Source organism: Onychomys torridus, chromosome 10, assembly GCF_903995425.1.
Source record: "Onychomys torridus chromosome 10, mOncTor1.1, whole genome shotgun sequence".
NCBI classification, from domain to species: domain Eukaryota; kingdom Metazoa; phylum Chordata; class Mammalia; order Rodentia; family Cricetidae; genus Onychomys; species Onychomys torridus.
This window is the reverse complement of record NC_050452.1, coordinates 24087128-24209023: the sequence shown is the minus strand read 5'-3', so window position 1 is coordinate 24209023 and position 121896 is coordinate 24087128. Positions and strand designations below refer to the sequence as shown.

General features: G+C 47.0%; 6 protein-coding genes across 15 annotated transcripts; 3 read left to right on the top strand and 3 right to left on the bottom strand.

Moving 5' to 3' along the window:
* Nucleotides 1–764: 764 nt before the first annotated feature.
* Mrps24 (mitochondrial ribosomal protein S24) lies at nt 765–4559 on the bottom strand. Its single transcript, XM_036200988.1, has 4 exons — nt 4492–4559; nt 4345–4413; nt 4144–4255; nt 765–1185 (listed from the first exon to the last, which is right to left on the bottom strand). The coding sequence occupies exons 1-4, from the start codon at nt 4528–4530 to the stop codon at nt 902–904; spliced, it is 504 nt and encodes a 167-aa protein (XP_036056881.1). The 5' UTR covers nt 4531–4559; the 3' UTR covers nt 765–901.
* A 7381-nt stretch (nt 4560–11940) lies between these two features.
* LOC118592182 (up-regulator of cell proliferation) lies at nt 11941–63338 on the bottom strand. 6 transcript variants are annotated; one of them, XM_036200984.1, is made up of 6 exons: nt 62829–63338; nt 22522–22548; nt 21495–21565; nt 18970–19020; nt 18687–18725; nt 11941–15166 (listed from the first exon to the last, which is right to left on the bottom strand). In XM_036200984.1, exons 4-6 carry the CDS (start codon nt 19001–19003, stop codon nt 12582–12584), a joined length of 2658 nt encoding a protein of 885 aa, XP_036056877.1. In that variant the 5' UTR covers nt 19004–19020; nt 21495–21565; nt 22522–22548; nt 62829–63338; the 3' UTR covers nt 11941–12581. The 6 variants fall into 6 exon arrangements, with proteins under 6 accessions (XP_036056877.1, XP_036056876.1, XP_036056873.1 ...); XM_036200983.1 differs by lacking the exon at nt 62829–63338 and adding an exon at nt 39299–39390; XM_036200980.1 differs by lacking the exon at nt 62829–63338 and adding an exon at nt 38842–38922.
* LOC118592184 lies at nt 39530–44010 on the top strand. Its single transcript, XM_036200986.1, has 2 exons — nt 39530–39665; nt 42728–44010. Exon 2 carries the CDS (start codon nt 42757–42759, stop codon nt 43963–43965), a length of 1209 nt encoding a protein of 402 aa, XP_036056879.1. The 5' UTR covers nt 39530–39665; nt 42728–42756; the 3' UTR covers nt 43966–44010.
* On the top strand, nt 63070–84342 carry Ube2d4 (ubiquitin conjugating enzyme E2 D4 (putative)). 4 transcript variants are annotated; one of them, XM_036200992.1, is made up of 7 exons: nt 63070–63192; nt 66096–66159; nt 71480–71511; nt 71610–71687; nt 77318–77423; nt 79169–79262; nt 83425–84342. In XM_036200992.1, the coding sequence occupies exons 1-7, from the start codon at nt 63169–63171 to the stop codon at nt 83468–83470; spliced, it is 444 nt and encodes a 147-aa protein (XP_036056885.1). In that variant the 5' UTR covers nt 63070–63168; the 3' UTR covers nt 83471–84342. The 4 variants fall into 4 exon arrangements, with proteins under 4 accessions (XP_036056885.1, XP_036056882.1, XP_036056883.1 ...); XM_036200989.1 differs by lacking the exon at nt 83425–84342 and adding an exon at nt 77740–77848 and having other exon boundaries at nt 63093–63192; nt 79169–79232; XM_036200990.1 differs by lacking the exon at nt 83425–84342 and adding an exon at nt 77740–77808 and having other exon boundaries at nt 63093–63192; nt 79169–79189.
* A 3229-nt stretch (nt 84343–87571) lies between these two features.
* On the top strand, nt 87572–100874 carry Dbnl (drebrin like). 2 transcript variants are annotated; one of them, XM_036200769.1, is made up of 13 exons: nt 87572–87737; nt 92397–92452; nt 94250–94362; nt 94946–95020; nt 96004–96150; nt 97236–97313; nt 97515–97666; nt 97806–97854; nt 98205–98298; nt 98541–98636; nt 98737–98846; nt 99548–99653; nt 100097–100874. In XM_036200769.1, the coding sequence occupies exons 1-13, from the start codon at nt 87655–87657 to the stop codon at nt 100234–100236; spliced, it is 1299 nt and encodes a 432-aa protein (XP_036056662.1). In that variant the 5' UTR covers nt 87572–87654; the 3' UTR covers nt 100237–100874. The 2 variants fall into 2 exon arrangements, with proteins under 2 accessions (XP_036056662.1, XP_036056663.1); XM_036200770.1 differs by lacking the exons at nt 94250–94362; nt 94946–95020 and having other exon boundaries at nt 87675–87737.
* Nucleotides 100875–101889: 1015 nt separating this feature from the next.
* Pgam2 (phosphoglycerate mutase 2) lies at nt 101890–103905 on the bottom strand. The gene is made up of 3 exons (XM_036200768.1): nt 103492–103905; nt 103218–103398; nt 101890–102086 (listed from the first exon to the last, which is right to left on the bottom strand). The coding sequence occupies exons 1-3, from the start codon at nt 103903–103905 to the stop codon at nt 101920–101922; spliced, it is 762 nt and encodes a 253-aa protein (XP_036056661.1). The 3' UTR covers nt 101890–101919.
* Nucleotides 103906–121896: the final 17991 nt, after the last annotated feature.

Here is a 121896-nt window from a genome sequence, read left to right as displayed (position 1 = left end):
TTCCTGCTAACCCTGAAGCTATATATATATATATATATATATATATATATATATAGAGAGAGAGAGAGAGAGAGAGAGAGAGAGAGATATAGGTATAGATATACAGAGCTAGTTCCAGGACACCCTCCTAGGCTCTCACTCATGCTCTCCCTAAAAGGAGACAGGGTTGCAGAGATGGCTTATCATGTCAGCTAAGGACTATTGCAGAGAGAACCCAGTTCAGTTCTCAGCACTGGTCCAGACCAGCTGGATCAGGGTTCCAGACACAGTCCCAGGGAGAGGACGGGAGACCAAAAAGAGAGGTAACAGGAGTCAAAAGCTGGGGTCAGGAGAGCTACCAGTGACACAGCTCTTCATACCCCTCACTTGGGGAAGCAGACAAGTCAGTAAGGAGCATCTGACAGAATTAGAGCTCAAATATCTCCAGTTCCCCCTCAGCAAGGTGCACTATGGGATGGCAAATGGACACGTCTGTGTCTAGAACATAGGTGGGAAATGTCAAGGGCCAGTTCCCACACTACGGCCCCCCAGACCCTGGCATTAGTCCACAGGGGGCATCACCCTGGCTGAGGGGCGAAATGCCTACATCTCAACATCAGGGCCTCCAAGTGGTCTTCAATATAGTCTAGACCTCAACACAGTACCCACGCCAGGCAGCTCAGTCACCTGTGACTCCAGCTACAGGAATAGCCGATGCCTTCCACTTACATGCACATACACACATATAATTAAAGGTAAAATCTTCAAAAGACAGAGGGACAAGACACTAGCAGGGCCTTTCTTTATTCAACAGCAGCTTGAAGCTGATGCCTTCATCCTCTGAGAGTAGACGTTTCCCCCGATCTATTCCACTTCTCCGGGTCTTTGCAGGCTCCAGCTTGATGCACGAAAGAGCACCCTTTCATATGTACTTGTACACGACCTTGGAGGGCACAGTCTGAAGGTGGAGTCGCACAGGACACTTGTACAAGTGGGACAACAGAGTCTCACTGTAGCCCACAAGAAAGTAGAATTTGTGTGCTGGCAGCTGCCTCAAGACCACAGCACAGATGTCCACCTGGTTGGCCCGGCGCTTCAGAACAATCTGGTCAGCCAGGCAGCCTGGAAAGGTGCCCAACATGAACTTCCGAAAGAAAACATCTTCCAGTGTTCTCTCTGCAGCGTGATCTTCTCCATCCAGGTTACCTGAAGAGGATGTCACAGAAGAGTCGGCTAAGGAGCTACACAGACTCCAGACCTCACATTCAACAGGACTGGACACTCACTTCCATCCCTTGCCCACAGCCATTTCCCTTTTCTTCTAATGGAGAAAGACTAACATCTTAAATTCAAAGCACAATGATGCCAAGATGGCTCAGCAGGTAACAGAGCTTGCTGTGACAGTCTAACAACCTGAGTTCAATCCCCCAGCACACCGTGAGAAGCCAGCTGCACTTCCAACGCCTTTGAGTGGGTCCCTCTGCTCTTGCTCATGAGAAATCCCATTAAACTCTAGTCCACACCTTCCCACAGAAAAGCCTGGTGCAATCGCACATCTGTAAGCCCAGCACTCTTATGGGGAGGTGACAGGTGGAGACAAGAATTGCCCAGGACCCCAACAAACAGATGCCTGGAGCAAACCACAGCAAACACAGAGACACCCTGTCGACAAGGTGCAAAGGGACAATTGGCTCCTTAAAGTTGCCCTCTGACCTCCACAGAGACAATGGCACACAGGTGCATGCACTTGCACACAATACAAATTGAAATAAAGTTCCAAGCACCACATTATTTCCCCAATCAGTCCTTTGAAGTCAGTGTATTACCATCCTCAGTTTACAAAAGGCTGAGACAAACTACAGCAAAGTTGGGTACACCCCCATCTAGAGTTAGCCCCTTCCCATCTTCCTCAGCTGCATGAGTAACCCCATGGCCAGACAGCTCTACTAGGGTTTCACGTCCACCTGTGGATGGACCTTCAGTCTGAGCCCTGGGCACCTGCAGCCATGCAGTATATTTTCAAGACTCTGACCGCAGGAACCCACGGCTGTATCTTACATCTTTTGGGGAAGGAAGGGGCTGGGCATTGAACCCAAGAACCTGTATTTTAAATGTTTTACATGTGCATCCTATTGAATGTTATGGTGAGAACTCACATGCTGAACAAAAATACAGATTCTCATTGGTTCACAACAGTTGTGATTTATGTTACTACACACTGAGCTAGTGAGTTCTGAGCCACTGCCCCCAGTGGTAATGCACAACAAGGTTTGTACAGGCCTCTAGTCACAATATTTTATCAACAGATTAATACATAACTAATTTTATATGTCCTTCATTAATATATGTGGTTGACTCATTAATGCTGAGCTCTGATAACCCAGGCCCAAGTAGAGTTTATCTAGCAAACACTTTCTCCATAAGGCACGCCACTCTGCTGGAGCTCACAGGAACTAGACAGCATTTCAGGGACAAAGTGCCATACCCCCAGCATAGGGCACAGTAACGTCTGAAATAGGGCTCTAGACTACCAAGGGCACATCTTACATGAGCTGCTTCTGCCCCAGCTAGGAACCCACAGGTGAGCCTCGCTCTGCCCACATCCCCGAATGACCTTGAGTGACTTTGAGGCTACAGATAAATTTAATCAGTGTAAGAATCTGCAAGAGCTGGGCTGGGCAGGCGGCTCACTGGTGGACAGTTTACTATTATGAGGGTTCACACATCACCTGTGGGTACCAGCAATCCCCACGCTCCTCCTGTGAGACGGAGGACAGAGGCAGAAGAAACCCCAGAAGCTTGCACGCCAACTAGCCTGGCACACACAGGTGGTGACAAAGAAACCTGTCTCAAACAAGATGAAGGCAAAGACTGGCCTGAGGATGTCTTGACTTTCACATACATGCAGTGTTATACATAGACATCTGTACTCACACATGAACATGTATAGACATTTTACACATGAATACCATATATACAGATTACTAAATCACACACACACACACACACACACACACACACACACACACACACAGAGACAGAGATTAGGAGTTGAAACTCCAGAATCTCAGAAAATAAATAGGCTGGTGATAGGGTGTATACCTATACTCACAGCACTGATAAAAATGAGGCATAAGTATGTGAGCTCCAGGCCAGCCTGAGATACTGTGCCACATTCACTTAAAGATGGTTCTGCAGGTAAGGGTGCTTGTTTGATTCCTGGGACCTATATGGTAGGAGAGAACTGACTGACAAGTTGTGTATACACACACAAACACACCATGCATACAGAAATGTAAATGAACAAGAAAAATACACTAGGGAGGAGAGGAAGAGAAAACAGAAGTCTGCAAATGCAGGTTCTATGAGCAATGAAGACTGAATTTGGAACATTTGTGCAGTCTCTGCTTTGGTGAATGCTGCATTATTTAGGGCACTCTCTTCCCTGGTCTAGGGTTCTATGTAGACTTCACTCCTTCATTACTGCTGAGTTATTACACATCTCTGTAAATTACGGCTGACCATAGCAATGTCAAATCTGGTTTGTAGGCATGCCAATAATGTGTTCTCTGGAGGCCCAATTGAGACTTTAACTCTCACAGAACAAGGACTGTTCAAATTCCTTCCAACATCCTAATCTGTGGGTCACGCTCTAATTGTGGGTGTGCTTCCTCAACCTAGGGGTGAACAGCCAACGTGCTCCTCTGTCACTCTCCATTTCCACTTATTTACTTGTTGTTATTTATTTTTGGCAAAGCAGCTGCTCTTTCAAGACTAGCGGTCCAGTGACCCCAGGACGGCCAGTCTCCTTCAGTCTCGCACCCTTGAGCAGTGGTTACAGCCCCACCAGGTTTTCATTTGGGAGCTGGCGAGGGTCCTCATGAGTAAGCGACACTGCACTTTACTAATCCTTACTCAACTTTCCAGCCCCATAACTAAATGTCTTTTATCTCCCCCCCCCCCCCCCCCACACACATGGTCTCACTACGTAACCCTGGCTGGCCTTAAACTTGAGTTCCGCCTCCTGAGTGCTGGGATTAAAGGCGTTCGCCATCACGCCCGGCCCCCTAACCAAAAATTCGGATCTCAGCCTTAAAGAGCAGGTTAAAGTGTCCCCCGTGCCACGTTTCAGACTGGGTGGTGGTCCTTCCCAGGTGCCCTCACCTGTGTGCAGCGACAGCCAGCCCTTTCGGTGCGCGATGTGGTGCGGGGCGTGCGCCTCCTCGTAGCTCACAGGCTTGTCCCCCTTGGCCACGCGGACTCTCGCCGCCCGGTTCTAGGAGCAAAAGGGCCGTCGTGGGGCAGCCGTCCCCAGCGCGCTCCCCCTCCAACCCTCCAGCCCGCAGGGCGGCCCGCTGCACTCACCTTGGCGCAGACCGCGGAGGTGTGCAGGGCGCGCCAGGCGCCAGGCAGCTCCCGGCTGCACGCCAGCACCTGCGGAGGGACGGGACGGGACGTGCGTGAGCGGACACGCCGCGGCGCCCCCAGCCCTCCCGCCCGCAGCCCACTCACCCGCAGCCCCAGCCCGCGGACGGACGCGGGCGACGCCATGTTGGACCGGCGCAGCGCGGGACGCGACAACGCGCAGCCGCAGGAAGGAGGAGCCGCGGAGCAAGAACGAATAGGAACCCGGGAAGGGGGCGGGGCGTGGGAGAGGGCGGGGCGAGAAGAGTGCCCGGCAATTTCCCGGTGATGACATATAACATGACGTTTTTACCCTCAAGGGGAGGGTCCCCCTCAGAGCCCGCCCTTTCAAACTCGCGCTCCTAACTGTGCCAGCGTTTTTGCCTGAAAACTCCAGCATCAACCTCCCTTGGGCTGGGAATACAGTCGTTGGCCTTCATCTGAGGCTCCTAATTTTTTTTTTTTTTTAAGATATACTTATTATGTATCCAGTGTTCTGTCTGCATGCCAGAAGAGGGCATCAGATCTCATTATAGATGGTTGCTGGGAATTGAATGAACTCAGGACCTCTGGAAGAACAGAGGATGCTCTTAACCTCTGCGCCATCTCTCCAGCCCAGCTCCTAATCTTTTAAAGTAAGGGGAAAGAGAGACAGTGTATTGAGGATGCCAGCCAGCCAAGGAAGAAAATTTTTAAATGGCAAGGAAATGTATGAGGATATGGCAAGGCCTGCTAATGCTCAAGCTAGAGTGATGCAGATGTAATTAGTATCCAGAAAGGATTAATGGTGGGGGGCGGGGGAGGAGCGGGGAGGGAATTAGCATCGTGGATGTTTTATTTTAGAACTCACTGTACTAAAGAAGGCACATGGGCTCTACGGTCTGACTCTCATGATAACAAAATCTACTAAGAATGACAGGCGCCTTCAGAAGTGAAATCTTTTTGTTGTTGTTGTTTGTTTTTTGTTTTTCGAGACAGGGTTTCTCTGTGTAGTTTTGCGCCTTTCCTGGAACTCACTTTGGAGACCAGGCTGGCCTCGAACTCACAGAGATCCGCCTGGCTCTGCCTCCCGAGTGCTGGGATTAAAGGCGTGCGCCACCACCGCCCGACTTGTTTTTTGTTTTTCTGTTTTTGTTTTGTTTTGTTTGTTTTGTTTTTTATCTCTTTAAATAGCACCTTCAAGGCTTCCTTTCCGGCCAGGCTTGGTGATATAAACCTTTAATCCCAGCACTCAAGAGGCAGAAGCAGGCAAATCTCTGAGTTTGAGGCCAGTCTGGTCTACAGAGAAAGCCTGCCTAAAAAAAAGAAAAAAAGGTCCCCTTTCCTTTATTTATTTTGACTTTCACTCACCCAAAGGCAAACATGTTACATTTGTAAGGTTGACCCTCGGTTCCATTATGTAGAAAAGGAACATCTCACCAACAGGGCTAGTGAGAAGGCTCAGCTGATAAAGCACTTGCTACCCAAGCCTGTTGCCCTGAGCTCTATCCCCAGAGCCCTTGTGAAGGTGGAAGAGAGGACCTCCCTGTGGTGGTATGGATGAGAATGGCCCCATTGGGCTCCAATCACCAGGGAGTGGAATTGTGGGCAAGGATTAGGAGGTGTGGCCTTATTGAAGGAGATGTGTCACTAGGAATGGGCTTAGAGGTTTCAAAAGCCCACACCAGCCTCCCCCCCACCTCCACCCCCCCCACCCCCGCCTGCAACTTGGGGGTCAGATATAAGTTCCTAGCTACTTCTCCAGCACAATGCCTGCACCTATCTGACTGAAAGTTGCCATGTTCCCCAACATGATGATAATGGCTAAACCTCTGAAACTGTAGGCAAGCCCCCAATTGACTTAGTCATGGTGTCTCTTCACATAGAACAGTAACTAAGACACTTCCCTACAAAGCTCTGCATGCATCCTTGAGTTCACACACACACACACACACACACACACACACACACACACACACAATTAAACAAATAAACAAAACCTACATTTCCTTGAGCTGTTAGAATGAGGAAGGATTTTAATAGTCAAGCATAGTGGCTCACTCCTATAATCCCAGCACTTGAGAGGCTGAAGCAGGAGGACTGCTTTGAGTTCAAGGCCATCCTCATCTATAGAGAGACTGTCTCAAAAGCAAACAGAAGAGAGCATTTAATGAATGGCAGCTGGTATTGGGTTCTATTTGCTGAGCCATGTGAAGCTGCCAACATCTGGCTGTTTGGGACATGCATGGGTTACCTGATAGTAATATTACCCTAGTGTTTCCTGAGGGAGAAAGATTAGACCTATGGGGTGGGGAATGGAAACAAAGGTGGATCGTTAGTTAGCTCTTGCAGAGGCAGAGTGACCAGTCTATTGGCTCCCATCTGTGTTTTGAGGGTTAAAATTTCTTTGACCACTTGAATCTGGAGTCCTTCATCTGGACCTCACTGGGAGTGTTTTATTCTTAATTTTTTTAGACTACAGCCTCCAACTGTTCCAAATGTAAAATCTTGTAATTTTTCCTACATAATTCTTTTAAGCTGTTTTTGTTGTTGTTGTTGTTGTTGGTTTTGGTTTTGGTTTTTCGAGACAAGGTTTCTCTGTGTAGCTTTGTGCCTTTCCTGGACCTCACTCTGTAGACCAGGCTGCCCTCAAACTCACAGAGATCCGCATGCCTCTGCCTCCCAAGTGCTGGGATTAAAGGCGTGTGCCGCCGCCGCCGCCACCACCACCTGGCTAAGCTGTTTTCCTTTTAAAAGTTGACATAAAGTGTGATGATTTTATAGTTTGACAAATTATATAAATTTGCTCCGACATGGAGATGGTATCCAGCATCTGAACGATCCAGATCCAAACTTGAACTCACTCCCTAGCTGTGTAACATGAGCAGTGACACCCTCCCTCTGTCCAAGCTTCCTCATGTGTAAAATGGGGTCAGTAATGGTTACGTGGGGCTGGGGGTGTAGCTCTGTGGGAGAGCACATATGTAAGGCTTTGGGCTCCATCCCAAGCACTTGAAAAAAAAATGTGGGGGCTGAAGAGATGGCTCAGCAGTTAAGAGCACTGGCTTCTCTTCCAGAGGGCCTGGGCTCAATTCCCAGCACCCACATGACAGCTCATAACTGTCTCTAACTCCACCTCCAGGGGAATCTGACACCCTCACACAGACACACACACACACACAGGGGATCTGACCCCCTCACAGAGACATACATGCAGGGGATCCAACACTCTCACACAGACATACATGCAGGCAAAACACAATGCACATAAAATAGAAAAAAATAAAAATGTGAAAGCCATATTCTCAGAGTGAGAAATTGAATGTCTGGGTTTGTTTGGCTGGTTGGTTAGGACCTTATTGTTTCTTTTGCTTGTTTTTGTTTTATTGGTCCTCTGAAGCGAAAAGAGAAAGTACAGAGCCTTGGGCTACCCTTGAGTCTCATAAAGGTGAAATGACAAAGTCATAAACACCCTTGACTCAGCTGGCAGCAGGGGGTGGGGCCAGCTAATGAGCAGGGCATGAAGACTGCTTGGAATTCTGTGTCCTCTCCAAGCAAGAGGCATTAGCACAATCAAATGTGTTCTCTCTATTGGAGCCACATTATGCTGGGGGTCTTCCTCGATCATTCCTCACTGTATTAACGGAAGCATGGGCAGAGCTCACAACCCAGCTAGTCTGGCTTGGCAGCTGGCTTCAGGGGTCCCGTAATACTTTTGTCTTTTGTTCGTTGTAGGAGACTCTGACTGGCCTGCAAAGACCATCTGCCTCTGCCTCCCAAATGCTGAGATTAAAGACAGGCCTCACCGAGCCAGGCCCATCTCCCTCCCTTAAGCAATAGGATGACAAGCTTTGATGTAGATTTTAGGCCTCCCAATTCTGATCCTCATGCACAGTCAACACTTTACCCACTGAGCCATTTCCCCAGCCCAACCAGTGGAAATTTGACTTTTAACATTTATTTTTGTGTGTGTCTGTGAGTGTATGCCAGGTGTGTGCAGGTGCTGTGGAGGCCAGAAGATGTAAGATCCCCTGGAGGTAGGGAGTTGTGATCTGCCTTGTATGGATGCTACAAGTGCAGGTCCTCTGGAAGAGCAGCAGAAAGTGCTCTTAACTGCTGAGCCATTTCCCTACCTCCAGGTGAGAACTTTTTTAGGGAGACATTTTTCCTGTAGCATGCACTTGTTTTATTGCTCTCCATTTCTCCCATCCATCATGCTGAAGCAGTAAAACCAGGCTTTACAGATGATACGATCGAGGCTCCAGGTTCACAGCAGCCGGGTGCAGGCCTTGTCAAAGCATATGCTCTTCCTGTATCTGGAGTTCCTGCACCACTTTTTTTGTTGCTGTTTTGTTTTTTGAGACAGGGTTTCCCTGTGTAGCTTTGCACCTTTCCTGGAACTCACTCTGTAGCCCAGGCTGGCCTCGAACTCACAGAGATCCGCCTGCCTCTGCCTCCCGAGTGCTGGGATTAAAGGTGTGCGCCACCACTGCCCGGCCCCTGCACCACTTTTGGTAGGGTGAAAGTTCAGAACCATGCTAGGATGAGGGGGTGAGCCTGTTTTTTTGTGGCTAGGTGAGTGGCTGCTGGGCATGGAGCAGCCTCAGCCAGGAGCGATTCCCACATGAATGGCCACAACACCCCTCCAGGCCCAATGCCAAGCTGGAGGGATGCACTGCCTTCTCTGATGTAAGTTCTTGTTCTCCACATGACAGGAGCCTAAGTAGCCTATATGCTCCGAAGTTCCAGACTCCGATAGAGCCCAACCAGCCTCCAGTATTTTCCTGGAATCACCAGAATCCAGCAAGGGTGAGCAGAGGCAACAGCTTCTGTTGTGTTCTCCTCACTTTCCCAGTGTGGCCCAATCTGCTCTCCAGTTCATGATCATCTCACCTCCCCAATGCAGCATCAAACCAGCCACTGGTTCTCTTTATAATGGACTTAAGTCGACTCAGAAGGGCTGACACTCAATTTGTCAACCTGCTTCCTAGTCATACATCTTTCCCAGCCAGTAAACAAGAACCCCATGCTTTTCCTGAGAAGCTGACCACTAAAACTCACAAGTTAAGGCAGAAAGGAGCACCACAGGAAGGCTGTGGAGGCACAGGGGAAAGAGGCTAGTGTGTGGCTTAGCACACACCACAGTGAACCTCAGCTCTGAGGTCCGGAGAATGCTCTCTCCTGACCAACGTCGGAGCCAAGGAGTCACACTGAGTCCAGCTGAAGTTTGACTGTCAAGAGCAGATCTGAAATCCTCTCAGAGGTTAGAAACATCAGCCCTTCAAATATGCATGGTGAGCGTGCAAGAGACTTCCTGGAAGTCACCCAGCTCAGGCTGACCTCTTCTGTTCTGAAATCTCAGTGTCAATGGTCTCAGCTCAACTCTAACAGTCACGGAATTCTTCTAACGTGTTCTGCTTCCAGGGGAGCCTCCACAACATCTCACTGAAGCAGATGGGGCCTGACGATATATGGAATAACTTTATTAATGATTATTGCTGTTTGGCCTTTTGTTCATTTGGAGACAGGGTCTGGAGCTCACTATGTAGACCAGATTGACCTTGGACTTAGAGGGGTCAGAGGCTCCCTGCCTCTGCCTCTTGAGTGATTGAGCTATTTTTAGATAGGTTCTCACCATGTAGACCATGCTGGCCTTGAACTATCCTCTTTCCTCAGTTTCCCAAATGCTCAGAATACGGATATGTGCTACCACACCCTGTCCTATGTGTCCCTTTGAAACTTTGATGAAAATTATAAAATTACAAACTCTCTGCATATATCTAAATCTTAGGAATCCAGATTGAATTTAATCTCTGGGCTGGGGATAGACTTCATGTAAAAAACCCTTTATCTTCTTGGAGATGGGGGATTTTGCTATATAGCCTGACTGACCCTGATCCTTGTCTCTCAAGCACTGGCACAACAGCTCTGCACCAGCAATCCCAGCGAAAGAATTTTCTAAACTGTCATGAATCCTGCCTTCTTTGTCCCAGATTTTAGGGACAGTATGAAACAATCTTTAAGGATACTGGTTGAAATTCAACAATTCTTGAACTTCTCAGAGTGGGACACTGAAGGCTTCATTATTAGCATGTGTGCCCATGATGTGTATACAGGGGAGGTAGCATTGGATGGCATTGTGTGGAGGTAGTAACTACCCTAGTTTTATTATTAGCATGTGTGCCTGTCATGTGCACACAGAGGAGGTAGCATGGGATGGCATTGTGTGGAGGTGGTAACTACCCTAGTTTTATTATTAGCATGTGTGCTTATGATGTGTATACAGGGGAGGTAGCATGGGATGGCATAGTGGAGGTCAGTAGACAGCTTTACGGAGTTGATTCTCTCCTCCAGTTTTATGTGAGTTCCAGGGATCGAATTCAAATTGCCATGCTTTGCTCCAAGTGCTTGTACCCACTGAACTATCTCACAGGCTCTACATGCAACAGTTCTAAGAGGTATGTCCTGTGCTCGAACTTGAGCTTGGAGCTAGCAACATGCTGGGTGAAATTCCTGCAATGCAGGGGGGTGCCAGGGAAGTTTCTGTGGCTCTGGTAGGAAAAGTGTGGTGGGGGGGAGGGGTTGCTGTTTTTTATTGTTGTTTGGTTGTTTTTGTTTTTGTTTTTTGTTTTTGTTTGTTTGTAGTCCTGTAGTCTCTGTAGACCATACTAGACTCGAACCTGCCTCTGCCTCCTGAGTGCTGGGATTACAGGTGTGCATCACCACGCCCAGCTAGCAGAAGTGAAATTTTTAAAAAGGAGAAGAAAGGTTTATTACTTCCAGCTGAATCAGCGTGTTGAGTCATTTTAACACTCTAGGCAGATCAAAGTTTCTAGGTCTGAGAGTCAGATTCTCCTTTTCCTAACCTGGTCTAGAAGCAGGTTTGTGAAGTTTCAGGATCGTTCCCCTCTTCCTGCATGTTCAGTCCCACTACCAGATCACAGGGCACCAAGTGGTCAAGGGGGGGGGGGGACACCCAAGGAGCCAGGCCAGCAGGAGAGTGACAGCAGGGGCTTTGATTCAAGAAAAGGTTCCAGACCAGAGGGTGGGTGAGTACCCTGGAACCAAGGGCACCTTTGCCGGGTCTAATCAAGGGGCAAGACTCACAGGGAGTGGGAGGGCTCTCAGGCCTGACTTCTCTGAAGACAAGAAACAGACAAAAGGAAACCCCAAAGCCTCAGCAGCAAGGCACAGTTAAGCAGAAACCCCTAGGCCTAAGATGTAGGTGGAGTGGGGCTCTGAAACCTAGTGAAGTGATGGCTGACCCCAGCTGAAGAGTCAGCAGGGTGAAAGCTCAAGCCCCTCACCGAGTATCTGTCTCACACGGTGGCCATTTTGCTGAGAGAGACCTGAGGATGCACAGCAGGTCCTCTCCACTCATGCCCCGCCATGCAGGTACTGCAGTCTGGGGCTTCCTCTGTCAACCATAACATCGGTTGGGACCAAAGTGCTGAAGTGATGAAGGCATTGTCCCCAGACCCTCCTCAGGCAGAGGCTGTTGTCCTAAGCACAAGGGCAACGAAGGCACAGACAGGCAAAACCTACACACCACTATCATGTGAGCATTCACCCAACTCATCAATTCAACAAACATTTATTAAGCGCCTATGTGTGCCAGGTCCTAGGGACCCAGAGCTGTACGGTGCTTAGGTCCTGCCCTCAAGCAGCTCACAGTCTAGGGGCAGACAGTAAACACACAAGTGACAATGTGCCATGAAGTGTGGAGGAAGGATGACAGAGTGCTGGAGCACACAGGGTGACTGCTGAACACTTCTGGGCAAGGGTCAGGGTCAAGCTCAGTGCCACAGCAGTGCCTTGCACTTTGGCGCCACATCACCAAAACCTTGAAGGCTGGTCCACAAAGGCCCTGCGGACTGAATGGAAGCAAAGGCTCTTTTGCTTCCTGGGAACAACTCGCAGCATCCCTGTCTGCCAGCACCGGGCGGTGACTGAGGGAGCTGTTCCCGGGTTCCAGGGGCCAGTGAAGGGGCAGCTACCCAGGGGGCCAACTTCCCGGAGCCCTCATGGGCTAGGAAGAGAGAACTCACTGCTTGTACCACCCCGCCCTGGGCCTCTATTATGTTTCTGAGCGGGTCTGAGACTGCTTCTTAACACTGTGGAGAGGCCCTTAAGCCCGGCTGTCACTAGTCTTCCTTCTCAGGTGCCATGATGGCTGCTGTCACAGCAGACCACAGCAGGAGGCCCTACCCACAAGACATTCACAGCCTCCGCACCAGCTCGATGAGCTGCTGAATGTTTTTGTTTTGGTTGGACAAGCCATTCCTGATGTTTTCTAGCAGGCATCTCTTCAATTCAAAAATGGCCTCACTGTAGCCCAGGCTCACAGCGGCCATGGGTGGTGCTCCGTGCCACAGGGCTGGGATGTGCCAGACGTGCTGCCTCTCTGCCAGGCCCGCCAGTGTCCGGAAGCTGCTGCCCTGCTTCTCCACGTGGGTAGCAGCCCTGCTCAGGTCGCTGGGCGGATCCAGGAGCTGTCTTCTGTCTCTCGGCTTGGGACTGGGGACAGAGAAGTCATGAAGGTTCTGGTACACAAACTGATAGTTGGGCATGTGCCCCGTCTTTTCTAACCTTAGAAACGCATGAAGAACAGCTGGTGGGATGTCCTTCGTCTCAGCTAAACTGACCACAGTGACATTGCTTAGCCCCATTAGCAGCGTGGCCAAGGAAGCCTCCAGTTCGAACCTGTCTCCAGCAGAGGCCGAGGCCCCACTGATCAAAGCCCCAGAGTCGATGACCAGGATCTGGTCACAGCCCAGGTCCTGGCTGAAGCCCTCAGCCACAGGAAGGAGCTGCATGAAGGACCCCCGGGGACTGCAGCCCCTCCCGGTGGCAAACCGCAGGCCAAACATGGTGTTAAGGAGTGTAGACGTCCCTGTGCCTGGCACCCCCAGAGCAGAGAGGACCACTAATCGAGATCTCCTGTCTAGGCGGACATGCAGCTCCTTGAGAAGCCCGGTGACCCAGCGAATAGGGATGCTCAGGGTGGCCCCATCGACCAGCTCCAGAGGCAGCCCACCCAGAAGCAGTTCCACAGCCAGGCCTGGGAAGTGGGCAAAGCGCCTCTGACCAGCGGGCAGCCTCCCTGCCTCCACTAGGCAGCTCTCCGCCTCATAGAACTGCCCCATCTCCCGCAGAAAGTGCTCCACTCCCAAGGGCTCAGGCCAGAGCGGCTCGTTCAAGTCTGAGGCCCCACCAAGTTTCGGTCTCAGGGTGAGAAGGGTCTCTGCAGGCTGTCTTGGCCGAGGTGAGCCTAGTCGAGCTAGCCCCCACTCCATCCACCGCAGGAAGTACTGCCTCTCACCCAGGGAGGGGCTGCTTATCCCCAGGATGAACTCCTGCACCCCTGAGGTGGGCTCCTGGCCATTCTGCTGGACTCGAAGCTCCAGGACCCGCCGCCTCAGCTCAGCCCGGTGCTTCTCCGGGGGCTCCGAGAGCCACTGGAGCTGGCAGAACTCCCTTTCAACTTGGGCTGCCTTCCTGGCAGGGTCCCCCTGCAGCCTCAGCTCGTCCCTCTTGTAGGCATCCACATCCTGGATCTTCCTGATGATCTTCTCCATCCGGCCCTTGGCCTTCTGACACTCCTCACAGTCCTCGTCAACCCTGAGGCCTAACTTCCGGGCCGCGTGTGCCATGTCCTCCACAGACACCCGCCTGCAGGGAGAGCGTGCCACACCGCATATGATGGCTCGGATCCGCCTCACGAAGCTCTCGCTGTCAGTGCTGCTGACCTTCACGAGGACGTGAGAGTGGTCGATCTTCAGCACAGGGATCAGCCTGTTGAGGAGGCGCAGGTTCGTGTTCCGTTTCCCGCGGTAGGGGCTCAGGATGAAGTAGTACTTTGTGGTTGATTCCTTCATGGAGTACAGCAGTTTGTACTCCTTCTTACTGATGTTGTCAGTCAAGATAAACACAGCGGAGGAGACTTCTGTCAAGAGCTTGAACTGTAGCCACTGGGACCCAATGTCACCTCTCAAGTTCAGAAAGGCCATTGGCTCTGGAAAAACATCCAGGTCCTCCTTACCACTGGGGAAAAACCAGGAGATCTCTACTAACCCATCGGCAATCTCTCGAGGATTGGTGCCTAAATTGAGGTCCCGATGCCAGAAGCAGTCCCACTGCCGGTGGGCTGGGCTGAGGATGGCGTTGAGCAGCTGGGACTTGGAGTTGCTGCTGACATCCATGCGCACGAAGGCAAAGGTGGGCGCCCTGGAGAGGACCACACTGTCTTCTCGACAGCTCCCAAGGCCCCGTGGGGGCTGGAAACACCACGTCCGCACAACACCACGCAGGGCCCAGAGCAGAAAGGTGTGGTAGTGGTTTTCTGAGTCGGGAAGTACGAGCGGGAGGGCGAACTGGCAGAGGGACATCTTCAGCAGGACCTCCTGCTGCAGGAAGGTGTCCGAGGACAGCAAGAGGGCGCACAGGAGGTCCAAGGGGTTCACAGGCGTGTCGGGCATGGGCAGCTCAGAAAAGGAGTAGATGTCATCGGCAGCAATCTCCTCAGCCGGGTCCCAGTAGATCATCTCCTCCTCCATCTGGCTCTCTTTCTCTGCCGGCCAGGCATCTGGAGGCATGTCCAGCACCATGGTGGTGTTCCTGGCTTCAGCATTAAGGGCCTGCAGCTTCCTGAGGAAATGCCAGGGAAGGTCCTTGGGAACCTGAGGAGCCCAGTTCTTCATGCTGTCAAAACTGATCTGCAGGGAGTCCTGGAGGGTGAGCTTCTGTACCTGGTATGTCTCCAGTCCCAACAAGGACAGCATTTCCTGAAGCCTGCTTCTCTCCACTGCAGGAAAAACAAAGATATCAATGTTCAGCCTTTGTTCTCAAGTCAGGATCTAGGTAGAGCTGGAGAAAAGCCTAGCAGGGAAGGATTGGAGAAGACATTCCTCAGAATAGGATGCAGGTCCAGGGGACCAGGATATGCTGGGCTGACTTAAGACCAGGGCACAAGGTAAAACCTTCTATATAAGAAGGTAAAAGCACCTTAACTAAAATGTATCAGACATTAACTATATAGGAAGGAAGATGGACTGGCAAGATGACTCGGTGGTTAAAAGCACATATTGCTCTTCTAGAGCAAAGAAAAAGGCCAGAGTTCATTTCTCAGCACCCTCTTTAGGTAGCTAACCCTCCTTATAACTCCAACTCCAGGGAACTCACAGCCTCTGCAAACACCCACATCCACATCCCCACACAGACACAAACAACCAGACACATAACTAAAACTAATCCACAGCCAGGCATGATGATGCATGCCTTTAATTCCAGTACTAGGGAAGCAGAGACAGATCTCTTACAAATTCAAGGCTAGCCTAGTCAGAGATCCCAGGCCAGCCAGGATCACACAGAAAGACCCAATCTTAAAGAAAAAAAGAAACAGAGATGGGGTGGGGAGGGAGGGAGGGAAGTGAGGAGGAACAGAGAAAGTGAGGAGTTATATTTAGAAGTCAAGAGAGTTCATGTTAATGCAGTCATTTTTAGTTTTTCTAGATAGCTGCAACATCTTACTCTGAGCTCAAACATAAGCAATTAGAACGAGCAGCACATGCTCTCTCGGTGCTGAACTCCACTTCTCCGGCCTCAAACCAGCTACAAGGTTATCTACCCCTCATGCTCGAGCACAGTCAGGAATCTGGGGGGCATGTTGGAACATGCCTGGAACTCCAGCACTCAAAAAGTTGAAACAGGAGGATTGATGCAAATTCAAGATGAGCATGGGATACATAGCAAAAGCCTTCCTCAAATCCTGAAGGAAAAAATGTCACCAAGAAATTCCCATGAGGGTACAACCACTATTTACACTCTGGGTCGCTGGTAAATGATTTTTGGGATTTGTTTTGTTTTGTTTTTATCTATGTTAATAAACTAGAGACTATTTTTAAAGGAAAAGAGCAACCACTGCTTAGCACCCTTTTGCAAATCCAAGACCAAAACTGGACTGGTTTATGTTGTGATTTGAGATTTTTGTGGTGCTGAAGATGGGGGAGCCCTCTGCATGCCAGGCAAATGCTCTACCATTAAGCTGTATCTCCAACTTTATTCATGTATCAAGATTTGTAAACATATATATATATATAATTTTTATTCTTAAGTTTTAAAGTTTTATTTTTGTTTGTTTTGAAACAAGGCTGTTCTATATAGCCTTAGCTCTCCTGGATCTTACTATGTAGCCCTAACTATCCTTAATCCATGGAGACCAGGATGGCTCAAAATGATAGATCTATCTGAGCACTGGATTAAAGGTGTGCACCACCACACCCAGTGAGCTCTTGATATTTTTAAGACAGTCTCACTATGTAGCTCCTACTAACCTCAAAATTGTTAGGCGTGTACCTGTAAACTACACGCCCTGTATAATTACTTGAGTTTTAGTGACTGAAGAATATTCTTAGTTGTCAACTTGACTACATCTGGAATTAACTAAAACCAAAAATGGAGGAGCACACCTGAAGGGATTTTTGCTTAATTTTAAGTGGGAAGATCCACTTCTAATCTAGATCTTCGAGGTGGTAAAACACACCTTTAATCCAGATCTCTTGAGGTGGGGAGACCCACATCCGATCTGGACCATGCCTTCTGCTGGAAGCCTATATAAGGACATGGAAGAAGGAAGTTTTTGCTGTTTACCCTTTCTATACATAATTCTGTAAGTTCTGTCACTCTAGAGATCCCTGACTAATGCAGTAACAACAAAACATCTGCTGTTGACCAACGCCTGGTAGACACTAAATGTTTTAGATATTTAAATGTCACCCTATATAATGCAAACTTTATAAGTTAATGATCATAAAAGTTCTAACTGCATCCAGATCTTGGCCTGGCATCTTACCAATGTTCACATCCAACATAAGTGGTTCACTTCTTATTTATGTGTTTATTTATTTTGCAGTCCTGAAATGGACCCCACATGCTAGGCAGTACTTTACCACTAAGCTATATCCATAACTCTTTTTTCTTCTTCCTTCAAGATGGGGGTGGAGAGGAGGTGAGGGTGTTCCCTAGTCTTGTCTCAAGCCTGTGAACAGATTCAATCTTTCACCTCTACCTTGGGACTACAGGCATGCAACACTGTAAGAATCCAGTAGCATTAGTTTTAGGGCTCAGAATTCTAAACTTATTTGCACACATGAGCTATGGCACATGAATACAGGTGAGAGAAAAACCTGTAGGAATCCTGGGGATCCAACTTGGTAGCTCACATTTTTACCTCGGAGGCATATTGCCAGCTCAGGGCTCCAAGTTCTACAGCAATATGGTAGAAGGACCACTTGAGAAGTTACAGGGAGCCTGTAAATTGTTTTCAAAATCGAACAACCAGCCTGGTATTATTGTTCAGCAGGTAAACCATTTGCCTCTAAACCTGATGATCTGAGTTTGATCCCTGGAAGCCACATGGCAGAGGGAGAAAACAGATCCTCAAATTGTCCTCTGACCTCTACACACCTCCATATGTGCACAGACACATAAATAAAAACCTTAATTTTAAAAAAGATTTATTTTTATTTTATATAGATATATATAGATATATAGGTGTTTTGCCTGTACTATGTGCATGCAGTGCCCACAGAGACCAGAAGAGGGCATCAGATCCTTCTGGAACTGGAATAACAGCGTTACTAGCTATCAGTGAGTTCTTGAAACCAAACCCAGGCCCTCTGTAAGAGCAACAAGTGCTCATAACCACTGAGTCATTTCTCCAGCCCCAAATAAATATAATTATAAAAATAAATAAAAACTACACAGGAGGACTGCTCTGTGGCAGAAATTCTACATTGCTATTCCTCAGGTTTCCTTGTTATGCCCAAATGAAGCCAGGGACACACAACAATCATCGCTGCTTAAGTAGTATGATCATCAAAGCACCTTGGGAAAACCACAAAAAATAACCTCCTTCTACTTATGTACCCATATCTGGCATCCAGCCCTTAGGAGACCATTCAGCAAAACTCTAGGTCCAAGTCTGCCAATATGCCAAAGAAGCTATTGCTAGAGTTTCTAAATCTAGATAGCTAGGCATTAGAATCACTTCAGGAACTTGTTAAAAATAAGGTAATGGGTAAGCCTCCCCTCATAAGGACAGTAACTCACGGTGGCAGTATAGACAAGTTAAAGGAAAAAATGGTTACTCCATGGTAAGTTCCTGAGTGTTTGGTTTTTAGCAACATTACTAATTGTTCATAGACAAGAGGGGTCAGAGTCAAATACCCACATGATCTGATACAGTCAAGTTTAAGAACTAGCCACCTATACGGTACTCTCCTCCGGTAGAATGGAAAGCTGAAAAAGAAAAAGAAAATGTATACCTGTTGGGAAGTCATTGTCCTGAGCCTCGTTTGTACCATCTATGAGAAAAAGCAAAGGACAATAAAGGGAATTTATCTAATAATATGATAATAATGTCAAATAGACTGACAAAAGGTAAATTAAGTGAAACAAACCCAAACCCCTTCTTTTAAACCAAAGTGGCAATTCCTTGAAATGTTAACAATATAAAAATAGAAAACCATCAAGTCCTAGTTATTTTTCACTTTGTACTTATGCCCTCCCCTTCCCCAGCCCAGTTTGTCCCAGTCCCGTAGTTTCTACCTCCATAGTGGAGCCCACAGTCATCTCCTTCCATTTCTCTCCATTCCAAATCTAGAAAGAAAGGCACAAACATTCCACCTCAGCAGCAAGTGAGAGCCTTTCCACAAACAAGTCTGGAGTGGCTTTTGTTGACTGCTGGTTCTACAGGCTGAACACTCAGGATCAAGAGTCTCCAGGTTAGATTTTGGAATAAGCTAAGTTTAAACAAAAACAAAGGCTGGAATATAGCTACAGCTATAACAGTTTTGATTTATCAACCTTATGATCCTTCCCCCCCCCCATAATTAATAGATAAATATTTTTTGTTTTTTGGGGTTTTTGTTTGTTTGCTTGTTTGTTTTGGTTTTTCGAGACAGGGTTTCTCTGTGTAGCTTTGGTGCCTGTCCTGGACTATCTCTGTAGACCAGGCTGGCCTCGAACTCACAGAGATCTACTTGCCTCTGGCACCCAAGTGCTGGGATAAAGCTAACATTCTAAACTATAATTTGTGATGAGTTTTCTGAAGATGAATATAGGGACAAGAGAGACAAAATGGAGGGTGCTTTTAGAAGCAGGATGATTTGAGTGGAAACACAGAAGGACTCAAGAATAAACCATGATGTCCAGTAATTAAAAACATACTTACTCAAAGTGAAAAGAAGATTCTAAAAAAAATTTTTCCCCAAAGAATTCAAAATGCAGTGTGAAGAGAAAAATAGCTAGAGAAGAAAGTAACAGCTAAATATAGGGGTTTGAAAGACAACTCAGAGGTTAAAAGCACTTGATACTCTCACAGAGAGCAGCAAGGTTCAATTCCCAACACCTACAAGGTGCTCATAACTGTCTGTTATCCAACTTCCAGGGGTACAATGCCCTCCTCTGGCCTCTGCGGGCACTGCACACATGTGGTGTACACACATGCAGGCAAAACACTCACCTACATAATTTTGGTTTTGATATTTTTGTTGTTTTTGTTTTTCTGAGAAGGGGTCTCTATGTAGCTCTGGCTGTCCTTGCTATGTAGGCAAAGCTGGCCTTGAACTCACGAAGATCCATTTGCCTCTGCCTCCTGAGTACTGGGATTATAGGTGTGCACCACGATGCAAGGTTTATAGTTTTTTTAAGAGGCTGGTGTGAGGGCTGGAAAAGAGGGCTCAGCGGTTAAGAGCACTGGCCGCTCTTCCCAGCACCCACATGGCAGCTCACAACTGTCTGTAACTCTAAGGTCTGACACCCTCACATAGACATACATGCAGGCAAAACACCAATGCACATAAAATAAAAATAAATTATATTAAAAAAAAAGAGGCTGGCATGATGGCACATGTCTGTAATCCTAGGCTGCCCATCAGGAAGGCACCAAGTTAAAGGACTAACTGGAGGGGGTGTGAATGTGACTCAGTAATAAACCATACATATCAGGTCTTAATGGGCACAAGGACGGTGTATGGCCCAGGCTCTACCATGGAAATCCCATCCTGTAAGAACTGTTCCTGGGGTTGGGGATTTAGCTCAGTGGTAGAGCACTTTCCTAGCAAGCACAAGGCCCTGGGTTCGATCCTCAGCTCTGGAAAGAAAAAAAAAGAACTGTTCCAAGCCCAAGTGGAGCATTAAAGCATTTTCACCAGAACCAAGTGATCTTTCCCTCCCGATTTACTATAGTACCCAACACATACTCTAACTAGTTTCCATCAAGATATAGGACATTTATTACTGAGCGGTAAATAAACATTTACCATGTGACACTGTGAGGCTGTTAGCACTGGCTAGAATAAAGCTCATAGATGGTCCCCCTATCTCATACCATACACAACAAATTAACTTAAAATGGATAAATAATCTAAATGTAAGAATCATTGGGGATGGAGAGATGGCTCAGTGGTTAAGAACACTGGCTGCTGTTCTTCCAGAGGTCCTGAGTTCAATTCCCAGCACCCACATGGCAGCTCACAACTGTCTACATAACTCCAGCTCCAGGGGATTTGACACTCCTACACAAACATCCAATGCTCATAAAGTAAAAATGAATAAATCATATATTTAAAAAAAAAGAATTAAACATCATGAAACTCAAAGCTGGGTGGTAGTGGCACTAGCCTTTAACCCCAGCACTCAGAGGCAGAGGCAGGTGGATGGCTGAGTTCAAGGCCAGCCTGGCCTACAGAGCAAGCGAGTTCCAGGACAGACAGCTACACAGAGAAATTCTGTCTCGATTTACACACACACACACACACACACACACACACACACACACACGATGGGTGGTAAACATAATGGGACAAAATATTTACATAGTATGTATCTGTGTCTCCAGTCTAGTTAGTATTTGCAGAACTTAATAGCTTTATAACAAAAGAAACAATAACGCCAATAAAAAGCGTACAAAGATTGGAACATCTTGAGATGGAATCTTTTATAGAGAAAAAAAGAGAAGCCTTAAGTTTGTTTGAGAGGTCCACAATCCAGCCCAGGAAGAGTGTAGACTCCAGAATCCCAATAGAAAGGAGAAAATTATCAGTCTCAAAACGGGCCCAAGCGGAGTTTACCTGCAATTGCCACGGATGTTTGGCTCTCGGAAGGCTTTACTTCTGGGGCCACTTCTCCCAGATCTGAATGCCTGAAATGTTTTCAGAAGAAAATTATCATTAAAATAGTTTACTGCCACTTTCACCTAATCAAATTGGCTGCATAAAAACATCTTTTGGGAAACTTTTAAAAACTATAAACTTGGGCTGGAGAGATGGCTCAGCGGTTAAGAGCACTAGCTGTTCTTCCAGAGATCATGAGTTGTGGCTCGCAGCCATCTGTAGTGAGATCTGGCGCCCTCTTCTGGCCTGCAAGGATACATGCAGGCAGAACACCGTATACATAATAAATAAATAAATCTTAAAAAAAAAAAAACAAAAAACTATAAACTCGGGCTGTTGAAATGGCTCAGTGGTAAAGAGCACATACTGCTCTTCTACAGTTCCCAACACCCACACATACACATATAAGAATAAAATCTTTTTTTTAAGATTTATTTATTTATTATGCATACCGCATGTATGATCAGAAGAAGGCACCAGGGCCGGGCGGTGGTGGCACACACCTTTAATCCCAGCACTTGGGAGGCAGAGCCAGGCGGATCTCTGTGAGTTTGAGGCCAGCCTGGTCTACAAAGCGAGTTCCAGGAAAGGTGCAAAGCTACACAGAGAAACCTTGTCTTGAAAAACCAAAAAAAAAAAAAAAAGAAAAAGAAAAAGAAAAAGAAAAGAGGGCACCAGACCTTATTACAGATGGTTGTGAGCCACCATGTGGTTGCTGGGAATTGAACTCAGGACCTCTGGAAGAGCAGTCAGTGGTGCTCTTAACCTCTGAGCCATCTCTCCAGCCCCAAGAATAAAATCTTTTAAAAGTGTAAACTCTGGGTCCATCCCAGATCCATGAAATCGGCCCCCTGCAAGCTGGTTGTGGCATTTCTGCTTCTGAAGTACTCTCTAGGACTCCAATGTACAGCCCAATAGAGACACGTTAGCCTGGAAGTAGACCCACGGCTGCTGGCCACTCAGAGAGACATAAAAGCATACATACCCTTTGACCAGTAATTCCACTTCTATCCTAAGGAAAAAATGAAGACGTAGTTACAAATAGGCTGGTGTGAGCTTGTCATGCAATAGCAAGAGCTGCCCACGTTCAGTGGCAGGAACCTCAGTCCTGTTCTGCAATCAGCACACAACACTCTATGGGCTTCTTTTTGTGAGCAGAGAAATTTTAGATGAACTATTATGGAAAGACACTAAAGACATGCAAATGAGTAGGGACTAAGTTACAGAATAATGTAATATAAATATGATTGAATGGTGTACATTTAGAGAGAGATCTAGAAACATGTCCATCAAAAGCTAGGGGACACAAAACAAACACGTCTATAGTGTAGAACTATGTGTGGTAGCACAGACCTGTAATCCCAGCACTCAAGAGCTGAGGCAGGAGGATCTCAATTTCAAGGCCAGCCTGGTGACAGAGCAAGACCCTGTCTCAAACAAACACACAGTGAGACAAGAAGGAGTGGTCTTGTTTGTTTTCCTTGTGTGCATGTGTGTTGCTGAGGTATGAATCCAGGGCCATCCACATGTTAAATGCTCTACCACTAATCTATAACCCCCCCCAACCCAACACTGCAGAAGCTGAGGTAAGAGAATTAGAAGTTCCAGGCCCAAACAAGGCTACAAAGATAGACCCTGTATCCAAAAATAAAATAAAAAGTTTAAATCATTTTAGGTGTATCACAGAAATAACAAACACGAGCCAGAGAGATGGCCCAGCAGGTCAAAGTGCTTGCCACACAAACCTGACACTTGAGTTCCATCCTGACAACCCATGTAAGAAACCAGATGTGTTTCTTCTTCCTCTTTCCACTCTCTTCCCTTCACGCGGTCTCTCTACCTCTCTGTTTCTGTGTTTCTCGGGTTCGTGTTCTCTCTACCCCCCCCCTCTCCCAATAAAGTTCTAGAAAGGTTAAAAAAAAGAAGAAGAAGAAGAAGAAGCCAGACGCAGCGACATTCCTATAGCCCAGAAGTCCTCTGGCAAGAGGTGAGATCTAAGGCAGAGGACTAGGCCAGCCAGTCTATGGTAACAAAACAGCAGAGGAGAGACCCCATCTCAAAAGCAAGATGGAAGAAGAAAGCAGACCTAGAAAAGCTGTCCTCTGATTTCCACATGAGCACTGTGACATGAGAGTGCCTGTACATACATACACACACACACTCGTGCATGGACACCCACATGAGCACACATGCACACATACATGCATACGTGCACACACACATAAACACAAATGCATACATGCATTCACACACACAATTTTTTAAAAACGAGAGTAAGCAGCTGGGCAATGGTGGTACACACCTTTAATCCCAGCACTGGAGAGTGGGGCGGGCAGGAGGCAGCATGGACACGGAAGCAGAGTCAGGTGGATCTGTGAGTTCAAGGCCAGCCTGGTCAACAGAGTGAGTTCCAGGACAGCCAGGGCTCCACAGAGAGACTTAGAAGAAAGAGAGAGAGAGAAAAGAAAGGAAAAGAGGGAACAAGCAAACCTGAGGTGACGATTCTGATTGAAGATGAACACACAAATACTGGGCAGAATTTACAAAACTTGCAAGGGCGCTGGCTTGAACTGTGGCCTCTACATTCATACTCATGTGTGTGCACATGCCTATGTCTCTGTATGTCTGCTTATACACATCTCTGTGTCTGCTGAAAGAGGTGGCAGGCAAAGACGGAGCAGAGCACTGTGGGGTCCTCTAACATCACCCACACAGGAGAACTCGGGACCCCTGGAGATGCTGGCTAACACCCAACTGAGGGGGAGAAAAGGACCCCAGCGTCTAGGTGTAAACAACAGAAACTCTGCCAAGTCTTGGGAACATCTCTGGATTCATGCAGACGCAAGGGACTCCCACTGGCCAAAGCTGGAATAACACAAGCAGGAAAAGAACGAAATATGGTAATTAACAGGACAGAGCTGGATTGATGGCTCAGTGATCAGGAGCACTCACTGCTCTTGCAGAGGACCTGGGTTCTATTCCCAGCACCCACATGGTGGTTCACAACCATCCACAGCTCCAGTTCCAGGGGGCCTCTTCTAACACAAAACAGGCATATGGTGCACATAAGACACATATGCAGGAAAAACACTCAGAGGTATAAATAAATCTAAAAAGGAAACACTAAAGACCAGTTCAGGAGTGGTGCACACGCCTTTAACCTCAGTATGCAGAAGGCAGAGGTAAGCAGATCTTTGTGAGTTCACCTAGGGCTTCACAGTGAGACAGACAAGAGAACCAAAAACAAAACATGGAAAAGAATCAGTCCACACAATCAATAAATAGCTCAAGCACTCTTGCTCACAACTGAATAATAAATATGGAGGAGTTCCGGCATTAACTGTGCCATCAAGCCCAGCGGTGGTGGTACACACCTTTAATACTAGCATTTGGGAGGCAGAGGCAGGTGGATCTCTGATTTCTAAACTGGCCAGGTCTACAAAGTGAGTTCCAGGACAGCCAGAGCTACACAGAGAAATACTGTCTCAAAACCAACCTACCAACCAACAAAACAGAATAGGATCCTTCAACTGCTGAAATCAGAGTGGAGTCAAGTCAAAGTGAATGCTCAACAGGGCTCATGAGGAGTGAGCCGCTCACTCAGTCTTAGAGTGTCCCTAGGAAGGGAAGAAAAGCCACCCGTAATTACAACAGCACCCACGTGACACTTCCTGAGTTGATCCACACTAATCTTAATAATTAAGTCAGGCCTTAGTGTGTATCCACTATGGCCTCCAAAGAAAGGACCTAATACCCTGGCAGTGTTCTGTCAAGAAGGCAAAACCGGGCCATCATAACAAACTGAAAACAAATAACATTATACCAGAAGGTGAGAAAGTATCTCAAATGTCATAAGACAAAGGAAACATTCCAGAAAACCAAACACAACAGCTGATTCTAGATTATATCCTGAAGAAGAAATATTGGGGTGAAATAAAAATGAAATATGAGTCTAATCAACGTTAACTATACTGTGGTTATATAACAGGGAATCTTGTTTCTTAGGAAACAGACACTGAAGGGCTTAAGGGAACGCACCAGGAAGACAGCAACCGATTCTCCCTACAGACTGGATGAACTTGGTCCCTCCAAGCTCAGTATGCCGAAAGTCTAAAACCAATGGGCTGGTATTTGGAGCTGGGGTTTGGAAAGGTGATTAGAAAAGCTCTCAAGAATGGGATTACTGAATTACGAAAGAGGCCCTCGGCGAAAAGGAGAGCCTGGCTGGGATGTAGGCCAAAGGGGGTGCACTGCATGGCATGTGCGAAGCCCTGGTGTGGGAGCGGGACTACATAGTGAGACCCTGTCTCCGAGAAGGAGGAAAGGAGTGGAGTAAGTAGGTCAGCGAGATGCCCAGCAGGCTGAGGTACCTGCTGCCAGGCCTGACAATCTCAGTTCAAGCCCTTCAATCCACACGATGGAAAGAGAGAACAAGTTGTCCCCTGACTTCCCTGTACCTGCATGCACACAGGTGTACACACAGGTACACATGCACTCATGCAGATACACACACAAATACACTAAATAACTAAAACAGAGAAGTGTGTCTGGTTAAACATAGTTCCTCAGAACAGAAGCTGAGCCTGGCTCAGAGGTCCAAAGACACTGCCAGAGGATCTCAGCAGGATGAGCCAGACAACAGGTTTCTACAGCTCAGGACTTTGGTCCAGCTATGTTCCAAGGCTGGACGCTCACCCTAGGCCATGTATTCTGGCCAGTACTCTAGACAGGAATTTGACTTCATCCTTTCTGTTTCACACAGGGAACAGTAAGCAAGCAGCAGTAAGGATGACCTCGTAATTGCGCTCACAGGAAAGCTCTGGGCTCCATTCTCAATGGCAAACCTGTGGATCCATCACTGCTCCTGAAATACCAGGGTTAACTGGAGGGAGAGCCAGGCTCGTAGCTACAGCCTTTTAGTCGACAGCTTCACTAAATACATGATGCCTTCTAATAGTTTAATGGACTGATTGTGTCCCTCAAAACTCTTAAGCTAAAGTCTTCACCAACGTGATTATATTTGGACTTGAGATCTGTAAGTAACTTAAGATCAAAGAAGGCTACAAGGTGAGGCCTTCATGGGATGGGACGGGTGACCTCTAAGAGGGAGGCTGCTCTCCCCTAAGACACAGAGAAAAGGCCCCCACTAGAAACCAATCTCCTGAACCTAACCTGCTATCTCAAGATCTGCATGGAAAGTCAGCAGCTGTGACTGACGCATCCAGTTTCTGGTATTCTTCAGTAGCTCCCGTGGCTCCAAATCCATACTACAAGGTAGAAAGCAGGGCTCAGAGAAGTGTGACAAAGACTGCTCACATCATCCAATATGGCTGCGACCCAAACATGAGCTGCTTCCTTTCTAGTACACTTTGTTATTGACGATTTTGCCAAGTTTTTCAGCTTTTAAGCCCACAGTAAGCATGTACATGTACCATCTGCCTACAGTGAGCACATGTACCCATCTGCCCACAGTGAGTACGTGTACCCATCAGCCTACAGAGAGCACGTGTACCCATCAGCCCACAGTGAGCACGTGTACCCATCAGCCCACAGTGAGTACATGTACCCATCAGCCTACAGTGAGCATGTGTACCCATCAGCCTACAGTGAGTACATGTACCCATCAGCCTACAGTGAGCATGTGTACCCATCAGCCCACAGTGAGCACGTGTACCCATCAGCCCACAGTGAACACATGTACCCATCAGCCCACAGTGAACACATGTACCCATCAGCCCACAGTAGGTACAAACGAACAAAGGAGCCTGACTTAGTAAGCACAGCTACCCACTCATCAACTGTAGACGTCAGGGTTACTAACTGCCTTCAATAATAAAGCACACCTCTACTCTTGAAGTTCCCTTCCTCTTATGTCCTTATTTCCAGAAAGTGGCAAGGTTCCTCTCCTCCTTGGGTGCTTACTGGGGACCCTCACCCTAAACCAAAACAATATCCCAAGACATTTGCTCTGCCTCCAAAGCCTTACTTTAGGAGACATAAATGTTTAAAAAGCCTCTGGATGTGTGTTGTGGATTGAACTGTGTGTGACCCTACTTGGAAACAGGATCCTTGCTCGCCTAATTAGCTAAATGAAAATAAGGTCACAGTCAGGTAACGTGGTTCATGTCTGTAATCTAAGCTCTTAGGAAGCTGAGGCAGGAGGTTTATGGCTGGTTTGATGACAGCCTGAACTATCTAGTGAGTTCAAGTCCAACCTAAGCTGTAGAGTAAGATCTTGACTCAAAAATAAATAAATAAACAAACAAACAAATAAATAAAAACAACAAAAGGTGAGTAAGTCATGATGGGGTAAAGTGGCCCTTAATACAATGGGCAGTGTCCTTGTAAAGAGAGGGAGACTTGGACACACATGAAGGACAGCATATGTCAACAGGGTGGAGACCACAATGACACATGTGCAATCCAAAAAGCCAAGGACTGTCAGCAGCCATCAGAACTTTGGGGTTTTAAGGCCTCCAGAACGGTGAGAGAATAAACATGTTGTCAGGTACCTCTCTGTAGTTGGTGTATAGCAGTTTCCTCCCAGATTAAAACCTTCCATCTTGGAGGGAAACTTCTTAAGGCATGGTTGGAAAGGGAAAGGGAAAGGAGAATATTCTGAACCAGGTGGAACACCCTATCCTTCAGAGAAGCTCCTTTAAGACAAAAGTAAACAACTCAAAATAGATTCAGGAAGTCCCTGAAACTGAGATGATTCATTGGTCCCCTCCCTCCCAAGAATAAACAGTAAAGATGGCTGGGAGCCACTTTCTGAGGAGCCATGCTGCACACAAGACTCTGAGACAAGCCCAGCAGCCTGGAAGAAGCAGGGAGCAAACCAAGCTTCCTAGAAGAGGCTCAGCCTGCAAAGGACACTCTTATCTGCTGAGCCTCCCACAGCTGTGCAGTGTACTCCAGGTTCCCAGCTTTTGTGAGCTGTCGCTCATGCTGGGGTGGGCTTTGGTGATGCAGCTGTCTTTGAGTCATTTCTGCTCCTGTAAGTAACCCCAATAAAACTGACTGGTTCATCAAATTAGACTTCCATGGTATCAATACTAGGTCTGTCATGGGCTCCATTATATGGGGTGAGCAGATATGTGTGTTGCATCTCTCTAGGAAAAGTCTATCACACAACAGTAGTGCCTTGTGACACCAGCCACACAGAAGTAGCATAGTGTGTGTGTGTGGCTCAACAGCTGTCGCCCCTTCACCACAGTCTTTATAGATTTCTTTCTGCGCCTGATTCTCTTCTGCTTCATATGAAAACAATGGTCATGCTGTCCAGAGCCCGCCCTAATCCTGTATAAGCCTCAGTTTTAACTAATCACATCTGTAAGGATCCAGTTTCCAAAGTCACATTCCCAGGGGCTCCGACTTCAACATACCTCATTGGGAGGACATTACTCAGCATAGGACAGCACCCACACTAGGTCTGGGGTGAAGTCATTTGTTGTGTCTATTTCCTCCAAATTGAGACATTCCCTCCTGGAGGGAAGGGGTGCTTACAAGGCTCAGGAAGCCCAGAAGTGCCTGCCACACAAGTATTGATGTGAAAACGAGGCACAGCAGTGCACATCTGCATTAGGAGAACACAGATAGGCAGATCCCTGAGGCTCACTGGCTAACCAGCCTAGCTGAATCATTGAACCCCAGGTTCAGTTAGAGATCCTGACTTAATAAAATACAGTGAAAAGTGATCAAGACTAGAGAGATGGCTCAAAGGTTAAAGGCATATAGTGCTCTTCCAGAAGACCTGAGTTAGGTTCCCAGTGCCACATGGGGAGGCTCACCTTTAACTTCAGAACCAGGGGACCCTGGTTTTCTAGCCTCTTCAGGCACTGCACTTGTGCACAAACCCACACTCTGCCAGCCATATATACACAATTAAAAATTAATTGATTAAAGAAACACCCAGTATGGACCTCTAGTCTCCACATGTGTATACAACACACAAACACGTATACCACATACGTGTGTGTGTGTGTGTGTGTGTGTGTGTGTGTGTGTGTGTGTAAGTAAGAATCAGGGGCAACTGAGATGGCTCAGCCGGTAAAAGTACTTGCTGTCAATCATGATAACCTGAGTTGATCCCTGGTACTCACACAGTGGAAAGAGAGAGGCAACTTCCAAAAGTTGACCTCTGACCTGTACATGTGTCCTGTGGCATGCCCCCCACTACCACCACACACACACTCATGCCTACATACATACTGTTGGGAAATAATATTTTAAGGTGTTACTTTTCTTTATGCTGCATTTGTTGAACTCTGTGAAGCTGTGTTACTGTGCCTGTCTAGAACACCTCATGGTCTAATAAAGAGCTGAATGGCCAATAGTGAGGGAGGAGAGAGGATAGGCAGGGCTGGCAGGCAGAGAGAAGAAATAGAAGGAGAAACCTGGGAGGAGCAAAGGAAGAAGGAACAAGAGGAAGGAGGAGGACATCAGGGGCCAGAACCCAGCAAGCCATGGAATAAGAAACAAAGGTATACAGGAATAGAGAAAGATAAAAGCCCAGAGGCAAACGATAGACAGAATAATTTAAAGTTTAAGGAAAGCTGGCTAGAAATAAGCCAAGCTAAGGCCAGGCATTTATAATTAAGAATAAGCCTTCATGTGTGATTTATTGAGGAACTGAGGGGTGGGCCCCCCAAAAGAGCAAAAATAAACAACACATACAAAACCAATAAAAATACAAAGTAAATAAGAATAAAAGCAGTCACTAGGAGATGGCCGAGTGGAGCTCCTGCAAACTGCAGGAGGCTGCAGCAATGCAGCTTTATGAGTCACCACCCATGCTGCTGTGGGCCTTTCAGTGGAACAGCTGCTTTTGAATCACCCATGCTCCTCTAAGTAAACGCTTACCCATGTTCCTGTAATTAACCCAATAAACTTGAGTGAACCGCTTCTTTGGTCTGTCCATCAGGCACATGCCTGCAACTCCAGCCTTGGAGGGAAATGGGGGCTGAGATAGGTAGATCCCTGAAGTTCACTGGCCAGCCAGCCTAGCTGAATGGATGAACTTCAGGTTCAGTGAGAGATGTTGTCTCAACACATAAAGGTACAAAGCAACTGAAGAAAGGCACTCAGTATCAACTGTGGGCCTCCACAGAACATGGGCACACAGGCACACATGTCACACATACACACACACACACACACACACACACACACACACACACACACAAATCCATTTGGATCAGATTTTACCTTGAAGCTTTGGTAGACTTGATTTCCCTGTCTGTGGGAAGGGAACCGTAACAGCACCCACTGCATAAGTTTGCTATGAAGACTAAACAGCAAGACTCAGAACAGGGCCTGACAGTACACTTGCTGGAAGTGGGCCGGATCTAAATTTAAGAGCACTCTCTGACCTGGAAAGTCCCTGACTCAGAGATTCTGTTTTGTTTCTAGGCACAGAGAGGTCAACAGCAGGGCTGAGGATGAAGAACCACCCCACAGAGCCAGAACACTCCAGCTACACTACCCCTACTGGATCTCCGGGTACACTCATATGGGTGTCCTGCTCCTGGGGCCTGGGTGCTGACGGCTCACCCAGTCGTGCCCCTTATGCAGAGGCCATGGCAGTAGTTGTACAACGGAAGTGTTCCTGTGAGATTTTCCTCAAAGCGTGACAAGTGTTCTCTTTTCTCCAAGTGTGGCAAGGTAGTCTCTCTCCTTTCTCCAACACCCAGCATCTGGCCCACTCATCCAGACCAGACCTCAGTAGGAAAGACAAGCTCTTCCACCCCACAGATGCGTGTTGAGGAACCTCAGGAAACGCAAGAGATTAAAAAAAGCCTCAGGTACTTTTTAATGTCCAGGAAATGGTAGTGCAACTGCTCTTAACTGCTCCGAGGATTCCAAGCAGTGGGGATGTCCTGGGGAGAGTGAGCAATGTAGACACAAGGTCTCCAGTTGAGAGTCTGAAGATCAAGTGAGTAAGATCGGAGCCTGAGAAGATGGTGAGGAGAAAGGACGAGAGAGAGGAAGACGGAAGGAACAAGAAAGGCAGTGGGGGAGCGGAGAGACGGCTCAGTGATGAACAGTGACCATGTGGCAGCTTGCAACCTTTAACGGCAGTTTCAGGGGATCTAGCACCCTCATCTGACCTCCCTATGGTGCAATGCAGACAAACGTTCATACACATAAAATAAATAAATAGATCTTTTTTAAAGACAGGCAGAGAGAGGGCTGGGGATTTAGCTCAGTGGTAGAGTGCTTGCCTAGCAAGCACAAGGCCCTGGGATCAGTCCTCAGCTAAAAAAAAAAGACAGGCAGAGAGAAAAGACTGAGGAGGGAAGGAAGGAGAGGGGAAAGAGGAGGAAGCCCTGCTCAGGTCCCTTCCTGCTCAGGCACCAGCCTTGGATTCCTAGCCACTGCTGATCCCCTCCACGCCAAGCACCACACTCCTGCCTTCACTAAGGTTCCTCACCACAGCCCCACTCAGCCAGGCCGCCCGCCTCCTCCAGTCTAACCTGGCACCCAACATCTACATTGTCTCTTTCCTCAGCCTGAACATCTTCCTCTCTCAGTGTGTGTGATGACCTCAGCCCAAACCAAAAGTTGACAAGTATGACTTCACTTTGGTAAAAATCAAGTGTTATGGAATGTGAGTTCTTAGAACCCAATGTTGCCAATCAGACCAAATCAATTGGGACTGAATATTACTGAGGAAATACAAGGGGCCAGGGAGGAAGCTCCCTACTTCTTAGGGAGGCTATTACGTGTGTGGAAGTCTAAGGAACTCTTAAAATCAACAGCAAAGGGCAAAATAGTGCCATTTATAGGGTACTTTGGTGGTAGCTATTTTGAAATGGCCAAGATCTCCAACCAGGAAAGTCAACTCTTTTGGGGGGGGTGAGGGGTGGGGTGATATAAAGTCTCACTGTGAAGCCCTGGGTGGCCTAGAACTCACTCTGTAGACCAAGCTGGCCTCAAACTCTCAGAGACCCACCTGCTTCAGCATCCAGAGTACTGGGACTAAGGTTGCTGTGTCACCACAGTTCAGCAGAAAGGACAGTTCTTTGCTCTGCTCTTGAACCACCTAGGGATACAGTCAGGCAGCATGACCTCAGCCAAAAGTAACCACCTTAACTGAGCATTATAGCCACACCACAGACTAGCACACAACTGTTGTAGATTTTAGACATCTGTTTCTTCTGTCCTAGAACGAATTCCAAGACATATTGTTAGCCAGGCGTGGTGGTTCACGCCTTTAATCCGAGCAGAGGCAGAGGAGAATCTCTGAGATCGAGACCAGCCTGATCGAGAGAGTGAGTTCCAGGACAGCCAGAGGTACAACAGAGAAACCCTGTCTGGAAAAACAAAGACATATTGGTGGCCAAACAGAATGAATGAGCATGGAACAATATGGCAATATGAACACTATTACGCTCTTATGTCCAGACAGATTAAAAGGCAGGCCTGGGTGGCATAAGCTTGTAATCCCAGCCACACCAGCGCTGATACAGGAGGATTACAAGTTCAAGGCCTGCCTAAGCTATAGAGTTCAAGGCTAGTCTGAACATGTAGTGAGACCCTGTCCCGAAATAAAAAGTAAAAAGAGACATAAGTAAGATGTAGTTCAGACAGAGGGCTTACTTAGTTTCCATGTGTTCAGTTCCCCAGAACCCCTCTCAAAAACAAACAACAAACAACAAACAACAAACAACTGAGGAATGAAAAAAAAGGAAAGTAGGTGCAGTGCTTCCCCCAACTCAGATGAGGTACAGGGAGACATCTAATTTCTTTTTTTTTCTTTTTCTTTTTTTGAGCTGAGGGTCGAACCCAGGGCCTTGTGCTTGCTAGGCAAGCGCTCTACCACTGAGCTAAATCCCCAGCCCCTGAGACATCTAATTTCATTGGCAAGGCTGTGAGTGTAGAAGACCACATAAACTACCACACAGGTGCACACACTCTGTAGTTTTACTTTCTAGAGTTTTAGTTACTTGTGGCCAACTGTATGCTAGAGATACTAACTGAAAAAATAAAGAAATAAGAATTGCTAAGTTTCAAAGTTCATACTGTTCTGAAGAGCATGAGGTCTTCTGCTTCCAGTCCAGTCACACCCAGGACATGAATCATCCCTTTTGCTAGCATATCTTGATATATGTCACCAACCTGTTAGTCACTTAAAAATCTTCCTGATTACTAGGTCAACTGTCACAGTATCACAGCTTGTGTCCAAATGACTCTTACTTTACTTACTAATGGCTCCAAGTGCAAACTGTTACTACAGTATATTGTTAGGAATGTTCTATTTTTATCACTAGTTATTAATTTACAAATTAAGTTTTATCATAGGGATGTTTGTGTATAAGAAAAAACATCTACAAAAATTTGCTAGGAGGGGCTTGGGGGTTTAGCTCAGTCCTCAGCTCCGGCAAAAAAAAAAAAAAAAAAAAAAAAAAAAAATTTGCTAGGAGCTAGGGGGATGGCTCAGGGGTTCAGAGCATTTATTGTTTTTGCAGAAGACCGGGGTTCAAGTCCCAGCACCCACACAGTAACTTACACCATCCATAACTCCAGTTCCAGGGACTCTGAAGCTCTCTTCTGACTTCAGTAGGCATTAGGCATGCAAGGGGTACATATACATGTATGCAGGCAAAACATTCATACACAAATCTAGAAAGAAAAGTTTTTAAAGGTTTGCTGGATTAGCTGAGTGTGATAGTGCATGTCTGTAATCCTAGTACTTGGGAGCTAGAGACTAGAGAATCAGGACATCAAGGGCATCCTAAGGCACACAGTGACTTTGAGGCCAGCCCAGTCTGCATAAGACCCTGTCTCAAACAATTTGATATTAGCCACAGTTTCAGAGATTTTCTGGGATTCTTGGAAGAAATCTTCTCAAGATAATGGGAAAACTGACACTAGAATTTTATAATTTAACTATTTTTATTTGATGTGTATTGGTGTTTTGCCTGCATGTATGTCTTTGAGGGTGTCAGTTACAGGCAGTTGTGAGCTGCCATGTAGGTGCAAGGAATTAAACCCGGGTCCTCTGGAAGAGCAGCCAGTGCTCCTAACCACTGAGCCATCTCTCCAGCCCTACATTAGTATTTTAAGAGAGACAATCTTACAAAAAGTTGAAAGGATGCTTGTGTGCAAACTTGGCACCCTGAGTTCAACTCCAGAACTCATGCAAAGGTGGAAGGAAAGGATGGCTCTAAGTTCTCCTTTGACTCCTATAAAAACTGTGGCACAGGGTCGGGCATTTAGCTCCGTGGTAGAGCGCTTGCCTGGCAAGCACAAGGCCCTGGGTTCGATCCTCAGCTAAAAAACAAACAAACAAAAAACTGTGGCATAGATACCCCACACCCAAATAGAAAATAGTAATAAAAGGAAATTATGAAGAACCCAGGAATTCCAGATGATGGCTGTAACACTGTGAAGAGTGAGGATGGCTTTGAAAACAAGACAAGTAGAGAACAGAGTGAAGGTCAGTAGTCCCAGCATTCCAGAGATGGGGCTAGAGGATCATAAATTCAAGGCCTGCCTGAGCTACACAGTCATACCTTGTTGGAACCCCACAATAGCTAGATTTTGATCCCAGGAAAAAACAGATCATCCCACCGGGCAGTGGTAGTGCACGCCTTTAATCCCAGCACTCGGAGGCAGAGCCAGGCAGATCTCTGTGAGTTCAAGGCCAGCCTGGGCTACAGAGTGAGTTCCAGGAAAGGAGCAAAGCTACACAGAGAAACAAAACAACAACAACAACAACAAAAAAAAAAAACAACCAAACAAACAAAAAAAAACAGACCACCCCAATACTGCACACAATTTCAGGGAATACAGAGACTCCTAGAAACTTACATGTGAATTGTGAATCAACAGTTCAACTCACAGAAACAGACATGACAATGCAGAATATATGTGTTGAGGTTATCAGAGATAGACTACAAAGCCTGAGGACACCCCAGCTATCAACGAGAAGGCACCCCTGACAAGACAGGAAGATCCAGGTAGGTCAGAAACCCACACGGGGTGAAGACAAGAGATGGAAAGAGAGAGACTGGCAGAGATCCAACCACCTCTCCTTTGGGCAGTGGACAAACTTAAGCACTGTTAAAATCACTATTAACATTCCAAAGCTCGTTTTTATTTTAAGACAGGTTCCCATGTATTCTACGCTGACCTAACAGAGGGTGGCCTTGAACTTTTGCCTCCTGCCTCTACTTCCAGGGTGCTAGAATTACAGGCATGAGCCACCAGGCCCAGTTTATGCATTGCTGAGGAATGAACCCAGGACTTTGTACATGCCAGGGAAGCTTTCTACCAACCAAACTGTATGTAATCCTAATCAAAAGCACTTTAAGTTCATGTGAGCATTTTCAAGGAAATAAAGACACTGGGAGATGGGGCAATGTGACTCTTTAAGTAGTAGTTGTTAGCCTCTTCCTTAAGCAGGCTACTCAGGCTCACTTAGTGGTCAGAGACACTCTCCAGTACAGCCTCCCCGATTTGGGACATTAAGCTCAAAAAAGGTTTCTCTTGAGTATTTTTCTTTTCTTACCCACTTTCAATAGTCTGGGCTGAGCTGGTAACAGGAATAAATACCAGTGACGGCAAAGGAATGGTTCCATGGACAGTGACACCTCAACAGTCAGCAGGAGACTAGGGGAGCAGGGCAGCTGCCCACAGATGAAGAAGCAGGCAGACAGGAGAGCAGACAGAGCAAGAGGGGCGGCTGAGGTAAAGACGGAAAGGGAACCGAAGACGGAACAAGGATGAAAAGAAAGGAAGTCAGGAGAAAACAGCAGGCCCTGGTGGCCAGCAGAGTTCCAGGGGGGCTGTCCTCAGGGCAATGACAGCAGAACCTCGGCCTAAGTGGCCGTAAGCACAAGAAACCCCAATTTCTGAAGCCTACACACTGTAACCTTGTGTAATAAGGGTCCCAACACTTCAAGCTTGCCCAGGGCTCCACCATGAGAAGGTACTCCCTGCTGCTGCTCCTACTCACAACTGCTACCATTTGCTGTGACCAAACCGAAATTAAAGTTGCTGGACTAGCCCTTGAGGAGTCTAGTCACCGTCTATGCCCTCTAGTCAAGCAGAGCAAAGGGCCCTAGCCAGCTAACTAGTAATAGGAGGGAGGCCTGTCCAGAAGTGGGTAAGACGGTAGCAGACGGGCCAGCTCTATGTGGCGTCTGCTGTCCCTCTCCCTCTACACTGCTGTTACGGAATTCTCCCAGAGCTGGGATGACACCGACAGTGGTAGAGGCAGAGCCCTGGTCCCCACCTTCTCTTCTGGTCTTGATTCCACTTAGTTCAGGACACAGTGGGTTATAGGTCATTTCTCAAACACATCTTTTCTTTTAACACCACATCTAGCACATCTGTAAGGTCCTCAAAACAGGTTCGGAGTTGTTTTCTTTCCTTGCCACTTAGCCAAGAACAACAGATTTAGAGACACCACCACCGCCACCCCACCAACCCCCACGCCACCAACCCTGTGACTGGCTCCTTCCATCTCTGCCATGTACTGCTCTGCATCTGCTCTCTACAACATCTTATGCAGTAAGATGGTTTAATGGTAACATTTGCAGGCAGGTACATCTCTGTGAGCTTGAGGCCTCAGCCATGGCTACATTAGCCAGACCTTAGCTTTAAAAAAAATAATAAAGGCAGCTAGCTGGGTGACAGGTCAGGAGCCCCAGGAGGCATTCTCTCACCTACCAGAGAAGCCTATTGAAGAGGATAAACGGGTGTAAAATCTAGTGATATGAACTACAGTCAGTAAGTGTATGCATATCAAAGTAAGTAAGCACAGTTTTTAAGTCTGTTAGAAATGTTGTGACCTCAGTTTTGTTAATAGACACCCCTTAGGAATGACACTCACAACTAGAACCACAAACATTAAACACCCACTATACAGACCATGGTTCAGGCATGACTGATCCACGGAATTATTGCCCCAACCTCCTCTGACTCACGTCTACAGAGCAGTGTGCTTAGACACGAAAGCTACTATGATTTCTTACAAGCCTTATGGAAGCCCCCAAAAGGCTCCAACACTTTCATACAGCTTCCTTCCAAGAGGCCCTGTCTTACACTTTCCTAACAGGCAGGATAAGAATGCAGGGGGACCTTGAACCTCTGGGTCCATCAGCCTGGCCTTCCCAGGATGGGTCATTGTTTATTTTCCTTATGAGCTCAAAGTACTAGATACTCAGCTGGCAACAAAAAGGCCTGGTCCCAGAAGTGCCTGCTGGCCCTCAGGCCTAGAAAGGCATTAGGCAGGTGGAAATTGCCCAGGATCTGGCTGGCGCCTGCAGGCCTGGATCAAGTTCAGATTGCTTCATTCACCTTCATTCAGACCACTGTACCATGCCAAATCTCTCCACAGCACAGTGCAGACCTCCTTCGTAGGAGGTTTAACTTCTACATGCTCCACCCTAAAAGTCTTCCTGCACCTGTAAGCCCCGTGAACTGCAAAGATACACAGCTTGAATTACTACCAGTACTACTGGGTCTAAGATCCTCTGAATGATAGAGTACAGTCAAAAAATATGTTTACCAACTAAAGCTATGACCTTGAGTCCCCTTTTCCTTTCTGTAACATAAAAGCATTAGTCTAATTATGTCATTTCAGATCTCGTAACTAGTAAAATCAAATGCAACGGTAGTAATGAACTGTTGAGGTAGTTTTTCATCAAATAAATACAAGCTCTATGTGTCACTGTAATTTCCTAAGAAATAGCATGATTTTTAAAAGGAGAGAAAGAGCACTAGAAGAGGTAATACCAGACAAGTGTAGGCATCCCACGGGAGTGCCCCCGCCCCCACTCAAACACAGGCAGGGCCCTGGATCCGGGATCCGCTTTCCGACTCTGGACAAGGGTCCAGCTGAGTCCCTCTTACCCTAACATTGTGAGACATCCTAGGTATGTCCTAACGACAGCGAACCCGAGCATCAACTTCCAACGCAAGCAAGTACAAACGCCAGAAACGCACGTCAGGCCTGCTAAGCCTCTCTGCGGCCTCCGCCGAGACCTAGGACCCCAGTCCCCTCCCTCAGCCTCCCCGCGGCGCCGATCCAGGCTCCGTCTCTCGGGCTCCCGGGCCCTGACCAACCGCTGTCCTGGCTGGTCCCGCCCGCGACCCCGCGGGGAGACCCTGGCCCGGCCACGACCGCCCAAGGTCGGCTGGGGAGGCCGCGGGTCGCGGACAGGCACCTGGCAGGACAGGGTCACCGGGGTCTGGCCAGGCTGAGGCAGAGGGGGCGCCGGGTCGCGGGCACGCACGGCTCGGCCCGCCCCTCGCCCAAGAGGCGCCCCCTGCGCAGCCGGAGCGCCTCACTCACCCCGGCGACGCCATGAGCGCAGCGGCCTGGGCGCTCCCGCCTCCTCCGCTGCTTGCGCGGCTGCCGCTGGGCGCCGGGGAGGGGCCTGCAGGCCGCCCCGCCTGCTCCGCTCGGGCGTCGGACGCCGGGGGCCGAGCTCCGGGTGGAGGGCAGGCCGGCGCCTGGGGCGAGGGAGAGGACGCGCAGGGCCCCAGGACGCGGCAGCAGCCTCTAGCTCGGCCCGCTGCCGGCTGCCCGCTGCCCGCAGGCAAGAAGTCACCTGCAGAGCCAGACCTGCCCCGGGGCCACTGACTGGCTGCCAGACTGGGGGACGTCACCCCCCAACCCCCGCATTCGGACTTTAATTTCTGTAAGAAAAGCATTTTCTCTAGCTCTGGGGTGTAAATTGTTATTACTGTTATTATTAAGGAAAACAATGTCTTTCCTGCTACTAGTTCCCAGTGGTGTTTCGGTGTACCTTAAAGATGTCGCTGGCTTCCGTCTTCTGCCTTCCCGAAGGCGAGTGCTTTGTGGTAAACAGCTCCTTATTTGGCTAGGGCTGGATTTGTGTGCCACTTGCATATGGGTAGACCTATAGATAGTGCCCATGTGGCTGTCTGGGGTTGGTAGCCCAGGCCTACTTAAGGGCTGGGAGAGGCTTGCCCGGGGAGAGACGTCGCTGTTAACAAGGTCCTGAATAAACTGCTTAAAGAAGAGCCCCGGTGTTGCGTCTTCCTTGCTGGTCGAGGAGGCGGGCCTGCCAAATGGTGGCTGGTACGGGGAACTTCCACGTCTCTCCGTCTCTCTGTGGGGCTCAGAACTTTCTGCAGTCAGGGGGTATACCGGTAAGTCCTCAGGTAAATTGGGGATCCACGACAAAAGCGGGTTTTTTGCTCTCACCTGTAAATAAAGGGGGGGGGGCGGGACAGTAGAGCCGCGACCATAGCAGAAACAAAGAAAGTGAAACCAGAAGGCTGGGGCTGTTCGGTAAAGGCTCCGAGAAACCTCTGAAATTGAGGAAGAAAGGATATACTAAGATGGGCGCTTCTTCCTCGCACCCAATTTTTCTGGCTCTTAATGAGCTGCTTCTCTCTAAGAAATTGAAAATAAGGAAAAGTACCCTAGAAAGATTCCTGGAGGAATGTGATATTGTTGCTCCTTGGTTTGCAATTTCCGGAAGCCTACAGTGTCTTCCTGGGAGAAATTGGGACGAGACCTAGACTTTGCCGCAGAGCAAGGCACACTTAAGCATGGGGTTAGACCAGTCTGGAAATTACTAAGAGGATGTTGAGAAGATCAGAGATGCAGTGAGGCAGTTGAGAATGGCCAAACTGAAAAATATGGGGTGTCATCCTAATTTTGGCTTAGGAAAATTTTTACAAGGCAGAAAGGAGCCAATACAAGCAGTACCAAGGAAGCCCTAACAAGGATTGGGTTTTTCCTAGGGGCCGCTGAGGAGGGTATTCCCATATCCTGGATAACGGAGGAGCCAGTGTGGGTTCCTCAGTGGCCACTCTCCTCCGAGAAATTACATGCTGCACGCCAATTAGTGAAAGAGCAATTAGAGGAAGGGCACATTAAACCTTCCCTTTCTCCCTGGAATACTCCCATATTTGTCATCAAGAAGAAATCAGGAAAATGGAGATTGTTACATGATCTTAGAACTATAAATGAGCAAATGAGAATTATGGGACCCGTACAACGTGGTCATCCATTGCTGTCAGCCTTGCCTGAAAATTGGCCTATTATTGTGGTAGATATTAAGGACTGCTTCTTTTCCATTCCGCTGAATAGCAAACATAGTGAGAGATTCGCTTTCACTTTACCATCCATTAATCATGAGGAACCTGATAAAAGATATCAATGGGTTGTATTGCCACAAGGCATGGCCAATAGTCCTACTGTTTGTAACTAATGCTTTAGAACCCTTGAGAGCACGTTTTCCTGGCCTGAGATGCCTCCATTATATGGATGACATATTGTTGGCAGCTAAAGAGGAGAGCATTCTTCAAGCAGCATATAGCTCACTTGTAGAACTGCTAAAACAAAAGGGACTCTGTATCACCCCTGAAAAGGTGCAACAGAACAAAGTTGTCAATTATCTTGGCTCTAAAATAACTAATTATCATATCATGCCACAGAAAGTAGAATTAAGGAAGGATCATCTTTGCACATTGAATGATTTTCAGAAATTATTAAGAGATATAAATTGGATAAGAGGAAGTTTGGGAATGGCCAATTATGAATTAAAACCATTATATGATATTCTAATTGGAGATGCAGCTTTGGATTCACCGAGGCAACTAACCAATGAAGCCCAAGAAGCCTTAACAAAAATAGAGGATAGGTTACAAAGGGCTTTTCTTCAAAGAGTACAAAATAATGATGATATTACCCTGTGCATTCTGCCTACCCTGTTACAACCTACGGGGATTTTATGGCAAAAAGGACCCTTATTATGGATTTATGCTAAAATCTCACCTGCAAAATCAATTGAATATTATCCTACTGCTGTAGCATTACTTGCACAGCAGGGTATTCAGCAGTGTTTACAATATTTTGGAACATCACCGCAAGTGCTAATTGTTCCTTATAATTCTACTCAAGTCAAGATATTATGTGCTACCATAGATGATTAGGCAATACTGCATTGTACCTATCCAGGACACATAGATTGCCATTATCCTAAACATCCACTATTAACTTTCTTTAAAGAACATCCTGTAGTTTTTCCTAAAGTAACTGCTTCCCAGCCCATTCCAGGAGCCAGTGTTCTATTTACGGATGGGTCTAAGACAGGCTGTGGTGCTTATATGGTGGATTCTACTGAGCCTGTAAAGCATCAATTCTTACCAGGTGCACCCCAGCAGGTGGAGCTTTCAATAGTTCTTGAGGTCTTTAAGGCTTGTCCGTTTGCATTTAATTTAGTGTCAGATTCTAGTTATATTGTTAATGCCTTGAAAAGCCTTGAATGTGCGGGGCCCATCAAATCTTCTAGTCCTGTTAGCTCATTGTTTGGCCAATTACAGAAACTGATCTGGCAGTGTAAGAATTCCTTTTCTGTGCAGCACATCCGTGCACATACCGGTCTGCCAGGTCCATTAGCTAAAGGCAATGATATAGTGGACCAGTGTACTAGACAGGAGTGGATGTTTGTGGCTTCTGCCATACAACGAGCACATGCTTTCCATAAAGAATTTCATGTTAATGCAAGGACATTACAACAAAAAATTTCTCTCTCACGTGCGGATGCACGAAAGGTGGTACTAGATTGTCCCCAATGTGTCATTTTTCATCATCCTTCTGGATTAGGAGTTAACCCTCGTGGTTTGCTCCCCCTAAAAATATGGCAAATGGATGTTACACACATCTCTGAATTTGGACGTGTCAAATACGTACATGTATCTGTTGACACCTGCTCTGGAATCATTCACGCCACCCCAATGGCAGGAGAGAAAGCCTCTCATGTTATTGCTCATTGCTTAGAAGCTTGGGCAGCATGGGGTAAGCCTCAACAGTTAAAGACAGACAATGGTCCTGCATATACTGGACAGAAGTTCACTTCCTTCTGTCAACAGATGAATGTGCAACTTGTACATGGCCTACCATATAATCCACAAGGGTCAAGGCATTGTGGAGCGTGCTCATCGCTCCTTGAAGGAGTTGCTTCAAAAACAAAAAGGGGGAATAGGCTATGGCCGTACCCCTAAGGACAGACTCTCTCTTGCATTATTTACCCTGAATTTTTTGAAGTTGGATGCTTCCAATTGTCCTGCTGTGGACAGGCATCATTGTCAGCACAGTCCTTAAAGGAAAGGTGAAATGGAAAGATGCCTTGACGGGTGTTTGGCATGGACCCGATCCCGTGCTGACGTGGGCACGAGGTTCTGTTTGTGTTTTCCCACAGGATCAGCAAGATCCGATCTGGGTGCCTGAATGACTGGTGAGAAAGGCTCAAAGCCTTGTGGAAAGGAGCGGGAGCAAAGGAGGCTACTGGGGACCCTGAGCCTGATCGTCCTCAGTCTGACCAGGACGGCGACACCAGAACAGATGGGGGATCCTATCGGGTTCCCGAAGCCGATGCCGATCCGTCATGATGCCCAAGTATTTCCTCGCCTCTTCGCCACCAACCAAAAGTTAAACCCACCCTTCCTCCCGTTAGATGCTGAGCTAGCCCCCATTGGGGAGAATAGATCATTTGGGGAAGAAGGAATGTTGTGTTTTACGAAAAGAGAACAGATGAACACTTCTTGTATAACATTGTCCAGGTTTTCTACTGGATGGTTTGATGGTAGGAAGACTTTTGGTCGACAGAACAGTTCTACAAATAATAATGATAATATTACTACCATAATCAAAATTATACAGTCAATGCAGTTTGGTTTAATGGATCTTGGCCGTGGACTCAGCCTCTTAACTCATCAACTCCCACCCACTCAACCCAAGTGGGCCCCCTATTGTTGGGGCACTTATGAGGGCGAGACTTGGCCTTGGACAGGGTGTCAATCTAGAGGGATTAGATGGGCTGAGAACTCGGGGAAGTTCACTTTCTCCCCTGATGTGGCAGGGCCTGAGAGATTTATACAAGGTTTTCTACAACAAGAAGAAAATTTTAATCCCTCCGATTCTTGGTTGCTTTGTGGGATTAATGGTAGCTGTTTAGATGCTTCCCCTCTAGTTATGATTAATGGTGGCAGTTATGGAGTAGGAAACCTTTCTTGTGCAAGCAATCATTCTCAAATAGGTTTTGGAGAGAGGGCATCTGATCCGTTTAATGTAAGTAAAAGATGCTATGGGGTGATACAAGAATTAGCTTCAACCATTCACTATCCTTCTACCCCTGTCTGTGTGTATCCCCCTTTTATGTTTATAGTTAGCAATATAAGCTTAAGAAATTGCAATAATGATACCTGTTTTTATACTCAATGTTGGAATGCTTCTCGGTATAATCTTGCTCTTGTGGCCCGTGTTCCCCGATGGGTCCCAGTGCTGGTGGATGCTCCTAGCACCATGAGCCTCTTTAGGTATAAAAGGGATTTTGGCATCACAGCAGCCGTTGTCACGGCAGTTGCCCTAACAGCCACAGCAGCTACGGTTGCGGCTGTGGCCATGAGCCATACCGTCCAAACAGCTCAGATGCGCTGACCTCAAGAAGAGCAAGTCTGATTGCATGTGGGTTGGTACCCTAACTCCCACCTCTGTGAAAAGGGTATCGGACGGGTCTGGTGTCCTCTGGGTGGACGACGCCTGGACAAACATTAGTACATGTTCCATTTTAGCAGAGATCAGACCTCTACTCTTTCTTGCCTGTTGCTCTGCAAAACAAAAAGGGGGAACTATAGTGAGCTGCGTGTAGCCGCACCTTAAAGATGGCGCTGGCTTCCGCCTTCTGCCTTCCTGAAGGCGAGTGCTCTTTGTGATAAACAGCTCCTTATTTGGCTAGAGCTGGATTTGTGTGCCACTTGCATATGGGTAGACCTATAGATAGTGCCCATGTGGCTGTCTGGGGTTGGTAGCCCAGGCCTACTTAAGGGCTGGGAGAGGCTTGCCCGGGGAGAGACGTCGCTGTTAACAAGGTCCTGAATAAACTGCTTAAAGAAGAGCCCCGGTGTTGCGTCATCCTTGCTGGTCGAGACGGGCGTGACAGTTACCCCCTTTTAAAAAACGTGTGAATATTGTATTACTTAGAAGTACAGAGTTTAGAACTTGTGCAGTAGGGTTTCCTAGCTTCACCTACAAGCTATGAATACTTGGACACGTAAAATTTTGAGCGTTGGTCCCAGTCCCTGCCAAATTAGTTTCAAAAACTAGTATCTTCTAAGAGAAAATACCTAATAAAAAGCTCTGGACTATGCAATGCAAACCATTTCTGGTGGCATTTTTGTGTTATCACATTAAGGGTTTATTAAAAATTTTCTCATACAATATATTTTGGTCATATTCTTTCCCCTCCCAGATCCTCTGGAACTTCCTAACTTTGTATTCTTTTATTTTTATTGAGACAGGTTTTCACTGTGTAATACTGACCTGCCAAAAACCTGATATGTAGACTAGGATGCCCTTCAATTCACAGAATTCCATCTGCCTGCTTCTGCCTCCGGACCGCTGAGATTTAAAGTGTGCACCACCATGTGGTGCAGGGCCCAACATTAATATTCTTTTCACCACTAAGAATATCAAACACTAAAGAGATAAACCTTTGTTCAGCTGCCAGAATAGCTAGGCTGGAAACTGGGCTCCACAATTTACTAACTGTAGTTGCCCAGGTAAGACAGAACCTCTCCAGGGCTGTGGGTCCTCGTTCCCTTCTTCTCTGTGAGAGTTAACTAAACAACTATTCGCTTGGTACAGGGTCTCTTTCCATCCTAGGAGAAGCCATGCAGTTCCTCTGGACCTTTTTGTCCTCTTCAGGAAAACAAAGCTAACAATTACTGCCTGAGTTCAGAAGACATCTAAAGATCTACAAAGGAAAGTTGATAATGCTCCTTCTCCTGGGGATTCTTAAGTAAGGATGGTCAAAACAAGAAGTCAACTATGTTTACTTAGGACTACAACGTATATAATCTTGGGTTTAGCCAAAGGAGGGCTCCTCTCTCTCTCCTCTCTCAACTCTACGCCCAAATAATGCGTGCATGTGCGCACGCACACACACACACACACACACACACACACACACACACACACACACAATTTACAATTTTATTTACAAAAGGAAATTCTTTAAAACAAAATTTTTAAAATGTGGGGTGTGGTGGTTCACACCATCAATCCTAGCCCCCAGGAGATACAGGAAGAAGTGAGTTCAAGAACAGACTCACAGGAGGCATAGAGGTCTGTATGCTCACAGATGAGCACTAGAGGAACCTGGAATAAACATCAGGATTGTTCCTTCAAGAGAAGGGATGAATACCTTTTGCCTGGTCAACGTGCTTCCCAGCCTGACCTCCTCCCTATACATGTGGCCAGAGACTTTTCCTAGTGCTGGACCCCTCCCCTAGCCAATCTATAGAACTATCTTTATGAACTTTACAAAGAGTTTCAATGTAGTCATATCTGATCTGTATTTAGCTTACTTTGTTTGTTCCTCAAGGAGATCTAAGTATGGTTTGTTGTGTACACAGGATTGAGTTCATTACCACCAAAAGGTTTCCCGACCCCGATACTGGTTTCTCCACCGATGCAGTAAATCAGATCAGGCTGAATTAGTCCAGGTTTTAATCTGAGCAAAGCATTCCCAGGAGGTCCCAGGGGAGGAGGGGAAATCATGAGGCTGCTCCCAAGGGAGGGGACCTTGAGTGCCCTCCAGAGGAGTTGCTGCTTGGTAGGCTTTCTTTTTCTTTTCTTTTTTTTTTAATGATTTGATTTACTTTTTAAAAAATCTTAATTTTTATTTTGTTTTAGGAGTAGAGTGTTTTCACCTCAGGCCTCTGGAGCTGGAGTTACACACAGCCACGTGAGCAGCCACGTGAATTCCATGAATCGAATGAGAATCCTTTGGAAGAGTAATCAGTATTCACTACCACTGAAAACTCTGTAGCCCTCAATAATGATTTAGCTTTTGTTTTCTTTCGTTTTTTTAGATGTGGTCACACTGTGTAGATCTGAATTTTTGTGGAATTAATAGTTTACCCAGATATTTGCCAGAAGCATGTAGTGGTTGTCCAAAAGTCTAAAGTAGGAGAATTGCTGGAGCCCAGCTGCAGACATTCTGATGCTGAGGATTTGGTGATTCTGATTCCATGGTGCTGAGGACCGCATCAAGGGCTTCTGGTGTGCTAGGCAGCTTTTCTACCAGGCCTGGCACTGCACACCTTTAATCCCAGCATGCAGCAGGCATAGTAGGTAGATCTCCAGGTGTTCGAGGCCAGCCTGTCTATATGAGTTCCAGAATGGCCAAGGTGGGTACATAGTCCCTATTTCTCAAAAATAAATAAATGAGCAAACAAACCAACAAATAAAAATAAAACAATCCCCCACATACAACACAAACAAACAAAACAAAACAAAACAAAACAAAATTTCCACTTCCTCAGAGAGTTGGTAGGCTTTCTTGGGCAGGGTCTAGAGAGAGAGAGATGGGGCCAAGGTAGGGCTTCCACTTAATCAATCACCAGGATAGTTTTCACCGAATTGTGCGGTGCTTATACATGCCTAATGAGCCACATGCAGTCAGACCCTCAACATTTGAACCGACACAGGCTACTGTGTCATGCTAAACCCAACTACCTTCTTGACTCCATCAACTTGTCACTGCTGGCCATGAAGGTCGCACAGATGCCCACACAGTCTGAGCTACTTAGTGAGTTCTAGACTAGGCAGGGCTATACAGTGAGAAACCTTGCATAGAGCTTAGTTGGGTGGGGTCTGCCTTAAGGGCACGACTCCCTTTACCATTAAATTTCCAAGTGTTCTTTTTAACTTTTACTGTACATTCTGTATGTCTTTTTCATTGTACACCTGCATAAGAATGGTTACAAATAACCACATGACAATGGCAATATTAGGCTGTCTTGAAATCTTGACCAAAAAAGAAAAAAAATGAGTTCATTACATTTCAATTTAGTCTAAGGCAGAGTCTTAGGACATAGGCAGAAAACATATTCTTTGCTGAAATATCACAAGAATGATCTCTAGCAGTTGCTACTATTGTTCCCCTCTGAAATGTTGTAAGTGGGCCTCCACAGTCCCCATGGCTCTCAAAACTGTCATCTCCTAAGATCCTACTAGGCCTGTTAAGCCCCATTACAGCTCCAGGCACTCTCCCTGTCCAAAGTCTCACATTTGGAGGAACGTCCACATTCCTCCAAAAATAGCATAGTTGGGCCTGTCCATTAATATCCCACCCCTAGTACCAGCTTCTGTCTTAATTTTCTGTTGTTGTGATAAAACACCATGACCAATGCAACTTATAGGAGAGAGTTTGAGGCTTATATTGTCCATGACCATCATAGCAGAGGACATGGTCCTAAAGCAGTAGCCGAGAACTCACATCTTGAGGTACAATCATGAGGCAGAGAGAGACTGGGAATGGTCTGCTAAATCCTCCAAGCCCACCCCTAGTGACACGTCTCCTCCAACAAGGCCACACCTCCTAATCCTTCCCAACCAGTTCTACCAACTGGAGACCAAGCATTAAAACATATGAGCCAGGCAGTGGTGGCACACGCCTGTAATCCCAGCACTGGGGAGGCAGAGGCAGGTGGATCTCTGTGAGTTGGAGGCCAGCCTGGTCTACAGAGCTAGTCCAGGACAGACTCCAAAGCTACAGAGAAACCCTGCCTTGAAAAACCAAAATAAATAAATAAATAAATTATTAATTAATTAAAGAGCAAGGTCCATAAATGTCCTTTTAGTCAAGCATGGTAGCACAACACATCTGTGATCCTTGTACTTGAGAGGTAAGGGTAGAAGATCAGGCGTTTAAGGGAAGTCTCATTCAGCTACATAGTGAGTTTTAGGCAAATCTATGCTACAGATGACCCTGTCTCAAAACATCGAAAACATTTTCTCTCTCTCTCTCTCTCTCTCTCTCTCTCTCTCTCTCTCTCTCTCTCTTTTTATTCCTCATACATTTTTGGAGGTTGAGGCAGGAAGATAATGAGTTTGAAGAGACCAGCTTGGGTTAAACAAGACCTTTTTAAAAAAAGAAAGGAGGGGGCTGGAGAGATGGCTCAGATATTGAGCACTAGCTGCTCTTCCAGAGGTCCAGAGTTGAATTCCTAGCAACCACGTGGTGGCTCACAGCCATCTATCTATAATGGGATCTGATGTTCTCTTCTGGCATACAAGTGTACATGTTAATAGAGCACTATATACATATATAAGTTCTTAAAAAATTATTTTAAAAAAAAGGTATGTGCAGCACTCTGGGAGTGTATAAAAAATAAAATACTCAGAAAAACTGTAAAACACATGAGAGTTCTCCATGTTGTGGAATACTTTAAAATTTATGGTAAGATGGAGCTGGGCACACACCTATAATCAGCACTTGTTGGGAGATGGAGGCAGGAAAATCGGGAATTCAAGGCCATCTTCTGCTACATAAGGAGTCTGATGCTAGCATGAACTACATGCTACATAAGCCTCTGTCTTAAAAGAAGTTGGCGAGATGGATAAAGCAGTGGGTAAAGGCACCTGCTGCTATGCCTGTCAACCTGAGTTCAATCCCTAAGACCTATATCATGGTATAAGAGAATATACTGATACAAGATGTCCTCTGACCTTTCCACATGGACCCTGATACACAGGGTTTGTGCCCCACCCCAAATAAACAAATAAAATGTTAATTAAAAAAACATAAAAACTTACAGTGAGAAATAATTTCAGTTAACTTGAATTAGTATTTTAAAAATCAACAAAGTTTATTTATTTAATTTGTAGTGCAAAGATTGAATCCAAGACCTTTCAAAAGCTAAGCAAATAGTCTGCTGCTGCACAATCAATGAAGGTTTTATTAAACTTTTAAACAATATTTATTATTTTGTGTATAAGTGTTTTACCTGCATGTATGTCTGTATGCCACATGGATCCTTTGGAACTGGAGTTACAAGCCATTGTGAGTTGCCATGTGAGTGCTGGGACTTGAACCCGGGTCCTCTGCAAGAGCAACAGTGCTCTTTAATCACAGAGCCAACTCTTTAAACCCATTTTTTTTTGTTTCATTTTGGTTTTTTTTGGTTTTTCAAAACAGGGTTTCTCTGTGTAACAGTCCTGGCTATCCTGGAACTTGATCTGTAGCCCAGGCTGGCCTCAAACTCAAGAGATCCACCTGCCTCTGCCTCCAGAGTGCTGGGATTAAAGGCGTGCGCCACCATTACCACCCAGCTATCAGACTCAAAAAAAATTTTTTTAATCATCTGGCTCTACCAACTTGCTCTTAGTCAAGAATGACTTTGAACTTCTGATCTTCCTGCCTCCACCTCCCCAGTGCTGGGGTTACAAGAAAGTGCCACCACAACAGATTTATGTGTGCTAAGTCAAGATTCTAGCAACTGAACTGTATTACCAGCCCCCAAAGTTGTTTCCTGGGGCTAGATATGGCTCAGATAAGTGCATATACTGCTCTTCCAGAGGACCTGAGTCCAGTTCCTAGCACTGATGTCAGGCAGCTCACAGCAGCCTGAAACAACTCTAGCTCTTGGAAGAGCCAGTGCCTCTGGCTTCTTTGGGCAACCCAAATGTATGTGCACTTACTCCCCCCCCCCCCCCACACACACACATAATTAAACCACAGGTTTTGTTTCTTGGGGGGGGGGGAGTTAATAATTTGCCAAACTAACAAAGCGGGTGCTGGGGAGAGGGTGGGATGCTGTGGATGATTGATAAATAAAATACTGATTGGCCAGTAGCCAGGCAGGAAGTATAGGTGGGACTAGCAGAGAGGAGAATTGAGAGAACAGGAAGGCAGAGAGGAGGAGATGCCAGCCTGCCGTCCAGGGAGCATCCTGTAAAGGCAGCAAGTAAAGCCACAGAATATGTGGCGACATATAGATTAACAGAAATGGTCTGATTATAAGAGTAAGAGCTAGACAATGTTAGGCCTGAGCTAATGGCCAAGCAGTTTAAATAATATAAGCACCTATGTGTTTATTTTATAAGTGGGCTGTGGGACTGCCGGGGCTTGGCATGACCCAGAGAGAAAAACTCTAGCTACAGGGGGAAGCATATACAACTCAATTCAAAAATATTAATGGAGACATTGCTATTAATCTTATGGAAAAAAGAATAAAAAGAAGAGTTGAACACCAACTAATTAGATAATCCAGATGAAATGAGCAAATTCCCATAAATATAAATTATTTTGAAGTTACTAGTGACTTTCCTTTCTTTTTTTTTTTTTTTTTTTTTTGAGTTGAGTATCGAACCCAGGGCCTTGTGCTTACTAGGTAAGCGCTCTACCACTGAGCTAAATCCCCAACCCCTACTTTTTTTATCACTGTGACAAAATACCTTACAGCAATTTAAGAGGGGAAGAATTTGTTTGGGCTTATAGTTTGAAAGTAAGTCTATCATGGCATACATGGCATGGTGCCAGGAGCATGAGACAGCTGCTTACATTGTATTGGCTATCAGGAAACAGAGACTGGCCAGAAGCTAACTAAGCTATAACCCATAAGGTCCCTTGGAACTTCATAACCCATTTGCTCTAGCTAGGCCAGGCCCTAAAGGTTCTACAACTCCCAAAACAGTGTCCCTAGTATGCAAACACATAAGCCATGGGGGACATTTCACATTCAAACTATAACATAAACCAAGTCAAAAATCTGAACATCTGGGCATGCAAGATGGCTCAACAGGTAAAGGTACCTGTTCCCATGGCTGAGGACTCAAGTTTGATCCCCAGAACTCATGTGGTGGAAGGAAAGAACCAATCCTCATAAGCTGTCTTCTGACCTTCATGGACATGCCCACACAGACACATGTATAAATAAAAGAAAAACCCTGAAAATCTGAATGATCCTGCAAGAAGTAAAAACATTGAATCACTAATCAAAAACTTCCAAAGTCTAGGACCAAATGTCTTCACTAGTGAGTTCTTCCAAGTGTTTAAAAAGTTAACACCAATCCTGCTTAAAAACACAAGAGAAAGGATAGGTGTTAGGATTCCGCTGCCACTCCAGCTGCATGACCACACAGGGGCAGTTCAGCAGCTAAGCAAGGGGTCTTACGTCATCTGTGTGCTGTGTGATTGTGCAAAGGCACGCAGCACAGTCACACAATCAGCACATACCTGGCATGGATGGCTCAGTAAGCCCACTTGCGCACGTGCACGGGAATCCTTAAAAAGCTGGACACAGACTCCTCCTCTCTCTTCTCTGTTCTCTCCTCCCCCACTATCTTTCTCTGCTCTCTGCATGTGCTTCTTCCCCAGGCCTGGTTCTTTTGTCCCTTCCTCCTACTAAAGCTTGGATACCGGTTTTGTCGTGGCTTGTGGCTCATGACCTTAGCACATGGTAACCAGCGCCGTTCATATTTTTAAAGAGGGAAGGAGAGAGAGGGAGAGAGACCTATTCTAATCACTTCTATAGTGATTTAGTGCTATAGAATAGGACTAGAAATTCTATCAAGGCAATCAGACACACATACAAAAACTATTTACAGAAGAAAAAGAAAAGATCATCCTGTATAGTAAGTGCTAAGCATACTATGCTAGAAACACAGTCAAACGTATCTTTCTACAGTGTCAGAATTTATCAAGTATGGGTAAGTTCACAAGATTCAGTGGTTTCAGAGGCAACCAGATAATCCTATTTACCTTGGTAATCTGGCCAAGGCAAATGCAGAGCCTTTCATTACAATATATTTTTTTCTTGTGTGCATGCATGTGTGGGCATACATGTGTGCATGTGGAATCCTGACATTGATGTTGGAAATCATCACCATCATTTTTTATTTGTTTTTGTTTTTCAAGACACTGTTTCTCTGTGTAACAGTTCTGGCTGTTCTGGAACTTGCTTTGTAGACCAGGCTAGTCTTGAACTCATAGAGATCCATCTGCCTCTGCCCTCCCTACTGCTGGGATTACAAACATGTGCCACCACTGCCCAGTTACCATCAATTATTTTGATTCAAGGAGGCAGAGTCTATCAATCAAACCCTGAGTTCAGGCCAATACGGCTAGACTCCCTAGTCAGCTTGTATGTGCACAATCTGTCCTGCCTTCTGAGGCTGAAATTACAGTTACAACACCCACTCGACATTTACCTTGGTTCTGGAGATCTGAATTCCTGTCTTCACACTTGAATATCAGGCACTTAACCACTGAATCATCTCCTCAGCCCCTTTATTCCAATCTTAATTACTAACTCTCATATCACATAGCACACAGTAAATATATTTATATACATGCACATATATGGTTTACAGAAAGAATACAAGTTAAGGGAGCTATATTAGAATTCAAGTAGGCTAAGAGAAATGCAAGTAGAATCTATATTGCTAACATAATAAACCCAAACCAACCACTGGTGTGGTGGTCTGACTAAGAATGGCCCTCAGAGGGCTCATATATTTGAATATTTAGTCATCAGGGAGGGGCACTACTTGAGAAGGATTAGGAGGTGGCACCTTGTTGGAGAAAGTGTGTCACTAGGGGTGGGGTTTGGGGTTTTAAAAGCCCAAGCCAGGCCCAGTCAGTGTCTCTCTCTTCCTGTCTGCCTGCAGCTCAAGATGTAGAACTCTCAGCTACTTCTCCAGCACCACATCTGCCTTCCTGCTGCCATGCTCCCACCATGATGACAATGGACTAAACATCTGAAATTGTAAGCAAGTCCCAATTAAATGCTTTCTCTTATAAGAGTTGCTTTGGTCATGGAGTCTCTTCACTGCAGTAGGACAAGGACTAAGACAATGGAAGAAGCTGTTGACAGGTTTCAAAGTATAGCTGCAGCATTCCAGCTCCAAGGTCAAAGGCAGAACCAGGTCTAAGAGCAAGAAATGCCAAGTTCAGGTATACAGGAAGCAAGCAGGTAGAGCATGTCAACAGTAGTGGACCAAGACTAACTGAGGCTCCAGGGGTAGTCTGGAGTTCTCTATCTGTCATACCCCAAGAATCAGATGACAGGGTAGATGGGGCCATTGCCACTAGGTATCTACCTACCACTTTCTGAGGTCCAGGTTGAGGGAATTACAGGCTAGTGGCTAGCATGTCAGATAAGTTCTTGGGCCTGATTTGTTTGATATGATTTTAATCTGCCCACATACCCCTAAAGTCTCCATTCACCCCAGTAAATTTACAGGACAACTCCCTCTCTTCTTCTAGGAGTAAGTCATTAATCAGTCTGTGCTCCATGGATGATACCTACCCCGATTGTTGGCAGATGGTGGTATTTACTTGTGCATCCAGAGCAAGATCCTCCAACTTCAAAATCAAGTCAAAGGCTGCTTATAAAATGCTCTCAGGGGTTGGGGGCTGGAGAGATGGCTCAGTGGGTAAGAACACTGACTGCTCTTCCAGAGGTCCTGAGTTCAATTCCCAGCAACCACATGGTGGCTCACGACCATCTGTAATGAGATCTGGTGCCCTCTTCTGGCTTGCAAGGACACATGCAGGCAGAATACTGTATATTTAATAAATAAATAGATCTTTAAAAGAAAATGCTCTCAGGGCAACCCACAGGCTGTGGCACTGTTTTACATAATACAGGTGACTTAGAGTGCAGCCGTGTCTCCCCCCACCTTTTCTTGAGGGAATGAGTTAGCAGTCACGGGAGTTCAGCGCCTTTGTCTTTTTGCACTACTGCTTACCCTGGAGTTTTCACCATGGAGCACCAGGGGGCAGAAACTGAGCAGTTACAGCCATCCAACCTTATGTGTCTAATTGTTAGAACTGTGAATTAAGTGAAAGCTACAATATAAACAAAAACCACCAGGCTGGGTAGCACAGGACTTTAATCCCAGCTCTCAGGAGGCAGAGGCAGGCGGTTCTCTGTGAGTTCGAGGTCAGCCTGGTCTACAGAGTGAGATCCAGGAAAGGCGCAAAGCTACACGGAGAAACCCTGCCTGGGGGGGGGGGGGGTACCGGCTGGGCGGCGGTGGTGCACACCTTTAATTACAGCACTGGGGAGACAGAGGCAGGCAGATTTCTGAGTTCAAGGCCAGCCTGGTCTACAGAGTGAGTCCCAGGACACCCAGGGCTATGCAGAGAGAAATCCTGTCTCAAAAAACAAAAACAAAAACCAGGTCTCCTAACAGTCTGGGCTGGACTGCAGTTTAAGATCCTGGGCCTCCACCTCAAGGGCTAGCATTCCAAGCATTGCTGTTATTTCATTTCAGCATGAAACCCTCTGACCAAAAGCAGTTAGGAAAAGGCTCACTGACTTAAAACCCATCACTGAAGGACGTCAAGACAGCATGGGACACAGGCCTGCTTGCTATCCCACACAGCATTACCTCCAGCCATGGAACTCACTTCCCAATGAAATACCGCAGGCAGGGCCATGGTTGCTGGTTGGCTGCCACACAGGCTCATGCTTAAGCTTTCTTAGAGACTTGAGGATCACGGGACTAGAGAATGGAGTTGCCCATAGGGAGCTGGGCCCTCCTATAGCGATTATGGAGACAATGTCCACAGACATATCACAGGCCAACCTGATCTAGATAACGTCTCACCTGAAGCTCTTCTCAAGTAAGTCTAGTTGGTGTCAAGTTGGCAGTCAAAGCCAACCAGGACAGCATGCCCCACCACCCCTGGCTCCTTTTCAGCATCCGAATCTCTTTAGTTGCCTTGGTATCTTATGCACACATACTTTTCTTAAATTTTTCCACATTATCAATTATTTGAACATCTTTAAGAATTTATCTTTGAGAGAGCTAATGAGCTAGCTCAATAGGTAAAGGAACCTGCCACCAGCCAAATTCAAGCCTGACGACCCAAACTAAATCCCCAAGACCCACATGATGGGAGGAGAGAACAGTCTCACAAACCTACTCACACACCCATCCACAAATAAGTGTAATTTTAAAAATGTATCTTTTTAGCAGCTAGGAGATGGCTCAGTGGTTAAGAACACTGGCTGCTCCAGCAGAGGACCTGGGTTACACTCCCAGTACTCACAGAGTAGCTCACAACCATCTATAACTCCAGTTCCAGGAAATCCAACATCCTCTTCTGGTTTCCTCAGGCACCAGGCACACATGTGATACACAAACATAACATACACATAAGAAACTGGTTTTCGTGTGTCTTAGGGTTTCTATTGCTGTAAAGAGACACCATGACTATGGCAACTCCTATAAAGGAAAACATTTAACTGGAGTGGTTCACTTACAATTTCAGAGGTTCAGTCCATTATCATCACAGTGGGGAGCATGGTGGCATGGTGGCACATGGTGCTGACTACATCTTGATCAGAAGGCAACAGAAAATGGGCTGTGACATTGGGCATGGCTTGGGCATATATGAGACCTCAAAGCCTACCCCCACAGTGACATACTTCCTCCAACAAGGCCATATCTACTCCAATAAAGCCACACCTCCTAGTAGTGCTAGGGGGTCAACTACCCCAATCACCACCCAATCAAACTACCACATCATGTATCTTTCAAAAAAATGTTTGCCTGCATGTATGTATGTACATGCCTGGTGACCATGGAAGCCAGAAGAAAGCATTGGGATCCCCTGAACTGGAGATAAGTATGTCTGTGAGCCTCTGTGTAGGTGCTGAGAACCAAACCTGGGTCCTCTGCAAGAGTAACAAGTACCCTTAACTATTAAACCATCTTTCCAGCCACCAAAACTATCTTTGAGCTTGTTATTGTTTGAGACATGCTCTCATATGGCCCGATTCTTATACAGCAAAGAATGATGTTGGATTTCTGCTTCTTCTGCTCCCACATCCCTTCTCAGAGCTGAGGTCACAGCTCTGCAACACAATGCCAGTTTTTGCTGGAATTTTTGTTATGTAGCGCTGCCATGGGGCTTTTTTCAGGAATATACTTTTTCCCCTTTTAAATGGGCCATATTTTTCTCTTTGTATGCCTTCTGATTTCTTTATGTAAGTGTTAAGTCTAATAAAGTAGTAACTCTCCCCTTCCCGTAGATGTTTTGTTGTTATTGGGTTTTGTTTGAAATAGAGTCTCATACAGCCCAGGCTGGCCTCAAATTTGCTATGCAGCCAAGAAAGACCTTGAACTTCAGATCTATTTGCCTCTACGTCTTAAGTGCTAGGATTACTGGTTTGAGCCATTTTGCCTGGCTTGTTTATTTAATTTTTTTAGATTATTTTATACGTGTTTTGCCTGCATGCATGTGCAGTATGTGCATGCCTGGTGCCCAGAGGCCAGAAAGAGGGCATGGATCCCATGGAACCAGAATTACATATGGTTGTGAGCCACATGGGAGTGCTGGGAATGGAACCTGGGTCCTCTGCCAGAGCAACTAGTACTTTTTAAAAATATATATATTTATTTATGATGTATACAGCACATATGATGACTGCAGGCCAGAAGAGGGCACCAGATCTCATTACAGATGGCTGTGAGCCACCATGTGGTTGCTGGGAATTGAACTCAGGACCTCTGGAAGAGCAGTCAGTGCTCTTAACCTCTGAGCCATCTCTCCAGCCCGCAACTAGTACTCTGTATTTATTTATTTATTTTTTATTTTTATTTTTGCAACTAGTACCCATAATCACTAATTCATCTCTCTAGGCCCATGCCTAGCCTTTTTTATTATTTTTGTAATGCATCTATATACTTAACATTATTTCAGAGGGCAAAATATTAAATATTATGCATAATAAAAAGTTTAGAAAGCTATGGGCTAAGTCACCAACAGAAAGTAGCAGTCAAAGTTTTCCTTTTTTATTCTAGGGAGGTCTGGGTTGGGTTTTTTTTTTTTCCTGGATTATGAAAATAATCAAATTCTTTGTAGAAGACCTTGAAAATCAGTCATTAATAAAACCACTACCCAGGAACAGCAATCATTCACTCAGGTTCACTAGGCTTCTATTCTTAGACAAATACATTAACTATTACAAAAATTTGGAGTCAGTTGTTCCAAGGTATGTGCAGAGGGGTTAAATAATATGGGATGGGTGGTCCATGAACTAACATTTATTTTTATTCCAGGGTTTTGTTTTATTGGGTAGGGTCTCACTATGTAGCCATAACTGCCCTTGAACCCAATTTTCCTCTGGCCTCTGCTTCCCAAGTACTTAAGATTATAAAGAGTGAGCTGGTCTTTTTTCCTTTTTTTTTTCCAATGGTTTTTATTTTTTGAGAATTTCATACACTGTATTTTGATCATATTCTTACCCCTCCGCAACTCCCCACCTCCCTACACATCCAACTTCAGTCTTTTTTTCTTTTTAAAAAAGAAGCAAGCTAGTAAGCAGCACCCCTCCGTGGCCTCTGCATCAGTTCCTGCCTCTGGGATCCTGCCCTGTTTGAGTTCCTGTCCTGGATTCCTTTAGTGATGAACAGCAATGCTGAAGTGTAAGCCAAACCCTTTCCTCCCCAACTTGCTTTATGGTCATGATGTTTTATCACAGCTATAGAAACCCTAAGACAAATCGGTGCCAGCACAGTGGGGTGTTGCTTTGATAGACCTGACCATGTTCTGAGGAAGATTGTGGAAGGACTTTGGGCTGGAAGAGCCATTGAGTACAAAGAGCTCTGTGGGATCTTGGAAGATAAGAACATTGAGAGCAATGAAGAAGATGGAGGCCTGGTTTGTGAAATTTCAGAGGAAATATTAAAGACTCTACCAGGGATGACTGCTAATTTGATTTAAGATTCTGTGGTTCTGGTTAGCTGGGGCTGAAGAACCAGATGTGATTAACAAGGTACCAGAACTACTAAAGTGAAACCTTTATGTTACTAGGACAATTGATGCTGGTTCGCTAGAGCTAAGAAATTAGTGGTGATTAAGAAGAGCCCAGCATCACTGAGGTGAACTCCTGTGGCAAGTGTTTGCTGGGAGCACAGAGAAGCTGTATTCCAGGGATAGCCAAGGTTGTACCTCATGCTGGCGGCAGGACTTGGTAATGTGTAGAGTCACCCAGGGGGTACTGGTTTTGAAGGCACAAAGGGGTTATGGAGAGTTAATGAGACTTGGCACTATGAGAGACCAGAAGTGGCCATTGGTGAAGGTGCAGTCTCGGTAGCAGTTGAAAGCACAGGACTGAAGGGGTCATGCAAAGAAGTTGAGGCTTGGCACCATGAAAAGAGCCTATGAGAGGCTGTTGATAGAAGTGCAGCCCAGTTCGAGTAGAAGACCCCAGCATTTTGGACATGCCAGTACCATGGGATGACCACTAAGAACAGCAGCAGCAGTGCAGTGGAGCCAGCTGGAGCCTAGAAGACAGCTCTGTGTGCTGGAGAGGGCAGAGCCAGAGAAGTGATATAAACCCTTTGAAGGAATCCAGAAGACCATGAGTAAATCCCAGATAATCGGACATTGGGTTATTTATACTGTTTAGAGCTTCGTTTTGCTTGGTTCAGATAAGGTACCCCAGTTCTTCCCACTTGAAGAAGGTATTTAACTTTGATTTTTTTTTCCAGAGCTGAGGACCGAACCCCAGGGCCTTGCACTTGCTAGGCAAGTGCTCTACCACTGAGCTAAATCCCCAACCCATAGTTTGATTTTTTTTTTTTTTTTAAAGATTTATACAGCGTTCTGTCTGCAGGTATGCTTACGCACCAGAAGAGGGCGCTATATTTCATTACAGATGGTTGTGAACCACAATGTGGTTGCTGGGAATTGAATTCAGGACCTCTGGAAAAGCAGTCAGTGCTCTTAACCTCTGAGCCATCTCTCCAGCCCTTAAGTTTGATTTTTAAAGGAGCCCACATATGAAAGACTTCAACTTTAAAAAGAGATTGGATATTTTAAAGAGACTGAAGTTTTAATGTGTTTGAATTTGTAAAGACTGTAGGACTTTTAAAATTATTTATGATTTTAATGTGAGATCTTGGGGATGAATAAGAACGGAAGAGATGTGACTTAATAGTGATGGTTTATGTGTCAAGTTGACAATGGGTCAGTTGTACTGGCAGGTTTTGTGTGTCAATTTGACACAAGCTGGAGTTATCAGAGAGAAAGGAGCCTCAGTTGAGGAAATACCTCCAGGAGATCTAACTGTAAGGCATTTTCCCAACTAGTTATCAATGGGGGAAGGCATGGTGGGCAGAGCCATCCCTGGGCTGGTGGTCCTGGGTTCTTTAAGGAAGCAGCACTCCTCCACGGCCTCTGCATCAGCTCCTGTCTCCAGGACCCTGCCCTGTTTGAGTTCCTGTCCTGACTTCCTTCAATATAAACAGCAAAACAGCAGTGCTCATGTGTAAGCTAAATAAACCCTTTCCTCCCCCAAAAGCAGAGAAGTTGTAGTTTAAAAAAAAAAAATGTTAATTTAAAAAAAAGAATTCTTTATTTATGTATATCAGTGATCTGTCATCCTGTACAGCATGACAGAAGAGGTCATCAGATCCCACGCTGCTGCTGGGAATTGAACTCAGAACCTCTGGAAGAGCAAGCAGTACTCTTAATCACTGAGCCATCTCTTCAGCCCTCTTTTTCTTTTTTAAAAAATTTTTTATTTATTACTTTTTAAAATTACACTCATGACATTAATTACATTTGTGGTATTCATTGATTACATTCACAGTATTCATTCAATAATTATATTTGATATTCATTAATTACATTAATTGTATTGATTTATTACAGTCATGATATTATGTCCTGATGCTACTGTCCATTTGTAGGACTTTTCCATCTCACAAAACAGGGATTCTGTACTTAGTAAGTCATTGCTCTGTATTCCTTTCTTCTCCATCTTGGGATAATGTCTAATCTTTCTGTCTCTATAAATCTGTATATTCTATATATTTCATGTAATACAATTCTATAGTATATGTCCCCTTTTTTAATGTAAACACACGCGCACACATACATGAAGTCCAAATTGTGTTGACTGACTGGAATGTGGCTGACATACCCAGGAGCACTCTACTGAAGGGAGCTGGTCTTCCCTCTCTCAACAGCTTTCTCTTGCAAAGAGCTTCTTGGCTAGGGTGTCCACTTCCCCTCAGCACTAGACTTTGTCTGACTTGAGCTTGTGCAAGTCTTTTTTTTCCTCTTTCGAAACAGGGTTTCTCTGTGCAGCCCTGGCTGTCATGGAACTCGGAGATCTGCCTGCCTCTGCCTCCTTGTGGAAGTCTCATGCATGCTGTCATAGTCTGTGAGCTCACACATGCATCTGCCCTGGTGTGTCTGAAAAAAGCTCTTCCCTTGAAGTTATATATCACTTCAGGCTCTGACAATCTCTCTGCCCCTCATCTACATACATCTCTGAGCTTTGAGGAGACAGTATACAGATGTCCTATTTAGGGCTGAGTATTCCAAAGTCTCTTATTCTCTGCAAGGTTCCAATGTTGGGGGAGGGGTTGTTTTATTGTTGTTTCCTTGGCTGCTTTTGTGGAGACAACATCTCACTATGTAGCCCTGGTTGGTGCTATATAGACCAGGCTGGCCTCAAACTCACAGAGGTCTGCTTCTGCCTTCTAAGTGCTAGGACTAAAGGTGTGGGCCATCATGCTTGGTTCTTTTTGGTTTTTTGAAAAACAGTTTCACTTTGTAGCCCAGGCTGGCCTCGAACTAACAGCAATCCTTTTGTCTCAGCCTCCCAAGTGCTGGGATTACAGGCACAAGGCACCAACCCCCATTACATTTGTTTACATTTTTAAAAAATGATAGATTCTTATACACTGCCCAGGTTGGCCCCCAACTCACAATATTCCTGTCTCAGCTTCCAAAGTCACTGGAGTACAGTGACAGCCACTGCACCCAGCTGGAAATGTGTGCTGTGAAAATCTGACTCCAAAAGGAAGACCTTTTACCAAAGCATTTGAGTGATGCTCAAATTGGCTTTGGAAGATTGCTTAGGAAAAACAAAGGATGAAAGTGGGCCAAGGTGCTAGGGAGATGGCTCAGTGGTTTAGAGCATTTGTTCTTGCAAAGGACCCAGGACCACATGATGGCTCACGGTGGCACACAACCATCTTTAACTCCAGTTCTAGGAAATCCAACCCTTCTGTCTTTCAAACCTCTGTGGACACATACATAAAAGCATACAGGCAAAACATTCACACATATAAAATAAACAAACAAACAAACAAACAAATAAATAAATGTAGAAGGTGCAGGACATGATGGCACATGCCTTTAATCCCAGCACTCAGGACACAGAGGTGGGTGGATCTCTGTGAGTTAGAGGCCAATTTGGTCTATATAGTGATTTATAGGACAGCCAGGGCTATGTACCCTGTCTCCAAATAAATAAATAATTCAAAAGAAGTACCTGTAAAAATCCCCACCCCCCTCCTCCCATGTTTTCAAGACAGGGTTTCTCTGTGTAGCCCTGGCTGTCCTGGAACTCACTCTGTAGACCAGGCTGGCCTGGAACTCAAAGATCTGTCTTCCTCTGCCTCCTGAGTGCTAGGATTAAATGTGTGAGCCACCACTTCCTAGCCCTAGAGAAATTGCAGAACTAGAGGTAAGGAAGTAAAGCTCATGGACACTAGATCCTATAGGGGTTTGGAAGAGGACGAAGTTAGGCAAGGCTTACGTTTGGAGGACAGTTCATGACATGTGTTTAAGAAAGATTAGGGGAATGGACTGCAGTGATCTGGCTGGGAAAGCACGTAAGAGTTCAAGGCATTGTTTTTGTGTGGGGCAGGGTTTGTACACATGTGGTGCAGGAACACGAGGCCAGAGTAGACTGTCAGGCGTCTCTCTCCACTGCTCTCTACATTACTGCCTTTGACGAAAGGTCTCTCACTTAACTGGAAGCTCATTGTCTAGGCTAAGCTAAGCTAGTTCTGGGGATCCTCCTGTCACCACTACCTCCGATGACAGGCATGCTCCACTTTTTATGTGGGTGCTCATGAACTCAGGTCAAGCCTGCACAGCAAGTACCCTTACTCACTAAGCCACCTCAACTCCTCTAATGTGTTTTAAACATTCCTTTTGGGAGTCCCCCCCCCCCCTTTAAAAAAAAAAATGCTCTTACTCTGCAGTTTAGGCTGGCTTGAAACTCATTATGTTGCCCAGGCTGACCTTGTAACACCTTTGGTCCTGGAGTTATTGTATTAGCATACCTTATCAAGCATACGTCTAGATAACTATATGGTATTTGCAGACACAGTAACAGAACCTTCCCAATTCTTTACTGTATGAGATATGCGGATACGGTGTATTTTATTGTATCCTACTTCATTTTTTAGCTGTTGGCTACAATCTATCACTCACTGATTTAGTGACATATTGATTAGTGTGTAGCTATTCGGTCTTAGACGCTTCGGATGTCTTGGGGAGACAGATCAGCTTGGGGTGTGCTCTTTCGGACTGAGTCTCAACCTCGGCAGTGCATGAAAACTACCTAAGTACTACTGGAAATGCAGCTCTCCAGACATGTAGATGTATTTGCACTCAGCATCTACGCGTATTCGGAAATATCTGTTAACACTTCTGCCCAGAAAGCATATAAAAGCGAGTGAATACTTACAGAGCTGAGAACCACTAAGCTCAGGAGTTATGTGACAGCCTGGGGAGGAGCCCAGGCGGGGGCAGAGAGCATTGCGTGTGGCACCTGCGGTGTCAGGCACGTCCCGGTGCCTAAGCCCTCGCCTAGCAGACACCAGCGCCACGGGGCCCGGTGACAGTGGCCGAGTAACTGACCGTGCGCCAGCGAGTTCTCAGGCGCGGGCCCGCGGCGCGGACCACAAGCGCCCCACAGTGCCCCGCGGCGCGCACGCGCAGACCGCCGCTCCCGGCGTGCAGCGCTGCGGCCCAGGCGGCCGCCTCAGGCAGCCCCGCGGGGCCGGCCGGGCCCGAGCAGCGGGAGCATGGCGCTGAAACGGATCCAGAAGGTAAGAGTGGCGGACACGGGATCCTCCCGCCCTTCCACTCCGCGGGCTGCCGCAGCGACTAGAAACCCGCAGCTGAGGCGCGGCGGGGCGCGTAGACGCCTGCCCCGCGCGAGGCGGAACCGCCGCCGGCGCGGCTTCGGGAGGTGGGTGCGTGCGCCGAGCGGGCGGCGCGCGGGGGCGGGGTCACGCGACCGTGTCACGTGCGCGCGCAGCTGCGGGCTGGCGTTTAGGGAGGCGTGGGAATGCCTAACGCGGTCACTGGCCAGTGAGGATGAGCCGCTGTAGGTAACGACAGTCTTGTCTTCATCCAGTAACCTAGAATTTGGGAAATGCATCGCAGAAAAATAAAATAAAACCCCGTTCTGTTCCCTCTCACCACCCGTTATCATTTGTAAACAATCTAACATCTCTACTTTTCGTTCTTTTCCTGTTCCTGAAAAAAATTTTGTTGTAATTCTGGTTTGGTTTGTTTTTCGAGACAGCGTCTCTATGCAGTCCTAACAAGCCTGGAACTCGCTCTGTCGACCAGGCCAACCTTGAACTCACAGAGTTGCCTCTACCTCCAGAGAACTGGGAATAAATGTGCGGTACTTTGTGATGCACATTTTCACATAGCATTAAAAGTTCTAATTTTCTATACTGCAAATTAATATTTACAACCCTTTTTTTTTTCCCTCTCTAGACAGGGTTTCTCTGTGTAGCTTTGCGCCTTTCCTGGAACTCACTCTGTAGCCCAGGCTGGCCTCGAACTCTCAGAGATCCGCCTGCCTCTGCCTCCCAAGTGCTGGGATTAAAGGCGTGTGCCACCACCGCCCGGAGAGATGGCTCAGCTGTTAAAGGCTAGGCTCACAACCAAAAATACAACCCTTTTTTAAAAAGATGTATTTACCTTGCCAGGCCCCAGCACTCGGGAGGCAGAGGCAGGTGGATCTCTGTACGTTTGAGACCATACTGGTCTACAGAGCGAGATCCAGGACAGCCAGGGCTTCAGAGAGAAACCCTGTCTAGAAAAACAAACAAAAACCCAACCAAACAAAAGATGTATTTATTTTTAGTTTATGTGTATTGGTGTTTTGCTTGCAAAACACTGTATAAATAATAAATAAATAAATAAATAAATAAATAAATCTTTAAAAAAAGAAAAGCTGAACCTTTAATCCCAGCACTTGGGAGGCAAAGCCAGGCAGATCTCTGTGAGTTGGAGGCCCACCTGGTCTACAGAGCAAGATCCAGGATAGGCACCAAAACTACACGGAGAAACCCTGTCTCGAAAAACCAAAAAGAAAAGAGAGAGGGAGAGAGAGAGGAAGGAAGGAAAGAAGGAAGGAAGGACAGAAGGACATCTGATCCCCAGGAACTGGAGTATGAACAGTATGAACCATTTGGGTGCTGGGAATCAAACCTGTATCCTCTGTAAGAGTAACCAGTGCTATCTCCTGCTCTCATTTCCCCCTCCTGAAGAATTAACCCCAACTATTATTAGGGTTAATGACAGTCTAGCTGGCTTCTTTGAACTGATTGGGGTCATCAGGTGTGGCAGTTGGGTTACCTTTCCAGTGGCCCTGTCTGGGGGACCCTGAAGTACACTCATGGTCCCATTGTACAGCTGTCAGATGTAGTGAGGAAAGGAAATTCTTGACTGGTGCCTGGAAAGAAACATGAGGGAGAGATGAAACTAGAGCCCTTTGGGCAGAGAAGATGATTCTGTTCCCCAAGATCAGGCATGAGCCAGAATAACATCTTAGGGTTCTAGACAGACATCCAAGAAGACAAAACAGAGGTCATTTCAAAATGTCCAAAGTCTATTAGAATTCCTTGGTAGACTCATGAGAATGGGCATTCTAATATTAGGCACTCCCTCCTGTTTTTTCTCTCTGGTCTCTAGGGCTTGACTCCACCATGGTGATAGCAGGATGTGCTTTTAGACAGTTTGATAGCTGCTGGACTGGCTAGGCTCACAGTGTGGCGTTCCCCTCTCTGGTGTGTTAGCCGGGGCTTTCTAGAGGAGCAGAACTGTAGGATGGGAACATATCCATGGGACTCAGTAGAGTGACTTACAGCTGTGGTCTGGCTAGTCCAACAGTGACTGTCTCCGTGTGGAAAAGTGAAGAATCTGGTGGTGGTTTTAATCACCAGGCTGGATGTCTCAGCTGGTCTTCAGTCTCTTGGAATCCCACAGAAGTAGGTTTTACCACCAGCAAAGGATTGCAGGATAGATGAGCTTGCCAGCAAGAGTGAGGTCAAGCAGGAAAACAGTAAAAGCCTTCTTCTCCCATGTCCTTTCATGTGGGCTGCCACCAGATGGTGTGGCCAGCATGGGTCTTCCCACCTCACATCATCCAGTCAAGAAAATCTCTCACGGGTGTGTCCAGCTGCTTGCATTTTAATTGATTCCAGATATAGTCAAATTGACAACCAAGGTTAGCCATCATAGGTGGCTTCACAAGTTGTAGCCAGGAACTCCAAAAGATGTCATCTGGATCTCAGTTTGATCTTTCTTTGGTTCCTATATACAAACTGTTGCTCACCTTGAACTCTATATTTTTACTTTGTTCCTATGTCTGTGTATCTTTGTGTATGTCTATGCCACGTGTGTAAGGATGCCCTTGGAGGCCAGAAGAGGGTGTTGGATCCCCTGGAGTTAGAGTTATGATAGTTATAAGCCCCTTGAAGTGGGTGCTGGGGTCAGAACTCTGGTCTTCTGGTGCTGAGCCATCTCCCTAGTCCGTCACTATGAACTCTTTACCATTTTGTATCCACGTCTATAAGTAGGCTCCTGCCTGGCCTTCCTTCCAACTGTCTCTGAAGGACTCACGCCAGCAGAATTAGTCATAGCTAGACGACCAGTGTATAAAGGCAGCTCCCTAGCCATATAGCAACCCAACTCCTCTCTTGTATTCTAGGAACTGACTGACTTACAGAGGGATCCTCCTGCTCAGTGTTCTGCAGGACCTGTAGGTGATGACTGTAAGTACTTTTCCAGAAGATTTCAGAAGGCTTGCAACCAAAGCCTCCAGTGTTGTCAAGGACCAGACTTCGTTCCCACTCTCCTCAGCTGAGCAGTTTTTAAGAAATCTAATTGTTTTCTTTCACATGCTTACAATTGCTTTTTGAAGCTGGCCTGGAATACATCATTGCAGCCCAGATTGACCTCAGACTGTTAATTTATCTGTCCTATCTTCCAGATTGCTGGGGCTGTAAGTGTGTGCCCCCTTGTCTAGTGCGGACCACTCTTTCTTCTCTTTGTTTTCTTTGTTTTCCGTTTGTTTGTTTTGTTGTTTTTGAAGCTCAAGGACATTATCCCTTTATTAGAATTTGAGAACAATAACAGCAGGACAGCCGAGCTGTAACTGTCACCAGTTGTAAGGAGGAGATTTGGAGGAGAGAAATAGTTGCCTATTACGTTAGAGTTCATGAAAGGTGTGGTCAGCAGGGGAGCTCAGCCTCTGTATGAAGTTGGAAACGGCTCTTCAGAAACATGGTGAGAAAGTCCAGAGAAGAGGCAGTTCAAGCACGCTTGGGATTTTGGCCAGTATTCAAAAACACAGAAAGGAAGGAAGGGCCGGGTGGTGGTGGTGCACGTCTTTGATCCCAGCATTCGGGCGGCAGAACCAAGTGGATCTCTGTGAGTTCGAGGCCAGCCTGGTCTACAGAGCGAGATCTAGGACAGGCACCAAAACTACACAGAGAAACCCTGTCTTGAAAAACCAAAAAAATAAAAAAAAGAAAGGAAGGAAGGGAAAAGTTTTAGAACTCAATAAAGTGGGCAGGCTAAGCAGTGAAGATCTATCTGTAAGCTACTGCTGGAGTTGCTTTTTCTGGGGGCTCATGAGCTCACCGCAGTGTGACTGGTCAGGTTACATTCCAAATGGAGCCTGCAGGGTCAGAAGTCATTCTTTTTTACTGAGTCATAAGGAAGACAGGTTGTCCCAGTTCAGACATGGGCTCCTAGTACAATGGTCTCTGGCCGGTTGAAGAGGATTGTCCCTGTGAGCATGCTGGCAGGAGACTGGCAAGGGCTGTGGTAGCTGCCACACACCTCTGCCAAGAGGAGAGAGCATGAGGAACTGTTCTCCACCTCTGTGCTCCTCCATAAGCAGACTAGAGAAGCAGCTCTGGCCAGACCTCTGCTACCCATTACAGCAGGCTGCCTGGAGGCTGAGTCACCCACCATGAAGGTTTCCAAGCCCTTGTTCTGCTCACATCTCACTTTAACTTGTGGGCTGTTGGGGCTCTGGACAGTCCTCCTCACTGTACGGTGACCGAGGTCACAATAACTGTACAGTGACGGAAGACTGTAAGGAAGGGTGGAATCTTCCATACAGCAAAGCATTGAAGAGTGGGGTCTAATCCAGTGGGGACAACCTATGATAGCTAATCCGGATTAGATCTCTATAGAAACAAACCTCAGCCTTCCCTGGAAGAAATTCTAGATTAGATTGAGGTGAGAAGATCTACCCTAAATGTGGGGGTTACCATGCCATGGGTGGGAGTCCTAGAATAAATGAGAAGAAAGCTAGCTAAGCATCAGCATTGGTCTCTCTGTGCTTCCTGACTGTGGAGGCTGCCTGGAGCGCCTGCTGCTGTGACTTCTCTGCCATAATGGACTGAACCCCAGAACTGTGGGCTACAGCAAGCCCCTCCCTCCTTAGGTTGCTTTTCTCAGGTGTTCTGTTGCAGCGATGTGGACAGTAGCTAATGCAGCCCCAGTGCCAGCCTGTCAGGTGAATGGATAGAGTGTGGACCCGGTTGGATTCCCAGCACTCACATGATGGCTCACAGCCACCCCGAACTCCAAGTCCAGCCTCTTCTGGGCTCTGCAGGCAACAGACGCCGCACATGGTACTCATACATATATCCAGGCAAAACAATCACACAGAAAATTAAAGTAAATCTTACAAAAAGAATGTTAATACAAGCTGGAGAGATGGCTCAGAGGTTAAGAACACTGACTGCTCTTCCAGAGGTCCTGAGTTCAATCCCCAGCAACCACACAGTGGCTCATTAACCATCTATAACAAGATCTGGTGCCCTCTTCTGGCGGGCAGTGATACATGCAGACAGAACACTATATATAATAAATAAACCTTAAAAAAAAAAGAATATTAATGCATATAATGCCACTGGATTATACAATTAAAAGTTGTATAATGGTCAGGCATAGTGATGTATACCAGTAATTCAAGCACTCGGAAGGTTGAACTAAGAAATTCAAGTTCCAGGCTAGCCTGGGTTACATAGTAAACTTTGTTTCAAAGCTTAAGACACAAAGCTAGGCAGTGGTGGCACATGCCTTTAATCCCAGCACTCAGGAGGCAGAGGCAGGTAGATCTCTGAGTTCAAGGCCACCCTGGTCTATAGAGTAAATTCCAAGACAACCAGGGCTACACAGAGAAACCCTGTCTTGAAAAATCAAATAAGTAAATAAGTAAATCCCATGCACACAAAGCTATTTATACAAATTGTGTAGGTGTGTGCATGTGGGGGCCAGAGATGTTTCCCACTTTATTTTTTAATTATTTTATTATTTTATATATACTTTATTATTTTATTTGCATGTATGTCTATTCACAACAGTTCAAAAACCAGAAGAGGACATTAGCTACCCTGGAACTGGAGTTATAAGCAGTTGTGAGCTGCCATGTGGGTGCTGGGAATTGCACCTGGGTGCTCTGGAAGAGCACCCACTGCTCTTAACACCAGTCTGTTTCTCCAGCCCCTTCATCTTATTTTTTGAGACAGGGTCTTTCACTGAACCTGGAACTCACCTTTTTGGCTTGACTGGCTGGTTAACTACCTAGCCCCTAAGATGCACCTATCTACACACACACATTTCTCTCTCTCTCTCTCTCTCTCTCTCTCTCTCTCTCTCTCTCTCTGTCATCTCCCTGGCCCCATAATTTTTTTTTTAGACCATATAGGTAGCCTTAAATTTTGAGCCTCTTGTAAATGATTATTTTTATGTTATGTATGTTTTACTATTACTTTATAAGAACTTTTTTTAGGACTGGAGAGTTGATTCAGTCAGTACATAAGGATCTGTGTTTGATACACATACCAACACTGAAGTACATACCTGTAATCCTAGTACCATTGAGATAGCTGATGGGTAAAAGTGTGTGCCTTGCAAACCTGGCAACCTGAATTGATCCCCAGAGTGCATGTAAAAGTGGAAGGAGAGAACTGACCCCACAGAATACTGTCCTCTGACTTCCACATGCACACCATGGCACATGAGCAGCCCTACACAGACATCATATACACAATAAGAATAAATAAGAATTTAAGAACCAGATAATTAGCATGAGATGGAATTAAAACAGTCAAAAGCAGGCCGGGTGGTGGTGGCGCACGCCTGTAATCCCAGCACTCGGGAGGCAGAGGCAGGTGGATCTCTGTGAGTTCTAGGCCAGCCTGGGCTACAGAGTGAGTTCCAGGACAGCCTCCAAAGCTACAGAGAAACCCTGTCTCAAAAAATCGGAAAAACAAAAACAAAAACAAACAAACAAAAAAGCAGTCAAAAGCAAGAGAAGTGATACTTTCAAGCCAGAGTGACTCAGCAGGTGGAGGCATTTGCTGCTCACATCTGATGACCTGAGTTCAGTCCCCAGAACTCAGAGATGAAAGGAAGGAGGGGACTCCACAGAGTCATCGTCTGACCTCTGTATGTGCACTGTGGCACCACACACAACAACAATGGTTTAAAATGCTTTAAAGAAGTGATATTTCACTAGCTCAGGCAACTATAAGTGAGCATTTGATTGAAATATTGAGGAAGATCTGTGAGCTGCTTGGCTGCCTTTCTGCAGCCAAGGAAAAAGTTTCAGAAGCTTCTCTTTAGTCCTTGTGTTCAAAACATGAGTGTTGTCCTTGTCCTGCTGCCATGGACCAACAAATGACGGGAAAACCAGGACAGGTCCAGGCCTTAGACCTTGCCCACCTTCAGTACCTGTCATGGATTTATATGAGATGAATCCTCTTGAGAAGAAGACCTCTAAAAACTCAGAAGCCCATCCCCCCACCCCATGAGTGAGAAGACAGCTTCTACAGAGCCTCTGGAGTCCACTGCCCTGAGGTGATCTGCAGCCTTGGATGTGGCTATTTGGGGCATTCAGGGCAGCCTTGACGAGCACACACACAGGAGCTGCTCTGGGCACAGGCAGAGCAGTGAAGACAGCCCAAGGTCCTGGAGAGAACAGGAGGGTTGGTAACAAAGTCTGGCTGCTGAAGAGCAGGAACTTGAGAAGAACAGGCAGGCTCTGTCTTGACTTGTCATCGGGTCCTCAGAACACTGGCTGGGCCACTGTGGGCATGAGGTGAGGGACCAAGAGGCCCCACAGCCTGAGAAAAAATCTCCAAAAGGGCTTCAAAATGAATCAAGGGAAAAACTAGGGAACAGAAAAGATTGTCAACAGTAACATATAGATTGGCAAAAGACTAGCTATGATGTAATTCTTGCAAAGAGAGCACTGGATTGTAGTTATACCTGTGCAGTTAATTAGTCATGAGGCTAGAGAAAGGGCTCACCAGTTAAGAGCACTTGCTGCTCTTTCAGACAGCCTGATTCCAGTTCCCAACACCCATGTTGCATCCGCAACTGTCTTCAACTCCAGTTCCAGAGGATCCAACACTGTTACAGCCTTCTCAGTACCAGGCACATACATGGCACACATACATACATGCAGGCAAAATGCCCATACACATCAAATAAAAATAAATCTTGAAAGGAAAAAAAAAAAGAATTAGTCTTAAGCAAACAAGATCTGAGATCTTTGAGCCCGGTCTCTGAGAGATGCTCATCAGTCATGTCATGGTGGAGCCTTACATTGCTGACCTGGTAAGCATTCCCGATGGGCAGTGACTGTGTCCAGGAAATTTAATTTGGATCTATGTCACTTCAGTAACTATAACCCTGGATCCAGTAGCAGCTTCCAGGGATCCCTGGGAGTCCTGGTGAGTTATGGAGCTTGAGAGTGCTTTTCAGCCAGGTGGCAATGGCGCACGCCTTTAATCCCAGCACTGGGGAGGCAGAGGCAGATGGACCTCTGTGAGTTCTAGGCCAGCATGATCTACAGAATGAGGACAGCCAGGACTACACAGAGAAACCCTGTCTGAGAGAAAGAGAGAGAGAGAGAGAGAGCGCTTTTCAAAGCCCCAAACTTGTAGTCAGTGTCAGAAATGAGGCGGTTCTGTGTGGACCTTGTGCACTGAGCTTAGCAGCACCCTCTTAGTAGAACAGACACCTTCACTGAGGAGTCCCTTCCATGCCTTCTCTTTTGCCTTGCAGTGTTCCACTGGCAGGCCACCATCATGGGCCCGGTAAGTAGTGCTGCTGCGGGCACGCACGACTTTAGTTTGTTTCTTGTACTTCATGATTCCTGCAGGCACTGATTTCTTCCTCTGCCTTGGCCTTCCAGAACGACAGTCCTTACCAAGGAGGTGTTTTTTTCCTGACCATCCACTTCCCTACAGATTATCCGTTCAAGCCCCCAAAGGTGAGCTGCCAACTCTCATAATGTTTTGATAAAAGGACAGCTTATAATGACCCTCTATGTCACAGGTAAAGAGCTGTAATTGTACCTCTTCCAATGCGATTCCATTCCAGATCAGTGGTTACAACCTGCTGGGACATTAAACTGCAGATATTCACGATTAGTCCTTGTCTTAGGGTCTCTCTTGCCGTAATAAAATGTCATGACCAATCACCTGGGAGAAGAAAAGGTTCATTTCATCTTACAACTCTTAGGTTATACTCCATCAGCAAGGAATGTCAGGGAAGAAACTCAAGCAGGAACCTGGAAACGGGACATGTGCAGAGACTATGGAGGAGTGCTACTTACTGGCCTGGCTTCTCGTGACTTGCTAGCCTGTTTTCCTATAGAAGCCAGGGCCCAGGATGGCACCATCCACAGTGAGCTGGGTCTTCCTGCACCAATCATGGATCAAGAAAATGCCCTACAGCCAGGTGGTGGTGGTGGTACATGCCTTTAATCCCAGCACTCTGTTGCAAAGGCAGGCAGATATCTGAGTTCAAGGCCAGCCTGGTCTATAGAGTGAGTTCCAGGACAGCCAGAGCCACATAGTAACACTTTTTCTTGATAAACAAACAAATTCTTTTTCATCCCAGTCACCCAGACTAAAGTAAAGTAGCTAAGCAAAGAGTGAGAGTGAATTTTATCTGGCTGTTTCTCCTGGGACTGCTTCCTCGACATAACCATAATTAAGCTGGTTTTAGCGCAGATATTTGGGTTTGGGGGTTCTACAACCCTGCTTGTTATTCTTCACAGCACAGTGCTTAGGAAAGTTGGCATCAGTCCCCATGTTCAAAATGAGAATCCAGCAGGAAATGGGCTGACCCAGGCAGGTATCCCAGCGTGCAGGGAAACATGGTGGGCACGCTGGGCAAATGCAGCAGTGGGCGGGACATATCATGCAGGCATGGCAGTGGCAGTGGACATTCATTCACGGCCCAGTCACTACATCCACACGGAAATGGTTTATTATAATAGAGAGACAGAGAGAAAGAGAGAAGAGAGAGGAAGAGAGAGAGGGTGTAAGTTTTGCAGTTCTGGGAGAGAAGTATCCTGACCACTTGGGGAGTCAGGAGATGGCTGGAGCTGCAGTGAGACAGCAGCCCTGGAGGGTGAGGTGTCCCGGATTCCTGGAGCCGCTTAGGACAGCTCTGCCCTGGACGGGAAGTTACCCTGACTGGTCGGGAGAGTCAGGCTGGAGCTGCTGGGACAGACAGGAAGGGTATCCTGACTGTTCAGGAGTCAGGCTATACCTGGTGTGGTAGGGGATGGTCTCCCCGCAGGATCTAGTAATCCTGCCCCTTTCCTGCAGAGCCGCTGCAGCTGAGCTTTGCTCAGTCTCCACTTAAGGGGGCTTCCCAGCAGAGCTCTGCTTCTCCGGCCTAAGATGTTCTTTTGTTTCACTCTGCAAAAGGGGGAAACCCTACAAAAATGAGAAAAGTTACTTTTTCAGCTCTCCCTTGCTCTATCCACTGAGGGACATTTCAGCAAGGTTCTTCTGTTCAGCTCCCCCTTGCTCAGTCCACTATGGGACGTCCCAGCAAGGTTCTTCTGTTCAGCTCCCCCTTGCTCAGTCCACTATAGGACGTCCCAGCAAGGTTCTTCTGTTCAGCTCCCCCTTGCTCAGTCCACTGTGGGACGTCCCAGCAAGGTTCTTCTGTGCACTATGGGACACTACTTCTAAGGCCAGGGCACATTTCTTTCACTGACTCTGATTCTAGGGACCAAGAGGGTTACTTGGCACTGGTTTCAGAGTCAGGGCACGTTTCCTTGGTTCTGGGTTTGGGGATAAAGTGTTCATTTCTCTGGCTCAGGTCCCAAACCCAGGCTGTTTTTCTTTCCCTGGTTGTGGGCCCGAGGGCCAGGGTGCTACTTTCCTGCTCTATGATTGGTTGGTTTCACAAGTCAGTTGGCCAGGGGTAGAGATGGTCCTGATTTCAGAGCCAAACTGTGTTTCTTTCACTGGCCTTACTTATACTTTTGACACTAATTCTAAGGCCAGGTCATATTTCTTTCACTGACTCTGATTCCAGGGACCAAGAGTGTTTCTTTGGCACTGGTTTCAGAGTCAGGGCATGTTTACTTGGTTCTGGATTTGGGGATAAAGTGTTCATTTCTCTGGCTCACGTCCCAAACCCAGGCTGTGTTTCTTTCCCTGGTTCTGGGCTCCAGGGTCAGGGTGGGTTTCTTTAGCCCCTTTCCCTACAGAGGAGGTCAAAGGTGCACACCTCATGGGAGGAAAGGCAGAAGAGAGAGAGGAAGGGGAAGGGTTTTTCCTTAAAATGAGGCTTTTACATGAGGACAGGGTGGCCCCAAGGAGTGGGTCAGAATACTAACATTGGTTTCCAAGGGGCGGATCAGAATATTAATATTCTTCCATTTTGATTATTATAAAAAGATGAGTTATGGGGTTGGGGATTTAGCTCAGTGGTAGAGTGCTTGCCTAGCAAGTGCAAGGCCCTGGGTTCAATCCTCAGCTCAAAAAAAAAAAAAAAAAAAAAAAAAGATGAGTTATGGATAGCAAATGGGGGAACAAGGGCGCTGAATTCCCAAGACTGCTTCAAGCTGACAAGGGGTGAAGTGGGGAGGGGGAGCCGGGAGTCAGGTGCAGCGGGAGGCGGGAGTGGAGAAGCATTGTTGGCTGTCATCATGGAGAACTCAGGCATGAAGATCTCAGGTGTCTGTTCCTGGAAGTTAGGAGAAAAAATAGGTTAGTAACATTGGCCTTATGAGCTGGGCTAGCCTTGGGAAGAGTGATAACTGCCAGAAAAAATGGAACAGAGAAGTGCCCTGGTTGTACAGAAGAGGCAAGGGTGAATGAGTGAGACATGGGAGCGAATGAATATGCCCCTTTATTGGGACATCTTGGAAAACCAGGTTCCCGTTACTGGGAGGTGCCCGCCTGAGCCTGGAGAGGTGGCACTGGCAGTGAATTGAGAGATGATGTGTTCTTTAGGAGTACAGGAACCATTTCTCTGGAGGTGGGGTGCGTCCATCCCAGCTGGCATCCTCAGAGCTGGTGCCAGCTGCTGTGGGGGATGGCGTATCTGGGGAGCCCCTTGGCCCAGGCAGGAGGAAGGAAACTGCAAAATATGCTAAAAAAAATTGGTAAGGTCAAAAATGGGCTCTGGAGACGTAGTTTTCATCAGGCCTGATTTCTTAATATAGTAGCAAAACTTTTCCCAGGAGCCTGTAGTATCTGTAAGACAGCTGAAATAGATTTTTATCATAGCAAAAGGGTTAAAAATTCATTTAAGGTACTTAAGAACTCTTTGTAGTCAATGTTTTATCAGTTTATCAAAGCTGCATTTATCAATATTAAAACTTTGAACCTCTGGAGTTATATCTGAAACCGGTCTATCCTGTACCATGAAGTCTGTGAATGAGGCATACCTGTCTTATAACAGGAAACTTATTAATGAGCTACCAAGGTGCTTGTAATCTTGGGATTAGGGCAGTTAAACTGATAGCCTTGTCATCAAATATCGTCAGATCTGAGAAGGATAAATTTAAGAAGTAAGACAGCTTCCCAGCTACCTAGGCAGCAATCCCAAGTCTGTCCATGGTCATTGAGGGAACAGAAGCCCCAAAGGCAGCACTTGATCAGCTGATAAGTGCAGAAGATCTGACAGATTTTTTTCCTATGGAGTAGAAATCTGGGGAGGTCATTCTACTTGTCTTGGCAGAGAGGACAATCAATCCCTATGCTCCTCTTATTCACAGTCTGGACAGGATCTCAGCTTTTTGCTGTATGGCCAGCCTTGCCATGAGCTTCCAGGTGGAAGTTCTTCTGCGGCCATCCATCTTCTTGGAGGAGATACAGGATGCTGCCAGAAGCTGACATGTCTATCATCAAAAGCTTTTGTATTAAATGTCATATTCTCAGATCTCTACAGGTGTTTGATGACTGGGGGAACTAAATCTGTTAAAAGTATAAATTAAATTAACTTTGAAACCATATATAAATTAAATCTGAATATACAGGTTTCCCATTTGGTCACAGCCCAATGAAGTTAGCAAGGACAGGGAGGTTCACATTCTTAAGCCTGAATAGATCCTGAGTAAGGAGAGATATTCTCTAAGCCGTTGGCAGTGATATCTGAATCCACCACCATTTTTAATGCCCTATAGCCTCTGATCCCTGAGTACAGCCAGACTACAATCCTGAATGACTTATATAGAAATAATTATTTCTTAAACTGTCTCCTTAGAAGGCAAAGAAGAGTGACAGGGGAAGATCCCAAGGCTGAAAACAGGAGAAAAGGGGCTTGTGAGTCAGAGTGCAGCCCAACTCCGAGAAAGGGAAAAAGACCCTCTTGGTGGACTCTGTGTCAGGGGTTCCATCCTTTTGTTTGTTTGTTTGTTTTTCGAGACAGGGTTTCTCTGTGTAGCTTTGCACCTTTCCTGGAACTCACTCCATAGCCCAAGCTGGCCTGGAACTCACAGAGATCTGCCTGCCTCTGCCTCCCTCCCAAGTGCTGGGATTAATGGTCTGTGCCACCACCGCCCGGCAGGGATCTCATCCTTAACCTAGCCCTCCAGCCTGTCCTGGGAACAGGGAGCACAGGATGACATATTCTCCATAGCTGCTTCAAGCAGAAATGGGGCGCAGGTGGTCAGGACTCTAGCTAGTTAAAGATAAGAAGGGAACCCAGGCATATGGTCATCTGGCCTAACTGTAGAGACAGGAAATAATTACGTTTGGCTGGACTGGTCCACATCAGCCCTTAGCAGCACCATGGCGTCTCACGGGTTGAAGTCAGTAGCCAATGCCTGGATATGTCAGTCATCCAGAAGGAAGCCCACTGAAACAGACACAGACTAGAGACAAGAGTTAAAATGTATGAATTTATTCGGAACCTCTTGGCCCATGGTTTTAGTAATTGGGAAAGGAGACCAGGAGGGAGAGAAATGCCATCCTCAGGAACAGACGGGTGAGGAAACTGAAAACTCATTTGCCTGGAGCTTGTTTGACCTCTGTGAAGTGGGTCTTATAAAGGAAATAAAAGTTTCAGATAAATTAGTATTATCAATCAATACTGAACTCCATATTGTAGAAGAGCAGATAGTGGGTATCTGCAAAACATAGAAGTAGACTCATACCCTTGAGTCCTAGCAGAATTTTAGGTTTGTGTTAAAAGGTATGTATAACTGGTATTTATATCCTGAATCACTTCCTAAAAATTGCTCCCAAGAAAAGGTTCAAGATCTCTCAAATGTCTTCTTACAATATAAAAAGTGAAGTACATGGCATTTTATAAAGATTTAAGATTACTATTGTTATATTATCCCAGCATAGGAGTGTGCTGCCCCTGCCCACAAGTGAGTCAGGCAATGAAATGGGCTGGCAAGTATCACCAGCATGTGGGGGGATAGGTCTCCAGGCCCTACCCATTTGAGCCTGAGAGCAAGTCAGAATCCTAACCCCTTGGAAATTGGTCAGAATACTAACAGTGCTTCTCCTGGGGTGCCCGCCTAGGCCCCCTAGGAGCTGGGGTATGTGCACTGCTGGCAGCTCAGCAGAAGCTACTCTTCACTTGGATCGTTTCCAGATTTCCTTGTGGCTTATCTGACTGAATATCTTATTTTCACAGGTTGCTTTCACTACCAAAATCTATCACCCCAATATCAACAGCAATGGCAGCATCTGCCTGGACATCCTGAGGTCACAGTGGTCCCCAGCATTGACTGTGTCCAAAGGTAGAGACTGACATGTTCTCAGCATGTCCGTCTCATGTACTTTTACCCCTTTGCTGGCTAGTGTACATGGAAGCTCGGGAGGAACAGACGGCTTCCCCAGATCACAGAGCCCTGCCCCACCCTGTGCCACCTGGCTCTCCACCCTGTAAGGAGACAGCATGTAAAGCACAGCACCTATGTCCTAGTAGTTCTCAGCATCGGTTGCCATGTGATGCTCAAAACTGCCAAAGGGGTTCAAGAAGACAACTTGCATTTTTCACCTAAAAGTCAAAAGGCAGATATTCAACTTTTCTCTTCCTTCCTTCATTGATCCAAGGAGGACCAACACAGACTGAGTCGTCTCTGAGAGGACAGACACAGGAGCTGATCTCAAGCGTCTGTTAAGGCATTCTCCCTTCCCCAAAACAAGTGATAATGAGCTTGCAGTGAGTGAGATTAAGAGTTCAGTTTAGCTGGGGGTGGTGACGCACCTCTGATCCCAGCACTTGGGAGGCAGAGACAGGCAGATCTCTGTGAGTTCAAGGCCAGCCTGGTCTACAGGACAGCTAGGACTATACAATGAAATCCTGTCTCAAAAAAACAAAGCAATCTAATCTAAACTAGGCTACATAGAAGTATAGGTGCTCCTGAACTAAGATTGAGATGGGTATGGGTAGGTGGGACAACAAAAGCCATGGCCCCCATGTAAGTGGGACATAAGGCAAAGCAAATGGCAGAGCTTTGGGCATTGGGAGAGGCACCAGACTTTGTGGGACAACTGGCAGGGTGGCCTTTGGAAGGCTAGAAAAGGCCTGCAGAGGTGGATATGGTAGTCCAGGACAGAGCCACTACCTCTGTCCTGGGCAGGGTCACAGTATACTCTGTCCGACTAATGCATCTAGGAAACGGGCCAACATTCCGTCAAAATGTCTCTTCTCTGGGTTGTACCTCAGGTAGGCAGCCTTCGCAGCCACCAGAGTCTGCCAGCCCCCAGGGCCGGTGGCCTCTTAGGCAAGGAGTCAGAAAAGAGGGCGGAGAGGAAAGTTCAGCAAGGGGCACTTGAGAAAGGACAGGCAGCCCTGAGTGGATGGAGAGAGGTCCACAGCCTCAAGTGGCAGGCTTTCAGAACATTGGAACTGAGTCTCTTCATTAAAGGAACCCACCCTTCCCATAGGTAGCTTTACCTGTAGGAAACTGTTGTCAGGACTTCAGACTCACTGAAGTAAGTTTGTTTTGAGTCATGGTAGATTTAAGGCAAAGCACAAATACAGCTCTCACAGTTTCACCTGCTCCTTGGCAAGCCCTGGTAAATGACTTCTTTTGTTCAAGGCCTTTGGCGCTGTCTCCAACACAGGAGAGCACGGAAGCAGGAAGATGCATTGGCTTTGCACTCCTGGTTCAGATCTCACTCTAACTTGAGTATTCTGAATCCGTCTTCTTACTTGTAAACAAAGACTTCTGGGGCACCACAGATATGTGGTATGGGCACAGCCTGGGGGTTTGGGGAGAGTGCGAGAGCTAAGACTTCGGGGCTTCCAGGAAGTAGGGAGGTAAAGGCCAGGACCACAAAGAGGAGGGAGGTGTCCTAGACCAGTGTGCTGGCGCTACACTGTGGTGCGCATCGTGCTGGTGTTTTAACAGCAGGTATCGTGACTTGAACATTCCACTGGAGTGTTGAGGGAGACAGTGCAGTGGAGGAGCTTCACTGGACCCACAGGTGACCCAGGCTCATGGCCTCTGCTGACTGACCCTTTCTTTTCTTCTAGTTCTCTTGTCCATCTGCTCTCTGCTCTGCGACCCCAACCCTGATGACCCGCTGGTGCCAGAAATAGCCCACACCTACAAGGCCGACAGAGAGAAGTATGCGTCCTCTTTGGGTTGGCTTTGTGTGCGGCTATCCAGGTTCCCACGGACATCTTCCTGCCCAAGCCAAGCCCATGTATGCAGTGGTGTGCCCTGGGCACAGCCTCCTGGCTCTTCCTGACACATCCTTTGACTCAGAGGGAGAAGGAATAAAAGCACTTTGCCCTCCTGGATAGCTCACCAGCTACCACTGCCCAATCCTAAAATAGTGTCAAGCCCTGACCTGAGGACAGCTAAGTCAGTGGTCAGCCAGCAAAGGACTGAAGAATATAACGAGAAAATTCTGAATTAAATTAGAAGGTTTCTGACAGAAAATAAGGGGGTTATCTGCTTGGAAATGCCCAGAATGAGGAGGCTGAACCAGTCAAGGTGGGCGGCACTGCCAAGGTTAGTTTGCTGGTGAAGATTAGACATGCAAAGTGTGTGGCTGTGTGATCAGCAGACGCAGCCCTCACTGCCAGCTGTTTACACACTAATTTCCAGACCCAGAATCCTAAGACTCCCTCCCTTGGCCAGGCACTAGAGCATATGCAGGCATCACTAGCATGCGTCAGTCTCTGAGCAGGGTCAAGTGTGGCAGACCTACTGACAGCACAGCCCAGTGTGTGGCACTAGAGCCCCAACTTCTTTTTTTTTTTTTTTTCTCTTTTTTAAAATTTTATGTGTGTGGGTATTTTGCCTGTATACATGTCTCTGCACCACATGCATATGTGGTGCCCACAGAGGCAAGAAGATAGCATTGGCTGCCCTGGAACTGGAGTTCCAGAGGGCTGTGAGCTGCCATGGAGGTGCTGGGAATTGAACCTGGGTCCTCTAGAAAGAGTAGCCAGTGCTCTGTGGTTTATTTGTCTGATTTGGTTTTGGTTTTTCGACACAGAGTTTCAATTTCCAGCACCCACATGGCAGCTCACAACTGTCTGTAACTCCAGTTCCAGAGGATCTGGCACCTTCACACAAGACACGCAGGCAAAACACCAACACACATGAAATATTAATTTTTTGTTTTGTTTTTTTCGAGACAGGGTTTCTCTCTAGCTTTGGAGGCTGTCCTGTATCTCAATTTGTAGACCAGGCTGGCCTCGAACTCACAGAGATCTGCCTGCCTCAGCCTCCCGAGTGCTGGGATTACAGGCATGCGCCACCACTGCCCAGCCTAAATTAATTTTTATTTATTTTTTTAGCACTCCTGCTTTTATTTATTTTTTATTTTTATTTTTTACAACAGTGAAGATTTCACCTTTATTTTTCTATTATCAGCTTGATACAGTATAAATTCTTTTTTAAAAAAGATTTATTTATTTATTTATTTATTTTATTATTTTTTTTTTTTTATTATGTAGACAGTGTTCTGTCTGCATGTATGCCTGCGGGCCAGAAGAGGGCACCAGATCTCATTACAGATGGTTGTGAACCACCATGTGGGTGCTGGGAATTGAACTCAGGTCCTCTGGAAGAGCAGTCGGTGCTCTCAACCTCTGAGCCATTTCTCCAGCCCCTGTACAGTATAAATTCTTATCCTAATTGTGGAATGTTTCATTGAGGCTTGCGCAGTAATTGAGTAAAACCAAAACTTATTATAAACCACAGTCATCCTAGGGTCCCCCTTGCTATATAGCCTCCCTGGTTTTGTGGGTTGCAGTCTGATTGTTCTTTGCTTTATATCTAGAATCCAGTTATGAGTGAATACATACAGTGATTGTCCTTCTGGGTTTAGGTTATCTCACTTAGGATGATTTTTGTTTTTTTTAAAGATTTATTTATTTGTTATGTATACAGAAGAGGGCGTCAGATCTCATTACAGATGGTTGTGAGCCACCATGTGGTTGCTGGGAATTGAACTCAGGACTTCTAGAAGAGCAGCCAGTGCTCTTAACCTCTGAGCCATGTCTCCAGCCCTGGATGATTTTTGTTTTCTAGTTCCATCCATTTGCTTGCAAATTTCATGCTGTCATTGTTTTTCTCTGCTGAGTAGTACTCCATTGTGTATATGTACCACATTTTCTTCATTCTTTATTTGACAGGCACCTAAGTTGTTTCCAGGTGCTGGCTATTATGAATAATGCTGCTATGAACATAGTTAAGGATGTATCTTTGTGGTATGATTGATCATTCCTTGGGTATATAACCAAGAGTGGTATGGCTGGGTCTTGAGGTAGGTTGACTCCCAATTTTCTGAGAAACCACCATACTGATTTCCACAGTGGTTGTACAAGTTTGCACTCCCATCAACAGTGGAAGAGTGTTCCCCTTGCTTCGCATCCTCTCCAACATAGACTGTCCTTAGTGTTTTTGATCATAGCCATTCTGACAGGTGTAAGATGGTATCTCAGAGTCGTTTTGATTTGCATTTCTCTGATAATTAAGGATGTTGAGCATTTCTTTAAATGTCTTTCAGCCATTTGTGATACTTCTTTTGAGAATTCTCTGTTTAGCTCTTTAGCCCATTTTTTAATTGGATTGTTCAGTATTTTGATGTTGAATTTCTTGAGTTCTTTATATACTGTGGAGATCAGTCCTCTGTCAGATGTGAGGATGGTGAAGGTCTTTTCCCATTCTATAGGCTGTCTTTTTATCTCATTGACCATGTCTTTTGCCCTGCAAAAGCTTCTCAGTTTCAAGAGGTCCCATTTATTAATTGTTGTGCTCAGTGTTTGTGCTGCTGGTGTTACATTTAGGAAGTGATCTCCTGTGCCAATGCATTCAAGTGTACTTCCTACTTTCTCTTCTATCAGGTTCAGTATAACTGGATTTATGTTGAGGTCTTTGATCCACTTGGATTTGAGTTTTGTGCATGGTGACAGATATGGATCTATTTGCAGCCTTCTATACATTGACATCCAGTTATGCCAGCACCAATAAATTAATTTTTAAAAAATAGCAAAAAAGCTGGGCAGTAGTGGTGCACATCTTTAATCTCAGCACTCAGGAGACAGAGGCAGGTAGATCTCTGTGAGTTCAAGGCCAGCCTGGTCTACAGAATGAGTCCAGTACAGCCAGGGCTACAAAGAGAAACTATGTCTCAAAAAAGCAAACTAAATAAACAAAAATATTAGTAAGTCTTAGCTCATCAGTTAGTCTTGTCTGAAGAGATTAGGATAGAAAGGGTTTTTTTCAATATTTTTTTTCTTGAAGCCTTTATAAATCTGTTTTCCTTAATGAAGTTTCCCAGTACCAGTCAAAGTGAGTTTGAACTGACTGGATTTTAATGTTTTACTTGTTTGTTTTGTTGGTGTTAAGTTTGAGACAGGGTCTCACTGAGTAACCCTGTCTGGCCTTGAACTCGGAGATCTACCTACTTCTGTCTCTTGAGTGCTGGGATTGTATCGCACCACCATGCCTAGCTGAAGCTGTGTTTATTTATTTGTTTGTTTATTTTTTTAAGATGTATTTTAATGTATACAGTGTTCTGTCTGCATGTGTGCCTGCAGGCCAGAAGAGGGTGCCAGATCTCATTACAGATGGTTGTGAGCCACCATGTGGTTGCTGGGAATTGAACTCAGGACCCCTGGAAGAGCAATCAGTGTTCTTAACTTCTGAGCTATCTCTGAAGCCCTGAAGCTGTATTTATTTTAATATTTAGTGGGAGCTATTTTAGATAAAACAAAGTTTTTTTTCAGTATCCTCTAATTACACATTTCTAGTTTACTGTTGTATGTATGGCTTCAGTTCTCACTACAACATGAAGGCAAATGCACATACCTACAGAGCCCCCCTAGATACCAGGTGTGACCTGTGAGATTTACACAGGCTTGTCCAGTCCTCCCCTCAGCCCCACAAAGCAGATAGTGTTTTATGTTTCTTGGTAAACAGTCAAGGGATGTGATAAGTCATTCACAGAGAGGTGATCCAGCTACAGGGGTCATGTGGATTCACAGACTATGCCAGTGTTCTAGAGTTTGTGTGCCAGACAGCTGGAATATTCCAAGCTGAACTCTCGCCACATCTTGCATTCATACTGAAGGGCATAGGGGAGAAAAGATGAGGTTTGCATTAGTGCATGGTCCACCACAGGCAGTTAGGGAGGAGCGACAGGAAACACCAAGCTAACAGTTACCCCATCAGTCCCCATGCCTGCCCAGCACAGCTTTACGTTCTCTACTCCACATTGAAAGAATAACATTCCAAGTGAGGGTGTCGCTCCATCTGCTTTTTCTTCCAGATACAACAGACTAGCAAGAGAGTGGACGCAGAAATATGCTATGTAAGTGCCTCGAAGGCTCCATGGGAGACAGTGTCCAAGAGAAGCTTGCCAGGCAGAGTGGCCTTCCTGTGAAGCTCTGAGCTGTTGGCTAAGGCACTCACAGAACATCCTCCATTCACACTCATGTCGACCTTGCACTCTCTGGCTGCAGCGTGTTGGTGGTGCCACTCTCAGCCATTGTGGCCTTGATAGTATCACACCTTTGATGCCAAATCAGCAACCATCGTTATGATCTGCAGTCTTCCTGGTTACACTAGAGTTGGTCTGTGCCCAGCTTTTCTGCTTGTCTCTGGGGAATCAAGCCATGCATGCCTCCCCTACTTGTCCTCAAATGGTGCACTGGTCACTATGGCACTATACGGGGGCCCAGTCTGTTTCCTAACCACATACCCTTTGCCCTTAGAACACAGTGCAGTCCTGAGGGCCCAGGGCAGAGTGGGCCTTCTTCATACTGTCTGTGGGCCACAGAACCATGTCCTCAGGAGTCCGAGTGCATCCTGGAGGCTCCTGGGAATGGGAGCAGCATCGGGAAAGTGCTGCTCTCTCCCACCACCATCCTCTGTAGTGCTGTATGCTGCATTTCTCTCCTCACACTAGTCAGCAGCTGGGAAACATCAGGTTATGCAAAGCGTGTAACACCCCAAGAAGGAAGATGACATTGTCGACATGGAGAGATTGGGGGTTGTGCTTTCGTATGTGGTGAGGCTTTCCCCACTGGGAACGTAACATGAAGTTCAAGTATAAGCCATTCACAGATGGGGACATAAGGAAGGAGAGGGGCTTTAAATACAAATAAAAATGAAATCCCCTCAGAACTATGAATGACAATTGACACTTTTTTTCTCCTTTCAGAATAAACTTAACAGGTTCTCCAGAGATTTGATTAGGCTGTAAGTGCTTGGCTTCCTCTGGGCTTTCTGACAGAGCAAGGTTTGCTCTTACATCCGGGGCTTTGAGTGCGGCATCAGTGTGGGTGGAATGTGTTTTTTTGAAGAGAGTTGTGTTACATAGCTCAAGCTGGACTTGAATTCTGGTTCCTCCTGTCTCAGTCTTCTGAAAGTTGGGCTTATTAGCATCTGCCACCACAGCTACCTAAGAAAGAAGCTCTTAGAAAGGTCTTCAAAGTGGGAGGAGAGCTAAGGAGTTTCTCTAGCAGGCACTTTGTGTTAGGGGGTTGTTTTGTTTTGGGTAGATGAGCTCTCACAGTATAGTCCAGACTGGCTCAAAGCTAGAGATCTATCTATTCTCCCAGGTCTCCTAAGCTCTGAGAGATAACAGGTATCCATGACACCTAGCCTTAACTTAATCTTCTGAATTGGCTATAAAGCTGGTCTGTTCCCAGGGAGTAATGGTTGGTGAACCAGACAGGGAGAGAAGAGAAAAACTGTGCCACCCCAAGACCAGGTGAGGCCTATGAGGGCAAGGAGGAAGAAGTGCTGATCTAACCCTTGAGGATCAGCCAAGGGAGACTGGTTTGCTCTGAAAATAAGTAGGCAGGCATGGTGGGGAAGTGAAGTAAAGAGGTCCAAGGCCAGCCTCAGCCACATAAGACTCTAAAATGGAAAAGAAGTCAACCAATGCCAGTGAGAACAGGATTCTGAACTCATTCCCACCATTCGAGGGAAGTCCTGCATTTGCTGTCATTTAGGATCTCGCAGTCTTTGGGGCTCTTAGACTTGATTCCTTGCTTCTCACCCTGTTGAGAGTTGCTCTTTAAATTTCTGTTTCTGAAGTGTTCTGCAAGGCTGTTACCGCATTCTCTCTCACAAGCTGCAACACCGTGTGCTGTGTGAAGTTAGGTTCTTCAGCTCAGCGGAACACAGCACTTTGTAGATGATAATCCAGCCAGGAAAGGGACATAGTTTCACATCAGAGACAGGCAGACAGCAATGTCCTGGCCCAACATGGTGTGAGAGCTATGAGCATCTACATTTTAGTTGTTCAAGCTTAGTCGTTTATAACTCCAAGGAAATATTTCTACATCTAGAGTGTCGCCAAGCCCGTCCTCTGCTGGGGAATGAGTAGTAGCAAAAGTAAAGTTGGCCCTCTGATGTTACCAGTGCAAATTACTAACTGACTGCAAACAAAATGAGCTCATACCTGCCAGACCACACTTAGGCAAATCCCTTGGATTCTCTGCCACTGAGAAGGGAGCCCACCTATTTGTCATGCTCCCAGGGCTCTGGTCAACCTGGGGAATAGGCTTTTGGGAAAGCCTGATAAACCAGAGTGTGTATGGTCATGTGCCACTCATGTCCAGTCCTAGGTCAGTAACTGAACAGCAGATCCTGTAAAGCCAAATGTAGAAGAATGTGACCCACCCTCCCAGGACCATAAGTGATCAGAGAGGTGCATGGGTTTAAGTCAGGGATTCTCAACCTGTGGGTGGAGACCCTTTGGAGGTTGCACATCAGTTAATTACATTACCATTCGTAAGAGTAGCAAAATTACAGTTATGAAGTAGCAACAAAATAATTTCATGGTTGGGGTCACCACACCATGAGGAACTGTATTAAAGGGCTGCAGTGTTAGGAAGGTTGAGGACCACTGGTTTAAGTGACCTGTGAATAGCAAATGCCTGTTGGGGCTGAGGAGCTGGCTCAGTGGGAAAGAGCACTTTTTCACAAGCTTGAGGACCTGAGCTCAAACACCCAGGACCTGCTTAAAAGCTGGGTTTGGCCCTGTACATCTATAACTTCAGTACTATGGGGAGGCAGAGACAGGAGGATCACTATGACTTGCTGGCCACCAGCCTAGCTCCAGGTTCAGTAAGAGACCTGCCTGCCTCTAAGGAACAAGGTGAAGAATGAAAGAGCAGGACACTTGACATTGTCCTCTGGCCTCCACAAAGCACACAGTATGCATACACCCCCACCCATGTATATGTACCACACACACTGTATGTTACCTCTCTTGCAAGATTTGAGTTTGCTAGATGGAGTTTAAGGTTTTTTTTAATACTTTTTTGAGACAAGGTCTCACTTGTAGCCGGAAACTCACTGTGTAGACCAGGCTGGCCTCAAACTCAGAGACCTACCTGCCTCTGCCTCCCCAACACCATCTTATTTTATATATTTGTGTGATTGTGTAAGTGCACCATGCCCATACACTGTATTGGCAGAGACAAGAAGAGGGCATCGGGCACACTAGAACTAGAGTTACAGAGGGTTGTGAGCTGCCGTATCAGTGCTGGTAATTGAACCTGGGTCTCCTAAAAGAGCAGCCAGTGCTCTTAACCACCAGCACAGCACCTGTACCAGCACCACCGCCCCATTCTTGCAACATTTTAAATGTCCTTTTACTTTAATTTCTCTTGCTGTGATAAAATACCCTGACAAAAAAGCAATTTATAGAAGAAAGGGCTTATTTTAGTTTACAGTTACAGATTATGATCCATCATAGGGACGTTCAGGCAACTATTTCTGAAGAAAAGTTGAGGCACAGAGCATTATCTTCATTATCCCACTATCGAGCTAATTTTTTTCTTTTAGATGATCTAGATGATGCCCAAGCCGACCTAGAACTCAAGTCTCTGCCTCTGCCTCCTGAGTGCTAGGATCACAGGTGCGTACCACCACGCCGGATACCGCAAATTAAATTTCCTTTTTCTTTTTCAGTCTCCCCCACCCCCCCCCCCACCCCCAGACAGGGTTTCTTGGTGCAGCCCTGGCTGTCCTGGAACTTGCTCTGTACACTACACCAAGCTAGTCTGAATTTAGGAGATCCACCTGCCTCTGCTTCCCGAGTGCTGGGATTAAAGGTGTGCTCCACGGGGCGAGCTATCAGATTACATTTCTAAGGCGCGAGTGCACACACAGCTTCAGGAGTACACGTCTGGAGAGACTTGGGAATCTAAGCTTGCTCTCAAACAAAATACACTAACTAAAACAAGAATGAGAAAAGAATAAGTCGGGTGCTCTGAATCGAGGTCACGCCCTGCGGACTGCGGACGAGGACACGATGCCCCGCCCGCCCCTTCTGGACTCTAATTCACCAACAGCCAGTCCACCCCAATTCTACCCGCAAACTAGTTCGCAAATTCTCTACTTCCGCTTCCGGCCTCCTGGGCGCGGCTTCCGTACGTCCGAGGCAAGGCTTCCGGCAGCCCGGGGCGGAGCTTCCGGTCGTCGGCAGAGGCCGGTGGAGGAAAGCTGAGGCTGCAGCTTCGCTGGGACCGCGGGGCGTGCCATGGCGGTGAACCTGAGCCGGAACGGGCCGGCGCTGCAGGAGGCCTACGTGCGCGTAGTCACCGAGAAGTCCCCGACCGACTGGTAGGCAGCGAGGCGGGTCCGGGGAGGCGCTGGAGCTGGAAGGTCGGGGCGCGGCGTGGCCGTGGTGTTGCTGGATCACCTGCCCGGCTCCCTGCACTCTAGCGAGGTGCTACCCCGCCTCGCCACCGCTGTCCCCCAGCGAATACCCCCAGACCTTTCCTCCGCCGCCTAGCGGTCGGCTCTGCCCTAGGAGTCTCTTAAAGGTTTCTGCCTGGTTGTGATTGCTGTCCGCCAGGCTCTTGCCTTTTCTGGGACTTTCCTGGACAAAGGGGTCCCGCGCAGCTCCCCAGCTCCTTAGAGGACGGAAGCTGCTCCCTGGCCTTTTAAACCCTGATTCAGAAATAGGCCTTGGAAGCGGTGCGACGGTGGGGTTGAGGTCATGAGCTCACAGTGAAGGCTCAGGCAGGGATGTCAGTGGTCTGGGTCCCTGGTTCTCTTCGATCACATTTCTGAATTATAGGAAGGGGACTGAAAACGGGATACTGTCACCTGTTTGAGAAAGGCTCCACCACCCCCAAGACATCCTCTGCTAGGCTGTCAGTGTTTAGGTTTCATCCGGCAATTTACACGGGCTTTACAGTACCGGGAGCTTGGGTCTGGAGTTTCAGGAGTGACCGTGCTGAGCCCTCCCGCCTTCAGCTTTATGCATACCTGTATATAGTAATTCTCTTTCACTTTTCCCATGTACTTAAATTGTTCCCATTAGCCAGTGTATAGGGCCTGTATTTCTGAGAAATAAGTTGAGTGTGGCTGGTTAAGGTGAACAAATCCTGGGGAGGCAAACTGCACCTTGGGGTTCTGGAAAATCGCCACTACCCTGTGGTCAGCACGGAGGGGCATCTTCTGAGTCTGCCGGGTTGAGTCTTCCATGGAGACTTCCCCTACTGCGTGGTCCTGTGATCTCTTCGTATCTCTTCAATCTCCCTGTCCTTCAGTCTCTGGGAATGATACTCCCAGCCTAGCTAGCGGTGCTCCTCTCCCATGCTTCGTTGAGCTAGCTAGCTTGGTTGCTTTCGAGACAAAGCCTCACTGTGTAGACCAGGTTGGCCTTGAGCTCACCTGCCTCTGTTTCCCAAGTGCTCGTTACGTCCCATACTGGAATCACCTGCTCCGCTTTGGTCAGGCATTGTCCTGCCTCATCCACTCGCTGCCCCTTCTGAGGGTGCAGAGCCGAGGTCTCTTTCCTCGTACAGTAGTCATCTGCCCTGGCAGCCATGTTCCTGCCAGGGTTCCTGCCGCCCTGCAGATTGCCAGTCTGGCCTCCACCCTCACTGCCATAGCTATTGCAGTAGTTACTCAGCTAGACTGTGTGGCAGGTCCCCACTCGCTGAGAAACTATCTGAGCCACCTCACTTCCCTGCCCATAACTGCTCTGGCTTCTTCCTGTTGCACTTTGAGTAAAGCCCCGACTCTCGTCCTGCCTGACCTGTTCCTGTTGCCTCTCCTGCTTACTACACTGGCCACACCTGTTGACCACCCTTGCACTGAAGTCTTTCTCTTCCTCAAAACGGCAAGCTAGTTCCTCATCACAGCCTTTTCTCTCACTGCGTCCCTGAATGGAGCGTACTTCCACATCACTTGATGGCTTCTTGTTCTTCATGTCTGCTCTGAGGTGGTCTTCTCAGAGAGGCCTCCAGGATTCCTAATATGTGGACCATGTATATGCCTGGTGCCTTCAGAGTCTGGAAGAGGCTGTGGGGTCCCCCAAAACTAAAGATATAGTCACCTTTTCATCTCCCCCAGTTTCACTTCCTTGTGATATAAATGAGGTGCATGCTGGAAACCTTCACTGTGTGTGTGTGTCTGTCTGTCTGTGTGTCTGTATGTTCTATATCACTTCCCTAAAGTGGTGGGATAGGCCTGTTTCTGTCCCCAGTGACTCGTTGTTACATTTCTGATGGATGGATTAAGCCATGTAGAAAAAGAAATAGACTGTCAAAAAGAGATGGTCTTCAGTTTGGTAGTCACAAAAGGCTACACACAGAGCTGGTACCATTGCACTATAGGTGAGAGCCACAGCTTTAGTTCCCCATCGGTAATCTAGTTTCAGCTTCCTCCCACAGAGCTTGGTGTGACCTGCGCTCATATGGTTCCTAGTTCACCCTGTGCATACTTCACTCCCTGACAGCCCATTAGCATTAGGTACATGAGTGTTTCTCCCGTCGGAGGGTGAATCCCATGGGGAGGACCATTCAGGGAGTGTTCAGAGCCGCAGCTCTGTCATACACACACATCTGGAGAGGAGCTGGATGATAAGATGCTTTCTTGTTGTTCAAAGCCCAGTGCCCTGTGCATCTTCACATTGATTTGAAAGAAGGGTGGAGCTCTGTTGGAGGTAAGAAAAAGCCTCTGAACTGGAAAATGTATGTGTGCATGTGTGGACGCATTCACGGGTACAAATGGATGTGAATGTGTGTGGAGGCCAGGGATCAATGTCAGTCTTCCTCAGTCACTCTCTGCCTTACTTTATTTATTTTTTTTAAGATTTACTTTTATTTTATGTGTATGAGTGTTTGTCTACATGTATGTGTACCATGTGTATGTCTGGTGCCCGTGGAAGCCAGAAGAGGATGTAGGTCCCCTAAAACTGAATTTGCAGATAGTTGTGAGTGAGTCACATATGAGTGATGGGAACCAAACCTGGGTCCTCTGAAAGAGCAGAAAGGGCTCTTGTTAGCCACCAAGTTCTACTTTCTTTGGCCCTACTGTTTTTTGTTTTTTGTTGTTTTTTTTTGTTTGTTTGTTTGGGTTTTTTTTTGAGAGAGAGGGTCTCACTAATTTTGGTAGACTGAGTGGCCAGGAAGCTCCAGGTTCTGTCTGCCCCCCCCCCCCCCCAGCACAGGGGTTATGAGCACTGTGCCTGGCTTTTTCATGGGGACTCGGGGTGGCCTGGCCCTCAGGTCCTCAGGCTTTGCATAGCACACATTTGTCAGCTGAGCTACCTCCTCAGTCTTGATAGGTTTTGTTTCGTTTGAGCCAGTATCTTACCATGTAGTCCAGGCTGGCCTTGAACTTATGATATACCCGCCTCTGCCTCCTGGTGCAGGGGTTTCTAAGCATGCACCACTGTGCCTAGCTTGAACTGAAAAACATTCCTGAAGGTAGTTTGGAATAGAACACAGGAGAAAGTGTGTGAGGTTGGAGGTCTCCGCCCCAGACACCAAGCAGGTCTTTGTTTGCCTGCTAGATCCCTTCTGTCTCTGCCGCCTCTTCCAGTCCCCCTGCCCTGGCAGCCAGGCTCTTCGCCAAGAGGAAGGGGCTTGTTCCTTTCAGAGAGCTCTACCAATTCAGGCTGAATGTCAGATGTGCCTCCCAGGTCATTGTCCTTGCAGACTGGGGTCTGTGCCCTGGGGAGTCCTCTGTTCTAGCATCTCCTTCCTGGTGACCTGTCTGCAGCCCTGCCTGCTGGGTCTTTCTCACTGACTCTCGGGATATGCCCTTGTCGTGGCACTGACGACCTCTTCTGTCCGCCTGCCTCTCGGGCTGAGAGACAGCAGATCTGTTCCTCGTGTCTGTCAGCCCTGCTGGGGCTGTTAGTGTTGGGGGCCCATGTTGTGACCCTCAGGTACAGCTTGCTCGTGTGAGAGCACTTCTTCAGGATTGTTCTCCTTCCTTCTGGTCAGTTGACTTCCACAGCCCAGACTAAACACTCAACGTATTTCCTCACTGCTGCTAGAGAGCCAGTTTATGAGCTCAGGTCATCAACAGATGTAAGGCTCTGCTGGATGGAAAACATGCCTCTGGGCAACTGTTCACTAGAAGCTTGCTAGATCAGAGAGAGAGAGAGAGAGATTGAGAGAGAGAGATTTATAAATAAATGCAGAGTGCTCTCTCTGCATGTATACCTTTATGGTAGAAGAGGGTATCAGATCCCACTGTAAATGGGAGCCACCATGTGGGTGCTGGGAATTAAACTCAGGTCTCTGGAAAAGCAACCAGTGCTCTTAACTACTGAGCCATCCCTCCAGTCCCTGTTTGTTTGTTTTTCAAGACAGGGTTTCTCTGTGTAATATCCCTGGCTGCTCTGGAACTCACACTGCAGACCAGGTTGGCTTTGAACTCACAGAGATCTGTCAGCTTCTGCCTCCTGAGTGCTGGGATCAAAGGTGTGCACCACCACTGCCCAGCTTGGATCAGTGTTCTTAACTGGGACTCAATATTATCTTATTATCTTTTTTCTGTTGCTGTATATGCCTAGTAAAGTGCATGTTTGCCAGGAGAGTCTCAAGACAGGAAGACCTCCTGCCCGCCCACAGGCTATAGAAGCAAGGCTGACACACTCAGGAGTACCAAAAGCATCTTTCTCCTTCCTGCTTCTCCTTTAGCTGTTTGGATTCAGGAATATGTAGACATATTTTGCCTTTTGAAATCTATGCGCCCACAAGCCAGCTGAGTATTTTGTTCATGAGTGTGTAGAAAGAGCACACAGCTCTGCAGCTTTTATCTTCCTCTAAATAGATGTATGTATGTCCTTCCCCAGTCTCCATGGCTTTCTCTCAAAGGGAGTCCTGTGGCTAGCTGGCCTCAGAGTAGCCTGATGAGCTCCCATGTGTCAAGACAGAGCAGGGCACAGTGGAGCCTACGCCTGCCGTGGTAGGTGCGGTGAGGCACACAGAGCCCTGAGTGCTGGCCACTGAGCCCACTTGTGTTTCCTTTCAGGGCTCTCTTTACCTATGAAGGCAACAGCAATGACATCCGTGTGGCAGGCACAGGGGGTGAGTATGAACCCAAACAGGCTCTCAGCACCAGAAGAGAAGAGAGACACAAAAGAGAGAGGCTGTGACTAACTAGCCCTGGGCCGTCTCAGCTGACATTTAAGCTGTCACAGGAGCAGGAAGGGGACTCAGGCACACAGGTGGCGTCGCCTTTCTCCAGCTCAGCTACAAGGACCCCTCCCCCAGTGGAGTTTTCCTGCAGACCTTTTACTGAGCCAGCTCCATTAGGGACTACTCCTGATCTGGGTGTGGGCCAGAGTCAGGTCAGCCATGACAGGCATTCCTCTCTGGCTGTCTTAAGAAGCAGCCAGCCCTCCAGCATGTGGGCAGCACTAGTCCAGGGCACTGCAGATTGTGGATGCCAGTCTTCAAGCTGGTGCAGGTGAAGGCCCACATATGTGTTCTCTGATTCTGCCCTGCCCTGGTCTTGGGCAAGTACGTACATTCAAGGGCCTGGCCCTCGTTCAGGGGAGGCAGTGTTGCTGCAGGTGGTCATGGCACCTTGATTTGGTGGTCAAAGTGTCTGTACAATCCTTGGAGAAACAGGCAACTCATTTGAGCCAGAGACGCCCGAGGTATAAGACAGACCTGAGGCTGAAACCCTTGACTCTTCCATGCTCGGGGCTAGCATGACTATACTTAGTGCCTGCCTGACCACTCCCCACTCCCAGCTCCAAGGGAGTGCCTGGAACATGCCCTCTGCTCCAGAGAATGAGAGTGTGGTTTTAGTTATGTTGTTGATAGAAAAGTCCTTTCCACTGTGAGCGGCTCTTGCTGATGCATCTCCTCTTTCTAGAACCGTCCGTCACCAGTTGGTCGTCTCGCGTGACACTATAGGTGCCTGAGAATTGCAGGTGTCAGCAGTGGGAGCTTCCTGTTGCTGGCACAGAGCAGGACTGTTGCCCATCAGAATGCTGACTGCCCTGGGTTCTGTGGAGCCCGTAGCTGAAATGGCTGACCAGCTTCTGCCATGACCCGGGAAGGCACAGCGTCAGGGAGAAGGGCTTAGGGCAGCTCATCCTGAGCCCATCCAAGACTGAGAGGGTTCTAACTGGGTGTCTTTGGGATGTTCCAAAACCTCTGCCTCTGGTGGCCCCGGAGCCTGAGTGGACATGGAGTTGTTGACAGGGAACATTAGTAGGCCTGTTGACCCAGGTCTCTTCCCTTCAGAAATCTGGTGATGTGCAGGCGTAGTGGTGCACACCTGGAACCCCAGCACTTAGGAGACAGAGGCGGGTGGGTGGAGCTCTGTGAGTTTACAAGACAGCTGAGCCTATACAGAGAGACTTGTCTTAAAAACAACAACAAAAAAGGCTTTTTTAATTTCTAATTTCCTTCTCAGTTTTGGAGAAGTGGTTTTAAAAACCAAAAACAAACTACTGCAGGTTAAGTGGGGGTGGGTACCTAACATGCACGTCAGAAAGGTACTTTCTCAGGGCTGGGGATTTAGCTCAGTGGTAGAGCACTTGCCTAGCAAGCTCAAGGCCCTGGGTTCGATCCTCAACTCAAAAAAAAAAAAAAAAAAAAAAGAAAGGTACTTTCTTGGGGCCCTCCAGCTCTACCAAGTCAGCTGAGTGAGGTTGGTACTCAAGAATCTGATGATTTGTGTTTGTTTACTTTATTGCTTATTATTTTGTGGTGCTGGAGAGTGAAGCCAGGCACTGTGCCGCTAAGCTGCATAGTCATCCTCTGGAGTTTCACTTTAAGCTTGGGTCCCAGAATGATTCTGTGGCAGGTGGGATGAGCACTGGTGGGCGGGGCTGCAGGCTGCCTCTGAGCCTTGCTGTGACTCTGCAGAGGGAGGCCTGGAGGAGCTGGTGGAGGAACTCAACAGCGGGAAGGTGATGTACGCCTTCTGCAGGGTGAAGGACCCCAACTCTGGCCTGCCCAAGTTTGTCCTCATCAACTGGGTATGTGGATTCCTCCCCGACATACTGGGAACAGAGTGTGTGACTACACCACTCAGGAGGTCAACAGAACTGTTAGTTAAAAATGGAGGAGTGAGCAGAGTAGACCATCCATTTATTGTGAACCGAGGAATAAATGGCATTGCTTGGGATTCACCCCCTCCCCCCAAGCTCAGAATGATTCCTGCAGGATGGAGTAGAAATTATTACAAGAAAATCTCCACCCTGTGATGGCTCTGATGGAGGAGAGGGCCTTTGGTAGTGTTCAGGAGCCTTGGGAATATAGAGATAGGAGCTCCAATAGAATAGATCCCCCTAGCTGGGGACCAGGAATGTTTGAGAAATCCCCTAACTTGGGAAGCCAGCAGCCATGCTTCTCAAAGAACATCCTGAGCTCCTTGGAAAATATGAGGACTGATCTCATCTCTGTGACTCATTATGGAGAATGGCTTTGGCTTTGGCAGGGAGGGGAGAGGAGGAAGTATCTTTTAGGAGAGATAGGGAAACTGTTGGGTTCCTAGGAATTGTGGGCCAGGAAGTGGCTTTGGAGGAGGCCTGGGTCATGCTGTCTGTGCTTGTGTTGCAGACAGGCGAGGGTGTGAATGATGTGCGGAAGGGAGCATGCGCCAACCACGTCAGCACCATGGCCAACTTCCTGAAGGTGAGGGCTGAGCCAAGCCCTGCAAGGGGCCTTACAGGATCCAGTACTCTAGGTTCCTGAGTACAGGTGAACAGGATGTGGAATCAGGAGCAGGACCATGGATAATGTTCGGCCTGGCTTCAGTGGGGCAAGATAAGGACCACTCCAGCACGGACCCAGTGGGCAGGGCTGAGCCCCGGGTTCTGCTTTGTTGACTGCTCTGTCTGAATGCTTTAGCAGTGTCCGGCATAATGACTCACCCTTTAATCCCAGCACTCAGGAGGCTGAGACAGGCAGATTCTTTGAGTTTGAGGCCTGCTAGGGCTACCTAGTGAGACCTTGTTTCATAAAACTAAAAAAAGAAAACAGGGAGGTTGAGCAGCAGTAGCAGGACTTGAAGGAACAAGCCACTGATGCCCTGCCCGTGTACCCCTCTGGGGCATGCCTTTGCTGCCCATTCACACAAGCATTGTGTCACGGATCCTACAGCTGCAATACTGTGCACAATTCATTTATAATTCAGTTGTCAGCTTGACTTTTTACATTTCCTTGGTTCCTGGCAAGGAGACTTGAGACTGATTTCTGTTTCTGCCAACATGTCTTTAGACATATCTTCGTTCTTCCTTATGAACAAAGAAGGCTTTTGTTTAAGTTTTAAAATTTTTGCAGTGTGGAGCAAACCCAGATTCTCACATGCTGCCGAGTACTTGGTGAGTCCTCGGTGAGCTTCCAAGCATATTAGTTGTGTAGTAACAGTTAATGAGGTCTCAGGTCGGCTGCTTGGGAAGGAGTCAGTGAGTTTTAATTGAATAGATGGAAGGTGCCTGAGCATCTGTTGAACTGCAGCAGGAACTGTGTAGCATCCTCGGGGAGAGCTGAGCCTTAGTGTCTCCTGACACTAGTCTTGTGTGCAGTGGTGGCCTTTGCTAGAGGGACAGATAGGAGTTTGACCTGTCCTCTCCTAGGCTTGCAAAGCTTATGTTTGAAGTGCTGCTTCTCGCTAGGGCGCCCACGTGACCATCAATGCACGGGCTGAGGAGGATGTGGAGCCTGAGTGCATCATGGAGAAGGTTGCCAAGGCCTCTGGGGCCAACTACAGCTTCCATAGAGAAAGCAGCTGCTTCCAGGATACAGGGCCTCAGGCCCCAGTGGTGAGTGCTACCCTGACATGGACCTTTCTCCATGCCTGAGAGCAGGGGACCAGAAATGTAGCTTCTAGTGTCCGGGTAACTCCTTCCTTCTGCCTGGCATCTTTAGATGGTAATCCTGAGCCCTGATGGGCACCAACGCCACTAGCCTGGCTGTTCTAGAGCCAGCTTGTGGCAGAGGCTCATCAGCAACTGTCTACAGCTGTGATAGTCTAATAACCCCAGAGCTACGGTGTCAGCATGACTTAGATGGCCCTGGGAGTGGCCATCGTCGAGAGCTTCTGGTGGCTTCATTGCAGAGCCTGAAACTACACAGGCCTGTGACTCTGGCATCATGTAGAGCTCATGGCTGCAAACCACTTCTCAGTCATACAACTGGGATCCATGGTGACCCTTCTGGATGCTGGTAACAGTCAGCTGTCTGAGGAGCAGCCTACTTTAGAACTGCCAGGAGTCTGGGATAAAAATCCTTTCCTGTCCCCGGTGAGAACCAGTTGCCTCTATAAACACACATGTACGTGGAAACATACCCTGTGTTCTCAGGATGCCATGTCCTTGCTGGATGGTCTCCATGGGCTTTTGGTCTTTTATTTTAAAGATGTATTTCATCTTTATGTATAATGTGTATGGGGGTTTTGCCTGTATGTATGTCTGTGCACTCCGTGTGTACTGTGCCTGCATAGGCCAGAAAAGGGCACCAGATCCTCAGGAACTAGAGTTACAGACAGCTCCTTCATGGGAGTGCTGGGAACCTGGTCCTCTGGAAGAGCAGTAAGAGCTCTTAGCAGCTGAGCCCTCTTCTCAGCCCTTGTTCTGTTTTTGAGACAGGGCCTTGTTCTATAGGCCAGGTTGGCCTTGAACTCAAGGGTGCTGGGACTGCAGGTGTGCCACACCCCGCCCCTAGACTTTCTGAACATCTGGGTTTGTCTCCTTGGGGGTGGTAGGCCAGGCTCCCCGGAGCCCACCAGGCGCAGTCCTAGTAGGTCTCACCTGCTCTCTAGAGCTGGCAAACTCCCTTCACCCTGCCCCACCGCCCGCCTGACCGTCCACGTGGGGCCAGGCCGCTCAGGTTACTATGTCCTCTCTAGGGCTCTGTGTACCAGAAGACCAACGCCATATCCGAGATCAAGAGGGTTGGCAAGGACAGCTTCTGGGCCAAAGCTGAGGTGAGTGCTGTGGTAGGGGGACAGGCACTGTGCCGGGCGCCCTTCCCGGCGGTGTTCTTTCCGCGGTGTTCTTTCCGGCTAGTTAAACTGAAGGCATGTGTGAGTTAAGTCACAGTGCATGATGGGCCACAGTGTCCCAGTCCCCGCAGGGTCGGAGGCCGAGGGGGCGGCACATGGCTGAGTGCACAGCTCCCTCTGCAGAAGGAAGAGGAGAACCGGCGGCTGGAGGAGAAGCGGCGGGCCGAAGAGGAGCGGCAGCGGCGGGAGGAGGAGCGGCGGGAGCGGGAGCTGCAGGAGGCTGCCCGCCGCGAGCAGCGCTACCAGGAGCAGCAGAGGTCGTCCGGACCCCCGAGGTTGGCCCATCATGCACTGGGGCAAGGGGCTATCGCTGTCCCCAGTGCTCACCTGTGCTAAGAGGCAGGAGCACTGAGAGAACAGCCAGGAGCTGCTGACAAGCCTCAGCTCTCCCCCCAATCTCGGCCCTTCCCGCAGGACATGTGAGCAGGAGCAGGAAGTGGTTTCAAGGAGCAGACAGGGATGGGTGAGTTTGGGGAGTCTCCACACCTGGGAACTTGCTGGTTTGGCTCCGACTGGCCACTTGTGAAATCCTTGTTCTCAGATTGAGGCTCAGCTCAGACCTCTACAGTCAACCTGAGGCGCATCTGTGCACATCAGAGAACCAGTGAGGGGGCGGGCGGCCCAGGACAGAAGCCTTTGGCCATCTTAGGAGAGGCCCTGTCAGCTCCGCGGCTTCCCGTTCCCCATTCTAACCCACCCTCCACACACTTAACACAGCGTTGAAGGCCTGCTTTCTGAGGGGGTCAGTCAGGTGGAAGACTTGGGGTTCTCATTCACCACTGAGGTCAAAGCGTGCTTCTGTGTTTCTCCCAGGAGTCTGCTGGGCAGCAGGCCCCACACCCACGAGAGATTTTCAAGCAGAAGGAAAGGGCTATGTCCACCACCTCTGTCTCCAGCTCTCAGCCAGGTGAAACCTCTGGGCCTGGCCACAAAACAGGGTGGACCGAGGGGGAGCCTAGAGTCCCATGCAGGGGCCTCCAAGGCATGTTTTAAAGGGTGGCCCTTTTGTCCTGCATTAGTGACCCCTAAAGGACACACAGCCCAGAACCCTGGGGTCTTTACCTGTGCTATCCACAGCCCTACTTCAGGGCTGTGGACTGCAGGCGTTAGATCCAAAGTAATGCACATGGTCCTTTCCGGGTTGTTCAGGCAAGCTGAAGAGTCCCTTCCTGCAGAAGCAGCTCACTCAACCGGAAGCCTGCTATGGCAGAGAACCAACGCCCACTGTCTCAAGGCCCGGAGCAGGCAAGACCTTTGTAACCTTGTCCAGCCCCGGAGGAGATGCTGGTTGAGAAGGGGACTGTTGTAGGAGGAAGGTCACATCCTGCTGTGTCCTTTGCTGCAGGTGTCTGTGAGGAGCCAGCACCTAGCCCTCTGTCTTCGGCCCAGACAGAAGAAGAAGCCACATACGAAGAACCTCCAGAGCAGGACACCCTCTACGAGGAGCCCCCACTGGTGGGTTCCTGATGGAGAGTGGGCCAGGCCTGAGTTTCCTATGGCCCTAGGATGTTTGTTTTTTCTGTTTCTGAGTGTTTGCTCTGCATACATACGTGTGTGGGGTGCCCATGGAGGCCGGAAGGTACACCTAGAGTTGCAGCTGTGAGCCGCCGTGTGGGTTCTGAGAACCAGACCCGGGTCCTCTGCAAGAGCAGCAAGTGCTTTTAGCTACTGAACCATCTCTCCGGCTCCTTTACTGCTTTTTTTTTTTAAAGACAGGATCTCAGTGTAGCCTTCAACTGGGGATCCCCCTGACCCAGCCTTCCTGAGTATGGGCATTGCCCCATGCACAGCATAGATTTGTTTTGTGGTATGGATGGTAGAATCCAAGGCCTTGAGCATGGTAGACAAGCAGCCTACCAGCTAGTAGACTCATTCGCCTCGGAGCCACGCTGTGCTGTAGGTTGTGTGCGCCAGTGCTCCTGTGTAGCCGATGTCAGATGCCAAGAGCTCATGCAGTCCATGGCTGGAGGGATCTGTGTGCTGCCTTTGAGATGAGAGCCGCGCTGCAGGTGTGCCAGGCGGCAGTCGCCCTGGGCCCAAAGAGCCCCCTATGTTTTGTGCCCTTCTCCCCCCCCCCCCCCCCCCCCCGACTCCCAGCTTTATCTGAGTTTGGGTAAAGGCTGAGTCTGGGGTAATGCCATCTTTCTCACTCTCAGGTGCAGCAGCAAGAGGCTGGCTCTGTACACATTGACAACTACATGCAGGGCCAGGGCATCAGTGGGCAAGGGCTGTGCGCCCGGGCCTTGTACGACTACCAGGCAGGTGAGATTCCCTCAGCTATCCATCACAGGTCACGAATCAAGAATGTGTGTAGGGGCTTTATGGGGGTTCTGAAAGAAAAGATGGGATGGAAGGCCCCCTGGAGTGAGAGTGGCCATGGCTTTGGTACATCTGTCCTAGACAGCATGTGCCTCCAGTTATCTGCCCGCCGTCCACTGGCAGGCGTCCTGTGGCTGTCCTTACTGTAGACAAGTGAGGCCTGGATGTCGACTCCCAGCCTTCAGGGAGTGGGAGGCCTGGGGGTTGTGGAGCTACCTTTTACAGGGGTGCTCTGTAGGAAGCTGTGCAGTTAGTCACATTGGTGCCGTCAGGCTGGATGGTAGTGGGCTGTTTTTGAGGAGGGAGCAGGGCACTGGGGTCCCTGGGGACAGGTGAGGGGTGTGGCGAGGCACTGAGGTACCACCCCTCGGCTTCCTTTCCTGCAGCTGACGACACAGAGATCTCCTTTGACCCTGAGAACCTGATCACGGGCATCGAGGTGATCGATGAAGGCTGGTGGCGTGGCTATGGGCCTGATGGCCACTTTGGCATGTTTCCTGCCAACTATGTGGAGCTCATAGAGTGAGGCTGAGGCCCATCCTCCTTCTCTACTGCAAGTGGCTTCCTTGTCGGGAGAAGAAGAGGCCTAACAGTTACTGTGTGGCTCTCTTTGAGGAATGGAACTTCAGTGAGGACAAGGCCCCTCTGCCTTGAGTGCTCTGTGACCCCAGATGGAGCAGAGTCCCACTGCCCCCTCCCCCAGTGCTTACCCCAGCCTCCAGGACCTCCTACCAGACTCACACTTGACCCCGGTGGGGATGGCCTCTTGAGCCAAGCTTAACCTGTGGCCAGCTCCTGGATGACCTCTGTCCAGGGAGGGCAGCACTGAGAAGTGGCGGTCAGAGCAGGGACGTTGGAGCCACATCTGCACTTGCCTTCCTTTCTCTGTGTGGCTTCTGAGGGGTGGTAGCTGCAGCTGTTTAGGAAGACCCTTGGAAATCATGAGCTTAAGAAAATTGCTTTTAGCGAAATCGTGACCAAAGTCAGAGTAGACCATGACGGTTTTGACAGCAGGGAAGTTTTCTTAATAGGGGCTTCCCTACCTCACCCCACTTCTGTCCTCATGTCTGTGCTATGGGAAGAAGGGATGGGATGACCAAGCTCCTGTCTCGGGGAATGTGACAAATCAAAGACATGACATGTATCCTGTGCTCACTCCATGTCTGCTGGCTCCGCCCATCTGTCTGATAACTAAGAACGCAGTGTGGTCCACCGCTCGTCTGCCCCACTTCTGATCTAAATGGGAAGAAACCCCAACCTGGGCCATCTCTGCATTGTACCTGAGTGTGCAGATGTGTGTTTACACATTGTGTACCCTCAGACAGAATGGCTGCTTGGCCTCCTATAATGAGCCAGGCATGGTGGTATGTGCCTTTAACCCCAGCACTCAGGAGGCAGAGGCAGATGCATCTCTGTTGAGTTCAAAGCCAGCCTAGTCTTTATAGTTCCTGGACAGCCAGAGCTACATAGAGTCTTAGTCTCAAAAAGAGGGGCGGTGAATATAAATGATAAGCTGTGACTGATGCCAGAGCCTTCCTACATTGCAGTTCTAGAAGAGGCCACTGCAGACCAGTTGGCTTCAGGAGCCTCTGTAACATGGTCCAGCACTCATCTGCCCGGAGGTGCTGGGTGGACATCCTTGACTCCCAGACTTACCCATTAGCAGCCTGGTGTGGAGGTGCACAGGGGGACCACCAGGCTGTGGTCCAACCTACTTCCTCCCCTTCTCCTGCCTATCCTTAGGCTTTGTGGTAACCACAGCAGGCCGTGGAGGCCCTACGAGCTTAGTCTGGAGGCCTAGTCTAATAATAGGCTTCTTCTGGCTGGGAGGTCACTTAGCATGCCATTTAAGAGGTCACAGGGATAGCAGAAAGCCACCCTGAAGGAAGCTGGTGAAGAGTCACACTTCCTATTTCTCATGGAGAAGACCAGGTCACATTGCTTTTCTCCCTAATACACCCAAGTGACTCTAGAGCTGCAGGGTCACTAGAGGGGATTGTTCACACTACAGAGGGGCTGCAGAGTCCTGACTTAGCCCCAAATAGCCAGAGAGGGATCCTGGATTTCTGCCTCCATTGATGTTGGCTTAGGGATAGCGGTGACCCTGGACTAGGAATCCTCGTGATTAAGGAGTTGAGCTGTGCAGACAGGCCTGGCCATTGCTGAACTTGGTGCTGTGCAGAAGTCACTTTATTGCCCATGTCCACCCTCACTTTGCCTTCCCCTGGGCGGCAACAGCTTCCATGGCCTTGCGAACTGTCTCTTCGTCTCCCAGGAACCTCATGGGCTTGGTAGGCTTCAGTGCCTGGTCCAGTTCATACACGATGGGGATTCCCGTGGGCAAGTTCAGTTCCATGATAGCCTGATCTGACATCCCTGGAGCAAAGGAACAGTGTTCTTAGCCACTTCCACTCAATTCACACAGTATGACCTTTGGTACTGGGGTGCTGCCAGTTCACCCATCTCCGAAAGCAAAGCCACAGAAGTGTGCCTAAAGGTCAAGGCAGATCTGCATACAGAAATAGCCCGGCTGCAAGACAGCCTCCCCCTGAATAGCTGTGGCCTGTGTGCTACCACGCATGCTCTCAGCCCAGGGTGAATTGGCCAGACTAAAGAGGGTTGGGGAGTGTCATTTTAGAGGTTCTAAATTTTGAGCAGGGGAGGAACAGGAAACCTGACCCTGCTTGCTCCTGCAGCCCCTGCCTGGAATAGCAATTCAACCTTTGCTGTTGCTATCAACCCAACCAGCCAGGCAGGAGGACCTGGGAGTGTCTCCTGGAGCATCCGGGGCACTCCCCATGTACCTCTTTCCCCAAGAGCTGGAGAAATGGGCCACACCCAACTCTTTTCTTAGGATCCAGCAAGCCTAAAGGTCATCCAGAGTCTAATATAGACTTCTGATGTCTAAACCCAGATGGGACCATAATTGGTGACCTCCCTATGCCCATATGGCTCCCCAAACCCATCTGTCACCCCTTGCTCTTGAGGAGGAGCCCCCTTACAAGCCTAAGATCGTTAAATAGTTCCGTAGCTCTGCACTGAGACTGCTTTTTGCCTAAAGAAGCAGTGGCCAGGGAGAAGTGGTTCAGCTTTGTGCAGGTGGGTGGGCTGTTTGTTGTAGCCGCCACCTGGGGCCAAAGGACCTCCAGTTCAAGGCCCGCGTACCCAGTGAGACTACCTTAAAAAGAAAAGCCTGCAGCACTATGCCAAGAGTTCTGTAGCAACTCAAGTGTCGGGCTGAATGCACAGAGCTCCGGCCCTCTTTCCTTGTGGGTGCCTCAAGCCTACTCCAGAGTCAGCTCCTGTGCGGTGGCTCAGCTGTGCAGACTAAACTCACCATCTCCGTCCTAGCCCAGAATATGCTGGAAGTGGATCAACAAAAATACCTCTCCACTTTTAACCTCAATCTATTCCTGAAACCCTCACATATGTAAAGTATCTGAAACAAGCCGGGGTAGTCACCCTCACTGTTGTCTGTCTCACATCTTTCCTGAGGGTGATCCTCACCTTCTAGATGCTTCACAATGCCCCGAAGGCTGTTTCCGTGGGCGGCAATAAGCACTCTCTTGCCAGCCTTAATCTTAGGCGCTATCTCCTCGTTCCAGAAGGGCAGGGCCCGGGCAATGGTGTCCTTGAGGCTCTCACAGGTAGGCAGCTCCCCAGGCCTCAAATCTCCATAACGCCGGTCCTGGGGAGAGGCACAGGGACCACTTGCATTGGCTCACTGGGTAGCCCTCCCACCCTGGCTCCCAGCCTTACAGCTTCCCAGCACCTGGCCCACCTTACTGATGGAATTGTAGTAGGGGTGTTTCTCATCCATGGGGGGTGGCGGGATGTCAAAGGAGCGCCTCCAGATCTTCACCTGCTCTTCCCCGTGCTTTGCCGCTGTCTCTGCCTTATTGAGGCCTGTGAGCCCCCCATAATGCCGCTCATTGAGGTGCCAGGTACGCACCACAGGCAGCCACATTTGGTCCGTAACATCCAGGATGGTCCAAAGGGTACGGATAGCCCGCTTGAGCACCGATGTGTAGCAGATGTCAAACTCCATTTTGGCATCTTTGATGGCATTGGCACCCCGCTTGGCCTCCTCAGCCCCCTTCTCACTTAGTTCTGCATCAAACCAGCCACAGAAACGGTTCTCTTGGTTCCATGTGCTCTCACCATGGCGAACCATTATTACACGGTGGGTGTTCATGGTGGCAGGAGACAGAGGCGCTGCAGATGACAGCAGCCTGCTTAGCCCCTTCAGCTTTATAACAGTTTTCCCAGCCCCCACCCCAGCCCTAACTGCCAATCAGCATTCCAGGAGATGCAGGCAGGGGCAGGTGGCCAGTAGTAGAACTGGGGGTGGGGTGTAGTCCAAGGAGCTGGACTTAAAAATAGCCTCCAAAACCATCAGCTCTGCCTGGGCTCAGATGACAAGTCCATAACTAGTACCTGGGGCCAAGCTGGGTGGGGTAGAAGTCAAGCCTGGGGTGTTCTCCATGGAAATATTCTTTGACATCAGGGGCTTTCAGCATCTCCACCAGCCCTTTCCTGCACAGGCAGAGACAAAACTCTTCCAGGCCCACTGCTGATGTTTAAGATAGGGTTTAGCTATGTGGCCCAAGCTGCAATCCTCCTGCCTCAGCCTCTTAACACAATAAGACAAGCTCAAGCCTGTCTCAGGAAGAAATCTAATGTCAAAATCAGCCAAGGAGCGTGTGTATTGGTTGTCCATCTGAAGAGGTCAGTGCATTCGTTAATGTTTGTGTCTACCGCAGACGACTGTTCTCTGCCCAGGTGCCTGTCTCAGCACACATGCATTGCCTGCGTTAATGTGTTGCAGGCACACACTTGTTGCCAGGAGAACCTACACACACACATACCCCACCCTTACAGCTTTGCCGTGCTCAACATAGTAGAGAATTCCTTAGGCTGGAGGCCTTCCTCAGGCTCCTGATCACCTGCCTCCCTGACAGGGCTCTCTTCCGCCTTCCGTGGGCAGCCAAGCTAGGAGAGCCCTTTGGTAGACAGAGGAGCAGGAAAAGTCATGGCAGAAACAGCAGGTACAAGCCATGCTCTAGGGAAGTCCAGCCTCGTGGAGGGCAGTACCAGACAGCAGCATGGGCTGAGAAACCCTCTTGGTTTAGTTTCCAGAACAATCAAAGGAAAAGGACTCTCCTCTCTGGGGCCCCTTGTTGAGTCTGAGCTGTTCTCCAAGCTAGGCTTACCACTCCAAGCTGAGACCACCTCGGAAAAGAAAATAGGATTCATGGCCCTACCTTCTAGGGCCAGGACTGTACCAAGTTAGAGGGGTTAGTTATAGGGTATGTTCAGTCCTTCTCGGGGCAGGCACCCAGGCATAAGCTGACACACGGCATGGGCACCACAGAGTCCAGAACATCTATCTGCATTTGATTTTGGAGGACACAGTCCCCACATCTTGTCCTACCTCCCCCATCTGTAAACAAGAACGGATGGGTGGGGGGAGCCAAGGCCTTGTATGCAGGGAAGCCTCCATACTGGTCCTAAGCCCCACAGAAGGCTCTGTAGACCAAAGCAGACCCAAGAATCCTAACAGGCAGAGTCAGGAGAACTGCAGAGCTCAGGGCTTGCAGGAACCCATGCCTCCTCATGACACTACACTTGGGTCTCACTTTTTCTCTCTCCTAACCCAAGTCTGATCTCTGTCCTTGGCCACATTAGGAAACCCACCAGATTAACTAACTGTGACTGGCCCTGAAGCGCAGCATGATACCATGGCTTGACAAGACCACTGTGACTAGCTCTGGGTGCTAGGAAGGAAGGGGCATGGTGGGACAGGGAGTGGGGCACGGCTGCTTTGAGGGTGCATCAGGAAGTAGCAGCTCCCTAGATGATACTCAGACGAACCCAAAGGACTCAGCTGTGAGCCTTACAAGAAAGGGATGCTAGGCTGAGGTGCCAGGAAAAACCAGAGAGCCCTAGGGGCCTAGAGAGATAGCTCAGCAGTTAAGTGCACTTCCAGAGGACCCAGGTTCAATCTCCAGTACCCACTTCACAGCTCCAGGGGTGTCCAACAGGTCTAGACTTGGTGGGTATCTGCAATAGTGTGCACATTTCCCCCACACAGACACACAATTCAAAAATAATAAAAATAAAAACATTTTAGAACCAGGTGTGGTTGTGCAGACCTTTAATCCTGGAGCAGGGGAGGCTGTTCAGCCAAGGCTAGATGAAGGGCCATTTCTTTTCCTTTCTTTAAGACAGAGTCTCAAGCCGTGTGACAGTGGTGCACGCCTTTAATCCCAGCACTCAGGAGGCAGAGCCAGGTCTGTGAGTTTGAGGCCAGCCTGGTCTATAGAGCGAGATCCAGGGCAGGCACCAAAACTACACAGAGAAACCTCTGTCTCGAAAAACCAAAAAAAAAAAAAAAGAGAGAGAGCGAGAGAGACAAACAAACAAACAAACAAACAAACAAAAAAGCGTACACCACCATGCTCAACGTTAATGTATTTTTTTAAAGACGGGGTCTCGTGTAACCCACACTAGTCTGGGGCTTACATCCTTACATCCTTCACCAGACTGTTCAAGTTGACTGTCTTTGTCATTTCTAGTAACGGTTATCTATCCATGACAATCGAACCATGACAGCTAACGTCAGAGGTAACAATGAAAGACCAAGAAGAGAAGCATGGTCCTCACGTTCCCTCCTCTAGACAGCACTGCACTGAGGTGCAAGCTAGGACAATTAGAACATCTAGATTGAAAGGAGGAAGTAAAATTGTTTCTGTGTGCAGCTAGCCTGGCTTTATATACAGAAAATCCTAGAAATCAAATGTAACAATAGGGGAAGCAACTACTTATATTGTTCTATTATTAAATAACACTCAGGAGTCGGTATCAGGGTAAAAATCTGACTGATTAGAGATGCAGCAGAGAAGCAACCAGTGATCTCCTTTCCTTCCTCAATCCAAAAGACCCCTGGAATCTTTCTAAACCCTTCCCTGCTTCTTCCTGTGTCTCTCTACATGTCCTGGGTCCTCCAAAACCTCTGTGGCTGATTCTGATCAGCTAGTAGCTGGCTCTGCCTTCTGATTCACAGTAAACTTTATCGGCAGTCTCAGGAGTGTCAGAGTGTGATAGAATACATCACAACAAACAGGTGAGTTCGTCAAGGCTGCGGGGACACAAAAGTCAATTGTATTTCTACACACTAGCAATGAGTAACTAACAAAAAAAATGCACTTAATGCAGCATTTAAAGAATAAAACACATGGGATTTTTCCATCTTTGAGAGAGTTGCCAGACTGATTTGAAATGGCAGGGCTTAAAAGCAGTCTTCCTGCTTCCTGAGTAGCTGGGACTACAGGGGTGTACCCACGCTGGGTTTAAGAGTTAACAAAAAGTGTGTATGATCTATATTCTAAAAACTTAAAATGGCCCAGCAGGATGACTCAGCAGCAACAGGCTATATATACAGCAAGCCTGCCGACCAGAGTCTAAGCCTCAAGAGCCACAGAGCGGCAGGACAGAAATGACTTCCACATGTATGCTTCGGCTAGTGTGCATGCGCACACATGCAGAGATGAACAGATGTGCAAAATAAATGCAAATTTAAAAAAACCTATAACACTGGGCTGGAGAGGTGGCTCAGTGATTAGGAACACTGACTGTTCTTCTGGAGGACTGGAGTTCAATTTCCAGCACCCTCATGGCAACTCACAACTGTCTGTAACTCCAGTTCCAGGGGATCTGACACTTTCACATCAATGCACATAAAATAAAATTAAATAAATTTAAAAAAAAACTGGGCTGGAGAGAAGGCTCAGCTGTTATATGAACTTGCTGCTCTTGCAGGGGACCCAGGATTGGTTAATAACACCCACACGGTGGCTCACAACTGTCCATAACTCTAGTTCCAAGGGATCCACCCTCTTCTGAGCTCTGTAGGCAACAGACACACACGTGGTGCAGATATATATATAGGCAAAATACTCATACACATAAATCTAAAAAAGAAAACAAACTATAAAACACTGAAGAAACTAAAGTATATCTAAATAAGCCCATGTTTATGGATTAAGTGTGGTGGTACATATCTTTAATCCCAGCACTTGGAAGACAGGCAGGTAGATCTTTGTGAGTTTGAGGCCAGCCTGGTCTAAATAGTGGGTTCTAGGTCAGCCAGGGATACACAGTGAGATCCTATCTCAAAAATAAAAATATTTATTGTTAAAGTTGGTAATTTTCACCGGGCAGTGGTGGTGCACACCTTTAATCCCAGCACTCGGGAGGCAGAGGCAGGCGGATCTCTGTGAATTTGAGGCCAGCCTGGTCTCCAAAGTGAGTTCCAGGAAAGGCAAAAAGCTACAGAGAGAAACCCTGTCTCGAAAAACAAAAAACAACAACAACAAAAAAAAAAAGTTGGTAATTTTCTGCAAATGACCTAGACCTTCAATACAGTCTCTTATCAGAAGAGTCCTAGCTGGCTGCTTTGCATAAACTGAGGACTCAGAATGGCTAGTCCCCAAAAAAATACTGAACAAAAACTTGGAGGATTTATTCTTCCCAATTTCTAAACATTTGTACAGAACTCTGGTAACAGAGACAGTACTGTACAATCCTGTAAGATAAACAGAGGTCATGGAACAGTACTGAGTCCAGGAAACCTCCCTTCGTACTGTGGTTAAATGGTTTTTGACAAGTGTGCCAAAAGAATCCAATGGGCAAAAAGTAATCTCTTTAACCAATAGTTTTTGGACAACAGGACAGCCACATGAAAGCCAATAATGGTGGACCCATACCTCACACGTGCCTGTACGTTTACTCAAAATAAATACTCTAAGGGAGTGAGAACTAGGGATCGGAGAGATAGTTCAGCTAGTAAAATGCTTGCTTCACAAGCGTGAGGACGCAAGTTTGACCCTCTGAACCCAAATGAAAAGGCAGAGCATAATGGTGCCTACTTGTAATCCCAGTCCCGGGGACATAGAGACAAGAGGATCCCTTGGGCTCAGCCACTCTACCCTAATCAGCAAGCTCCAGATCCCAGTGAGAGCTCCTGACTCAAAAAAAAACAATGATGGCAGACACGGGCTGCTCTTCCAGAGGACCTGGGTTCAATTCCCAGCACCTACATGGCAGCTATCTGTCACTACAATCCTAGTCGTCCTAGATCTGACACCCTCTACTGACCTCTGAGAGCAGATGCGTTCCTGTGCTCATCCCTTTCTCTACTCTTACACACTTCAGGACCCTCTGCCCTGTGAAAGGTGCCACCCACAGCTGGGTCTTCCCACCTCAATCAGCAAAAGGAAGACAAGCCCCCAGAGGCAACTCAAGCCATCCCAGTCTAGACAAGCCCTCTTTGAGAGTCTCTTCCTAGATGAGTCTGGAGTGTGTCAAATTGACAATTAAAAGTAACCATCACAAAAATAAAATAAAAATAAGGGTCTAGGGATATTACCCAGTGGTATACCGCTTGTTTAGCCTAGGTTCCATCCAAAGCACCACCACAAAAGGAGGAGGAGGAGGAGGAGGAGGAGGAGGAGGAGGAGGAGGAGGAGGAGGAGAAAAACCTCAAACAAATACAAAACAAGCAAATGAAAAACCTCTTATAAACTCAACAAGAAAGAGTTAAGTAGGGGCTAGTGAAGTGACTCAGTGGGTAAAGGCACTTCCTTCATAAACAGGAGGAACTGTTTGATTATTTTCTTAACTAACTTTGAATCCCAAGACACCACATAAAAGCTGTACACAGAGCATAAGGCCCTAGGACCCTAGCTCTCCCATGGGGAAGTGGTAAGCAGATAGGAGACTTCCCAGCAGCTCAGGGCCAGCCAGCCCCGTGAACACAGCAGAAAAACAGCAAAAAGACCATCTTAAACAAGGTGGAAGGCAAGGATTAACACATGAGGGTGTCCTCTGACCTTCACACGTGTGCTGTGGCATGTACACACACACACACACACACACACACACAGAGAGAGAGAGAGAGAGAGAGAGAGAGAGAGAGAGAGAGAGAGAGTTAAAAATGGACAACAGACCTGAACAGATAATTCCCTAACAAGAAATGGCCAGTACACTCAACACTACTAGCCATTTAAGAAAAATGCAAGGGAAAGATCACAATGAACTACCACTTCATTCACTCAGAGAGCTGCAATTAGCCAGGGTGGTGGCACACACCTTTAATCCCAGCATTCGGGAGGCAGAGGCAGGTGCATCTCTGTGAGTTCAAGGCCAGCCTGGTCTACAGAGTGAGATCCAGGACAAGCACCAAAACACCACAGAGAAACCCTGTCTCAAAAAAAACTTAAAAAAAAAAAAAAAGAAAAAGAAAAGAACACAAACTAAAATAAAACTGGAAATGAAAAACAGCATATCAAACAAAAACCTAAGCTTCATGAACAGATTACAAAACATGGAAGACTCTCAGATAATGAAGACAATATAGAAGAAGTGAATATTTCAGTCAAAGAATATGTTAAATCTAAAAAAGAACAATAAGAAATAACTCCCAAAAGAGTAGACAGCAAGAATAATCAAACTAGGGATTAAACCAATGAAATAGAAATTTTAAAAATTACAAAGAATCAATAAAATGAGGAGTTGGTTCTTTGAGAAAATAAGATTGACAAACCCTTAGCCAAATTAACTAAAAGACGGAGGAAGAAGATCCAAATTAATAAAATTAAGGATGAAGCCAGGCAAGTGGTGGCGCACGCCTCTGATCCCTGCACTCGGGAGGCAGAGCCAGGCAGATCTTTGTGAGTTCAAGGCCAGCCTGGTCTACAGAGCAAGACCCAGGACAGGCACTAAAACTACACAGAGAAACCCTGTCTCGGGGGAAAAAAAAAATTAGGGATGAAAACAGGGTCATTAAACAAGCATGGCAGTGCATACCTTTTTAAATCCTAGTACTCAGGAAGCAGAGACAAGTGGATCTCTGGGAGTTTGTGGCCAGCCTGGTCTATGTAATGAGTTCCAGGAAAGACAGAGCTACAGAGTGAGACCCTAACTCAAAAACAAGTAAATATATGGTATATCTCAATGGACAGCAAGCAACCCAGAGAATGATGACATGGTTTATAAGGTAGAAAACCTAAAAGGAAATGGGTTGATTTCTTGATATGTATAACCTACCAAAATTAAATCAAGACCAAACAAGCAATTTAAACAGACTCCTAATGCTTAGTGATATAGAAACAGTAATTAAAAGTTTCCCAAGCAATAAAAGCCGAGAGCCAGATGGATTCAGCACAAAATTCTACCAGACCTTCAAACAACCAACATTAGCCCTCTTCAAATTGTTCACAAAATAGAAACTGAAGGAATATTTCCTAATTCTTTTTACAAGGTCACATTATCTTGATACCTAACAAAGAGAAAATTATAGGCCAATATAACTTAAGAACATATATGTGAAAATTCTCAATAAAATACTTGCAGACCAAATCAAAGAATATGTCAAAAAATTATACAGGCCAAACATGGTAATGCATGCCTTTACTCTCATTACTTGGGAAGTAAAGGCAGGTGGATCTCTATGAGTTCAAGGCCACCCTGGTCTACATAGGGAATTCTAGGATAGTTAGGGGTGTATAACAGAAAGACACTGTCTCAAAAAAAGGAAAGAGGGGGTTGGGGACTTAGCTCAGTGGTAGAGCACTTGCCTAGCAAGTGCAAGGCCCTGGGCTCGATCCTCAGTTCAAAAAAAAAAAAAAGAAAGAAAGAAAGAAAGAAAGAAAGAAAGAAAGAAAGAAAGAAAGAAAGAGGAAGGGAGAAAGGAAGAAAGAAGAAAGTAAGGAAGGATTATCCAACACAATCAGGTAGGTGGCTTTATCTCAGAGATGCAGGGATGATTCAACATATGTAAATCAATAAACAGAATACACACAAAAACAGACTAAAAGGAAAAAAAAAACACATGATCATCTTATCGGATGCAGAAAAGGCCTTTGACAAAATCCAACATCCCTTCATGATTAAAGACCAGAAGAGACCAGGGACACAAGGGACAGACCTAAACACAATAAAGGCAGTTTACAGCAAGCCCACAGCCAGTATCAACCTAAACAGAGAGAAGCTCAAAGCATTTCCACTGAAATCAGGAAAAAGACAAGGTTGACCACTCTCTCCAGCCTAGTCCATATAGTGCTTGAAGTCTCAGCTAGAGCACTAAGTCAACTGAAGGAGACCAAGGAGGCAAACAGCAAAGAAAGAAGTAAAGTTTCTTATTTGCAGATGGTATGATTTTATACATAAATGACCCCCAAAAACTCCACCAGGAAACTTCTCTTTTTGTTAAAGATTTATTTATTTAGTAATATACAATGTTCTGCCTGCATGTATTCTGCAGACCAGAAGAGAGCACCAGATCTCATTACAGATGGTTGTGAGCCACCATGTGGGTGCTGGGAATTGAACTCAGGACCTCTGGAAGAGCAGTCAGTGCTCTTAACCTCTGAGCCATCTCTCCAGCTCCCCAGGAAACTTTAACAGCTGATAAACTGTTGGGGACACAAAGGTCCTTGCACCCACAGAGTACTAGGGAACCGGAAATATCAATCACAAAGGGGCCTCTCCTTAAAGGAGAAATTAACCTGTTTTCCACCCAGAAGCCTGGGAGTGGATACTGTTAATGACTCTGTGACCCTTTTGCTATTGTGGCAGCAGACTTCACCCACCTTTTGCTATAGAGGCAGACCTCACCCAAATCCCCCAGAATGTTTACCCAGACTCTCCCTCCCTAGAACTTTATCTTTAGCTCCCAGTTGATAGAACGCATCCTTAGGGGAGATGTCACATGTATTTTATGGCCTGCTGACCTCTGTAGTGTCCCGGTCAGAGACCATACTAGATTCTAGGTCTTTAGCTAGAGAACACATCTTCCTGGTCACACGTACTTTACAAATAAGTTTCTAAGTACTCACACCTTAAGCTTCACTGTGTACCTGGAATAGGATGGGTTGTTGCCTGGAAACCTGGGATGGGAATGATGATTGTTGCCTGGAAACTTTCTCACAAATTGTTCTGTGTTTTAAATATGCTGACAATGAACAGCCTGGCATCAAACTATCCAGTTAACAAAGGCAATCTGAACCAAGTTTTCATCTTGACCTCTTCCGAGGTTTGCTTCCCTGCCTGGGCATCTGCAGGGTCTCCCTCAATAAACACTTTCAGCAAAGCAATAGGATACAAAATCAACACACAAAATTCCATAGACACCATATCACAGCGCCTAAGAAGCATGCCTGGTGTGTCCCCCATCTTGACAAGCCAAAAAGTTGAAACTATACAGATTGTTTTTCAGATCCTAAGGGACTAAAGTTAGAGTTCTGAAAGATTAGTGAGAAAATGTAACAATGGGAGCAGAACAGGCAACACTTTTTTGTTGTTGTTGTTGTTGTTGTTTTTTCGAGGCAGGGTTTCTCTGTGTAGTTTTGCGCCTTTCCTGGAACTCGCTTTGGAGACCAGGCTGGCCTGGAACTCAGAGATCCGCCTGCCTCCGCCTCCCGAGTGCTGGGATAAAAGGCGTGCGCCACCACCGCCCGGCTAAGCAACACCTTTCTAAGTAGCTTGTTGGATCAACGAAGAAACCTCAGGGGAAACAGAAAATGTTTTGAGCTGAAGAAAAAGAAAAAGAAAAATACAGCTTATGATGGCACGTGCCTGTAATCCCAGAAGTAGGGAAGCTGATGTAGAACAATTGCAAGTTCAAGGCTTGCCTAGGTTATAGAATGAGACACGGTCTAAACAGTCGGACCAACAGACAAAGGAAGAGTGGTGAGGCTGGAGAGATGGCTCGGTGGTTAGAGCGCTTGCTGTTCTTGCAGAGGACCTGGGTTCAGTTCCTAGCGACTGCATGTTGGTTTCCAATTATCCTTAACTCTTCCTGGCATTCAGACCTGCCCCTTAATGCCCCGCCCAGCGTCCTGACGTCATCTTATGTAAAGTCCCCCTTTAAGAAAAAAAAAAAACCTCCCTCACCCCCCCTCTTCCTCTCTCTCTCTTGGTATGAGGTAGTGTGCACTTCCTCTCTTCCTCTCTTCCCTTTTCTCTTTCTCTTCTTCCCTCTCCTCCCTTCTCCCCCCCCCCCATAAAACTTTCCATGTGGATGCCGTGTCTGCATGGTGTAACTTTCCACTGCGCCACGCTGCCGCCTGCCACGACTGCATGTTGTGTCTCCCTCACCCGCCTGTGTCTCCCTCACCTGCCCTGCCCCTTGCCTCCATCCTCCAAGGCCTCTCGAGTGCCATTACAACTCTGGTTCCAGGGGATCCGACATCCTCTTCTGACCTTCGAATGCACCAGGCAGGCATGTGGTGCACATATGTACATGTAGGCAAAACACTCATACACATAAAGTAAAATCCAAATATCAAAATCGAAAACAAAAAGAGTAACAATAACAACAACAAAACCGCCCTGATTTCCCCTCCACTACAACATAATAAAATTGTGAGATAGTAAAATCATGATCAGAGGTAAATTTCGAATATCACATGCTTAAGAGGAAAGGCGTGCCTCAACCTAGGCTTCCTTTGCTAAGGCGAGAACAGAGAAATTGATGGACAAGGGGGAAGTAAAGGCAACGAAGAAGAAAAAGAATGCCAAGGGACCAAGAAAAGAAGACGACACTTACATCTGAGGAAGGAGAGGCAGGCAGTGAGACAACACAGACTCCAAAACCCAAGACAACACTGCTGGCAGTTCTTCAGGCATTCAACAGCTGTGATGAACAGACCCATGGTTTTAGAAGTCACAAACTACCAACACTTCCCCAAGAAGACAGAACCAGAATCATCCTGAGTCTACTAAGAAAATTAGATTCATAACTTAAGAACTTTCATAAAAGAATCCACTTGCTGTATGCGGTGGCACATGCCTCTAATCCCAGCACTCGGGCAGAGGCAACTGGATCCCTGTGAATCTGAAGTCAGACTGCTCTACATAGCAAGTTACATGCCATTCTCGAGAAAGAAAGAACTCTCTAGAACCTATCAGTGTCACTAGTGAGTTCTAAACATTTAGAGAATAATAATTTTTTATAATCTCTTCCAGAAAATGAGAGAATCGTACCTAAGCAATAGCTCCATCACCAGGAACCTGATAATAAAGTCCAACACAACAACAAGAGTGTTCTTCACGAAGACAAACACAAAAATATTCAGCAAATACTAGCAAAACAATCCCGGCCATGGGGGCTGGAGAGATGGCTCAGAGGTTAAGAGCACCGGCTGTTCTTCCAGAGGTCCTGAGTTCAATTTCCAGCACCCACATGGTGGCTCACAACCTTCTGTAATGAGATCTGATGCCCTCTTCTGGCATTCAGGTATATATGCAGACAGAACACTGTATACCTAATAAGTTAACCTTAAAAAAAAAAAAAAAAAAAAAAAAAAGAATCCCAGCCACACGCAAAGAACATGCCCAACACAAGGGAGCTTATCCCAGGAACTGAAAACTAGCTCAGTATTCCAAAACTGACAAATATTGACAGGCTAAAAACAGAACACTCACTGAGCAGTGGTGGCACTTAGGAAGCAGAGGCAGACAGAATCTCTATGAGTTTGAGGCCAGTCTGGTCTTCAGAGTGAGTTCCAGAACAGTCAGGGCTATGCAGAGAAACCATGTCTTGAAAAAGCAAAATCAACCAACCAATCAACTAAGCAAACAAACAAACAAACAAAAAACCAGAACATACACACAATCATACTGCTTGAGGCAAGAAAAGCAGCTACCAAAACTCAACACTCACTCATTATAAAAGGGCCAGTGACTCGGCTGAGTGAGGAAAGACACCTGTTGCCCCAGGATCCACAGGGTGGAAGGAGAAAACCAACTCCTGAAAGCTGTCCTCTGACCTCCACATGTACACTGTGGCATTCATGTGCCCACACACAGCACATAAAATTAGGTGTAATAGGCCAGGCAGTGGTAGCACACACCTTTAATCCCAGCACTCAGGAGGCAGAGGCAGGCAGATCTCTGTGAGTTCGAGGCCAGCCTGATTTACAGAGCTAGCTCTAGGATAGGCACCAAAGCTACACAGAGAAACCCTGTCTCGAAAAACAAACAAACAAACAAACAAAATTAGGTATAATAATATTTTTTAAAACTTTGGGGAAAACCTAGTAATAAAAGGTAGTTATCTTAACTTGATAAAAGGCGTCTACAAAAACCCAACTTGTGGAGCTGGACAGATGGCTCAGTGGTTAAGAGCACTGGCTGCTGTCGCAGAGGACCCAGGTTTGGGTCCCAGCTCCCACATGGCAGCTCACAACCATCTGTAACTCCAACTCCAGGAGATCTAATACATTCTCCTGGCCCCCACAGGTGCTACACGCAAGTGTATGAGTATTTGCAGGGCTGGTTACCTCACAGTGTACAGAAAACACGGGGACACTATATACCAAGGCAAGACCCCAGAAACACACTTCCTCCAACGAGGCCCCACTTTTTAGCTTCCATGCCCCTTTCTAAGTAACACCACCAAAGTATTAAATAGATTAAACCACTGATTATCTCAGGCACCTCATGATTAGTCAGACTTCCCCAAAGCCCCATCTCTGAGCACCTGCATTGGGGACCAAACCTTCGACACGTGAATTTTGAGGGGTATGTTGTATACATAACAATGAACTACTTCTTCAGCCCCGTTAGAACAGCTAAAATAAACAGGAAAAATATCCAGAGTCACAGCCTCCTAGGAGACTGTTAACTTACATGGAATCTGGCTCACACTGTGACGGAGCCAAGGTTCCTCCATCTTGTCCCTGCCTGCAGCAACCATCTAAGGTCTGACTCGGAGCTGAGCCCCACCCCCACCCCACTCCACTTATACCGCCTCCGTGGGAAAATCCCTTAGAAAATCAGCCAACCATGTCTCAGGGACCTGAGGTTAAGATGCCCCAGATAACTGCTTTTTTGCTGTACTTCCCCCTGCAACTGCCAACCAGGATATGGTTTTTGGTTTTAAAACTCCCTGCAGACAGCAGTCGGGGCTGCTCTGGGAGAACTGTTTCTCTCCAGGCAGTTACAGGCCAGTTTAATAAAGACTCTCAACTCAGACTCTGGTCCTGGGGGTCTTTGCCCAATGACCACACTGCCAATGAACTGCAAAAAGGCACAAGCATGTCACACAGTAGGCTGTTCTTATAAACTTCATAAACTTGCCCCTTGGGATGGCTAATCTTGGTTGTCAACTTGACGACATCTGGAGTTAAAAACTCAAACAGCTGGGTATACCTGTAAGGGATTTTTTTCTTAATGAAATAATTGATCTTTGAGGTGGAAAGATATGCCTTTAATCCAAATCTTTTGAGGTGGGAAGACCCACCTTTAACCTGGGCCATGCCTTCTGTTTGCAGCCTCTATAAAGGACATGGAAGAAGGACATACTCTCTCTCTGACTGCTTGGCTTTGATCTCACTGGCAAGTCCATTCCTTCACTGGCATAGAGCCTACTTATGCAGGATTCTGGTGGACATTGAAGACTGGCTGAGACATCCAGACTTGTGGACTGAACAACTACTGGATTCTTGGAACTTTGGTTGGTAGACAGTCACTGTTGGACTAGCTGGGCCACAGCCTGTAAGTTATTCTAATCCCCTCTCTATATGTAGATAGATAGATAGATAGAGATAGAGAGATAGAGAGATGGATGGATGAATGGGATGGATGGATGGATAGATGGATGGACGGATGGACGATAGATTCTAGAGCAACAGATGGATAAGGATAAATTTTGTTAAAGTATCTGGAATAGGCTCTCCAGTTTGTCAACATCTACAGACACTGAAGCCTCTCCAGAAGCCCAGAGTGTATTGAAAACCCATGGTGTGAACTATTTTACCACCATAAGGAGACAAATGCATTTGATTATCCTGATTCACCAATTGTGAGAGGTAACTTTGACAATTTGTGGAAAAATAAGGAAAATGATTGTGCTGGTTGGTTGCTCCTAGGATTTTTGGATAAACTGACAAAGAAAAAGCATGAGCTCCATGATAAAATTAATCAATGTGGTAGTTTGAATGAGAATGGTCAGTATCGGCTCATAGATTTGAATACTTGGTCACTAGAGAGTGGCTCTATTTGAAAGGATTAAGAGGTGTGGTCTTGTTGGGGAAAGTATGTCAGTTGGGGTGGGCTTTCAGTTTCAAAAAGTCCATTCCAAGCCTAGAGTTTCTCTCTTCTGCTGCCTGCAGATCTGTCTGCTGCCATGCTCCTGCCGTGATGATAATGGACTGAACCTCTGAAACTTCAAGCAAGTCTCCAATTAAATGCTTTCTTCATGAGGGTTGCCATGGTCATGGTGTCTCTTCACAGCCACACAACAAGCATCTAAATCTAAGACAACCAACTTCTAGCATCTCAGAATATGGTGAAAGACAATAATAAACTTGGAGATAAAACTGACCGGCTCCAGATACACAGAAACAGTCTAAAGGTTTCTAAGTGTGCCCTGGAAGAGAATCTTCTCAGCAGCCACAGAGCTCAAGCTCAGAAAATCAAACCAAAGCCTGCATTATAAGGTTAGCTAAATTACAAAGAAAATCCAAGTCCCAGGCTCAGAGGGTGTTGGCGGTTGAAATAAGGGTATTAATTGGTAACAAATGGGATCATGTAACTTGGGGGAGGACCCTACTGAGGCTGAGAGCTTTGAATTCTCAGATTCTCAAGGGTTTATCTCTCCTCCCACAGCAGAAGATGTACTCCCACCTCCATCCTCTGAAATATTTCCTTTTCCTCCTTTGAGAAAAAACAATCCTTCATTGTATGCTAAACCAGCAGTGAGTCTCCCTGAAGAAGACACTGTACCAGACCTTTACTTTGGGCCACCATCCAGCTCCCAAAATATGACACAGAGACCACTTCTTCTCCTCCTTCTTCTTCTTCTTCTTCTTCTTCTTCTTCTTCTTCTTCTTCTTCTTCTTCTTCTTTTTGGAGACAGGGTTTCCCTGTGTAGTTTTGCACCTTTCCTGGAACTCACTTGGTAGGCCAGGCTGGCCTCGAACTCACAGAGATCCCCCTGCCTCTGCCCCCTGAGTGCTGGGATTACAGGTGTGCGCCACCACCGCCCGGCCCAACATGGAGACTTCTTATTAGTTTTGAATTCTTGGCCTAGCTTAGCTCTTTCCTTGCTAGCTCTTTTAACTTAAATTAATCTGCTTCTCTCTCTCTACCTTCTCCTCAGGGCTTTTTACCTTTCTTACTTTCTGTATAGCTTACTTTCACTGCTTCTCATGTCTGCTGGCTGGCGTCTGCCTGACTTCTGGCCCCAGTTGTCTCCAATTTCTTCTAAAGCCTAGATTTCTCCTATTTATTCTTCCTACCTGCCAGCCTGGCCTATCCTTTCTCCTGCCTAGCTATTGGCCATTTAGCTTTTTATTAAACCAATTAGGTGTCTTAGGCAGGCAAGGTGAACAGATGCAACACATCTTTACATAATTAAACACACATCCTTACATTGTTTTTTTGGGGTTATTTTTTAAATTTTTATTTATTATTATTTTTTTGAGCTGAGGATCAAACCCAGGGCCTTGTGCTTGCTAGGCAAGCGCTTTACCACTGAGCTAAATCCCCAACCCCACATCCTTACATAGTTAAACAAATGCAGCATAAACAGATATAACACATCTTTACACAGTTAAAGTAATATTCTGCAGCACAGACAAATGTAACTCATCTTTGCCAGTTAAAATAATATTCCACTGCAGGACAATACAGATGTCTCTCAGGGCCCACCAATAGTTGCCTCTGAGATCTATAGCCAGACTTAAAGCAGGCTCCTAGAGGGGAGGTAAAAAATGTAGTCCCTGGGGAGATGCTTTACACTGCTAAAGAGCTTAATGAGTTTGCTAATTCATTCAAGCAAAAGTATGGGGAATATGTGTGGGGATGGATTTTAAGAATGTGGGATAATGGTGGAAGGAACAGAACATTAGATCAGGCTGAGTTTATTGATAGGGGCCCCCTGAGTGGAGATTCTAAGTTTAACAGAAGCTTGCACAGTTTAAAAAAAAAAAAATGTGTCAAAGGTTTGCTTGAATGGTTGGCTGAAGCATTTGTCAAAAGATGGCCTCCTGAAAAGGAGTTGGGGATGCCTGATATCCCTTAGGGTTGATGGGAGGATTTTAAGACTCAGGGAGGGCTGGAGAGATGGCTCAGAGGTTAAGAACACTGGCTGCTCTTCCAGAGGTTCTGAATTCAATTCCCAGCGCCCACAAGATGGCTCACAACCATCTGTAATGAGATCTGGCGCCCTCTTCTGGCCTGCAGGGATGCATGCAAACAGAATACTGTATACATAATAAATAAATAGATCTTTAAAAAAAAAAAAAGACTCAGGGAAACTACAATGCTAGAGTGGGTATGCTGTGTAAAACCTAATTGTCCACAATGGGAAGACCCAGAAGACACGCCCTTCACTGATCCTATAAAACACAAAATGGTGAGAGAGGCACCAGCACATGTGAAGAGCTTCGTTGTCAGCCTTTTTCTTTTAAGATTTATTTATTTATTATGTATACAGCATGCATGACTGCAGGCCAGAAGAGGGCGCCAGATCTCATTACAGATGGTTGTGAGCCACCATGTAGCTTCTGGGAATTGAACTCAGGACCTCTGGAAGAGCAGTCAGTGCTCTTAACCTCTGAGCCATCTCTCCAGCCCGTCACCCTTTTTCTTGGGCCAGACCTTACAGATGGAGATGCTGCTGCTCAGATGAACTGGATACAATGGGTTTAATTGACCCTGCCGTAGTGGGGCCCAGGTGGCAGCCCTGAATATTCAGATCCAAGGTGATCATAGCTATCACGGGCAAGCAGCGTCCATAACAGCCCGACCCCTAATGGGCAGCACAAGCAAAATGATTTTTGTGGTGGCATGACTTGTATGGACCTTTGGTTGTGGCTGATTAATAATGGTATTTCCAGGCATGAAACAGCCTTGAGCCAGTTTGCAGACCTAGGACCCCTTGCATGGACAGCCAAATTTCCCTGAGGAAGAGCCTTGATTAAAAAAAAATAATAATCTAAGAGTTTGATTGTTAAGTTTTCTCCAGTCCTTCTCCAGAAGGACCGACGGCCTTTTACAAGGGTAACTGTGCACTGGGGGAAAGGAAGCAATCAGACTTTCCAGTGTCTATTGGTGTGGTGGTTTGAATAAAAATGGCCCCCATAGGTCCATAGGAAATAGCACTATTAGGAGGTGTGGCCCTGTTGGAGGAGGTGTGGCTTTGTTGGAGGAGGTGTGTCACGGGAGGGGCGGGCTTTAAGGTCTCAGAAACTCAAGCCTGGCCAGTGTGCCACTGCCACTTCCTGCTAACTGAAGAGCCGGGTGTAGAACTCTAACTACCTCTCCAGCACCATGACTTCTTACATGCCACCATGTTTCACTCCATGATGATAATGGCCCGAACTTCTGAACTGTAAGCTACCCCAGTTAAATGTTGTCCTTTATAAGAGTTGCTGTAACTATGGTGTCTCTTTACAGCAATAAAACCCTAACTAGGCTGGGCGGTGGTGGTGCATACCTTTAATCCCAGCACTCGGGAGGCAGAGGCAGGTGGATCTCTGTGAGTTCGAGGCCAGCCTGGGCTATCTGAGTGAGTTCCAGGAAAGGCGCAAAGCTACACAGAGAAACCCTGTCTCGAAAAAAAAAAAAAAAAAAAACAACCCAAAAAACAAAACAAAACCCTAACTAAGACAATTAGATGCTGGTTCTGAATTGATACTGATTCCAGGAGACCCCAAGTAACATTGTGGCCTCCAGTTGAAGTAAAGTTCGTGGAGTTCAGGTGATTGATGGAGTTTGGCGAATGAAAACCAACTCAGAAGGTAGAGTGGATCCCCGAACTCACCCTGTGGTTATTTTCCCAGTCTCACTTTAGAGTGGTCCCTGCCAAGGAAAATAGTGGATTAAAAAGAGTATCACATTCTTACAAGAATTTCAGAAATTAGTGCCACCTTTGAGGACTTGAAAGATGCAGAGGTGGTGGTTCCCACCACATCTCTGACAGATGGATTGTGGAGAATGACAGTTGACTATCAAAAACTCAATCAAGCAGCTGCTGAGCCAGATGTGGTGTTCTACTTGAGCAGACTAACATATCTACCTCAGTGGAATTCTTAGGAGTCCGGTGGTGTGAGGCATGCAGAGATATTCCTTCTAAAGTGAAGGATGAGTTATTGCACCTGCCCTACCCACCACC

Coding starts and splice junctions, on each gene's coding strand:
- Ube2d4 (XM_036200992.1), top strand. CDS start 63,169: ATGGCGCTGAAACGGATCCAGAAG. Junction 63,193..66,095: donor CGCTGAAACGGATCCAGAAG/GTAAGAGTGGCG, acceptor CTTGTATTCTAG/GAACTGACTGACTTACAGAG. Junction 71,688..77,317: donor ATCCGTTCAAGCCCCCAAAG/GTGAGCTGCCAA, acceptor TTATTTTCACAG/GTTGCTTTCACTACCAAAAT.
- LOC118592184 (XM_036200986.1), top strand. CDS start 42,757: ATGACTGGTGAGAAAGGCTCAAAGCCTTGTGGAAAGGAGCGGGAGCAA.
- Pgam2 (XM_036200768.1), bottom strand. CDS start 103,905: ATGAACACCCACCGTGTAATAATGGTTCGCCATGGTGAGAGCACATGG. Junction 103,399..103,491: donor ACTACAATTCCATCAGTAAG/GTGGGCCAGGTG, acceptor GCCTCTCCCCAG/GACCGGCGTTATGGAGATTT. Junction 102,087..103,217: donor CATTGTGAAGCATCTAGAAG/GTGAGGATCACC, acceptor CCTTTGCTCCAG/GGATGTCAGATCAGGCTATC.
- LOC118592182 (XM_036200980.1), bottom strand. Junction 19,021..21,494: donor AACATCCGTGGCAATTGCAG/GTAAACTCCGCT, acceptor CTTTCTTTCTAG/ATTTGGAATGGAGAGAAATG. Junction 15,167..18,686: donor GGACAATGACTTCCCAACAG/GTATACATTTTC, acceptor TTTTTCCTGCAG/TGGAGAGAAGCAGGCTTCAG.
- Mrps24 (XM_036200988.1), bottom strand. CDS start 4,530: ATGGCGTCGCCCGCGTCCGTCCGCGGGCTGGGGCTGCGG. Junction 4,414..4,491: donor TCCGCGGGCTGGGGCTGCGG/GTGAGTGGGCTG, acceptor GTCCCTCCGCAG/GTGCTGGCGTGCAGCCGGGA. Junction 4,256..4,344: donor CCTCCGCGGTCTGCGCCAAG/GTGAGTGCAGCG, acceptor TTTTGCTCCTAG/AACCGGGCGGCGAGAGTCCG.
- Dbnl (XM_036200769.1), top strand. CDS start 87,655: ATGGCGGTGAACCTGAGCCGGAACGGGCCGGCGCTGCAGGAGGCCTAC. Junction 97,314..97,514: donor GCTTCTGGGCCAAAGCTGAG/GTGAGTGCTGTG, acceptor CTCCCTCTGCAG/AAGGAAGAGGAGAACCGGCG. Junction 99,654..100,096: donor CTTGTACGACTACCAGGCAG/GTGAGATTCCCT, acceptor CCTTTCCTGCAG/CTGACGACACAGAGATCTCC.